General features: G+C 45.6%; 2 protein-coding genes across 3 annotated transcripts; both read left to right on the top strand.

Annotated features, from left to right (window-relative positions):
- The first annotated feature begins 2,959 nt into the window (after positions 1 to 2,959).
- Positions 2,960 to 13,425, top strand: LOC143766960 (uncharacterized). Of its 2 annotated transcripts, none has more exons than XM_077254979.1 (6): positions 2,960 to 3,142; positions 3,272 to 3,451; positions 3,535 to 3,658; positions 3,742 to 3,839; positions 4,038 to 4,128; positions 11,863 to 13,425. In XM_077254979.1, the coding sequence occupies exons 1-6, from the start codon at positions 3,065 to 3,067 to the stop codon at positions 13,305 to 13,307; spliced, it is 2,016 nt and encodes a 671-aa protein (XP_077111094.1). In that variant the 5' UTR covers positions 2,960 to 3,064; the 3' UTR covers positions 13,308 to 13,425. The 2 variants fall into 2 exon arrangements, with proteins under 2 accessions (XP_077111094.1, XP_077111095.1); XM_077254980.1 differs by having other exon boundaries at positions 2,999 to 3,142; positions 11,866 to 13,417.
- A 48,033-nt stretch (positions 13,426 to 61,458) lies between these two features.
- On the top strand, positions 61,459 to 136,122 carry LOC143769393 (uncharacterized). The gene is made up of 7 exons (XM_077257864.1): positions 61,459 to 61,509; positions 123,314 to 123,463; positions 123,593 to 123,772; positions 123,856 to 123,979; positions 124,063 to 124,160; positions 124,359 to 124,449; positions 134,724 to 136,122. The coding sequence occupies exons 2-7, from the start codon at positions 123,386 to 123,388 to the stop codon at positions 135,995 to 135,997; spliced, it is 1,845 nt and encodes a 614-aa protein (XP_077113979.1). The 5' UTR covers positions 61,459 to 61,509; positions 123,314 to 123,385; the 3' UTR covers positions 135,998 to 136,122.
- The last annotated feature ends 8,057 nt before the right edge of the window (positions 136,123 to 144,179 follow it).

The following is a 144,179-nucleotide window of genomic DNA, read 5'->3' as shown; positions in this document are numbered from 1 at the left end:
AGGACAGCAGACAGGAGCAACAGAAGGATCTGATTACAACGATGCCAGGCACTGGACTAAGGATCCAGGAAGTTAATATAGCGACACCCCTGGACTAACGACCCAGGTGAGTTCCAAACTGAAGAAAGACAATCCCAGAGTCATACCACTAGTGACCACAAGAGGGAGCCAAAAAGTCAATTCACAACAGTCGTGCATCCTTCTGTGTGCACATGTGAAGAAATTGATCCGTTAAGTCCTCAAAACTGTTAACAGAAAGTCCCCTGATCCATTGGTGGAACGTGGTCCTCAAGGTGCTCACAACATCCACATAGCTGTCAGTTGATCCACGTTGTAGGTTCTGGAACTTTCTCTGATACACTTCTGGTGTTAGGTTGTATTTCCTGATCAGGGCCTCTTTTATGGCCTCATAGTTCCCATCTAGCTCTGGTGGGAGGCCAGCAAAAACTTCCAGGGCTTTGCCTCTCAACCCTGGGGTTAAATGCTGTGCCCACTGCTTACTGGGTAGATGGTATTGCCTGCAGGTTTTTTCAAACCCCCGAAGGAAAGAATTCAAGTCCGTATCCTTCTCCATCACAGGGAAGTTTTCCAGACGTGGTCTCCTTGGATTTATGTCCTGGGAGGGGGTTAGCTGAGGACTGATACCCCTCTCTATTTGAGCCATCTGAAGCTGGAAAGCTCTGTCCTCCCAGCATTCTGCAGCCTCTCTCTCAGCCCGGTCCCGGCATTCTGCAGCAGCAGCCTGTTGGTACTATAGAATAAGCTGCATGCGCAGATTGGGATCACTTGTTCCCAGCCGTTGTAAGTCCATTTGTAAAGTACAGTCCATAGGCTCCTCAGCACTGGCATTTCCATCAGTCATCTCCGGTGCAAGAGCTGGCATTGCTGGGTCTCTCTGAGGTGGACTCTCTCCTTGCCCAGATGCTTCAGCACTTTGCTCCATGTCCTGCTCAACCAAGGCGCGTATCAGCCGCTCCCTGGATCTGTCGGCCGTCTCTATTCCTCTCTGCTCACAGAGGTCGATCAGAGTCTCTTTGCTCTGCTTCTTGTACTGGGCTGCCATATCAGTGAACAGCCTTTGCCAAATAAAAGATAGAAAGTAAAAGCGGGGAAGGAAAACTGTTTGCAAGTATGTCTAAGTAAGCACCGAGTTGAACCTTGTAGAACTGGTGCACTCCTCGTAAGGATACCAATTCTTTAGAACAGGGAATAATTACTTAAACCATGCACTAATGCTCTAATAGAAATAATTCTATCCCACCGCTGCCACAATTGTCACGGATCCCTCTCCATGCTGCTACTAATTCGCCACGTGCCCGCTCTCAGCACTTGACTTGGGGTTGTGCCTGCAAGGGTTAATCTATCTCCCCACACTCAGTCCAGCGTTCAGCCTCTGTCCTGTGCTGTAATGGGAGCATAAATCACACACCGACCCAGGCCACACATCCGCTCATACGCGCTGCCACCACTCACCGAATACAAGGGCGATGAGTCCCGGAAATATTATTAATAATATTGTCTACCACTCATAAGGCTCACACACCTTAGGCTATGGATTCGTTAGAACATTTAAGGTTCAACTTGTTAAAGTTTTATACTCTAATACAAAAAGGTTCAGTGTTTACAGTAAGAAAAAGGTATAAAAACATGATAATAAAAAGACATACAGCTTATGCAAAACAGTATAAAATAAACAGGAGAAAACATACAGAAATCATGCAACTTGGTAGTCTGCTTTCTGCTCCCTGTGGGGGGGGGAATATGGAGTTGGTGGAACACATTAGCTTCTCAGGCTGCCCTCGCATGTGAACACGATTCTAGGTATACAGGTCTAATTTATAGCTTTGGTCTGGAGGTCAGATTTCTAGACCAGCCCCTCAGCTTAATATCATAATTGCTTGTTTTTGATTGGACCATGGCCACACTACCAATGATTATATTATTTTCTCTTGAGATCCTTTGTGTAAAAGTTCTCACAGAGATACTATCAGGTTGTAATTGACATCTCTCTTCCAAGAGCTAGGAGGTGTCAAGTGTTACCCTTTCTTCTTGGTCCTAGCTAGACCCCCTGGTGAGATTTGGAGAAAGAAGTCTGCTTGTCTCAGGAAAATACATATTAACACCTGGGTGAGTCCGGCAGCTTTCAGGACAGATTTTACTAGTCACACAATACCTATACATAGGTCACTGCACACACACGCACACACACACACACACACACACACACACACACACACACACACACACACACACACACACACACACACACACACACACACGTTTCACCACATGTGTCTTCTGCTTTTTCCATGTTTTTTTCTTTTTACAAGAATTATTGGAGCCAATTTTCTTTAGAAACATTTCAATATCTGTTTCTTTTCTGGTGTTTTTCTTGTAATATAGGAAAGCCTAAGGCCAGAAATAATCCCCATAAATCAGGAGACTTTGGGATCAGATCATTTCTGTCCGCGTTGATTGTGGAAACAAAAAAGCTTTTCTAAAAGCCTCAAACTTCTGTGTGTGAATCAGAGCTGAGATCTAACGTGATAGAAGATTACAGTGCGGGGAAGACCGGAAACCTTCATATAGACGGCCGGTGGTGATGGAGTCAGTGACCGACTCTGGCCAAATATGTCTCTAGAGCCGTAGTAGAAGATGAAGATGTCGTCCTCATCATGAAGTAGTTATTTCTCATGTCGTGTAATGAATATCTCCTGCAGTATTGCTAATGCCGATTCCAGGGTCGGTAAATGAGACGAGAATTAGCGTTATGGAAGATGAGTCTATGAGGAACGTATTCAGCTGCCGACTCCGAGGAGGAAACTGCTTGTTGTCTGTGGCCTAAATATATAGGATTTATTAGTAGATGTAAAGAGGGAAACTAAATACTGTAAAGTAATAAATCTCCTCATATGTTTCCCTTATTATCACCAGTAATTGTATTATTACACAGGATTCTTATGATGTTACATCGGCTCATCTTCTCATTCAGGTCTCTACAATATCGGATCCTCTCAGTGAAGATCTTCTACAAAAGAGAATTTACCTGATTTACCCATCAAGGATGGATATGGACAGAGACAAGATGGCGGAGAGGATATTACACCTCACCCTAGAGATCCTCTTCCGGCTTACTGGAGAGGTGAGAGATTCTGATGACGTCACATTACATCATTCTTATCTATGGGAATAACAGATGGACAGAACTGGAGAGGTGAGGACTCTGGAAATGTCTGTAGTGAGATTTATTAATGTGTCTCTCCATTACCAGGATTACACAGTGGTGAAGAAGACCTCTAGTGATCGCTGTCAGGACCCTGTGTCTGAGGGATGGGGAAGACCCCTGAGCCCAATCACGGGGCCTCCACCTAACCCCCTGATCCATGAGGACATCAATGACCAGAAGATCCTAGAACTCATCTACAAGATGATTGAGCTGCTGACTGGAGAGGTGACACTGCTGGGAATGCTGGGACATTATACAGTAACACTATGAAGGGATAGGGGGGATGACAGTATCATTGTATGTGTCAGGTTCCTATAAGGTGTCAGGATGTCGCTGTCTATTTCTCCATGGAGGAGTGGGAGTATTTAGAAGGACACAGAGATCTGTACAAGAACGTCATAATGGAGGTTCCCCAGCCCCTCACATCTCCAGGTAATAGACAGGACTAAATACACACGGCCTATAATTATCTGTATATATAGATTGAATTCAGTCCCTGTATATGTGTCCTCCAGATCTATCCAGTAAGAGGACAACACCAGAGAGATGTCCCCATCCTCTTCTTCCACAGGACTGTAACCAAGAAGATCCCAATGCTCCTCAGGATCATCAGGTAGATGGAGAGAAGGTGTCAGGAGATCTCCCCTATGATGTGTAGACGCCGGTGAAAGTCTTGTGCTCAGTCTTGTTTTATCAACCAGTATTATATGTTTTATACTTGTGTAATGAGAGCGGTGGAGATGGCAGGATTAGAGCTGATCATAGATGGGACTTCTCCATCTGTCGGTGACTTTTATAATATTTGTTTCAGGGTGAAGATCTGACCCATATTAATACTACAGAGACATATGTGAGGGGGGATGAGTGGTGTAAAGAGGAGATTCCCACATATGACTACCCAGGTGAGTAGTAACAACTAAATGCAGAGAGGTCACAGATTCTTCTCATCACCGGCTGTGGCTGCTTTATCGGTGGTGTAGTCCGGCCGTATCACCATGATCACCATTTTACCTCTAGACCACAACATTCTCCTCCACCCAAAACTGTTCAAATGACTTTGGGCTTTGAAAGCCCTTTTCTATAGGACTTTCAACCTGGAGGATTCACCTACCCCCTGGTATTAGTGTGAGGTTGATCCCTTAAAGCGAGATCTATATGATTGCTTGTACCTGACCCAATATAGGCCGAGTGCACACTTAAAGAGTCACACCGAGCACAGAGTTAGATGTATACTCCTTTCTCAGCAAAGGCTTGCACACAACTGAAGTTTATTGTCAAGACAGAGACAGGAAATGGTGTCACACAATCTTCTGAGGAGCCAGTGTCAGTCTATGATAGGTCCATTTCAACTTCACTTCCATATATGGTATCCAGTATCTTAGCTTCTGCATTCCAAGGATTCCTTCCAGGGTGTTGTCTGAAGACACAGACGCCATCTTGGTACACCGTATCTGAACTGACTTATTTGAGGTTTAATAAATGATTTCATTAGCCATTCTCTCCTTCACATTAGAAGATGCTGACCGTTACCTGCCCAGATCTGTAAACTATAAAGCCAAATGACAGTGTACGTAGAATGTGCTGACAAGGTAGAAAATCACTTGAAGATAAATATTCTGATGGGCCTGTAAGAGAAAGCGGAGGGTAATGATGCTGTTGGCTTCCTAGACCCCTGAGATCTTATCGGATGAATCTCCCTTCTCTCCCTTCTGTGCTGCTGAATGTGATCATATGGTCCCTACAAGACCAGGTCCCGTCTTTCTGGCCAAACTTCACTTTTATGATCAAAAACATTAAATGTGCAGTGAGGCCAAGTGTGAATTCTGGACAATAACAGAGTTTCCCTTTATCCTGACTTTTCAATTTGTATTAATACCGACTAACTTCAAGGAGGATTGTGATAATCTACATAAACCCATCACACCGGTGCCATGATATATCTCTGAGCTGTGCGTGGCTGATGGCTGTAATATACATTTATTCCCGCCTGCAGGAGATGTGTTGGCTCCAGCCCTGGTTTCATGGATTCACTCCACCTCATAAATTACATTGTTTTTGATGCTAAGAAATTCAGATTACTGCACAATCTCTCCTGAAATGGGGAGCAATATTATTTTCTCTACTCTTCTGGTCAGGATTCATAGTAGCTCCAATGGTCCACCATAAATGAATGCAGCTCTGGTTTACTGTTGTGTAATCTGTATTTGTAGTTTTCAGTTAATGAGATTCTCGTGCTCTGGGGCGGGGCTGTGGGCGGGGCTTTATGTGGTGCTCTGGGGTGGGGCTTTTTGTGGTGCTTTGGGGCGGGGCTGTGGGCGGGGCTTTACGTGGTGCTCTGGGGTGGGGCTTTATGTGCTGCTCTGATTACATATGTATTTGTTTTGGATTATGACAGGTCGCTGATCCCTCACTGTCCTGCCCCCCATTTTTACATAATGCATATAATAGTGTTGATATTATTGTTGATAATGCCTATAATATTGTGGCTATTGGGAGGCTTAGAAAAAAATAAAATAACATGCAGCAAAATTTCACCAACGGCGCCTGTCCAGTAATATGTATCTCTTATTTATAGATGCTACTGCGCAGGCGCCACCATCACCGGTGACATTTTGCTGAATGTAAGTTTTTTTCTAAGCCTCACAATAGCCACAATATTATAGGCATTATCACCAATAATATCAACACTATTATATGGATTATGTAAAATGGGGGGCAGGTCAGTTAGGGATCAGTGACCTGTCATAAGCCAATACAGATGAATATGTAATCAGAGCACCACATAAAGCCCCGCCCACAGCCCCGCCCCAGAACACCACAAAGCCCCGCCCCAGAGCATGAGAATTTTATTAACTGACAACTACAAATACAGATTAAACAACAACCACAAGACGGATTTCATCACCAGGTATCGGTGTAATCAGTATAGCGGCACCGACCTGACAGTGTCTGTAGTCACTGAGCACAATCCTGCTGACAGGTTCCCTATAAGACATCTCCGCTCCGCACTATTATACACAGTTCTCTATAAATGTGTAATATTTCTTCTTGAAACTCATCTGACAGAAAATATTGGAGCTTCCGATAGTTTAGATTGTGAAGTCCCCGAGCCCCGTGCTCTAATTACCCCAGAGAGGTTTCACCACTAGCTCCTCATTTATTACTGATGGAGACTGTTCAGTTTGATTATTTCAGTAGATGTTATTGTCTATAGTCAGTTTCTGATTACAGTAGTGTCCAGAATACTCCGATTTATTCTCTTCCCACAGCCAGTTTTGTGTTCTTAATCAGGCCCCATTTTTACAATCTGACGTGTGTCACTTTATGTGGGGATAACTTTGGAATTATTCACAAAGGATAATAGAAAACAAATGGATCTTACAAATTATTTCCCAACTTCTCACAATACCCCACATACGATTGTACACTACTCTCTGGGCACACGGCAGTGTTCAGAAGGGAAGGAGCGCCATTTAGCTGTTTGAATGCAGATCTAGCTGGAATAGTTTGCAGACACAATGTATTGGGAGCACTGTTCATGGTCAACTGGCAGCTCAAAAGATCTCCCCCATGAACATGCTTGGCACTATCTTCTCTGCTCTCCATATCCCAAGGATTGCCTTGCTCATCGCCCTTAACACCATTACATGGATCTGGACTTACACTGGGACCCCTAGGCTTGGACCATGGTGATACCTGCTATTCTGTGGTATTAGATGGCAAGAAGAATAGTCAGGTAGCTGGGTCAGAACCAGAAGGACAGAATACAGAATCAGAAGACACAAGAGTAGTCAGTAAACGGGCCACGGTCACAACAGGAAACAAATACACAAGCCACAAGCTGAGCACAGAGGACTGAACCAGAGGAGAACAACGCTGATTCTAGCAGATTCCGGCCATGTGCTTTGAGCTTTAGTAGGGTGTGGTTCAGCAGGAATAGATCCCAGATGAGATTGGACACACCATATGCAGAAGCCCTAATATGACTAAATGATGGAAAGCCAGAATAGTCGAAATACCCATAAAGTGATTCCATTTTATAAATTAATTCACTGAGGGTTATCATCTATACATATGTGGTCAAAATTGTTGGTACCAACAGAAAAGCAGGTGTGTCCAGCAAGTGACGAAGGTAAAAAATAACTTTTAATGAAAATAAATTAAAAATATATCCATATATATGGTACCCAGCACTCAGTGCACACTGGCTATAGTGACGATCTACGAGTTTCGACCTGGTGGTCTTAGTCATGATCCGCTTTTCTGTTGGATTCATTGTGGCTACTTCACCCTGGTCCATGCGAGGTGTTTGGTGATCACACAGGAGGTCAAGATAAAAGACATGGTGAGCTTATTTTTTTTCCTCAAAATTGTTGGTACTCCTCGTTTAATGACAGAAAAACCCACAATGGTGACAGAAGTAACTTGAATCTGACAAAAGTAATAAGAAATAAAAGATCTATGAAAATGAACAAATGAAAGTCAGACATTGCTTTTCACCATGCTTCCACAGAATTTAAAGAAAAATAAAACTCATTAAATAGGCCTGGACAGAAATGATGGTACCCCTGAAAATAATGTGACAAAAGGGACATGTTAAATCGCGGTGTGTCCACTATCTAGCATCACAGGTGTCTACAATCTTAGAATCAGTGAGTGGCCTGTATATAGGGCTACAGATACTCACTGTGCTGTTGGGTGACATGATGTGTATCACAGTCAACATGCACCAGAGGAAGCGAAGGAAAGAGTTGTCTCAGGAGATTAGAAAGAAAATTATAGACAAACATGTTAAAGTTAAAAGTTATAAGGCCTTCTCCAAGCAGCTTAAATTTCCTGTGACTACATGTTAGGGCTAGCGGAATGCACCGAGTAAATATAGATGTTATTATTGGTGCGTTCGAGGAACCTGCTGCTCGCAAATGACGGCGGTATAAGCCAACTCTGTTACTTCACAGAGTCGCACAGAAAGAAGACGCTGTGCCCTGTTAACATCACGGGAACACCGGTAACTGCTGAGCTGATGGCAGTCAGTGGTCACGCACTCAGAGAAGCACACAAAACACTCCTCTCTGGTGGAACCAGAATTCTAGAGGCTATGAGCCAGCCCTGAATACATTCATACAAAACTCCTCACCGGAGGTGCCGGTATTCTAGGGGCTTATTTCAGCCAAACCATGTCCACATACAACCGTGACCACAATAGAAAAGATCATACACATGTTGATACTAGCGCATGGCCATGCGGCCATATGAACCTTTTATAGCTGCAGCAACTTCAGGACCTTCCTAGAGGACCAATGGGAGCTGCCACAGTACCTGAGCAACTTCAAGACCTTCCTAGAGGACCAATGGGAGTTGCTGCAGTACCTGAGCATGTGACCCCTGACCTCCAATGAGAGGTCTTACGTTGGGCATGCTCAGAAGGGGAAAAGCAGGACTTAGTCCCAGAGACGTCTGCTCGCCGCTAACCAGTACTGGCTATAATTGCAGAACCTGGAAGAACAGCCGTAACCAAGCACAGAGTATCTGCCTGTGCCAGATGCTGGAACCAACGTCTCCGCTGAGCAGGCTCCACTGCGGCTGGAGAAGGATGGGAGACCGCAGCGCAGATGGCTCGAGATTCCCCCTGTGCACAGGGGGGAACTTGACACCTAACACTACAGTTGCACATATTATTCAGAAATGTAAGATCCATGGGACTGGACGTGGCTGCAGGAGGACATTTGATGACAAATCAAAGAGTTGGATAATACGAATGGTAACAAAAGAGCCCAGAACAACTTCTAAACAGATTAAAGGTGAACATCAAGCTCAAGGAGCATCAGTGTCAGATCACACCATCCGTCGTTGTATGAGCCAAAGTGGACTTCATGGGAAATGACCAAGGAGGACACCATTGTTGAAAAAAAATCATAAAAAAGCCAGACTGGAATTTATCAAACTACATGTTGACAAACCACAAAGCTTATGGGAGAATGTCCTATGGACAGATGAGCCAAAAATGGAACATTTTGGCAAGGCACATCAGCTCTATGTTCACCAACGGAAAAATGAAGCATATCAAGAAAAGAACACTGTCCCTACTGTGAAACATGGAGGAGGCTCTGTTATGTTCTGGGGCTTCTTTGCTGCATCTGGCACAGGGTGTCTAGAATATGTGCAGGGTACAATGAAATCTCAAGACTATCAAGGGATTCTAGAAAGAAATGTGCTGCCCAGTGTCAGAAAGCTTGGTCTCAGTCACAGGTCATGGGTCTTGCCACAGGATAATGACCCAAAACACACAGCTAAAAACACCCAAGAATGGCTAACAGGGAAACATTGGACTATTCTCAAATGGCCGTCTATAGTTAATAAATAACATTTCCCACATGTCTACTTTACATCAGCACAATTTTGCAAAAAAAAAAAGTTTTCTTAGGAAGTTATAAGTGTTAAAAGTTGACCACATTTCAAGTGAATTTGAGGGGTCAATATGACAGAAAATACCCAGAAGAGACACCACCATTATAAAAACTGCACCCCTCAAGGTTCTTAAAACCACATTCAAGAAGTTTATTAACCCTTCAGGTGCTTCACAGGAATGAATGGAATATGGAAGGAAAAAATAAACATTTAGGCTGGTTTCACACTTGCGTTTTGATCTGCAGCATTTTTAAAAAAAACGCAGGTGGTGAAAAAACGCATGTAAACGCGTGCAAACGCTGCGTTTTTTAGACGCATACGTTTTTGCATGCAGAAAAAAAACGCGGCGTTTTGACGCGTTTACATGCGGTTTTTCCTGCGTTTGCGTTTTTGAAACGCATGCTGAGAAGTGTGTGACAGCTGCCAATCATCAAAATCAACTAGAAAACTCACTATTAATAGAATTAGCTAGGGTTAGGGTTAGGATCCCTAGGGTTACGGTTAAGGGTAGCTTTTTATTAGAAGAATGTCCTGGTCACCAGGTCACTGATAAGCCACCCCCCACCATCAAGATGATAAAGGTATCCAAACCCTAACCATAACCCTAGGGATCCAAACCCTACCCCTAACCACTACCCTAGGGATCCAAACCCTAACCCTACCCCTAACCCTAGGGATCCTAACCCTAAGGGTTAGGGTTAGGATCCCCAGGGTTAGGGTTAGGATCCCTAGTAACCCAAGGGTTAGGGTTAGAGTTTTCTTGTTTTTTCTTGTGTTTTCTTGTGTTTTTCTATAGAAACGCATGCAAATGCATGTGCTTAAAAATGCATGCGTTTACATAGACATCAATACATTTTTTTGCCGCAAAAAAACGCCGCTAAAAATTACTACAGGTTGCATTTCTGCAACTAAACGCACGCATTAAAAAACGCATGCGTTGCCAAAAACACGTCAAAACGCATGCAAAAAAACGCATGCGTTTTTAATGTTTAGTATAGAAAAAAAAGCATGCGTTTTTTAGCGCAAAAACGCAGCGGCAAAAAACGCAAGTGTGAAACCAGCCTTACTTTAATAAAAATTTTCCTTTAGACTTATTTGTTTTACTTTTGCAAGGGTAACAGGAGAAAATGGACCATGCATTTTGTTTTGCAATTTCTCCTGAACATGCCGATACCCCATATTTGGGGGAAATCTACCGTTTGGGCACACAGCCGGGCTTGGAAGGGAAGGAGCGCCATTTGATTTTTTGAATATAAAATATGTTGCAATAATTAGCGGTTAACATGTTGCATTTGGAGAGCCCTTGATGTGCCTAAACCGTGGAAACCCCCACAAGTGACACCATTTTGGAGACTAGACCCCTTTGGGAACTTATCCAGATGTGTATTGAGCACCTTGAACCCACAGGTGCTTCACAGAAGTTTAAAACGTAGAGCCGTGGAAATAAAAAAAAAAAACATTTTTCACAAATCATTTTTTAGCTCCATATTTTGCATTTTCATAAGGGTAACAGGAGAAATTGCTCCATACAATTTGTTGTGCAATTTCTCCTGAGCACGCCGATACCCCATATGTGGGAAAATACTACTGTTGGGCATATGGCAGAGCTCGTAAGGGAAGGCGTGCCATATTGGAGAGCAGATTTTGCTGGAATTGTTTGTGGTGACATGTCACATTGTGAGAGCCCCTGAGGTGTCTAAACAGTGGAAACCCCCAAACATGTGACCCTATTTTGGAAACTAGAACCCCCAAGGAACTTATCTAGATGTGTGGTGGGCTCTTTGAGCCCCCAAGTGCTACTCAGAAGTTAATTACGTAGAGCCATGAAAATAAAAAATCATATTTTTTCCACTCCAGTTTTTTTCCAAATCGTAACAGGAGAAATTGGAACCCAAAAGTTGTTGTGCAATTTGTCCCGAGTATGCTGACATCCCATATGTGGGGGTAAACCACTGTTTGAGCGCATGGCAGAGCTCAGAAGAAAAGGATCGCCATATTGGAGAGCAGATTTTGCTGGAATTGTTTGTGGGTGACATGTCACATTGTCAGAGCCCCTGAGGTGTCTAAACAGTGGAAACCCCCAAACATGTGACTGTGAACTGTCAGTCTTGGTAAATAAAGTTTTTTTACATAGCTTCCAATTTTTATGGACAGTTTAAGTAGAAATGTTCAAAAATATAAAACTCAAGGATATGTTATTAAAAAATAATAGTTGTTTTTTATCTTAGCAGATGACTCTACCAGGAGATCAGAGGGACAGCTGACATCTTCAATTTTTAAATCTGATGATCTTGAGATCCTACAAGAGTCAACTGAAATGATTGCTGTTATTCCAGATATATCATCACCCATTCACAGCACAGATCTGTCATCTGATCCTATGAAACAGGTCCCATCTTCTGATTCATTACTGACTACTAAGGAAAATCAAAGTCACAAAAGAGGCATTAAAAAACGAACTGCTCCTAAAGCAAAGAAGTCATTTTCATGTTCAGAATGTGGGAAATGTTTTGCACGTAAATCATTGCTTGTTACTCACCAGAGAACTCACACAGGGGAGAAGCCTTTTTCATGTTCAGAATGTGGGAAATGTTTTGCACGTAAACCGTTGCTTGTTACTCACCAGAGAACTCACACAGGGGAGAAACCTTTTTCATGTTCAGAATGTGGGAAATGTTTTATCCAGAAATCAGATTTGGTTAATCATCATAGAACTCACACAGGGGAGAAGCCATTTTTCTGTTCAGAATGTGGGAAATGTTTTAACCAGAAATCACATTTTGTTACCCACCAAAGAACTCACACAGGGGAGAAGCCTTTTTCCTGTTCAGAATGTGGGAAATGTTTTGCACGTAAATCACGGCTTGTTACTCACCAGAGAACTCACACAGCGGAGAAGCCTTTTTCATGTTCAGAATGTGGGAAATGTTTTGCACGTAAATCACTGCTTGTTATTCACCAGAGAACTCACACAGGGGAGAAGCCTTTTTCATGTTTAGAATGTGGGAAATGTTTTAACCAGAAGTCAGATTTGGTTAGGCACCATAGAACTCACAGTGGGGATAAGCCTTTTTCCTGTTCAGAATGTGGGAAATCTTTTAACCAGAAATCAGATTTGGTTAGGCACCATAGTAATCACACGGGGGAAAAGCCTTTTTCATGTTCAGAATGTGGGAAATCTTTTAACCATAAAGGGAATCTTGTTACACACCAAATAACTCACAGAGGGGAGATGCCTTTTATCTGTTCAGAATGTGGGAAATGTTTTGCACGTAAATCACTGCTTGTTATTCACCAGAGAACTCACACAGGGGAGAAGCCTTTTCCATGTTCAGAATGTGGGAAATGTTTTAACCAGAAATCAGATTTGGTTAGGCACCATAGAACTCACACAGGGGAGAAGCCTTTTCCATGTTCAGAATGTGGGAAATGTTTTAAATGGAAAGCAGATCTTGATCGCCATCAGAGAACCCACACAGGGGAGAAGCCTTTTTCCTGTTCAGAAAGTGGGAAATGTTTTCAATGGAAAGAGCTTCTTGTTAGACATCAGAGCAGTCACACAGAGGAGAAGACATTTTCTTGTTCAGAATGTGGGAAATGTTTTAACCGGAAATGGCATCTTGTTAGACATCAGAGCAGTCACACAGGGGAGAAGCCCTTTTCATTTTCTTAATGTGGGAAATATTTTACTTGGAAATCAACTGTTAATAAACATCAGAGGCGTCACATAGGGGAGAAGCCTTTTTTATGTTCATAATGTTGGAATAGTTTAACCAAAATTGAGTCTTCTTAAATGGGTTGTGTCTTGTCATTCCTCATGTTTGCTGACAAAAGGATAAAACTAAACTTTATTTATTCCAAATGTAAAATTATACCCACAATTCCTCCCCTGAAGGTTAGTCAGTAGGTGACTAATAGAAAAAACATGTACCTCACAGTTCAGTATATAGGGTGAGGTGACGTATACACACTCACTCTCCAAGCCTCTCATTTCTATGGGTTTCATCATCCTCACCAAAGGCGACTCATCAGGAGACTATTTAATATTGACCTATACTCAAGCGAGACTAGACTAAAAAAAAATAGTCATGTATCATGTTATCTGGAACAGTCAGAAAACCAGCCACATATTGGCAGATCCCAGACCTCAAACTATATACTTAGTAAGTTTATAAGCCACTCCAGTGTCAGGAATAGATAGTATGTGACAATACAGTATAATTCTTGTGTTTTTCTCCTATAGGGACTGCCATAGTTTGGTATTGTAACATCTGTTAATTAGTAGCGCAGACAAATTGTCCTAGACTAAACTCCGTTTTCAGATGGCCCGATATGTACCACTCAGGGAAAACTTACTGCTCCAAAGATCAATAGCAGCTTCTAACTAATGGCCATGCTGCGGTCTGTCAAGGAATGAGTGCAATATTGTTATAAAGACTAGGGATGTGTGCAATCATAATGTCTGGAAGATCTGTGCCATTATTTAGTATGAATATGGAGACTATCTCTGAAAGTTAAGTGTTCCCTGAGCGGTATATACTGTATTGTCACATACTATCCCTGACACTGGAGTGGCTTATAAACTTATGAAGTATATAGTTTGAGGTCTGGGGTCTGCCAATATGTGGCTGGTTTTCTGACTGTTTCGGATAACATGATACATGATTTTAGGGTTTTCTTCGTCTAGTCCTGCTTGAATATAGTTCTATATTAAATCATCTCCTGATGAATGAATCCAATGAATTTTCATTTCTCTTAAGTAGCGGCACACGTGACCGCCGGGAGCAGCAGGAAAGCCGGAGGCTGACACTGTGCACTACTGAAGAGCAATGAATACTCACTGCTCTCTGTGTACAGTCCCGGCGAGTACTCCGGCAGCTGTGCTTTGCTTGTGACGTCCCTGCCATGTGCTGCTTACAAGCATAAAGCAGCTGCTGGCATCGGAGCAGGACGCTGCGAGGGAGCACTGGGTAGGTAAGTGTAATTTTTTTTATGTTTTCTGATGGGGCCATGCATACCAGGACCAGGATGGGGGCCAATCATACCAGAATAGTGATGGGGCCCTGCATACTAGGATAAGGATGGGGCCAGGCATACTAGGATAGGGATGAGGGTGATCATTCCTGCCAGGGTAAGGATGATGGGGCATGCATACCAGAATAGTGATGAGGAGACAAGCGTACCAGGTTAGGGATGAGGTGGCCATGCATACCAGGAAAGGGATGAAGGGGCCATGTTTATCAGGATAGGGGTGAGGGGACCATATATACCAGGATAGGGGATATTAAGTACAGAGTTGATCACATTTTTGCTTCAATTTTTTTCTCCTAATTTCCTCCTCTAAAACCTAGGTGGGTCTGATAGTCCAAAAAATACGGTATAGGTATCTTTTTTTTTTTCTCAGTGAACTCATTCCTCATGTTTGGCGTAATTAAAATGAAAACACTCATACTCCGCTGGCGGCCGGCTCCACTTCAGCGGTGTCGAGATTCACTGTCCCGGGGCTTATGTGAGGTGGTTACATCACACAAGCCCTGCACCCGATCAGCGGCAGCTTCACTGCTCCTTCCTTTGGACATATTGAACATGAGCAGGAAGCCAGGGCCGCGGCTGCTCTCTGCCTCATGATGCTTGATTTGTCCGAAGGTGGGGACAGTGACGTCAGCGGTGATTGGGCACAGGGCTCACATGACAAAAAAACCTCAAAAGAGCCCCAAGAACACAAGCGCCAACACCAGTGAAACGGCGCCACCATGGGAGGTTTGTAGGAGGATTTTTATTTTAACAGGACCAAACATGAGGAATGAGAAGGGCTTGTCCAACTAGTTGTCAACCTTTATAAACAGCAAAAATCCCAGACAGGGAAAAGCCATTATTATACCTAGAGGGTGAGAAATTAATTACAGGAAAATCGTATTTTGTTGACCTTCAAAAATAACTCAGACGGGAAGAACCTATATATATTATTGACAAATTGTACAAAAACATGATGCGTGCGGCATGCATGCAAGGTGAGACTACTATGTGGGAGTTTTATAGGATAAACCAAATACAGAAAATAAACGACCCAAAACAAACATTTATCAGTAAAAACAACTCAACTTTATTAGGTAAAGTATGAAAGAATTGCTCCATTTTCCGATACCCGTAGCATCTCCATTTTTCATGATCTTGTGTTGGGTGAGGGCTTATTTTTTACGTGCCAAGCTGACATTTTTAATGAATACCATTTTGGTGCAGATGCAATGTTGCGGTGACCAAAAAGCTTAATTGTGGCGTTTTGACTTTTTTTTCTCATTACGCCGTTTAGCGATCGGGTTAATTCTTTTTTATATTGCTAGATAGGGCAATTCGGAACGCGACAATACCAAATACCGAATATACTCATGTATATGCCGAGATTTTCAGCAGTTTTTTTGTGCTGAAAATCCCCCTCGGCTTATACATGAGTCATTGTCCCAAAGGCTCAATGGGGGAGAGGGAGCTGCAGGAGCCGGCGGCTGTCACATCATACTCACCCACTCCTCACGCAATCACTGCAAGTCCTCCCTGCATCACTCTCTTGTCTCGGTGAGGCAGCTTCTTCCTGTGCTTAGCGGTCACGTGGTACCGCTCATTAAAGTAATTAATATGGACGTGCCTTCACTCCCATAGGCGTGGAGCGCATATTCAATACTTTAATGAGCGGTACCACATGACCGCTGAACACAGGAAGAAGCTGCTGGTCCCGGGACAATACAGTGATGCAGGGATGTGCAGCAACACTTCGAGCAGGGTGAGGAGGACGGAGAAGGACAGGGGGAGCCGAGCGGAGCCATGCATACAACAGGGGGAGGATGGAGGAGCCATGCATACAACAAGGGGAGGATGGAGGAGCCATGCATACAACGGGGAGGACGGAGGAGCCATGCATACAACAGGGGGAGGACGGAGTACTATGCACACAACAGGGGAGCCACACATACCAGGACAGGGATGAGGGGACAATGCATACCTGGTTTATGCTCCAGTCAATAAGCTTACCCATTTTTCCGTGGCAAAACTATGTGCCTCGGCTTATACTGGAGTATATACAGTATGTTTGTTTTTTTATTGTTTTATTTTGAATGGGGTAAAAGGGTAGTAATTTGAACTTTTATATACTTTTAAAAACATTTTTTTACTTTTTGCATTGTGAAGACATACAGCATTGTATCTTAATTAACCAGATGACTATTTTTAGCAAATTAAGAATAATAGAAAGTTATCTGTATGTTGGCTTTCAAATTTAAGTGTTGATTTCTGGTTTGTCAAGAAAACAGATTTTTGCTTGTGTAAGCCTGGAATGTTGACTTTTATTGTGCACTTTTCCTTGATCACTATTTTTGCTGATATGCTAATTATGCATTGTGTTATTGAGCCAATTTGTTGACATCTAAAGCAGAGAGGGAAAAACTACGCAAATAGTTTAAAAATAAATTAATGCTACTTGATCTCGTCTCCATTCTTGCCTTTTATGTGACTGAACGAGGAACATTTGTTAAGTCTAAAAATAGGTTACATGCCTCTTTATAAATTGACTCAGAGAGAAACAGCCAGAGAGATTCTGCCAAGACATCCATACATCTCAAAAGTACCAGAGACAGGACAGCAGCTGATTTACATCATGGCTTCATTACGAGGGACATGGATCTATCATTCTATAGGAAACAACCTAGGGGTTTTCAGCCACGGTTGGAAGAATACAGATCTGCTCCATTGACCATCTCTGAACCATGGATATGTTTGGAGAAGCAGGGATGTGATCCTCAGATCAACTGGCCTTGTATCTTGTATGGACTCAATGGACTGTCATCTTCCTACACTTGTTGTTACCTCCTCTCTGTGTGAGTGCCACAGGTGGAGTAACCGACACTGGAATATGAAGCCAGGTTGTGATCCTCAGATCAACTGGCCTTGTATGGAGTGGCATCTTCCTACACTTGTCATTACCTCCTCTCTGTATGCGTACCACAGGTGGAGTAACCGACCCTGGAATATGAAGCCAGGTTGTGATCCTCAGATCAACTGGCCTTGTATGGACTGTCATCTTCCTACGCTTGTCGTTATCTCCTCTCTGTGTGCGTGCCACAGGTGGAGTAACCGACCCTGGAATATGAAGCCAGGTTGTGATCCTCAGATCAACTGGCCTTGTATGGACTGTCATCTTCCTATGCTTGTCGTTATCTCCTCTCTGTGTGCGTGCCACAGGTGGAGTAACCGACCCTGGAATATGAAGCCAGGTTGTGATCCTCAGATCAACTGGCCTTGTATGGACTGTCATCTTCCTATGCTTGTCGTTATCTCCTCTCTGTGTGCGTGCCACAGGTGGAGTAACCGACCCTGGAATATGAAGCCAGGTTGTGATCCTCAGATCAACTGGCCTTGTATGGAGTGTTATCTTCCTAAGCTTGTCGTTACCTCCTCTCTGTGTGCGTGTGACAGGAGAGGTAGCGACCCTGGAAGATCTGCAGTCACTGCTGCTATTATCTCGACGAGTCAGCGGAAGGGTGAGACTGTAATGTGCACCCATGTAGAAAAAGCTGACAGCTCTCACTTTATTGGGGCGCTCGTTCCAGATCCAAGGAACCCTCTTGAAGAAAATCCAGCAATCAGAAGATGAATGAACAGCGCCACATCCAGGTGTAGTAGTAGAAAAAATACGTTTCAATCAAAAGTAGATCTTTGTCGGACATCAACACTGGAGGAAAAGATGGATGCTGTGGCTGATTCATTAGAGATAAAACAAAATAGCAACTCTATTTCCCAGTCCGATAATATAAAATATAAAAAATAATCAGAGAAAAATAAAAATTGGTAGAAAAAGAATGGCTAACCACTCGTGATGTATAGCACAAAACAAAAAAACACAATATAGGATTAAAAAAAAATATATAAATATATAATACAATAAAATATGCCTTTTATTATATATTATTGGCAGACAATAGCACAAACAAAGTGCACATACTTAGGAATAATAAATACCAGGAGGTGTGATGGTGTGGGGGTGCTTTGCTGGTGACACTGTTGTGGATTTATTCAAAACTGAAGGCATACTGAACCAACATGGCTACCACAGCATCTTGCAGCGGCATGCTATTCCATCCGGTTTGCGCTTAGTTGGACCATCATTTATTTTTCATCAGGACAATGACCCCAAACACACCTTCAGGCTGTGTAAGGGCTATTTGACCAAGAAGGAGAGTGATGGGGTGCTACGACAGATGACCTGGCCTCCACAGTCACCAGACCTGAACCCAATCGAGATGGTTTGGGGTGAGCTGGACCGCAGAGTGAAGGCAAAAGGGCCAGCAAGTGCTAAGCATCTCTGGGAACTCCTTCAAGATTGTTGGAAGACCATTCCCGGTGACTACCTCTTGAAGCTCATCAAGAGAATGCCAAGAGTGTGCAAAGCAGTCATCAAAGCAAAAGGTGGCTACTTTGTAGAATCTAGAATATAAGACATATTTTCAGTTGTTTCACACTTTTTTGTTAAGTATATAATTCCACATGTGTTAATTCATAGTTTTGATGCCTTCAGTGTGAATGTACAATTTTCATAGTCCTGAAAATACAGAAAAATCTTTAAATGAGAAGGTGTGTCCAAACTTTTGGTCTGTACTGTACATATATGTACATATATTTTTTTGTAGGTCTGATTATATGCGCACACCATTGTCCTATATTTTTTTCAGAGGGTTTAATATATTATATGATTTATATTCTATCTTCCACTTCCTTTGTCCGCTTTTTTGCTACAATTTCCATTTATATTTTGTAATACATATGTATTTTAATCTTTGTGGTATTTATTGTCTGCCAATATAATAAAGGCATATTTTATTGTATTTATCACGCATATATTGTCTTATATATATTTTTTTTTTTAACTCCTATATTGTGGTTTTATGTTTTGTGCTGATTCATTAGAGGAACATCAGGGGGCTCTTAAACAGCACATTAACCCCTTAGTGACAGAGCCAATTTGGTACTTAATGACCGAGCCAATTTTTACAATTCTGACCAGTGTCACTTTATGAGGTTATAACTCTGGAACGCTTTATCGGATCCCGCTGATTCTGAGATTGTTTTTTCGTGACATGTTGTACTTCAAGTTAGTGGTAACATTCCTTCGATATTACTTGCGATTATTTATGAAAAAAATGGAAATATGGCAAATTTTTAAAATTTTGCAATTTTCAAACTTTGTATTTTTATGCCCTTAAATCAGAGATATATGTCACAAACAATGGTTCATAAATAACATTTCCCACATGTCTACATCAGCACAATTTTGGAAACAATTTTTTTTTTGTTAGGGAGTTATAAGGGTTAAAAGTTGACCAGCAATTTCTCATTTTTACAACACCATGTTTTTTTTAGGGACCACATCACATTTGAAGTCATTTTGAGGGGTCTATATGATAGAAAATAACCAATTGTGACACCATTCTAAAAACTGCACCCCTCAAGCTGCTCAAAACCACATTCAATAAGTTTATTAACCCTTTACGTACTTCACAGGAACTAAAACAATGTGGAAGAAAAAAATGAACATTTAACTTTTTTTTGCAAACATTTTACTTCAGAACCATTTTTTTAAATTTTCACAAGTGTAAAAACAGAAATTTAACCACAAATTTTGTTGTGCAATTTTTCCTGAGTACGCCGATACCCCATATGTGGGGGTAAACCACTGTTTGGGCGCACCGCAGAGCTTGGAAGTGAAGGAGCACCATTTGACTTTCAATGCAGAATTGGCTGGAATTGAGATCGGACGCCATGTCGCGTTTGGAGAGCCCCTTATGTGCCTAAACAGTGGAAACCCCCCACAAGTGACACCATTTTGGAAACTAGACCCCTTAAGGAACTTATCTAGATGTGTGGTAAGCACTTTGAACCCCCAAGTGCTTCACAGAAGTTTATAACGTAGAGCCGTGAAAATAAAAAATCGCTTCTGTTTTCACAACAATGATTTTTTCGCCCACAAATTCTTATTTTCACAAAGGTAACAGGAGAAATTAGACCACAAAAGTTGTTGTGCAATTTCTCCTGAATACGTCGATACCCCATATGTGGAGGTAAACCACTGTTTGGGCGCACCGCAGAGCTTGGAAGTGAAGGAGTGTCGTTTTACTTTTTCAATGTAGAATTGGCTGGAATTGAGATCGGACTCCATGTCACGTTTGGAGAGCCGCTGATGTGCCTAAACAGTGGAGACCCCCCACAAATGACACCATTTTGGAAACTAGACCCCTTAAGGAACTTATCTAGATGTGTGGTGAGCACTTTAATCCCCCAGGTGCTTCACAGAAGTTTATAACGTAGAGCCGTGAAAATAAAAAAATCGCATTTTTTCTACAAAAATGATCTTTTTGCCTCCAAATTTTTATTTTACCAAGGGTAACAGGAGAAAATGGACCCCAGAAGTTGTACAATTTGTCTTGAGTACGCCGACACCCCATATGTGGGGGTAAACCACTGTTTGGGCGCATGGCTGAGCTCGGAAGCAAAGGAGCGCCATTTGACTTTTCAATGCAAAATTGACTGGAATTGAGATCGGACGCCATGTCGCGTTTGGAGAGCCCCTGATGTGCCTAAACAGTAGAAACCCCCCAAAAGTGACCCCATTTTGGAAACTAGACCCCCCATGGAATTTATCTAGATGTGTAGTGAGAACTTTGAATGCCCAAGTGCATCACAGAAGTTTATAATGCAGAGTCGTGAAAATAAAAAATATTTTTTTTTAACTAAAGATTATTTAGCCCCCAAGTTTTTATTTTCACAAGGGTAACAAGAGAAATTGGACCCCAAATGTTGTTGTCCAATTTGTCCTGAGTATGCTGGTACCCCATATGTGGGGGTAAACCACTGTTTGGGCGCACGGCAGAGCTCGGAAGGGAAGGAGCGCCATTTTGGAATGCAGACTTTGATAGAATTGTCTGCGGGCGTTATGTTGCGTTTGCAGACCCCTAATGTACCTAAACAGTAGAAACCCCCAACAAGTGACCCCATTTTGGAAAATAGACCCTCCAAGGAACTTATCTAGATATGTGGTGAGAACTTTGAATGTCCAAGTGCTTCACAGAAGTTTATAATGCAGAGTAGTGAAAATAAAAAATATTTTTTTTTCCCACAAAAAAGATTTTTTTAGCCCCCAAGTTTTTATTTTCACAAGGGTAACAAGAGAAATTGGATGCCAATATTTGTTGTCCAATTTGTCCTGAGTATGCTGGTACCCAATATGTGGGGGCAAACCACTGTTTGGGCGCACGGCAGAGCTCGGAAGGGAAGGAGCGCCATTTTGAAATGCAGGCTTTGATAGAATGGTCTGCAGGCATTATGTTGCGTTTGCAGAGCCCCTGATGTACCTAAACAGTAGAAACCCCCCAAAAGTGACCAAATTTTGGAAACTAGACCCCATAAGGAACTTACCTAGATATGTGGTGAGAACTTTGAATGCTCAAGTGCTTCACAGAAGTTTATAATGCAGAGTAGCAAAAATAAAAAAATATTTTTTTTCCCACAAAAAAGATTTGTAGCCCCCAAGTTTTTATTTTCACAAGGGTAACAGGAGAAATTGGACCCCAAAAGTTGTTGTCCAATTTATCCCGAGTACGCTGATGCCCCATATGTGGGGGTAAACCACTGTTTGGGCGCACGGCAGAGCTCAGAAGGGAGGGAGCACCATTTGACTTTTTTAGCGCAAAATTGGCTGTCATGTTTGGAGACCCCCTGATGTACCTAAACAGTGGAAACCCCCAAATTAAAACTCCAACCCTAACTCCAACACACCCCTAACCCTAATCTCAACCCGATCCATAATCCTAATCACAACCCTAACGATAATCACAACCCTAACCCCAAAACAGCCCTAATCTCAACCCTAACCATAACCCTAATCAAAACCCTAAATCCAACACACCCCTAACCCTAATCCCAACCCTAATCCCAACCCTAACCCTAATCCCAACCCTAATCCCAAACGTAACCCTATTCCCAACCCTAATCCCAAACGTAACCTAATCCCAACCCTAATCCAAACCCTAATCCCAACTCTAACCCTAACTTTAGCCCTAACCCTAACTTTAGCCCCAACCCTAACCATAACTTTAGCCCCGTCGTCACAAAAAAAGTTCAATGTAACCTTTTTGTACGTCGCGTCCGCCATTTCCGCGCATGCATGGCCGTAACTCTGCCCCCTCCTCCCCAGGACATAGACTGGGCAGCGGATGCGTTGAAAAACTGCATCCGCTGCCCACGTTGTGCACAATTTCCACAACATGCATCGGTACGTCGGGCCGACGCATTGCGACCGCCCCGTACCGACGCAAGTGTGAAAGAAGCCTAAGGCTACTTTCACACTAGCATCGTACTCGGCCCATCGCAGTGTGTCGGGCCGACGTACCGACGCTAGCGTTGTAAGCACCGTACAACGGGTGCAGCGGATGCTGTTTTTTCAACGCATCCGCTGCCCCATTGTGAGGTGCAGGGAGGCGGGGGCGGAGTTCCGGCCGCGCATGCGCGGTCGGAAATGGCGGACACGTCGCACAAAAAAGTTACATGTAGCTTTTTTTGTGCCGACGGTCCGCCAAAGCACGACGCATCCGTCGCACGACGGATGCGACGTGTGGCAACCCGTCGCAATGCGTCGCTAATGCAAGCCAATGGAGAAAAAACGCATCCTGCAAGCACTTTTGCAGGATGCGTTTTTTCTCGAACGACGCATTGCGACGGAAGCCAAAAAACGCTAGTGTGAAAGTAGCCTAACCCTAACCCTAGCCCTAACCCTAGCCCTAACCCTAAATTTAGCCCTAACCCTAACCCTAACCCTAACTTTAACCCTAACCCTAGCCCTAACCCTAATTTTAGCCCCAACTCGTCTCTCCTGCCGGCCGGCAGATGGCAGCAGATGGCGGGCGCACTGCGCATGCGCCCGCCATGAGGAAAAAGCCGGCCGGCAGGAGGAGACAGAAGAGGACCCAGGGACACCGGGTGAGTATGATAGGGTCCCCGAATCCCCCTATTTCTCTGTCCTCTGATGTGCGATCACATCAGAGGACAGAGAATTACAGATCGCTTTTTTTTTTTTTTTTTTTTGCTGTCGCCGGTAAACTGTTAATTACCGGCGATCGCAAAACAGGGGTCGGTGCAAACCAACCCCGATCATGTTCTTTGGGGTCTCGGCTACCCCCGGCAGCCGAGACCCCAAAGATCTTCCGGGTGCCGGGCGGCGGGCGCACGCACAGTGCCATTTTTTCCCGGAAAAAAGATGGCGGCACCCATCGGGAGCCACGAGGAGCACCGGGGGAGGTAGGTGAGTATTGGGGGGCTATCGGGGGCTATCGGGGACCACATTTCTCTGTCCTCCGATGTGCGATCACATCGGAGGACAGAGAAATTAAACGGCAAATCGCGTTTTTTTTTTTTTTGTTGCGACCGCCGGTAAACGGTTAATTACCGGCGATTGCAACTCGGGGGTCGGTAAAAACCCCCCGAATCATGTTCTCTGGGGTCTCGGCTACCCTCGGCAACAGAGACCCCAGAGAAAATCTGACTCTGGGGGGCGCTATTCACTTTTTCCACAGCGCCGTTAATTAACGGCGCTGTGGTTTAAGTACCCTTAGCGGCCGCCGTTAAAAGGCGTATCGGCGGTCGTTAAGGGGTTAATGAATTAAAATTAAAATGTGAGGACATTGAAAATAGATCCCGCAGGGGTAACTTGCGCTTACGTGGACTACCTGAGGAAATATCAGCCCCAATATCAGACCCAGCTCTGCTACATGTAACCAGAATACATAGAGGTGTGAGAAAGCCCCGATCAGACAATAATCCTAGAGATGTCATTTTTAAACCACTTTTTGAGGAAACTCAGGACTTGATCCTAGCGGCGACAAGAGGTCTTTCCACGCTGCCCAGCCTACCACAGTTGGCTGTTTTTGCAGATATAGCACCTGCTACTATCACAAGGAGGAGAAATTTAAGACCAGTATCTACTGCCTTGCAAGCAGCTCAAATTAAATACCGGTGGGGCTTCCACTTTGCATTACTTTTCGCAGAAAACAACAAAACCTATATACACTGCTCAAAAAAAAAGGGATCACTAAAATCCCATATCCTAGATATCACTGAATGAAATATTCCAGTTGTAAATCTTTATTCATTACATAGTGGAATGTGTTGAGAACAATAAAAGCTAAAAATGTTCAACGTAAATCACATCTAATATCCCACCGAGGTCTGGAGTTGGAATGATGCTCAAAATCAAAGTGGAAAATGAAGTTACAGGCTGATCCAACTTCAGTGGAAATCCCTCAAGACAAGGAAAAATATTTAGAATTTAGAGTCCTCAGCAGTTGATACCTTTTAATGGCTAACTGAAAAGATGGTAACAAATTGCAAGCTTTCGAGACTACTCAGGTATCTCCATCAGGCATAGACTAAAAGAAATTCTGGAGAATCACATATTTATGCACAACATAGCACAGAAAAAAGAATTGATAAGACAGGTGACATGAAGCAGAATTACCATGAGTGATAAACCTTTATGTCCATAAATATTGGACCAGTTCTTAGATAAGGAATGTTTTATTGTCCTCTGATTGGGGTCTGGTTCTGTCGACCGTCCAACATACCTTAAATGGCACAGTTTCCATCCAAAACAAATAAAAAACTCTATTGTCTACAGCCAAGCCATCAGATACAATCGTATATGTTCCAACCCAATGGATAGGGATGAGCACCTTGGTCACCTCAGAAAGACCTTTTTGAATCATGGCTACCACCCAAGAACAATTGAAAACCATATTACAAGAGCCACCAGAATATCAAGGAATCACCTGCTACATTACAAAGCTAAAGAAAATAACCGGGTACCTCTAGTAGTTACCTACAATCCAAATCTGGAGGTGCTAAGGGGAGCTGCACGGAAATTACAACCTTTACTACAAAAAGATGCCAGCTTACAATCCTCCAGACCGCCCACTACTGTGTTTTAGACAGCCCCCAAATCTAAGAAGCACCATTGTCAGAAGCTCCCTGTCCTCTCCAACAGCTGCAGGAACCTTTCCCTGCAATCAGAAAAAATGTAAAACCTGTCCATTTATAATGACCACGGACAAGATACAGATCCCAATTCACATCAGGACTACAAGATCCCAGGTACATTCAGCTGCGTCACTTCTAATGTGGTGTACCTAATTATTTGTACTAAATGTCCAACTGGGGGTCTGTATGTGGGGGAGACAGGGCAGAAACTGAGAACAAGAATGAATTCTCACCGCCACACAATAAGAGAAAAAAGAATGGCTCTACCGGTGGCCAAACATTTTTGTCTCTCCGATCATAACATTATGGACATGAAATTACTTGTGTTAAAAGGTAATTTCAAATCTAAGAGAGACAGAAGAGTATGGGAATATAAACTGTTGATGACCTTTGACACTCTTAGTGCAGGAATGAATGTGTCGCATGGATTTATGTCTTTTTACATCAACTAAGGAACTAAGGAATTTGCCCTTCAGACCATGTGGGGTCATCACAACAGAACCAGACCCCAATCAGAGGACAATAAAACATTCCTTATCTAAGAACTGGTCCAATATTTATGGACATAACGGTTTATCACTCATGGTAGTTCTGCTTCATGTCACCTGTCTTATCCATTTTTTTTTCGGTGCTATGTTGTGCATAAATATGTGATTCTACAGAATTTCTTTTAGTCTATGCCTGATGTGCCTTTACAGCCTTTTACTAGGCACTGCTCCTAATAGCCAGATTCCTACTCCACACTGATAAGGGGCAAACACCCCGAAACAGCTGTCTGTGGATGGATACCATGCTTGGCATAGGTGGTTTTCCTGTATTGGATGTTTTCCTTTATTGGATGCTGCCCTTCCCTTGGTTGTTCCTTCCCGGGGAAAGGCCTGGCTATTCACTGCTTGCGTTGAGAAACACGTGATGGTGTCTCCGCAGCTATCCCACATGCATTTGCATATTTCCCATAAGGGATGGGGGCAGTGTTCTGGATCACTGCGTTGAGAAACACGTGATGGTGTTGGATGTTTTGGTCTCCCCGAGGCCAATCATCTGTGCCTTTACAGCCTTTTACTAGGCACTGCTCCTAATAGCCAGATTCCTACTCCACACTGATAAGGGGCAAACACCCCGAAACAGCTGTCTGTGGATGGATACCATGCTTGGCATAGGTGGTTTTCCTGTATTGGATGTTTTCCTTTATTGGATACTGCCCTTCCCGTGGTTGTTCCTTCCCGGGGAAAGGCCTGGCTATTCACTGCTTGCGTTGAGAAACACTTGATGGTGTCTCCGCAGCTATCCCACATGCATTTGCATATTTCCCATAAGGGATGGGGGCAGTGTTCTGGATCACTGCGTTGAGAAACACATGATGGTGTCTCCGCGGTGTTGGATGTTTTGGTCTCCCCGAGGCCAATCATCTGTGCCTTTACAGCCTTTTACTAGGCACTGCTCCTAATAGCCAGATTCCTACTCCACACTGATAAGGGGCAAACACCCCGAAACAGCTGTCTGTGGATGGATACCATGCTTGGCATAGGTGGTTTTCCTGTATTGGATGTTTTCCTTTATTGGATGCTGCCCTTCCCGTGGTTGTTCCTTCCCGGGGAAAGGCCTGGCTATTCACTGCTTGCGTTGAGAAACACGTGATGGTGTCTCCGCAGCTATCCCACATGCATTTGCATATTTCCCATAAGGGATGGGGGCAGTGTTCTGGATCACTGCGTTGAGAAACACATGATAGTGTCTCCGCGGCGTTGGATGTTTTGGTCTCCCCGAGGCCAATCATCTGTGCCTTTACAGCCTTTTACTAGGCATTGCTCCTAATAGCCAGATTCCTACTCCACACTGATAAGGGGCAAACACCCCAAAACAGCTGTCTGTGGATGGATACCATGCTTGGCATAGGTGGTTTTCCTGTATTGGATGTTTTCCTTTATTGGATGCTGCCCTTCCCGTGGTTGTTCCTTCCCGGGGAAAGGCCTGGCTATTCACTGCTTGCGTTGAGAAACACGTGATGGTGTCTCCGCAGCTATCCCACATGCATTTGCATATTCCCCATAAGGGATGGGGGCAGTGTTCTGGATCACTGCGTTGAGAACCACGTGATGGTGTCTCCGCGGTGTTGGATGTTTTGGTCTCCCCGAGGCCAATCATCTGTGCCTTTACAGCCTTTTACTAGGCACTGCTCCTAATAGCCAGATTCCTACTCCACACTGATAAGGGGCAAACACCCCGAAACAGCTGTCTGTGGATGGATACCATGCTTGGCATAGGTGGTTTTCCTGTATTGGATGTTTTCCTTTATTGGATGCTGCCCTTCCCGTGGTTGTTCCTTCCCGGGGAAAGGCCTGGCTATTCACTGCTTGCGTTGAGAAACACGTGATGGTGTCTCCGCAGCTATCCCACATGCATTTGCATATTTCCCATAAGGGATGGGGGCAGTGTTCTGGATCACTGCGTTGAGAAACACGTGATGGTGTTGGATGTTTTGGTCTCCCCGAGGCCAATCATCTGTGCCTTTTACTAGGCACTGCTCCTAATAGCCAGATTCCTACTCCACACTGATGAGGGGCAAAAACCCCGAAACAGCTGTCTGTGGGTAGGAGTGCCTCTCGGCCTTTTGGCTGCGATCTTGTGTCGCAGTCAGAGGGTGCGAGTGTTTCTTTGCAGCGTGCTGCTAATTTTCGTCTGCGATATTCGTATCGGCAGTGAAGACTGAAGATGTTTGTCAAGAATACGATTCGTTTGGTCGTGGAGGATGGTGCCAAAAACAACGTGGTATATGTGGTTCGTGACCTGCTGGAGGGAAAGGCTGGAGCTCATCGGACTGACATTTTCAGTGTGAATGAATTTCACAACCAAGGTATATATGACGTAACCTTTGTGAGTGAGCCTTGCTGTCTAACTGTCTTCGAGTGGTTAAGAAGCCATGATGGTGACCCCTGCCTGGGGGGAGTGCGGGTGGAGCCTCTGTTTGGGCTCATGGAGAAAGTAGTGACTGTAACCGTGTACAATCCTTACACAGAAGTAAGGCTGCTGGAGCAGTTCCTGGCTCGGTACTGCGAATATGTAAAAAGTGGAGAGAAACAGAGAAATTGTTTGGGCATTTTTAATTGTAAATATGTGTTTCGTGTGAAACTGAGGAAAGACCCAAGCTGTTTGGGAGGCTTTACCCATCCCCCGGCGAACTTTTCAGTGGCGGGTCATAGGGGCTTTCTGTCATATGCAGGGCAGCCTCTATACTGCAGGAAGTGTTTTCAATTTGGGCACTTACAGAACACATGTGAGAAGAGCATGGTTTGTCGTAACTGCAAGCAAGAAGGCCATACAGCGGCTCAGTGTCCGATGCCACGTGAATGTGACCAGTGTGGTAATACAGGGCACCTGTATAAGGACTGTCCATATGGTGTGCCAAGGAGGCCAACTAGAGAGGAGGAGAGGCGGGAGGAGGAAGAAAAGAAACGTAGGGAGGAGCGGAGGCAGGAGGAGGAAAAAAAGAGAGAGGAGGAGGTTAAGAAACGGGAGGAGGAGAGGAAGCGGGAGGAAAGCGAGGCATCTGCGCAGCAAAGCGCTGAGGTAATTCCGCCCTCCATGGTTGAGAGACGGCGGGATAGACGGCAGGAGGACAAGGAGGCTGAAAGGAGGAAGGAGGAGCTGGAGGACAAGTTATTCTGGAGAGCTGCAAAGCAAGAAGAGCGTGCTATGGTTAAAAATAAAAAGAAAAAAAAGGAGGCCCCAGTTACCAAAGATGAGGAGTTGGGTGGTTTGATGGATTTTGACACTTCTGGGGCGGAGGAGATGGCTGCGTCATTGATTGTTGATTCTGATCCAGAAAGCATTGGCGTTTTTTCCTCAGAAGAGGAGCCTGGAGGTCGAAAGTGTCCCAGGGAGGGTGGTGGGGAAATCTGTGATGAAGGTGGAGGGCCCCAGAGGAAGGCTGGGCAGAAGAAGGCGCGTGTGGAGGAGTGTATGGAAGTCAGCGGCTCTGAAAGCTGCTCAGCGCAGATGGTGGAGGAGGACAGTGGCGGTGCTGTGTAGATATGTTCTATTATTTCAGTAGCTAGGTGATTTTGTATATAGCATTTGCCTTTAAATTTTTTTTTATTTTTTTTTTTCTTTCCTTTTGGTTTGTTTTTCATGTAAGTTGAGTAATGTCATGTTCGTAGGTTGTTTTTTTAGTATTTTTTTGTGTATGTGATGGGTTTTGTAATCATATCACAAAATGTGAGGGTCTTTAAAAGCAGGTGGCGGCGGGCAGCCATTTTGGATTTTTTTGCAACCCAGAATGCAGGAATTTTTTGTCTGCAGGAGTGTGGGATTGTGGATGGTGTGAAGGGGAGTGAATGGCCTCATGGTGCGTCTGTGTGGTCAGGGAGTGCCTGTAATAAAAATGATGGTGTGGGTTTTTTGGTGAAGGGAAATGATGTGAGTTTGTGTGACTATATGGTGATTGAGGTTGGAAGGTGTGTGTTGGCTAATTTTGAGTTTAGAAATGTTCGTTTTTGCGTTATTAATGTATATGCGCCTGTGGATAAACAGGAGCGTAGAGTTTTATTTGAAAAAATTAAGTTTTTTATTCCAGGAAGAGTGCCTGTTGTGATAGTGGGTGATATGAACTGTGATGTGGGAAGTGTGAATGTCGATGCGTCAGGGAAAGTGTTAATGGATATGGTGAGTGATTTTGGTTTAAAAGATATGCAGCGGGCATGCAAGATAACTCCGTTGTTAAATACGTTTTTTTCTGACAGTGGGAGGGTGGAGTCTAGATTGGACTATTGTTTTGTTTCAAAAAATCTGATTCCTGTTAGTTATGCACAGGAGAGGGTGTTTTTTTCGGATCATGTGTGTATGAAGTGTGAATTGGATTTGCATGTTAATGAGGTGGCTGGGAAAGGTGTGTGGAAGTTGAATGTGAGTTTGCTGGAAGGAGGGGGGGTGAGAGAGGAGTATGAAAGACATTATGCAGAGTGGTGTGGGTGCAGGAGTGATTTCAGAAATGTGTGTGAATGGTGGGATTGGGTTAAATGGAGAACCAAGAGTTTTTTTAAAAAACTCGGGTACAAGTGTGCGGCTGCAAAGAGAGAAAGGTTTGTTTTTTTAAATGCAAGATTGAGTTTGTTGTATAAGTTGAGGGCGGGAGGGATGGATGTGAGTGAAGATTTAGTGAAAGTGAAAAAAGAAGTGAATGATTTTTTGTTAGAAAGAGGGAGGAGTATTGTGTATAGGGCCAAATTAGAGAATTTGGAGAAGAATGAGAAGTGTTCGCGGTTTTTCTTTAAGAAAGTTTTTGGGAAGAGACAGAGTATGAGTGTTTTGAATGGGATGGATGGAAATGAGGTTAGTGGCGCGGACTTGTGTGAGGAAGTGGCAAAGTTTTATGATGATTTGTATGCTGTGAAATGGAGGGATGAAGGTTTGGAGGGTGAGGTGTTGAGTGTTTTGGAAAATAGTTTGAATAGGATAGAAAGGGAAAGTTTGATGGGTGATGTGACAGGTGAAGAAGTATGGAAGGTGGTGTGTAGCATGGCGTTGAATAAAACGCCAGGGGAGGATGGTCTACTGGTGGAATTTTATCGGGTGATGTGGGATGTGATTGGGAAGGATTTTGTGGATGTATGTAAGTATATGTGGGCGAATGCAGAAGTGGCAAATGGTATGCGTGCAGGGGTGGTTGTGTTATTGCCAAAAAAAGGTGATTTGAAAAATCTAAAAAATTGGAGGCCGATCACATTGCTGAATTGTGATTATAAGATTTATGCGAAACTTTTGGCTAACAGGATGCGTGTCGTGGTTGGGAGTGTGGTGGCTGAGGAGCAATGTTGTGCGGTGCCTGGAAGACGAATACATGGAAGTTTGTGTATGTTGAGAGATTGTTTGTGGGACTGCATGAATCGTAAGAAAGGGGTGTATGTGTTGAGTTTGGATTTTGAGAAGGCGTATGATAGATTGGCGCATGGTTTTTTGTTTAGTGTGTTGGTGAAGATGGGTTTTCCTTCTGAGTTTGTTGAGAGAGTGAGAAGTTTGTATAAGAATATTTACAGTTGTGTGTTGTTGAATGGAAATGTGGGGAGGAGAGTAAATGTATTTTCGGGTGTTCGGCAGGGGTGTCCTTTGTCCCCTATCGTTTTTATTTGCGCAATTGAGCCTTTGTTATGTTTGTTAAGAAAAGATAAGGTGATTCGGGGTGTGCAAGTACCCGGGGGTGGGGGGAGCGAGTGGAAGATGAGTGGCTATATGGATGATGTGTGTGTGCTGTGTGATTCAGAGTGTTCGGTGCGGCGTGTGAAGTTGTTGGTTTCTATTTTTTGTGGAGCATCTGCTTTTAAAGTGAATTGGGAGAAGAGTGAGTGTAAGAATTTTGGGGGAAGGAGTCTGAGCGATGATGTTGGAGTGAATGTGGTGAGTGGATCGATAAAGGTTTTGGGTGTGAAATTTTCAGAGAAATTGGATGGAGAGGAAAGCTGGGTGGATATGAGAGAGAGAGTGGAGCGTAAGTTAAATTTTTGGAGTTTGAGGGATCTTACGTTTTTTGGTAAAATTTTAGTTATTAAGAGTGTTGTGTTACCTATTTTTTTGTATGTTGCGATGGTGTTTCCACCAAGCCACATGTGTATTAGAAGATTAAATAGGGTTTTGTTTGTCTTTTTTTGGGGTTCATGTGTGGTATGTGTGGGTTTACAAATTTCTAGTGAAGTATGAACTTTGTGATGTGGATGTGAGATTGTTAGAAAAGAAGAAAGCTGTATATAAGATGATTGAGTGTAGAGAGATGGAATGTGACATTATTGTAGGACGAGCCCACAGGCTGTTCTTGCCAGATTTTAAAATGGTAAGAGGGGATGATGTGCAGAAAGTATGGAAGAAGGTACGTGTGAATGGTATGACAAATAGGCAGAGTGAGATTGTATGGCAGTCATTGCATGGGGTGTTGCCAGTGAGGGAGTTTCTGAAAAATCGGGGTTTAGTGAGGAGTGAGAGGTGTCCGAGGAGTGGATGTGGTGGGAGTGAGAGTGTGGTGCATTTGTTTTGGAATTGTCAGTATGCTAGAAGTGTGATTGCAGGTCTGGGTCGTTTGTGTAAGGAGCTGTGTGAGGTAAATCTGTTGTCTTTTGAGCTCTTTATGTTTGGATTGGGTATGTGTGGGGAGAAGGAGAGAGTATTGTGGTTGATGATGGCATGTATAAAAGAGGTTTTGTGGGATGTGAGGAATGTGTATGTGTTTAAAAGGAAGGATATTGAGGTTAAAAACTGTATAAAAATTATTTTGGGAAAATTGTATTTTTGCTTTGTGTGTGATCAGAGGAGGAGAGGGGAGGTGGATGCAGAGGGAATTTGGAAGACTAAAAAGTGGAAACATTTTGTTAATGTATCTTGAAGTGGTTTTTGGTTGTTAATTAAAACATTTTTTGTGTGTTTTCCAATGATGATGGGAATGGCGGTGGCACTAAGTGTGTGGCACGCTGTTTTGGGAGATGAGTTCCTTATAGTTTTGGTTACCTGACTGTGGAACTTCCCATCTGAGGGGGAAAAAAAAAAAAAAAAAAAAAAAAAAGCTGTCTGTGGATGGATACCATGCTTGGCATAGGTGGTTTTCCTGTATTGGATGTTTTCCTTTATTGGATGCTGCCCTTCCTGTGGTTGTTCCTTCCCGGGGAAAGGCCTGGCTATTCACTGCTTGCGTTGAGAAACATGTGATGGTGTCTCCGCAGCTATCCCACATGCATTTGCATATTTCCCATAAGGGATGGGGGCAGTGTTCTGGATCACTGCGTTGAGAAACACGTGATGGTGTTGGATGTTTTGGTCTCCCCAAGGCCAATCATCTGTGCCTTTACAGCCTTTTACTAGGCACTGCTCCTAATAGCCAGATTTCTACTCCACACTGATAAGGGGCAAACACCCCGAAACAGCTGTCTGTGGATGGATACCATGCTTGGCATAGGTGGTTTTCCTGTATTGGATGTTTTCCTTTATTGGATGCTGCCCTTCCCGTGGTTGTTCCTTCCCGGGGAAAGGCCTGGCTATTCACTGCTTGCGTTGAGAAACACGTGATGGTGTCTCCGCAGCTATCCCACATGCATTTGCATATTTCCGATAAGGGATGGGGGCAGTGTTCTGGATCACTGCGTTGAGAAACACGTGATGGTGTCTCCGCGGTGTTGGATGTTTTGGTCTCCCCGAGGCCAATCATCTGTGCCTTTACAGCCTTTTACTAGGCACTGCTCCTAATAGCCAGATTCCTACTCAACACTGATAAGGGGCAAACACCCCAAAACAGCTGTCTGTGGATGGATACCATGCTTGGCATAGGTGGTTTTCCTGTATTGGATGTTTTCCTTTATTGGATGCTGCCCTTCCCGTGGTTGTTCCTTCCCGGGGAAAGGCCTGGCTATTCACTGCTTGCGTTGAGAAACACGTGATGGTGTCTCCGCAGCTATCCCACATGCATTTGCATATTCCCCATAAGGGATGGGGGCAGTGTTCTGGATCACTGCGTTGAGAACCACGTGATGGTGTCTCCGTGGTGTTGGATGTTTTGGTCTCCCCGAGGCCAATCATCTGTGCCTTTACAGCCTTTTACTAGGCACTGCTCCTAATAGCCAGATTCCTACTCCACACTGATAAGGGGCAAACACCCCGAAACAGCTGTCTGTGGATGGATACCATGCTTGGCATAGGTGGTTTTCGTGTATTGGATGTTTTCCTTTATTGGATGCTGCCCTTCCCGTGGTTGTTCCTTCCCGGGGAAAGGCCTGGCTATTCACTGCTTGCGTTGAGAAACACGTGATGGTGTCTCTGCAGCTATCCCACATGCATTTGCATATTTCCCATAAGGGATGGGGGCAGTGTTCTGGATCACTGCGTTGAGAAACACGTGATGGTGTTGGATGTTTTGGTCTCCCCGAGGCCAATCATCTGTGCCTTTACAGCCTTTTACTAGGCACTGCTCCTAATAGCCAGATTCCTACTCCACACTGATAAGGGGCAAACACCCCGAAACAGCTGTCTGTGGATGGATACCATGCTTGGCATAGGTGGTTTTCCTGTATTGGATGTTTTCCTTTATTGGATGCTGCCCTTCCCGTGGTTGTTCCTTCCCGGGGAAAGGCCTGGCTATTCACTGCTTGCGTTGAGAAACACGTGATGGTGTCTCCGCAGCTATCCCACGTGCATTTGCATATTTCCCATAAGGGATGGGGGCAGTGTTCTGGATCACTGCGTTGAGAAACACGTGATGGTGTCTCCGCGGTGTTGGATGTTTTGGTCTCCCCGAGGCCAATCATCTGTGCCTTTACAGCCTTTTACTAGGCACTGCTCCTAATAGCCAGATTCCTACTCCACACTGATAAGGGGCAAACACCCCAAAACAGCTGTCTGTAGATGGATACCATGCTTGGCATAGGTGGTTTTCCTGTATTGGATGTTTTCCTTTATTGGATGCTGCCCTTCCCGTGGTTGTTCCTTCCCGGGGAAAGGCCTGGCTATTCACTGCTTGCGTTGAGAAACACGTGATGGTGTCTCCGCAGCTATCCCACGTGCATTTGCATATTTCCCATAAGGGATGGGGGCAGTGTTCTGGATCACTGCGTTGAGAAACACGTGATGGTGTCTCCGCGGTGTTGGATGTTTTGGTCTCCCCGAGGCCAATCATCTGTGCCTTTACAGCCTTTTACTAGGCACTGCTCCTAATAGCCAGATTCCTACTCCACACTGATAAGGGGCAAACACCCCGAAACAGCTGTCTGTGGATGGATACCATGCTTGGCATAGGTGGTTTTCCTGTATTGGATGTTTTCCTTTATTGGATGCTGCCCTTCCCGTGGTTGTTCCTTCCCGGGGAAAGGCCTGGCTATTCACTGCTTGCGTTGAGAAACACGTGATGGTGTCTCCGCAGCTATCCCACGTGCATTTGCATATTTCCCATAAGGGATGGGGGCAGTGTTCTGGATCACTGCGTTGAGAAACACGTGATGGTGTCTCCGCGGTGTTGGATGTTTTGGTCTCCCCGAGGCCAATCATCTGTGCCTTTACAGCCTTTTACTAGGCACTGCTCCTAATAGCCAGATTCCTACTCCACACTGATAAGGGGCAAACACCCCGAAACAGCTGTCTGTGGATGGATACCATGCTTGGCATAGGTGGTTTTCCTGTATTGGATGTTTTCCTTTATTGGATGCTGCCCTTCCCGTGGTTGTTCCTTCCCGGGGAAAGGCCTGGCTATTCACTGCTTGCGTTGAGAAACACGTGATGGTGTCTCCGCAGCTATCCCACGTGCATTTGCATATTTCCCATAAGGGATGGGGGCAGTGTTCTGGATCACTGCGTTGAGAAACACGTGATGGTGTCTCCGCGGTGTTGGATGTTTTGGTCTCCCCGAGGCCAATCATCTGTGCCTTTACAGCCTTTTACTAGGCACTGCTCCTAATAGCCAGATTCCTACTCCACACTGATAAGGGGCAAACACCCCAAAACAGCTGTCTGTAGATGGATACCATGCTTGGCATAGGTGGTTTTCCTGTATTGGATGTTTTCCTTTATTGGATGCTGCCCTTCCCGTGGTTGTTCCTTCCCGGGGAAAGGCCTGGCTATTCACTGCTTGCGTTGAGAAACACGTGATGGTGTCTCCGCAGCTATCCCACGTGCATTTGCATATTTCCCATAAGGGATGGGGGCAGTGTTCCGGATCACTGCGTTGAGAAACACGTGATGGTGTCTCCGCGGTGTTGGATGTTTTGGTCTCCCCGAGGCCAATCATCTGTGCCTTTACAGCCTTTTACTAGGCACTGCTCCTAATAGCCAGATTCCTACTCCACACTGATAAGGGGCAAACACCCCGAAACAGCTGTCTGTGGATGGATACCATGCTTGGCATAGGTGGTTTTCCTGTATTGGATGTTTTCCTTTATTGGATGCTGCCCTTCCTGTGGTTGTTCCTTCCCGGGGAAAGGCCTGGCTATTCACTGCTTGCGTTGAGAAACACGTGATGGTGTCTCCGCAGCTATCCCACATGCATTTGCATATTTCCCATAAGGGATGGGGGCAGTGTTCTGGATCACTGCGTTGAGAAACACGTGATGGTGTCTCCGCGGTGTTGGATGTTTTGGTCTTCCCGAGGCCAATCATCTGTGCCTTTACAGCCTTTTACTAGGCACTGCTCCTAATAGCCAGATTCCTACTCCACACTGATGAGGGGCAAACACCCCGAAACAGCTGTCTGTGGGTAGGAGTGCCTCTCGGCCTTTTGGCTGCGATCTTGTGTCGCAGTCAGAGGGTGCGAGTGTTTCTTTGCAGCGTGCTGCTAATTTTCGTCTGCGATATTCGTATCGGCAGTGAAGACTGAAGATGTTTGTCAAGAATACGATTCGTTTGGTCGTGGAGGATGGTGCCAAAAACAACGTGGTAAATGTGGTTCGTGACCTGCTGGAGGGAAAGGCTGGAGCTCATCGGACTGACATTTTCAGTGTGAATGAATTTCACAACCAAGGTATATATGACGTTACCTTTGTGAGTGAGCCTTGCTGTCTAACTGTCTTCGAGTGGTTAAGAAGCCATGATGGTGACCCCTGCTTGGGGGGAGTGCGGGTGGAGCCTTTGTTTGGGCTCATGGAGAAAGTAGTGACTGTAACCGTGTACAATCCTTACACAGAAGTAAGGCTGCTGGAGCAGTTCCTGGCTCGGTACTGCGAATATGTAAAAAGTGGAGAGAAACAGAGAAATTGTTTGGGCATTTTTAATTGTAAATATGTGTTTCGTGTGAAACTGAGGAAAGACCCAAGCTGTTTGGGAGGCTTTACCCATCCCCCGGCGAACTTTTCAGTGGCGGGTCATAGGGGCTTTCTGTCGTATGCAGGGCAGCCTCTATACTGCAGGAAGTGTTTTCAATTTGGGCACTTACAGAACACATGTGAGAAGAGCATGGTTTGTCGTAACTGCAAGCAAGAAGGCCATACAGCGGCTCAGTGTCCGATGCCACGTGAATGTGACCAGTGTGGTAATACAGGGCACCTGTATAAGGACTGTCCATATGGTGTGCCAAGGAGGCCAACTAGAGAGGAGGAGAGGCGGGAGGAGGAAGAAAAGAAACGTAGGGAGGAGCGGAGGCAGGAGGAGGAAAAAAAGAGAGAGGAGGAGGTTAAGAAACGGGAGGAGGAGAGGAAGCGGGAGGAAAGCGAGGCATCTGCGCAGCAAAGCGCTGAGGTAATTCCGCCCTCCATGGTTGAGAGACGGCGGGATAGACGGCAGGAGGACAAGGAGGCTGAAAGGAGGAAGGAGGAGCTGGAGGACAAGTTATTCTGGAGAGCTGCAAAGCAAGAAGAGCGTGCTATGGTTAAAAATAAAAAGAAAAAAAAGGAGGCCCCAGTTACCAAAGATGAGGAGTTGGGTGGTTTGATGGATTTTGACACTTCTGGGGCGGAGGAGATGGCTGCGTCATTGATTGTTGATTCTGATCCAGAAAGCATTGGCGTTTTTTCCTCAGAAGAGGAGCCTGGAGGTCGAAAGTGTCCCAGGGAGGGTGGTGGGGAAATCTGTGATGAAGGTGGAGGGCCCCAGAGGAAGGCTGGGCAGAAGAAGGCGCGTGTGGAGGAGTGTATGCAGGTCAGCGGCTCTGAAAGCTGCTCAGCGCAGATGGTGGAGGAGGACAGTGGCGGTGCTGTGTAGATATGTGCTATTATTTCAGTAGCTAGGTGGTTTTGTATATAGCATTTGCCTTTAAATTTATTTATTTATTTATTTATTTATTTTTTTTTTTTTTTTTTTCCTTTTGGTTTGTTTTTCATGTAAGTTGAGTAATGTCATGTTCGTAGGTTATTTTTTTTAGTATTTTTTTGTGTATGTGATGGGTTTTGTACTCATATCACAAAATGTGAGGGTCTTTAAAAGCAGGTGGCGGCGGGCAGCCATTTTGGATTTTTTTGCAACCCAGAATGCAGGAATTTTTTGTCTGCAGGAGTGTGGGATTGTGGATGGTGTGAAGGGGAGTGAATGGCCTCATGGTGCGTCTGTGTGGTCAGGGAGTGCCTGTAATAAAAATGATGGTGTGGGTTTTTTGGTGAAGGGAAATGATGTGAGTTTGTGTGACTATATGGTGATTGAGGTTGGAAGGTGTGTGTTGGCTAATTTTGAGTTTAGAAATGTTCGTTTTTGCGTTATTAATGTATATGCACCTGTGGATAAACAGGAGCGTAGAGTTTTATTTGAAAAAATTAAGTTTTTTATTCCAGGAAGAGTGCCTGTTGTGATAGTGGGTGATATGAACTGTGATGTGGGAAGTGTGAATGTCGATGCGTCAGGGAAAGTGTTAATGGATATGGTGAGTGATTTTGGTTTAAAAGATATGCAGCGGGCATGCAAGATAACTCCGTTGTTAAATACGTTTTTTTCTGACAGTGGGAGGGTGGAGTCTAGATTGGACTCCACCCTCTGATTCCCGTTAGTTATGCACAGGAGAGGGTGTTTTTTTCGGATCATGTGTGTATGAAGTGTGAATTGGATTTGCATGTTAATGAGGTGGCTGGGAAAGGTGTGTGGAAGTTGAATGTGAGTTTGCTGGAAGGAGGGGGGGTGAGAGAGGAGTATGAAAGACATTATGCAGAGTGGTGTGGGTGCAGGAGTGATTTCAGAAATGTGTGTGAATGGTGGGATTGGGTTAAATGGAGAACCAAGAGTTTTTTTTAAAAAACTCGGGTACAAGTGTGCGGCTGCAAAGAGAGAAAGGTTTGTATTTTTAAATGCAAGATTGAGTGTGTTGTATAAGTTGAGGGCGGGAGGGATGGATGTGAGTGAAGATTTAGTGAAAGTGAAAAAAGAAGTGAATGATTTTTTGTTAGAAAGAGGGAGGAGTATTGTGTATAGGGCCAAATTAGAGAATTTGGAGAAGAATGAGAAGTGTTCGCGGTTTTTCTTTAAGAAAGTTTTTGGGAAGAGACAGAGTATGAGTGTTTTGAATGGGATGGATGGAAATGAAGTTAGTGGCGTGGACTTGTGTGAGGAAGTGGCAAAGTTTTATGATGATTTGTATGCTGTGAAATGGAGGGATGAAGGTTTGGAGGGTGAGGTGTTGAGTGTTTTGGAAAATAGTTTGAATAGGATAGAAAGGGAAAGTTTGATGGGTGAGGTGACGGGTGAAGAAGTATGGAAGGTGGTGTGCAGTATGGCGCTGAATAAAACACCGGGGGAGGATGGTCTACCGGTGGAATTTTATCGTGCGATGTGGGATGTGATTGGGAAGGATTTTGTGGATGTATGTAAGTATATGTGGGCGAACGCAGAGGTGGCAAATGGTATGCGTGCAGGGGTGGTTGTGTTATTGCCAAAAAAAGGTGATTTGAAAAATCTAAAAAATTGGAGGCCGATCACATTGCTGAATTGTGATTATAAGATTTATGCGAAACTTTTGGCTAACAGGATGCGTGTTGTGGTTGGGAGTGTGGTGGGTGAGGAGCAATGTTGTGCGGTACCTGGAAGACGAATACATGGAAGTTTGTGTATGTTGAGAGATTGTTTGTGGGACTGCATGAATCGTAAGAAAGGGGTGTATGTGTTGAGTTTGGATTTTGAGAAGGCGTATGATAGATTGGCGCATGGTTTTTTGTTTAGTGTGTTGGTGAAGATGGGTTTTCCTTCTGAGTTTGTTGAGAGAGTGAGAAGTTTGTATAAGAATATTTACAGTTGTGTGTTGTTGAATGGAAATGTGGGGAGGAGAGTAAATGTATTTTCGGGTGTTCGGCAGGGGTGTCCTTTGTCCCCTATCGTTTTTATTTGCGCAATTGAGCCTTTGTTATGTTTGTTAAGAAAAGATAAGGTGATTCGGGGTGTGCAAGTACCCGGGGGTGGGGGGAGAGAATGGAAGATGAGTGGCTATATGGATGATGTGTGTGTGCTGTGTGATTCAGAGTGTTCGGTACGGCGTGTGAAGTTGTTGGTTTCTATTTTTTGTGGAGCATCTGCTTTTAAAGTGAATTGGGAGAAGAGTGAGTGTAAGAATTTTGGGGGAAGGAGTCTGAGTGATGATGTTGGAGTGAATATGGTGAGTGGATCGATAAAGGTTTTGGGTGTGAAATTTTCAGAGAAATTGGATGGAGAGGAAAGCTGGGTGGATGTGAGAGAGAGAGTGGAGCGTAAGTTAAATTTTTGGAGTTTGAGGGATCTTACGTTTTTTGGTAAAATTTTAGTTATTAAGAGTGTTGTGTTACCTATTTTTTTGTATGTTGCGATGGTGTTTCCACCAAGCCACATGTGTATTAGAAGATTAAATAGGGTTTTGTTTGTCTTTTTTTGGGGTTCATGTATGGAGCGTGCAAGGAGAGAGATTGTTATGAAGAGTTTGGATAAGGGGGGACTGGGTTTCCCAAATTTGAATGTTTTTTTCGGCGTGAATATTATGGTGTTTGTACTAGGTGTGATTAGGATGGATGGGAAGTATGCATGTATGTGCAGGTTTTTGTTTGGAAATTTCTTGTTTCGTTTGAAATGGCGTGAAAGAGATCTTAGGAGCCCAGTGGCTTTTGAGGTTCCTGTGTGGTATGTGTGGGTTTACAAATTTCTAGTGAAGTATGAACTGTGTGATGTGGATGTGAGATTGTTAGAAAAGAAGAAAGCTGTATATAAGATGATTGAGTGTAGAGAGGTGGAATGTGACATTATTGTAGGACGAGCCCATAGGCTGTTCTTGCCAGATTTTAAAATGGTAAGAGGGGATGATGTGCAGAAAGTATGGAAGAAGGTACGTGTGAATGGTATGACACATAGGCAGAGTGAGATTGTATGGCAGTCATTGCATGGGGTGTTGCCGGTGAGGAGTGAGAGGTGTCCGAGGAGTGGATGTGGTGGGAGTGAGAGTGTGGTGCATTTGTTTTGGAATTGTCAGTATGCTAGAAGTGTGATTGCAGGTCTGGATCGTTTGTGTAAGGAGCTGTGTGAGGTGAATCTGTTGTCTTTTGAGCTCTTTATGTTTGGATTGGGTATGTGTGGGGAGAAGGAGAGAGTATTGTGGTTGATGATGGCATGTATAAAAGAGGTTTTGTGGGATGTGAGGAATGTGTATGTGTTTAAAAGGAAGGATATTGAGGTTAAAAACTGTATAAAAATTATTTTGGGAAAATTGTATTTTTGCTTTGTGTGTGATCAGAGGAGGAGAGGGGAGGTGGATGCAGAGGGAATTTGGAAGACTAAAAAGTGGAAACATTTTGTTAATGTATCTTGAAGTGGTTTTTGGTTGTTAATTAAAACATTTTTTGTGTGTTTTCCAATGATGATGGGAATGGCGGTGGCACTAAGTGTGTGGCACGCTGTTTTGGGAGATGAGTTCCTTATAGTTTTGGTTACCTGACTGTGGAACCTCCCATCTGAGGGGAAAAAAAAAAAAAAAAAAAAAAAAGCTGTCTGTGGATGGATACCATGCTTGGCATAGGTGGTTTTCCTGTATTGGATGTTTTCCTTTATTGGATGCTGCCCTTCCTGTGGTTTTTCCTTCCCGGGGAAAGGCCTGGCTATTCACTGCTTGCGTTGAGAAACACGTGATGGTGTCTCCGCAGCTATCCCACATGCATTTGCATATTTCCCATAAGGGATGGGGGCAGTGTTCTGGATCACTGCGTTGAGAAACACGTGATGGTGTCTCCGCGGTGTTGGATGTTTTGGTCTTCCCGAGGCCAATCATCTGTGCCTTTACAGCCTTTTACTAGGCACTGCTCCTAATAGCCAGATTCCTACTCCACACTGATAAGGGGCAAACACCCCAAAACAGCTGTCTGTAGATGGATACCATGCTTGGCATAGGTGGTTTTCCTGTATTGGATGTTTTCCTTTATTGGATACTGCCCTTCCCGTGGTTAGGCCTGGCTATTCACTGCTTGCATTGAGAAACACGTGATGGTGTCTCCGCAGCTATCCCACATGCATTTGCATATTTCCCATAAGGGATGGGGGCAGTGTTCTGGATCACTGCGTTGAGAAACACGTGATGGTGTCTCCGCGGTGTTGGATGTTTTGGTCTCCCCGAGGCCAATCATCTGTGCCTTTATGCCTGATGAAGAGACCTGAGTAGTCTCGAAAGCTTACAATTTGTTACCATCTTTTCAGTTAACCATTAAAAGGTATCAACCGCTGAGGGATCTCTTCCCAGACCTGGACTAAAGCATCCACCAACTCCTGGACAGTCTGTGGTGCAACGTGACATTGGTGGATGGAGCGAGACATGATGTCCCAGATGTGTTCAATGGGATTCCGGTCTGGGGAATGGGCGGGCCAGTCCATAGCTTCAATGCCTTCATCTTGCAGGAACTGTTGACACTCCAGCCACATGAGGTCTGGCATTGTCCTGCATTAGGAGGAACCCAGGGCCAACCGCACCAGCATATGGTCTCACAGGGTGTCTGTGGTACTCATCTCGGTAACTAATGGCAGTCAGGCTACCTCTGGCAAGCACATGGAGGGCTGTGTGGCCCTCCAAAGAAATGCCACCCCACACCATTACTGACCCACTGCCAAACCGGTCATACTGAGGGATGTTGCAGGCAGCAGATCGCTCTCCACTGCATCTCCAGACTCTGTCACATGCTCAGTGTGAATCTGCTTTCATCTGTGAAGAGCACAGGGCGCCAGTCGCGAATTTGCCAATCCTGGTGTTCTGTGGCAAATGCCAAGCATCCTGCACGGTGTTGGGCTGTGAGCACAACCCCCATCTGTGGACGTCGGGCACTCAGGCCATCCTCATGGAGTCGGTTTCTAACCATTGGTGCAGACACATGCATATTTGTGGCCTGCTGGAAGTCATTTTTAAGGGCTCTGGCAGTGCTCCTGTTTTTCCTTGCACAAAGGCTGAGGTAGCGGTCCTGCTGCTGGGTTGTTTCCCTCCTACGGCCCCCTCCATGGCTCCTGGTGTACTGGCCTGTCTCCTGGTAGTGCCTCCAGCTGCTGGACACTACGCTGACAGACACAGCAAACCTTGCCATAGCTTGCATTGATGTGCCATCCTGGATGAGCTGCACTATCTGAGCCACTTGTGTGGGTTGTAGAGTCTGTCTCATGCTACCACGAGTGTGAAATCACAACCAACATTCAAAAGTGACCAAAACATCAGCCAGAAAGCATTGGTACTGAGATGTGGTCTGTGGTCCCCACCTGCAGAAACACTCCTTTATTGAGGTTGTCTTGATAATTACCAATAATTTTCATCTGTTGTCTATTCCATTTGCACAACAGCATGTGAAATTGATTGTCAATCAGTGTTGCTTCCTAAGTGGACAGTTTGATTTCACGGAAGTGTGATTTGCTTGGATTTATATTCTGCTGTTTAAGTGTTCCCTTTATTTTTTTGAGCAGTGTACTTAAGCATCTCTGCTCCCCATTCAATGTTTTGCTTGATAGACAGGAATGTGTCCAAAAGTATGAATCCCCAGTCAGAGAATTTATGCATATAAATCAGATATTCCACTTCTGCCGGGTAAAACCCCTCTCAGGTAACGAGCTTTGAAAATAAGTGTCTAAATGATCCCTTAGGAAGAGGAACAATCTCACTGATTTATTCTATCAGTCCGCCTCACGATGATAAAAAAATTAAAATACATGTTACAATAAGGAGAGGATTTGATATGTCAGTAGATGATTGGAACCACAGTTGTGACATATTGTCAAAAGGCAGTTTCCAAACTTCACTTGTAGAGACTTCCTTGAAAGTTTTACACAGCGCGTATTATGTACCAGAAAAAATTCATAGTATTTTCCCAAGTGCCTCTGGTGTATGTTTTAGAGGTTGCAATATTTCGGGTGGTATGAAACACATCTGGTGGACTTTTACAGTAGTATCTGACCTATGGAAAAATTGATTTGGAACCTTCTGCCCTTTGGTTGGGAGCTAGACCCCTGCGATTCTCAAAAAATTTCCATAAACTTGTAAATTATTTTTGTATGGCCGCCAAGATCCATATTGCGACGAAGTGGAAAACTCCCTCACTATCGATATCTCTGGTAAAAGAAAGAATGAATACTATTATGTGATATGAACGAATAAAAGCAACCAGAACTGATACATGGGACTCCTTCAAAGTTTGGAACCCTTGGGTTGGACTAAACTCAAATCCGAAATTACACCTGGCCCTACGACCAGTGGCGTAACTACAAAGTTATGGGGCCCCCACCCATGCCAAAATATATAGGTGAATATGAAATGGCGACACGCACGAGCGAACACGATCTGCGCTAGTATACATGCACCATTACAGAATTAGTTGTAGGCTGTGTTAACAAGAGTGAAGTTCACGGTCTGTATACAGGCCACAACCTCCAGCCTCGTGGAGGGTATCCTGATCCAAACTCACACCCTCGTCCTGGACTTCCTCTTCACGTTCAGTTTGTCCGAAGATGGAGACAGTGACACTAGCGCTGATTGGTGCCGGGAATCACAACAGCACATCATAGCCCCGAGGGAGTCATCACAGTCACTGTGGGAACGGCGCCGGCACAGGAGGTGACTATAGGCTTTAATAATTTATTGGGGCCGAACATTCAGTTTAAGACGAGGTTTGTGGGAGACAATCCTTTTAAACAGTGGACTCCGTATTAGCCCATGTGGCAACATTTCAGTTTCATATCAGAGAATTGTTCAGTTATTGATCCGAAACGTTGCCACATGGGCCAATAAAGAGCCCGACACTTTTATCACAATCAGAGTGCTGTGTGTGTGTGTGTATAAATATATATATAGACAGACAGACACACATTATACAGGTGAAACTGCGACTACGGTATGTACGTTATATAGGTGATACCACTGTGTGTAATATACTGTGACCGCTGTATATAGGCCAGCCGCAGTGTGTGTGTGTGTATGTGTGTATATAACACACACTGTGGCTGGCCTATATGGGCTATACACAGCGGCACAGTATATTACACACAGTGGTATCACCTATATAACGTACATACCGCAGTCGCAGTTTCACCTATACAATGTATATAGACTGCTGTACATACATTATATAGGTGATACTGTGATTGCAGTGTATAGTCACAGTATATATATACACAGCAGTATCGCGTATATACACATTAGTCACAGTGTAACCTATATAATGAATATAGACTGCTGTACATACATTATATAGGTGATACTGTGATTGTATACAGCAGTGTCACCTATATACCGTATATATACACATTAGTCACAGTGTAACCTATATAATGAATATAGACAGCTGAACATACATTATATAGGTGATACTGTGATTGCAGTGTATAGTCACACTATATATATACAGCACTATCACCTATATCACGTATATACACATTAGTCACAGTGTCATATATACAGTTAGGTCCATATATATTTGGACAGAGACAACATTTTTCTAATTTTGGTTATAGACATTACCACAATGAATTTTAAACAAAACAATTCAGATGCAGTTGAAGTTCAGACTTTCAGCTTTCATTTGAGGGTATCCACATTAAAATTGGATGAAGGGTTTAGGAGTTTCAGCTCCTTAACATGTGCCACCCTGTTTTTAAAGGAACCAAAAGTAATTGGACAATTGACTCCAAGGCTATTTCATGGACAGGTGTGGGCAATCCCTTCGTTATGTCATTCTCAATTAAGCAGATAAAAGGCCTGGAGTTGATTTGAGGTGTGGTGTTTGCATTTGGAAGGTTTTCCTATGAAGTAAACATGCAGTCAAAGGAGCTCTCCATGCAGGTGAAACAAGCCATCCTTAAGCTGCAAAAACAGAAAAAACCCATCCGAGAAATTGCTACATTATTAGGAGTGGCAAAATCTACAGTTTGGTACATCCTGAGAAAGAAAGAAAGCACTGGTGAACTCATCAATGCAAAAAGACCTGGGCGCCCACGGAAGACAACAGTGGTGGATGATCGCAGAATAATCTCCATGGTGAAGAGAAACCTCTTCACAACAGCCAACCAAGTGACCAACACTCTCCAGGAGGTCGGCGTATCAATATCCAAATCTACCATAAAGAGAAGACTGCATGAAAGTAAATACAGAGGGTTCACTGCACGGTGCAGCCACTCATAAGCATCAAGAAGAAAAAGGCTAAAAAACATCTAAAAAAGCCAGCACCGTTCTGGAAGAACATTTTTTTGACAGATGAAACCAAGATCAACCTCTACCAGAATGATGGAAAGAGAAAAGTATGGCGGAGGCGTGGTACAGCTCCTGATTCAAAGCATACCACATTATCTGTAAAACACGGCGGAGGCAGTGTGGTGGCTTGGACATGCATGGCTGCCAGTGGCACTGGGTCACTAGTGTTTATGGATGATGTGACACAGGAATGAATTCTGAGGTATTCAGAGCCGCCATACTGTGTGCTCAGATCCAGCCAAATGCAGCAAAACTGACTGGTCGTCGTTTCATACTACAGATGGACAATGACCCAAAACATAAAGCCAAAGCAACCCAGGAGTTTATTAAAGCAAAGAAGTGGAATATTCTTGAATGGCCAAGTCAGTCACCTGATCTCAACCCAATTGAGCAGCATTTCACTTCTTAAAGACTAAACTTCAGACAGAAAGGCCCACAAACAAACAGCAACTGAAAACCACTGCAGTGAAGGCCTGGAGAGCATCAAAAAGGAGGAAACACAGCGTCTGGTGATGTCCATGAGTTCAAGACTTCAGGCAGTCACTGCCAACAAAGGGTTTTCAACCAAGTACTAGAAATGAACATTTTATTTACAATTATTTAATCTGTCCAATTACTTTTGGTCCCTTTAAGAACAGGGTGGCACATGTTAAGGAGCTGAAACTCCTAAACCCTTCATCCAATTTTAATGTGGATACCCTCAAATGAAACCTGAAAGTCTGAACTTCAACTGCATCTGAATTGTTTTGTTTAAAATTCATTGTGGTAATGTCTATAACCAAAATTAGAAAAATGTTGTCTCTGTCCAAATATATATGGACCTAACTGTATAATGAATATAGACTGCTGTACATACATTATATAGGTGATACGGTGATTGTATACAGCAGTGTCACCTATATCACATATTTACACATTAGTCACGTTGTCACCTATACAATGTATATAGACGGCTGAACATACATTATTTAGGTGATACTGTGATAGCAGTGTATTGTCACACTATATATATACAGCAGTGTCACCTATATCACGTATATACACATTAGTCACAGTGTCACCTATATAATGAATATAGACAGCTGAACATACATCATTTAGGTGATACTGTGATTGCAGTGTATAGTCACAGTATATATATATATATATACAGCAGTATCACCTATATCACGTATATACACATTAGTCACAGTGTCACCTATATAATGAATATAGACTGCTGAACATACATTATATGGGTGATACGGTGATTTTGCAGCGCCCCAGAGTCCTGGTCGTTGCAGTAATGTTATTCTTCCACCAGGGGGAGTGATATTACGTCTGATGGCAATAAAGGAGATCTTCCTACCAGGTATCACAAGTCACACACTACACTTCACACTCCAGACCACCGGGGGGAGCCTTGCTCCTATCTACTAGGGCACTTGTGTTGAGCGATACCTTCCGATATCGGAAAGTATCGGTATCGGAAAGTATCGGCCGATACCGGCAAAGTATCGGATCTCGCCGATTCCGATACCCGATACCAATGCAAGTCAATGGGACGAGAATATCGGAATTAAAATAAACCCTTTCTTTCCTTGTAGGTTCATTCTACATGAAGGAAAACAACTAAGAATAATGTAGGATGTATTGGGGGAGGTGGAGGAGACATTAAAGGCACAGAGGTTTAGCCCAATCAAATAGAATAGCAGGAATTTTAATTTTTTTTTAAGACGTTCGGAGTTACAAAGATATTGACTGTTAAGTTTTTTTTATTTTGTCAGATATTGATTTTTCACTACTTCCACGCCCTTCACCCTCTTTTTTACTTCTCCCACACTTTCTTCTTCATCATCCTCAGCAGCAGCATCTTTGACATCAACTTCTTCTTCACCTTATTCATCTTCTTCTTCATCTTCTACCTATTTTTTTTTTTGTTACATTGTTCATATTCTTTTTATTTAACTATTATCTTCTTCATATTCAACTTCTTCATCATATTCTTATTTGTGACAGGCATTCCCGTAGTTGTTATCTATAAAAGTTTGAAGATTACACCTTCCATTCTGCCTGTCACAAAAGAGTTACATTTGTCCGCGTTCAGTTTGGCCTGCAGCATCAGGCTTTATCCAGGGGCACCACAAGGAGGAACGGACTCACCCCCATACACTGCTTAGTCTTCTTCTGCTTATAATTTAGATAATATCTTTTGCTCTGATATTTTGTGTTATGCTTAATGTTCTTCTGCTCTTTGTTCTGCAGCCTCTTGTTCTTCTGCTTCTCGGTCTCCCATGTCGTCGTCGTCTCCGGGGTCGTCGTCATCGGGATGGTCTTCAGGGTCATCGTCTCCAGGGTCGTCGTCATCTCAGTGGTTGTCGTCTCTGGTGTCGTCATCTTAGGGGTGGTCTTCCGGGTCATCGTCTTTAGGGTCTTGAACTTGGAAATGTATCAGAAGGTACAAGAAGACTGAGAAAATGCCGAGAAACAGCTGATGGAACTGGAACTCGGATGGCTACCTGAAGGTCCAAGAGCCAATGGAACTACCGAGGACCAGATGACGTTACTGGAACCCAGTTACTAAGCAGGAGGTACCCGTGCCTGAAAGCACTACCAAGGACCACCTGACGTTGGTGGAACTCTGATACCCAGAAGGAGGCACCTAAGCCAAAGGCTCTGCCCGGAACCAGCTGACGGTACTGGAACCAGGATGGGGAGCAGAAGGTACAAGAGCAAAAGACACTGCCGAGAACCAGCTGATGGTACTGGAACCCGGATGGGTAGCCGAAGGTCCAAGAGCCAATGGAACTACCGAGGACCAGCTGACGTTACTGGAACCTGGTTGCTAAGCAGGAGGTATCCGTGCCTGAAAGCACTACCAAGGACCACCTGACGTTGGTGGAACTCGGATACCCAGAGGGAGGCACCTAAGCCAAAGGCTCTGCCCGGAACCAGCTGACAGTACTGGAACCAGGATGGGGAGCAGAAGGTACAAGAGCAAAAGACACTGCCGAGAACCAGCTGATGGTACTGGAACCCGGATGGGTAGCCGTAGGTCCAAGAGCCAATGGAACTACCGAGGACCAGCTGACGTTACTGGAACCCGGTTACTAAGCAGGAGGTACCCGTGCCTGAAAGCACTACCAAGGACCACCTGACGTTGGTGGAACTCGGATACCCAGAAGGAGGCACCTAAGCCAAAGGCTCTGCCCGGAACCAGCTGACGGTACTGGAACCAGGATGGGGACCTATTCAAGCTTGTCTCCCTAGAGCCCCAACTAGTGGTGTTGGAGCAAAGGGTCAGCAGGGGGAGCAGAGTGTAGGCCAAAGCCTGCACTGGAGGCATTTGGAGGTCTGTTGTGTCTGCGTGGCGTTTGCAGGACACGATGCCGGCTACACAGCAGGGGAACAGCTGGCGTTGCTGAACCCCACTGACAGAGTGGCGGGTGTTTTGCTCTGTGCAGCCAGCACTTCCGGGCACCAACTGGCAGTGTTAGAGCCCAGGCTCTGCAGGAGGAGCAGAGTGTAGGCCGAAGCCTAATTGAACCAATTTTAAAGGTAACCTTTAACCCCCCTCAGGTGATACAAACTAGAAGAGCCACCTTGTGCAGCAGTAATGCTGCACAAGACAAAGGTTGCTCTTTCAATTTTGCTCCTTGCACACGCTGAATGAAACACATATAACATTTAGCCCTTTATACAGTCAAACTGTCTTGAAGGCGGGAGTATCCTTCTTAATGAGACGCAGCACAGCTGTGAAAAAAAACACCTTGGTGCTGGGCGCAGCCTCCTGAGCGTCGCATTTTGCTGTACAGGAGTCTGCTCTGTTGTGTTATCCCTTGGCCATGCGCTGTTAGCGCTGCCCGTCTTCAGACATCATTTGATGTCGGCCAGTGCGGTTCGCGATGCCCATGAATCCCAGCCCCGCAGTGTCTTTTCATTTATTCGCCGTGGCATGCTATTAGGGATCAGCTGACGGTGCACAGTCTGAAGAAGGCGAAGGGAGATGAGTGAGAGGCGGATGTGAAGATACGCACTGCGCATGCCCATGGATCCCAGGCCCGCAGTGTGATTAAATCAGAAGACACTACGAGGCGGGATCTCGGCCAGCGCGGCCGCACAGGCGCAGTCAGCCTGACACCAAATGATGTCAGAAGAGGGGCTGCACTAAGTGTGCCTGGCCAAGGGATAACATAACAGCGCAGGCTCCGGGACAGAATCAAACAACACTGAGGAGGCGGCGCACGGCGCCAAGGGGGTAGGAATGACGGCTGTGCTGCGTCCCATTACAAAGTTAAGTCCCACCTCCGGGACGGTTTTACGGTGTGAGGGGACACATTTCATAAGTGTTAGGTTCAGCGTGTGCAAGGAGCACAACAAAAAGAGGCACCTTTTCCTTGTGCAGCATTACTGCTGCACAAGGTGGCTCTTTCAGTAACAAACGCCTGGGGGGGACAGGTTCCCTTCAATTTCAGTTGTTGTGTCTGCGTGGCGGTCGCATGACACGTTACCGGCTACACAGCAGGGGAGCAGCTGGCGTTACTGAACCCCACTAACAGATTGGCGAGGTGTTTGGCTCTGTGCAAACAGCACTTCCGGGCAGCAACCAGCAGTGTTGGAGCCCAGGGACAGCAGGAGGAGCAGAGTGTAGGCCGAAGCCTGCACTGGAGGCATGTCTGTTAGTGTGCCAGCGTGGCGGTCGCATGACACGTTGCCGGATACACAGCAGGGGAGCAGCTGACGTTACTGAACCCCAATAACACGGCAGCAAGTGTTAACTGTGCAGGCAGCACTTCCAGGCACCAACTGGTGGTGTTGGAGCCCAGGGACAGCAGGAGGAGCAGATTGGAGGTATTGCCGCACACACAGCTGGGGAACAGCTGATGTTACTGAACCCCAATAACAGAGGAGCGACTGTTGACTGTACGGACAGCACTTCCAGGCACCAACTGGCGGTGTTGGAGCCCAGGGACAGCAGGAGGAGCAGATTGGAGGTATTGCCGCACACACAGCTGGGGAACAGCTGACGTTACTGAACCCCAATAACAGAGGAGCGACTGTTGACTGTGCGGACAGCACTTCCAGGCACCAACTGGCGGTGTTGGAGCCCAGAGACAGCAGGAGGAGCAGATTGGAGGTATCGCCGCACACACAGCTGGGGACCAGCTGACGTTACTGAACCCCAATAACAGAAGAGCGACTGTTGACTGTGCGGACAGCACATCCAGGCACTAACTGGCGGTGTTGGAGCCCAGGGACAGCAGGAGGAGCAGATTGGAGGTATTGCCACACACACAGCTGGGGAACAGCTGACGTTACTGAACCCCAATAACAGAGGAGCGACTGTTGACTGTGCGGACAGCACTTCCAGGCACCAACTGGCGGTGTTGGAGCCCAGGGACAGCAGGAGGAGCAGATTGGAGGTATTGCCGCACACACAGCTGGGGAACAGCTGACGTTACTGAACCCCAATAACAGAGGAGCGACTGTTGACTGTGCGGACAGCACTTCCAGGCACCAACTGGCGGTGTTGGAGCCCAGGGACAGCAGGAGGAGCAGATTGGAGGTATTGCCGCACACACAGCTGGGGAACAGCTGATGTTACTGAACCCCAATAACAGAGGAGCGACCGTTGACTGTGCGGACAGCACTTCCAGGCACCAACTGGCGGTGCTGGAGCCCAGGGCCAGCAGGAGGAGCAGATTGGAGGTATTGCCGCACACACAGCTGGGGAACAGCTGACGTTACTGAACCCCAATAACAGAGGAGCGACTGTTGACTGTGCGGGCAGCACTTCCAGGCACCAACTGGCGGTGTTGGAGCCCAGGGACAGCAGGAGGAGCAGATTTGTTTTGCCAGATAAACAGCTGGGAATCAGCTGACGTTACTGAAACCCAATAACACGGCAGCAAGTGTTAACTGTGCAGCCAGCACTTCCAGGCACCAACTACCGATGTTAGAGCCCAGGGACAGCAGGAGGAACAGAGGAACACAGTGTAGGCCAAAGCCTGATTGGAGCAAGTCGAAAGGGAACCTTTAACCCCCCCAAGGCGTTTGTAGCTGAAAGAGCCAGCTTGTGCAGCACAAAGGATGCAAAAGGAAAAGGTGGCTCTTTTCATTATGCTCCTTGCAAACACAGAACTAAACACTTATAAAATGTGTCTCCTGATATCGCGATTTTACGGTATCAGTGAACACATTTTATAAGTGTTAAGTTCTGCATGTGCAAGGAGCAAAAGTAAAAGAGTTACCTTTTCCTTGTGCAGCATTACTGCTGCACAAGGTGGCTCTTTCAGTAACAAACGCCTGGGGGGGGGACAGGTTCCCTTCAATTTCAGTTGTTGTGTCAGTGTGGCGGTCGCAGGACACATTGCAGGCTACACAGCTGACGTTACTGACACCCAATAACACTGGGTCGTATGTTTTGACTGTGCAGACGGCACTTCTGAGCCTCAACTGGCGGTGTTGGAGCCCAGGAATTACAGTTCAGGTGGTAGAAAGATGAACACAACAGGAGACCTGGATACTGTAGACAGTCACCCAATTATTTAATCAGGAAGAGGAGTGGCAAATTCATGGGAGATCCAGGCCTTGTTCATTTTCAGGAAAGTAAGCCGGTCAACGTTATCGGAGGATAGTCGCATGCGACGGTCTGTTAGTACACCACCTGCAACACTAAAGACGCGTTCCGATAATACACTAGCCGCAGGGCAAGCCAGCACCTCCAATGCATACTGGCTTAGCTTTGGACATGTATCCAGCTTAGAGACCCAAAACTTGAAAGGGGAAGAGCCGTCTGGGAGTACAGTAAGAGGGCAAGACATGTAGTCTGTCACCATCTGATGGAACCGTTGCCTCCTGCTGACTGGAGCCATCTGTGATGGTGTAGACATTTGTGGCGGGCACACAAAACTGTGCCACAGTTGGGCCATACTGGTCTTGCCTTGGGCAGAGGCACTGCTTCTGCTCCCTCTTTGTGCAGAGCCTCCACCACTGCCTGGACGCACTGAGCTGCTTTGTAAAGCACTAGCAGCACTTCTCTCAGTTGGACTGGAGAAGATGATGGAATTCACCAGTGTGTCTTGGTACTCCCGCATTTTACGATCCCGGTTTAACGGTGTGATGAGGCTTTGTACGTTGTCCCGGTAGCGAGGATCGAGGAGGGTGTACACCCAATAATCAGCCATGTTGAGAATGTGGGCGATGCGGCGGTCGTTTCTCAGGCACTGCAGCATGTAATCAACCATGTGCTGCAGACTGCCAACTGGCCAAGAAACGGTGTCCCCTGCTTGAGGCGTGATCTCTGCCCGCTCTTCATCACCCCACCCTCGCTGTACACACTGACTACTGGACAATTGTGTAACTCCCTCCTCTGGACGGATGTCTTCCTCCTCCATTGACTCCTCCTCATCCTCCTCACAAAGTGTCCCCTGCCTACGCCTTTGTGAGGAACCACGTGGCGATGACTGTCCAGAAGCTGATGGAAATGGTGAGTCCTCATCCTCCACCTCTTCCACAACATCATCTCTTAGCGCTTGCAGTGTTTGCTGAAGCAGGCAGATAAGGGGGACAGTCATTCTGACTAGTGCATCATCTGCACTCGCCATCCGCGTGGAATAATCGAAGGGACGCAAAACCTGGCAGACGTCCTTCATAGTCGCCCACTCTGTGGTTGTGAAGTCTGAACGGCGCGGAGTGCAACTTCTTTGCGTCTGATGCAGCTGGTACTCCATTACTGCTTGCTGCTGCTCACACAACCGCTCCAACATATGTAACGTGGAATTCCACCTGGTTGGTAGGTTACATATGATGCGATGTTCCGGAAGGCGGAATCGGCGCTGCAGAGCTGCAATGCGTGATCTTGCCATGCTGAAACGCCGCAACTGAGCACACACTAGGCGGACCTTGTGCAGCAGTGCATCAAGATCCGGATAGTCCCTCAAAAAACTCTGCACGACCAAGTTGAGCACATGTGCCAGACATGGGATGTGAGTGAGGTTGCCGAGGCCCAGAGCTGCCACCAGATTTAGGCCATTGTCACACACTACCATGCCTGGCTGGAGATTCGCTGGCACAAACCACACATCGCTCTCCTGCTTGATGGCATTCCAGAGCTCCTGCGCTATGTGGCTTCGATTCCCCAAAGAAATTAATGTCAAGATGGCCTGTTGAAGTTTGGCCACGGCTGTGCTCATGTCGGTCGTAACAGGTAAACGTTCACGGGTCCATGTGGAGGTGGACTGTGACGGCTCCTGCAGCGATGTTTCTGAGGAACTTGTGTATGAGGAGGAGTCAATGCGTACAGACTAGATTCCTGCAATCCTTGGAGTGGGCAGGACACGTCCTGCGCCACTCGCACGATCTGTACCCGGCTCAACAACATTAACCCAATGGGCAGTGAGGGAAAGGTATCGCCCCTGTCCATGGTGACTGGTCCACGCATCGGTGGTGAGGTGGACCTTGCTACTGACGGCGTTCAGTAGCACGTGTTTTATGTGTCCCTCCACATGCTTGTGCAGGGCAGGGACGGCTTGCCTGCTGAAATAAAAGCGGCTGGGCACATTGTACTGTGGGACTGCCAATGACATCAAGTCACGGAAGCTGTCAGTCTCCACCAGCCTGAATGACAGCATTTCCAGTGACAGAAGTTTGGCAATGCCTGCAGTCAGAGCCTGTGCTCGTGGGTGGTTTGACAAGAATGGCCGACTTTTCTCCCATGCCTGTACTACCGATGGCTGTAGACTGGGCTGGGAGTGTGAGGATGACTGGGAACGTGGTGCTGCAGGTGGAATTACAGTGGGTCTCTGGACAACAGTGCCAGAGGTTCTTCCATGGCGATCCTGGGAGGAAGCCGAACCAGCTGTGTGTGAGCTGGAGGAAGAGCTGGAGCTGAAGAGCTGGAGCTGAAGAGGTGGTAGCTGCCGCTGTTGGTTGGCCTAGCTCTTCAGTGTGTTTTTGTAACTCCGCCGCGTGCCTGGTCCGCACATGTTTCCACATATTTGAGGTATTGAGGCTGCTGACATTTCTCCCAATTTTGATTTTCTGATGACACACCTTGCATTTGACAAAGCAAATGTCATCTGCAACTGTGTCAAAAAAGGCCCAGGCACTGCAAGTCTTGGGAGCGCCCTTTTTGGCTGTTGGAAGAGGCATGCTCCTAACGGGTGCCAAAGTGGAGGCTACAGGATCCGCAGTCTTCCCCCCTCCCTCTCCCTCTTTGGCCCGTTCGGGGAATCTCTTCCTCAGAGCTGCTCCCACCACCTTCCTGCCCCTCACGCCACGATGGGTCAAGGACCTCATTTAGCTGGATACGGGTGGAAAGCCACTAATAGGAAGTATTTGAAAAAATGTGCAGCGGGCTGCACTATTAGCAAAAAAGGACAATGTATTTTACGGTATGAGGCAGTGACGCACCCTGAGCTGGATACAACCGGCTGTGGCTGCACACAGACTACAGGGCGAGCTGCACTCACACGGAGACCGTGCAGACAGCCATAAACAGCGCTGCAAGGCCCAAAAAACCTCCTCTACGTTATCCTATGTAGTGTTTTTCCACAATTTAGCTGGATACGGGTGGAAAGCCACTAATAGGAAGTATTTGAAAAAATGTGCAGCGGGCTGCACTATTTGCAAAAAAGGACAATGTATTTTACGGTATGAGGCAGTGACGCACCCTGAGCTGGATACAACCGGCTGTGGCTGCACACAGACTACAGGGCGAGCTGCACTCACACGGAGACCGTGCAGACAGCCGTAAACGGCGCTGCAAGGCCCAAAAAAACTCCTCTATGTTATCCTATGTAGTGTTTTTCCACAATTTAGCTGGATACGGGTGGAAAGCCACTAATAGGAAGTATTTGAAAAAATGTGCAGCGGGCTGCACTATTTGCAAAAAAGGACAATGGAATGGATAGAACAGTATGAGGCAGTGAACCACCCTGAGCTGAATACAACCGGCTATGGTTGCACACAGACTAGAGAGTGGGCTGCACTCACACACAGAGACCTTGCAGATCGCTGTGAAAACAGCGCTGCAAGGCAAAAGCAAGGTGAACACACAGCGGTTGCTAAATTAGCCTGGGAAAAGCACAAAGAAGCAAATCGCTATCTCAACTTGCCCTCAGTCAGAACACAGCGTCCTATGTCTAACTGAATTCATAGAAGAGTGAGCCAGAAAGGGCGGCAGTGTTTTTTATAGTGCATCATGACATCATTTTAGCAGCCAATCACAGCCTTGCCAGTAGTTACATGCCCACCATGCTGAACAGGATGTGCCCACACTTGGAATCATTCCTCATTGGCTGAATTCATGCTGTTTGAATTCTGGGAACTTCCGATTCCGGTATCCGATATGCGGTAAGTATCGGATCTCGGTATCGGAATTCCGATAGCGCAAGTATCAGCCGATACCCGATACTTGCGGTATCGGAATTCAACACCATAGGGCACTCCTCACAGAAGGGTAAAACTGGTGGTTTGGATAGAAAGTTAGAGAGAAGCTGTCTGGGCTTTGCCCAGGCAACACCTGTCAGGCAGACGGGGAAAGGAGGAACATCTGAGCTGCAGACAGAGGGTCCCTGTCAGGGGTAGGATCCTGACAGAGGCCTAGCACGAGACAGAAAGCTACGGAGCTTCGCCTGCCCCACGTGTGGCAGCATCCTAAGAAAGGACATGAAGAGAAGTGTGTTGTAGAGAGTGAGACACGAAGTCACAGCACAAGGAGAAAACACCGGGAGGAGTTCTGCCGCGAGACAGGCAGCCTCCTTCTGAGGCGCGTAGCCGGTGGCCGGAACACTGAGGGAGTAATTGACTCTACGCATTACTTCAGAGACCGGCAGGACAGTCAATTCCAAGTTGGGTGCCCGACCTTAATACCTGAGAAGACACGGTGGCAAATTGTGGGGGTCGGGGCGTCTCTAGGGTCCCTATAAACAAGCCTCAGGCTATCAGTCATACGGGTTTATCCTATCCACACCATCTGGGGGACAGAGAGGAAGAAATGACATCTAGAAGATCTACAAAAGTTGTGAGGACTATCCCGTGGTGCTCAGCAGGGAAGTACTACAACACACAGGCGCTAGTAGGAAGGCTGATTTCCACCTGGTTAATAGAACTCTGGATTTGCCTTCGGACCGGCCGGACTCTGCCTGCCCTGTGAACGGTACTCTGGACTGTGGACGCTGAAGTCTTCAGTAAAAGGTAAAGAGACTGCAACCTTTGTGTCTTCGTTATTCACCGTGCCTTACATCGTCCACCATCACTGTCTACACATCTGGGAAGCCCTGGAGACATACTTTACCTGTGGGTAGGTATACCATCTAGCTGCCATTCCATCACCCCAGCGGACCCCTAAGCAGCGTCGGTCACCCGGTCACCCTGACAGGTGGCGTCACGAACACCGTACAAACTACTCCTTTAATTGGACGCCCCTCAAAGGGCCACGGACCGGGTCAGGCCAGTGCGACATCCCCAGAACCGAGACAGAGGGACCCGGTGCCGAGTACCCCATTGCCCTTACGCATGGGGGTGCTCCATATACGTATAAGGTTATATGCCCCTCTCACGTTAAGTCTGTAAAACCATTTATCTCCAAGTAATTGGCTAAACAGGTCAGGTGTAAGGGGTAAAGGACAGGGAAGGAGAGCTGTGATTTTATTACTCTCTCTGAAGTCCAAGCATGGACGCCGCCCTCCATCCTATTACCAAAACCCCCACAGTGACTGGAGAGGAGCATGGCCGTATATGACCCTTAGGGTACATTTCCACTGGCGAGGAAAACGGACGAGTGCAATCCGATAAAACATCGGATTGCACTCGGACCAATGTTATTCAATAGGTGTCTTTTCATTTGCGATTTTTTTCTCGGCCGAAATCGGACTGAGAAAAAAATCGCAGCTTGCTGCGAGTCTCGGACGAGACTCGCCAATGCAAGTCAATGGGTGCGAGAAAAAAATCGCACAGCACTCGCACCATGCGAGTTCTGTCCGATTTTTACGCACCGGTGTCCTTTGAAAAGCTGGTAATTCAGCGCGGTGTACAGTAAAATCACACTGACAGGATAGAATAGAGTAGATATATACACATAGAATGTGTGTATATATATATATATGTCAGTGAGACACCTATATATGTATATTTATATTTAATGCAGCGCTAGATAGCAGAAAAGCCGCTAATTCAATTGCCGGCTTTTCATTTCTCCTTCACAAACCTGACAGGATATGAGACATGATTACATACAGTAAACCATCTCATATCCCCCTTTTTTTTGCATATTCCACACTACTAATGTTAGTACTGTGTATGTGCAAAATTTGGCCGCTGTAGCTGCTAAAATAAAGGGTTAAATGGCGGAAAAAATAGGCGTGGGCTCCCGCGCAATTTTCTCCGCCAGAGTGGTAAAGCCAGTGACTGAGGGCAGATATTAATAGCCAGGAGAGGGTCCATGGTTATTGCCCCCCCCCCCCCCCCGTGGCTACAAACATCTGACCCCAGCCACCCCAGAAAAGGCACATCTGGAAGATGCGCCTATTCTGGCACTTGGCCACTCTCTTCCCACTCCCTGTAGCGGTGGGCTATGGGGTAATGAAGGGTTAATGCCACCTTGCTATTGTAAGGTGACATTAAGCCAGATTAATAATGGAGAGGCGTCAATTATGACACCTATCCATTATTAATCCAATTGTTTGAAAGGGTTAAAACACACACACACACACATGATTTAAAAGTATTTTAATGAAAGAAACACAGCGGTTGTTTTAATAATTTATTGCTCTCTCAATCCATTTGCAGGCCCTCGCTTGGCAAAACAATAAACACACAATATACATACCTTCTGCTGACCTGTCACGTCCCACGAGGTAATCCATCTGAAGGGGTTAAAATATTTTACAAGCAGGAGCCCTGCTAAATGCAGCTGTGCTCCGTGCCTGTAATCCCCGGCGAATGAATGAAATGTAGGTCATTGACCTACATTTCCTACAGTCGCGGTGATGCGCTCCCTGGTGGATGTCCTCATAAGACCTGGAGCGTGGGAAAAAGTTCCCAGGCTGCAGTTCATGAGAACATCCAGCAGGGGCGCATCACCGCGACTCAATGTAAGTACAGATCACTCTGCTTTCCTTTCAGCACCCGGGGATTACAGGCACGAGCGAGTGGTTTATCGCAGCTCGTGCCTGTAATATTAGTTAACCCCTTCAGATGGATTACTTCGTGGGACGTGACAGTTCATCAGAAGGTATGTATATTGTGCGTTTATTGTTTTGCCAAGCGAGGGTGTTCTGATGGATTGAGAGAGCAATAAAATACTAAAACAACCTGTTTGTTTCTTTCATTAAAATACTTTTAAATCATGTGTGTGTGTGTTTTTTAACCCTTTCGTACAATTGGATTAATAATGGATAGGTGACATAATTGACGCCTCTCCATTATTAATCTGGCTTAATGTCACCTTACAATAGCAAGGTGGCATTAACCCTTCATTACCCCATAGCCCACCGCTACAGGGAGTGGGAAGAGAGTGGCCAAGTGCCAGAATAGGCGCATCTTCCAGATGTGCCTTTTCTGGGGTGGCTGGGGACAGATGTTTGTAGCCAGGGGGGGCCAATAACCATGAACCCTCTCTAGGCTATTAATATCTGCCCTCAGTCACTGGCTTTACCATTCTGGCGGAGAAAATTGCGCTGGAGCCCACGCCAATTTTTTCCGCCATTTAACCCTTTATTTGAGCAGCTACAGCGGCCAAATTTTGCACATACACACTACTAACATTAGTAGTGTGGAATATGCAAAAAAAAGGGGGATATGAGATGGTTTACTGTCGGGTTTGTGAAGGAGAGAGCAAAAGCCGGCAATTGAATTAGCGGCTTTTATGCTATCTAGCGCTGCATTAAATATAAATATACATATATAGGTGTCTCACTGACATATATATATATGTATATACACACATTCTATGTGTATATATCTACTCTATTCTAACCTGTCAGTGTGATTTTACTGTACACCGCGCTGAATTGCCGGCTTTTCAAAGGACACCGGTGCGTAAAAATCGGACAGTAATACGGATGATGCGATTAAAAATCGCATTGCACTCGCATGAGAATCGCATACGTTCCATCCGTTTTTTCGGTCCAGATTACGGACCGATTTGTCTCTCGGCAGTGGAAATGAGCCCTAAGTCTGTAAAACCATTTATCTCCAGGTAATTGGCTAAACAGGTCCGGTGTAAGGGGTGAAGGACAGGGAAGGTGAGCTGTGATTTTATTACTCTCTCTGAAGTCCGAGCATGGACGCCGCCCTCCATCCTATTACCAAACCCCACAGTGACTGGAGAGGAGCATGGCCGTATACGACCCTTAGCCGGACACTGGAAGGGGGTAAATAAGCGAGATTTCGGCCTTTTAGCCCCCGGTGTGGAGGCGATAGCACAATCATATGCCGCCATATACTAGACGTCCGGTAACCGGTGATAATCCCCTCATGTGTGGGGTCTATTTGTCTCCAGAGAAATCACACGTTACATTCCACACAGAACATTGTGGAGAAAAGGCGGCGCGAGGTGATTGTGCCAGTAGTGAGGGCGAATAATGGCGGGAATGTCACTGACTGAGGAGAAGTCTCCATGTAGCGTCTTCACTGCGGATCACGTGACCCCTGACTCCTCCCCTGTGACCTCATCACAGGTCCTGTGCGCACAGAGCAGCCATATCTGTGGAGTGCGGCTCTGCAGGTGGAGGTATGTGGAGATTCCCCAGTACTGAGCGCAGCCGGGGACATTAACCCCTTCTGCACGGAGGAGACTCTTTATAAGAACCATAACGTTGTTGTTCTGTTTCCTGTAATAGATACATACGAGCCAACTATGGAGGACAGGAAGTGAGGAGCGGAGTGTTCTCCTAGTACAGGGCCCCTTTCTTGGCCCCACACAGTGTAATGCCCCCATTATGCCCTGTAAGCAGGTTCTGCCCCACACCCAGCTGCCTCGGGCACTTTACCAGGAGCTGGTACCTCAGATTCTTCCCCGCACCCCTTTCCTTTGTTGGCGCCAAATCTGTTCTGCCTTTGGGGCTCCGGCCTTTATAATCTCAGTAACTGCGCCATCAAGGTCTCCTGACCAGGTGCACCCTCTAGACTCTTCCCTCTGGAAACCCTCCCTCTTCCCATTGGTGTCACATGGTCCCGTCTGGGGGGCAGATAGCAGTCTGTACAAATGCAGCACAGCCCTGAGGAGGCTTTTTTATGACTCTCGTTATTACACCCCTTATGTAATATATATGATGGCGCTCACACAGTATAATGTTCCCACAGTACCGCCATACCCCCACACACAGTATAATGTTCTCATAGTACCGCCATACCCCCACACACAGTATAATGTTCTCATAGTACCGCCATACCCCCACACACAGTATAATGTTCTCATAGTACCGCCATACCCCCACACAGTATAATGTTCTCATAGTACCGCCATACCCCCACACAGTATAATTTATACCCCACACAGTATAATGTTCTGACAGTACCGCCATACCCCCCCACACAGTATAATGTTCTCATAGTACCGCCATACCCCCACACAGTATAATGTTCTTACAGTACCGCCATACCCCCACACACACTATAATGTTCTCATAGTACCGCCATACCCCCACACACAGAGTATAATGTTCTCATAGTACCACCATACCCCCACACAGTATAATGTTCTCATAGTACCTTCATCCCACCACACAGTATAATGTTCTCATAGTACCGCCATACCCCCACACAGTATAATGTTCTCATAGTACCGCCATACCCCCACACACAGTATAATCTCATAGTACCGCCATACCCCCACACACAGTATAATGTTCTCATAGTACCGACATACCCCCACACACAGTATAATGTTCTCATAGTACCGCCATACCCCCACACAGTATAATGTTCCTACAGTACCGCCATACCCCCACACAGTATAATGTTCTCATAGTACCGCCATACCCCCACACACAGTATAATGTTCTCATAGTACCGCTATACCCCCACACACAGTATAATGTTCTCATAGTACCGCCATACCCCCCACACACAGTATAATGTTCTCATAGTACCGCCATACCCCCACACAGTATAATGTTCTCATAGTACCGCCATACCCCCACACAGTATAATGTTCTCATAGTGCCGCCATACCCCCACACAGTATAATGTTCTCATAGTACCGCCATACCCCCACACACAGTATAATGTTCTCATAGTACCGCTATACCCCCACACAGTGTAATGTTCTCATAGTACCGCCATACCCCCACACACAGTATAATGTTCTCATAGTACCGCCATACCCCCACACACAGTATAATGTTCTCATAGTACCACCATACCCTCACACACAGTATAATGTTCTCATAGTACCGCCATACCCCCCCCACAGTATAATGTTCTCATAGTACCGCCATACCCCCACACAGTATAATGTTCTCATAGTACCGCCATACCCCCACACAGTATAATGTTCTCATAGTACCGCCATACCCCCACACAGTATAATGTTCTCATAGTACCGCCATACCCCCACACACAGTATAATGTTCTCATAGTACCACCATACCCTCACACACAGTATAATGTTCTCATAGTACCGCCATACCCCCCCACAGTATAATGTTCTCATAGTACCGCCATACCCCCACACAGTATAATGTTCTCATAGTACCGCCATACCCCCACACAGTATAATGTTCTCATAGTACCGCCATACCCCCACACAGTATAATGTTCTCATAGTACCGCCATACCCCCACACACAGTATAATGTTCTCATAGTACCGCCATACCCCCACACACAGTATAATGTTCTCATAGTACCGCCATACCCCCACACACAGTATAATGTTCTCATAGTACCGCCATATCCCCCCACACAGTATAATGTTCTCATAGTACCGCTATACCCCCACACACAATATAATGTTCTCATAGTACCGCCATACCCCCACACACAGTATAATGTTCTCATAGTACCGCCATACCCCCACACACAGTATAATGTTCTCATAGTACCGCCATACCCCCACACACAGTATAATGTTCTCATAGTACCGCTATACCCCCACACACAATATAATGTCCCCACAGTACTGCCATCCCCCCACTTTCTAATGTTCCCACAGTACTGCCCCCTACATGCACAATATGGTACCATCCGCCTCACTGACTACCTCCGACAATTAATAAATACTCACGTAGCCTCATTCTTGGTGCAGATACTAATGAACCCCGGATCTATGAGATATTTACCATACGATAGTCGGATAGGCAGGAGTGTATCATCCATAACGGTAGCCCACTCGGTTGCTATGATGCCTATGAAGTGACAGGGCTCGGTGGGGTGTGGTATTGGTCACCCTCTCCTTCCCATCATCACAATTTCAGCGATATCCACATTCCCATGACGGTGATACCGCTGAATAGATTAGTGAATCAGGGAGTGGAAAGCTCCTGATCCACCATTCAGCCTTCACTTCTGAGTCTGAGACTCCGTGCACTGCAGGCACAATGACGTCACTACATCACACCTGTAGTACGGAGCCTCAGTACTCACACCGCACAGACCAGAGCAGCGCTCCTCAGGGACCGGGTTGGCTGAGTAGTGTGTGGGTTATATCAGGAATTGTGGGGGCATCATATTAAGAGAAGAGCTGTTGGGACTCTCATACTGAATGTGTGGCTGGTAGGGGCCATTATACTGGGGTTGTGGTGGACTGTAAATGCCTCCATACTGAGTGGGGGGGTTTATTTTGTGTAGCAGGTTGGGGTGGCCATAATTAGAGATGAGCGAATATGTTCGGAAAACGATTTCCAAACAAAAATTCTGCACAAATATGGTACATTCGGATCCATGCTCAGTACCACGAGCATTTTTCTTAACATCTGAAAAAGTCGGTAACATTCGGTAAAAGATATAATAGAAGCCGGCAATACATGTGCCGCGTTTAGTAAAATCACAGCCACCAATGTGGGAGACTGGGGTTCAATCCTGGCTCTGCCCTGTTGGACATAATATACCAGTAGTGGTCCATAACACTATGGTGCCTACCTCAATAAATATGAGACTGTCACGAGCAAAGAGAGTCATGCCGGCTCAGACGATAAGATACGATACACTTTATTGATCCCGAGGGAAATTTTGGTATTACAGCAGCATTAGAAACAGCATTTCAAACATTAAAACATTATTTCAAACATTACCAACAGCATTACATAAAGTAATTACTAGACCCAGATCTTGCACATGTCTAACTACATTACGTAACAAACAGATATGGGTAAATGTTGGTACTTAAATATCTGATCATTGCCATTAGTGCTTCAGCCATAGGTCATTGCCGTGTTTCACCCTTAGGAAATTGTTATATATCCCCAAAGCAGTAGGCACAAATGATTTCCTGAATTTCTCCTTCTTGCACCTAAGTAGGATTAGAAGACTGCTGAATGTGCTCCTCTGCTTCAAGAACAGCTCGTATAGTAGGTGTGTATTATTGTTCATTATAGCCGTAAACTTCTTGTGAATCCTATCTTCCACGACCTCCTCAAAAGAGTCAAGACGTCGCCTGGATTAACACGGTCCGCGTCAGATGTCGAGGAACCAGGACAATCTGATGATAAATGGGCTACTGGACCAAACCACTCATGAACAAGGCAAGAGAACCTGGAACTAATGAAATGCTACTATAACAGCAGACCAAAAGGGAGAGGATATATGAAGAGTATGAGGAAACTCTGGATGAGTTTGGAGCGGCCCCAAAACGCAGGGCAGTGGGGTACTCAGTACCGGGTCCTTCAGTCTCGGTTCTAGGGGTGTCACGGTGGCCCGACCCGGTCCGCGGCCCTGCTAAGGGGCACCCTAATAGAGGTGTAGGTGAGAGTTTGTCAAGTGTTCGTGACGCCACCTGTGGTATTCGGTGAGGGTGACCGACGCTGCTAGGGGTCCGCTGGGGTGATGGAATGGCAGCTAGATGGTGTAACTTCCCACAGGTGAAGTATGTCCCCAGGGCCTTCCAGTGTGTAGATCATGATGGTGTAGGTCGCAGTAAATGACGAGGACACAGGGTTGCAGTCTCTTTACTTTTTTACTGAAGGCTTCGGCATCCACAATCCAGACCACTGCTAACAGGGCTGGCTGAGACCGGCCGGTCCGAAGGCACATCCAGAGTTCCATTTGCAGGTGGAAATCAGTAGCCTTCCTACTAGCGCCTGAGTGTTGTAGCACTTCCCTGCTGAGCACCACGGGATAGTCCTCACAACTGTCATGTATGTATCTGTTCTCTCTCTCCATCCCCCAGATGGTATGGATAGGACGCATCCGTATGACGGGGTAGGCCTGGAGTTATTTTATAGGGACCCTAGAGACGCCCCTCTCCCACAATTGCCTCCGTTGTCTTCATTAGGTGTAAAGGTGAGACAGCCAACCTAGAGTTAACTGCCCTGCCGTGGTTCAAAGTAATGCGTAGAGCCTATTACTTCCTCGGTGTTCCGGCCACCGGCTACGCGCCTCAGAAGGATGTTACCGATCTTATGGCAGGACTCCTTCTGGTGTTGTCTCCTTGCGCCGTGACTTGAATTCTCACTCTCCACAATCTACTTCGCTACTTGTCCTTCCTTAGGAGACTGCCGCTGTGCAGTGCAGGCGCAGCTCCGTAACGATCTGTCTCGTGCTAGGCCACTGTCAGGATCCCACACCTGACAGGTCCTCCCTGGAACTCTCCCAGGCTGCTTTCTGCCTAACTTCCTATCCAACCCCCAGTTTTACCCGTGTGTGAGGAGTGGCCTAGTAGATAGTGTTGAGGGAGGATTTAAAGTGATCCTTCACGGTTAACCCAGTGATTTCCAAATTAATATATAAGGTGTTGCCGGCAACTGAAAATAACCAGATGGAGACGTGTGTCTCTGTTTGGGGGGATCAAGCTGATCTCTAGCCCCCGTTTATTCTGCATGACTTTATCATAGTCATAGAAATTACACTTCAACCAATCAGCATAAGAACACGCTCACGGTTCTTAGCCTATAAGAATGCAGGAACAATCTGTGCGTCAAAGTTTTGTAGAACAATACACCCTCAGTCTCATGTTCTACCGAGGTTGCAACAATCAAGGTCTCATCAAAATCTCATAACAGCTGTAACCTTTAGCCTACTAACAAAATTTATATCAAAACAACAAAATGGAGTCGAAAAGCACAAAATGGAGATTCTTTCTTAATTTCTTCCTTCACATTCCCCCCTAGATAAATTTTGTTAATTAATGTCCAGCATCAGAGATACTATCCCAAGCTCTAAGCTCGAGGGGTACTGGTCTTCACATGACTGGTGCCATGTGACCAGCCATGGCTGTTGCGGCGTACCCGTCCCCCCTGTATACTAGAATTTACGAATAACAATTGTTGATAACAGTAGTGGGGATCTTTTGAAGATAACCATGCGCTTGGCTTCAACATCTTCATCAGGTAACTTTGTGAAATCGGTGTAGAGAAGAGCAGGAGTGGCAACGCTTTTGGTTTCATCACTAGTTATCCTAGTGCAGAATTTCCTAATACACACAGAAATACACCAAAAAACAAGTTTTAGTATTACATACATGACAAAGATAAAGGTGAATACTGGCAGCCATTTTAAATACAGTTATATCTGCAAGCATAGGAAAAACTTATTGTTTCACAGTATGAGTATAGCAGTACAAAAAGTATATAAGAAAATATATTTTCACCTTGACAATCCCCCCTAAACACAAAATTTTTCCCTTAAGAAAGATCCTTCGAGACTGTCCATGTGATGGGAAAAGGGGAGGTGGATTTCTTCATCCAGACACCTCAGAAACTCTCCCCTAGCGAGAGGCCTCCAGGCAGCTGAACCCTTCACTATCCTCACATGGAGTTCTCCCACTGTCCCTAAACTAAATCTCTTAGCATCATCTGAGAATGGGGGGTTTTGTCTACTCTCTTGAGGGGGACATACTTAGGGATCTCCCCTGGATCAGTACCATCGTACTCTGGTGGGTCTACTTCTTAATTGAGGAAGGTGCCAGTCGGGATTGCTTTCACTAACTACCTAGGCCTGCCCAGGTGTACTTATACGTCCATCATATTATCATTATTTGTTTGTAAAATGAGAAAGGTTGGTTCTCAGGGTCAGCCAATTGTTTTTGCATAGCTAGTCAGAGGGCCTCCAGGGATAATACTCCTGTATCTGTCTTACCCTACCTGATGTGGTTGGTTCTCTGGTGGTGGGGGCGACATGACATGCTGGTCTACAGCTCCTTCCCAAAAGGATTACTGTCAGCCTACTCCCAAAAGTTAATGTCTCCAGTATCCACCAACCACAATCCTGTGTCAGCTTCTTATGTCACTGCATGTGATCTTGTCTGGACAGGATTCAGTGTAATTCTCTTAGGTCGGGTTGCAGCACGGGTCATACAAGTGTTAGGGCCCAAATCCTCAACTATACCCTAAAAGGCATCACAGCTATAATTAACAAATCTTTGTTCACTGTAATATATATATATTTTTGATCCATTCAACATTTTTATTAATCTGCACCTGTGGGGTTATAGAAGCAAAGCCAGCATAAATCTGGTTCTGGGCTTTAAACTGGTCAGGCACCCCCCTTGGCACTCCAATGGCATCAATATATATTATTGGATCTTCTTCATAACTCATGTGGAGCTGATCAAAACTTCTCCTCTTTCTGGTAAGTTCATCAGGTATCTTTGGATCCCAAAAATAAAATCTTGAACTGCATAGCTAGTTTAACAGGGGTGCATTGGCCTATCCAGGCATTAGGCAACCTAGGACGGAGCTTACCATCTCCACATAACCAATAAATGTCGTACATATATTCTGTATGTTTGATTAGCAAATCAGTATCTAGAGAACTGCTCCCTTTGCAGAAACCTGTCTCGAAGATCCCCACTAGTGTACCTGTGGTGTCGTGGGAATTATAAGCAATGCATGTGTGTATAGATGTGTATTCGCAGCAGCACAAGCAATACATCCTACAGAGATATTCTGGACTCTTACATTGTATCTCACCCATTCCATCCACAGGTTTTTCCTTGGGGCTGTTTGTGTTTCTATGGAGAAAACCTCTTGCCAACTGAGACCTGGAATGGGGATCACTTCATTAACTACATTTTGCAAACGCTCACCTGGGCCTGTCTTAGCTGTACTGGTAACAGGGGCCTTGGTTGGTCTGAAACTAATATCCTGGAGCTGTATATGGCCTAAATTCCCATGGTATCCACTACTAAATACATAATTATAATGCCTTTCCAGTACAAATGTCTGCAGGTCAGCAGATTGGGGGCTTTCGAGATTTAGGAGGAGGGGGTGACAACTTTTTACCCCATTTACAGCCCCTAAGTGGTTGCAGAAGGGCTGTTAGATACATTCTCTCACGAAGACTCCTACCCGTTCTATCCTTAGGGAACATGGCTTCGCTAGGTTTATATCCCCAATCATCTCCCGTATTCCAAGCAGCATCTGAACGATAGTAATAGTTATTGTTGTCATTTCTGGTAACACACATATAAAACTGGATGATCCCCTCTACCACCCGTTCAGTCTCAAGGCACTTGACTACATCACAGAAATCAAATCGCCAGATATTCGCCGGGGCTGTCAGATTTACCCAGAGAATAGTGGGACCAGAATTCTTATTTTTACAATAGGGACCAAAGAGGTAGGGGCGAGGATAGCCCTCAGTTCCAGGATCAAAAACAACAGTCTCTTTTACAGTGTGAGGCATGGATCCAGGTGCTCTTTCCTTCGAGTTTTACTGCAGTGGGGGTAACCAAGATCACCGTGTGAGGTCCTTCAAATCTCAGCTGGAGACAATCTCTGCGCACAAACTTTTTCACATACACCAGGTCTCCTGGCACAAAGGGATGGTGTCCAGGAACCTTGTCTGGGTCTGGAAGAGAACTGAAAATGGTTAAATGCACTTTGGCAAGGTGTCCATGTAAGGCCTGCACATAACTAGTCAAGTCCTGGTACTTGAGCTGCAACTGTTGTGGAAAGAAACATTCAAGATTGGGGCTCCTGCCAAACAGATTCTCATACGGTGACAGTCCTGTCTTCCTGTTTGGGGTATGTCTTATTAAAAACAAAGCTAGAGGGAAACATTCTGTCCATGGTTTACCAGTCTCTGCCATTGCCTCTGACATGATCTCTCCAGTAAAATGGGAGCCCTGATCGCTTTCAATGACTTCAGGAACTCCATACCTACATATGATCTCAGCCATCAGTTTCTTCGCCGTTGTCTTAGCCGTAGCTTTGGCAACTGGGTAGGCTTCTGGCCAACCTGAAAATAAATCAATGCAGACCAACACATACTCATACGTCCCTACCCTGGGTAACTGAATATAATCATTCTGCAGTCTCTGGAATGGGTTAAAGGGGCCGGGGAGTGTGTTTGGATGGGGTTTTCACTGTCCTACTCTGATTATGTGTGGCACATATCATGCAGCTCTGTACCTGCCTTTTTGCGCAGGTGTAAAACCCGGGGGCAATCCATTGTCTCTGTAGGGTGTCACACATGGCCGTCTTCGAGTGGTGCACATTCCCGTGCAGAACCTGTGCCATCATTGGGTACAGTACCTGTGGCAGGCAGACCTTTTCACCCCTCCCCCATAGTCCAGTGACGGTATCAGAGCAAGCCCCTATCTTTTGCCACCTATTTTGCTCCTCCTTACTTGCCTGTTCTTGTAACCGGGCTAAGATGTCTTTCAACACAAGTGGAGATGGTGGGGTGTCCAGGTGATGTACTTGAGAGGCTACAGGAGTGCTTGCTGCTTTCTTGGCAGCCTGGTCTGCCAGTGCGTTACCCTTTTGTCCGTCCATCAGTGCCTTTGGTATGTGCCTTTACCTTTATGATGCCTGCTTGGGTGGGAAGCTGTAGTGCATTCATAAGTTGCTGGACTGCCTCAGCACGTTTAAAGGGGTGGCCATTTGCTGTCAGGAAAGCCCTGGCTCTCCAGATAGGCCCATAACCGTGTGTAATGCCAAAAGCATACCTGGAATCAGTGTAGATATTTACAGTCTTACCTTCTGCTAGTTTGCACATTTCTATGAGCTCTGCTTCTTGTGCAGACATATGAGCTGGCATTGACTCTGCCTTGATTACCTCATGTTCTGAGACCACAGCATATCTGGTACAGAAGCGTCCTTGGTCATCTTGGTGATGGGATCCATCTACAGAAAGCTCAAAATCAGCATTAGAATAGGCACACTAGAGACCAGCCGTTTCCTGAGACATCAATTCTAGACAATCATGTGGTTTGGAAACCTAATCTTGTTCCTCTCGATCCATTCTAGAAAGAAAAAGAGTGTCCTTTTTCATGTCACCTACTCCTCCCCCCTTTGGATCCAGGGGAACTAGGAGAAGAGTAGCGGGGTTTAGGACAGTGCACCTTTTCAAAGTCACATTAGTAGGCATGAGAATAGCACACTGAAGTCGCAGCTGTCCAGCCATGGACATGTGGCTAGGTTGTAACTGGAAAGGGGAACTTGAGGGTAGCATCTGTCAGCAGGGGTGTGACAATTTCTTTGAAAGTGACCGGGCCAGCCATAGCGCCAAGACTGCAAAGGAGAACTGGTGCGGCGGGGCTGGGGAGCGATACCTCCAGACATAGGGTTAAAAGAAATATTTGAGTAGGGGACTGAATTCGTATAAGGTGGGAGGGCTGGAGTTAGAGTTTGCTGCTGGGCAGGCCACTGATAAGGAGCCAGCTGCATGCCTGTACCTGGGGTGGGGGCTGGAATTGGAGCAGAGACTGCTGTGGCTGGTTTTAACCCTTGATCTTCCTGTTGGTGCAGAACGTGCTAAATTCTTTTGAAAACTTTTAATTACTTTTAATGCATCATCCAGAGAGGAAATCTCAATATCGGGTCTGACCGACATTATTGCCTCCTTCAATTCAGATTTAAGGCCGGACATTAAAGCTGCCACAAATAGGTGTGAATGGGCTTTATTATACAATGAGAATCCCAAATCTTTAAACACTACCATAAGACGCCCATAAAACTTCTCGGCAGTCTCCCCCTTTTCCTCTGTGACATCTGTGAGGGAGGTAGCTTGGTCCGCTAATCTATCTTGTGCCCAAACTTTTAAAGCATTACAGAAATCAACCCCACTCTCATATGTTCCCCCATCCAGGTTCACATTATACATTATGCCACCCTCAATGATTGGAAAATATCCCTCCCCAGCCTTCACTTGGAGTAAGTGTAACAGATCTCTCCGGGGAGTGGAATAAATCTCTCGATTCGCTGCTATTTGTCTATAGAAGGCCATGGGGGAGGTTTCTGGATCGGGTAATTGGTTACAAAGGGTGTCTATCTGGGATGGAGAAAAGGGGGTATACTTTGGCCTGTCAGGAGTAGCTTTCACATCATCTTCTTCAAACTCTGATATTACTGACTCGAGGGCGGGAGGAGGCATACAGGATTGCGTTCTGGCAGTGGCCGATAATAGGTGCCGTCAGCGTTTAGCAAGGGAAAGATGGGGGCTCACTAAGTTTTGGCAACCCAGTATATATTGGTGCTTTGGGATTGAGGGTTACAAGTTTCCTTCTAAAACTAAACACTAGATTTCACTTTCAATTTACAATATTTTACAGATCTACCAGCGCGTAATCTACACTGAGAAAATACAGAGAAACCTTGGAATGCAGCCACATACTGCCCCCTCCTTACCAGAAACAGGAGAGGATCACAGCATTCCTCTACACAGAGAAAAGAGGAAAACAATAGCGCAGCTGCTCGACCCCTCCCATCGGATATTTTAGAGATAAACACAGAAACGGAAATACAGCAGTTCTCAGACTTAATTAATTTCTACAAAATCTTCATCGCACAATTCACATACCAGATTGAGAATATTTTCCCTGCATTCCTGACAGATTTCTTTTCCCTTCTTTGGGCTAACAATATCAAATTTTCATCGCACAATTCAAAGTCTTCTTCTTCCACGGACTGATTCTCCTTTAAAGCGAAATACCCCTACTTAGTCATGTATAGATACCAGAGCGGCCGTATAGTCTATTCCACTAGGGTTTTTACCTGTCCCCCGCTGGGACAACCCAAAATCGCTGTACTCAGCGAAAGGAGGAGGGCGTCTTAGACTCAACCCTCCGGACACCTCTGGATATATTTAAATCAATATAAACCTGAGTTACGTATCCTACCCAATCTTCGATCACCTCACCGCGCCTGATTCTAACAGTGATCAGGAATTCAGGATATTTTGACTGTAAAGAGAATTACATCACTGGTTAATCCGGGGTGTCCGTCCCTTATGAGGTACGGTCGAGCACTGGGCTTCCAACGGAACTACACCTCTATATGATTCCACCCAAGAATCATCCCACCATCGGGGACAAACCTCAGATCCTCTTTGCAGCAACAAACACAGGAAAACCACACCAAACGGTTAGTCTGAACAGTATAACTGCCAACTTACCGTGGTTGTTGTGGGGGATGATCAGTCCCAATTTTCCAGTGCCTGCGTCCGGTCCGAGGGTCCTTTGTCTTGTTGTCCTTCGGGCGGCAGAAGCGTTCCTGCTTGGAGCCCCACGTTAACGGGCGCCAACTGTTGAGGGAGGATTTAAAGTGATCCTTCACGGTTAACCCAGTGATTTCCAAATTAATATATAAGGTGTTGCCGGCAACTGAAAATAACCAGACGGAGACGTGTGTCTCTGTTTGGGGGGATCAAGCTGATCTCTAGCCCCCGTTTATTCTACATGACTTTATCATAGTCATAGAAATTACACTTCAACCAATCAGCATAAGAACATGCTCACGGTTCTTAGCCTATAAGAATGCAGGAACAATCTGTGCGTCAAAGTTTTGTAGAACAATACACCCTCAGTCTCATGTTCTACCGAGGTTGCAACAATCAAGGTCTCATCAAAATCTCATAACAGCTGTAACCTTTAGCCTACTAACAAAATTTATATCAAAACAACAAAATGGAGTCGAAAAGCACAAAATGGAGATTCTTTCTTAATTTCTTCCTTCACAATAGGACCTTTTTCTCTCCCTGGTGGCCGAAGTGTGATGTGTGACTGTGATACCTGGCAAGGTGAACTCCTTTAGTACAATCAGACGTACCATCACTCGCCCTGGTGGAAGAGCGACGTTACTGCAACGACCAGACTCTGGGGCGCTGCAGATACAAGACCTGCATGTCCACTAACTAAGAAACAACTATCTCCCAACGTTTCAAAATCATAAAGAGGAAGCTATTATCACAACTTGAGATGGATCAACTGCACTGCAGATCCACCCCACATGTAGACATGGAAGAACAACATGTGCAAGCCCCTGAAGATCGTGATCCAACCCTGCAAATAGAGAGCATTGCAGCTGGTCTGAAACAAAAGATCTTAGATAAGCTAAATACCATCAATACCAGAGATCGAATGCCAAGGCTCAGCAAAGAAACACCACCAGACAGTATGCTAGAGGATGCCAATAGAGCAGCTCTTGCATCAATACCTACCACCACCATAACTCAGACTAATAACCTGATCTATGCTACTGCCTCAGCAATCATGGAAATACTTGGCTATACAACCAGCAAGAACAACAAAAGTACGTGCCCCCCTTGGAAAAGAAGACTGTAGACAAAGATTAGTATGCCACGAAGGGAAGTCAGCCAACTATCAGAAATACAGAAGTGTGTAAAGATCAAGAATAAGACCAAGCTGGACAAGAACAAAGGCCTGACCCCAAGTGAAGAGACTGCTAAACAAAGGCTCACAGCACTCACTGCAAGACTAGGGAGATACATTAGAGAAGCTGAGGCCAAGAAGATAAATGCCCTGTTCTCCAAAGAACCATCCAAACGGTACTCCCAACTACAGAGGAACAGCACAGAGGCAGCAACTCTTGGCATGGCCCAGCACCTGATGTGAGCGGTCGGCTTCTGGAGCTCCTCTGCTGTGACCCTGCATTTATCCTGAAGATAAGATCTCTCTGGGAGCTGGTAATGCGTTGTCCGGCTGAGGAAGGTTACCGGAGGTCAGCCCCGACGTGTGAAGCTGTGCAGAGCTACAGATATGGTCCGGAAAAGGCAGCAGGATGCCCCAAGGCTGGAGCAGTGACCCAGATCCAAGATGGCGCCGACAGTGTGGAGGCGGCTGAGAGAGCGGACTCTTCAAATGCCTCTTATGTAAAGAGGCTAGAGGTGGCTGCTAAGCTTGAAAAGTATGCCTGGGTGGACAGAGCAGGGAAGGAGACAGCTGGAGAGGAGGAGGAACAGGCTGGAGAGAAAATGAAAGTGCAAGGAGAAGGCTCAGAGGATGATACAGTAAAGGGGGGCAGAGGGGGAGGAAGGAAGGCGGGAAAAATGATGGTGTGGAGCAAGAGACTGTGGAGGAGCTTATAACTGGGGAACCCACTTTGCAAGACATTTATGATCTGATCAGATCATGAAAAACTGCAATAACAACTGTCACTCACAGAGTGGATGGGACTATAGCAGAAGTTAATAAAATAAAGGCAGACATGACCAAAATGGATAAGAGAGTGGGAGAGGTGGAGGAGAGAGTAAGTGTTCTGGAGGATCAACTCTCTAAAATGCAGAGGTCCCATACTCAGTGTCTGCAAAAATGTGCTGCTCTGTTTAATAAGAATGATGTTCTGGAGAATTAGAAGCCTTAGAAGGCTGAAGGAAATGACCATACAAAATGTATTGAAAAATGACTCCAGGACAAGATAGGCACTGACAGATAACCTGTCTAAGTTATTTGCGTTGGAAAGGGCGCACCGTGTTCCCATGAAATCTCTTCCGCCTGGGTCCCCCCCTCGTACTATCCTTGCTAGGTTCCTGAACTATAGAGACAGATATGCCATATTTAGAAGTGCTCGTACAGCTGAAGATGTGCATTAACGGCCAAAAGATCTCCGTTTACCCAGATTACTCGGCTGAGGTGCAAAAGCAGAGGATGAGTTATGGAGCGGTTAAAAGGAGATTGAGAGACTTGAAATTGATTGATTCTACTCTATACCCGGTGAAATTAAGGCTGTGTGCACACGTAGCAGATTTTTCGCGTTTTTTTTCACGGTTTTTCGCTATAAAACCGCGGAAAAAACGCTCACATTAAGAATCCTATTTAATAGAATGCAATCCGCATTTTTTATGCACATGCTGCATTGTTTTCCTGAGCAGAATCGATTCCAGAAAAAAACGCAGCATGTTCATTAAATTTGCGGAATCGCGGGGATTCGGCACACCTAAGAATGCATTGATCTGCTTACTTCCCGCATGGGTCTATGCCCACCATGCGGGAAGTATGCAGATCATGTGCAGTTGGTACCCAGGGTGGAGGTCAGGAGACTCTCCTCCACGGACTGGGCACCATATCACTGTTAAAAAAAAAAAAAAAAAAAAGAATTAAAATAAAAAATAGTGATATACTCACCTTCTGACGGCCCCGGAGTCTTCACGCCTCTCAGCGGTGCACGTGGCCACTTCCGTTCCTATAGATGCTTTGTGTGAAGGACCTTCGATTATGTCGCGGTCACATGACCGTGATGACGTCGCGGTCACGTGACCGTGACGTCATCGAAGGTCCTGCACACAAAGCATCTATAGGAACGGAAGCCGCTGAGGAGATCGGCTGTCTGCGGAAGGTGAGAATAACCATTTTTTAAATTATTTTTAACATTCTATCTTTTACTCTTGATGCTGCATAGGCTGCATCAATAGTAAAAAGTTGGTCACACTTGTCAAGCACTATGTTTGACAAGTGTGACCAACCTGTCAATCAGTTTTCCAAGCGATGCTACAGATTGCTTGGAAAACGCTAGCATTCTGCAAGCTAATTATGCTTGCAAAACGCTAGTTTTTAGCGGGAATTTGCATGCCAATTCCGCATGTGATATACCCGCGGCAGGAGTTGCAGAATTGCCACGGAAATTTCTGCGGCAATTCTGCATTGTGTGCACTTAGCCTAAGGGTATGTGCACACGTTCAGGATTTCTTGCAGAAATTTCCTGAAGAAAACCGGAAATTTTCTGCAAGAAATTCGCATTTTTTTTTTGCGTTTTTTTTCCCGTTTTTTTCGCGTTTTTTTAGCATTCTGCAAGCGTAATTAGCTTGCAGAATGCTAAAGTTTTCCAAGCGATCTGTAGCATCGCTTGGAAAACTGACTGACAGGTTGGTCACACTTGTCAAACATAGCGTTTGACAAGTGTGACCAACTTTTTACTATAGATGCAGCTTATGCAGCATCTATAGTAAAAGATAGAATGTTTAAAAATAAGAAAAAAAATAAAAAAAATGCTTATACTCACCCAGACATCTCCTCACCGGCGTCCGGCTCCTCTTCCTATAGCTGGTCTGTGCGCACAGGACCTTCCGTGACGTCACGGTCACGTGAGCGGTCACATGACCGCTCACGACCAATCACAGGACAGTGACGTCATCGGCAGGTCTTTCGCCGCACACCAGCTACAGGAACCGAACGGCAGCGTGCAGTGGAGGCGGGAAGACATCGAGGGTGAGTATAGGACTATTTTTTATTTTAATTCTTATTTTTTGACCACTTATATGGTGCCCAGTGCGTGGAGGAGAGTCTCCTCTCCTCCACCCTGGGTACCAACCGCACATAATCTGCTTACTTCCCGCATGGTGTGCACAGCCCCGTGCGGGAAGTAAGCAGATCAATGGACTCCTAGGTGTGCGGAATCCCCTGCAATTCCGCATTTTAATGAACATGTTGCTTTTTTTTCCGCGATGCGATTTTTTCGCGGAAAAAAAGGCTACATTTGCACAAAAAATGCGGAATACACTTAAAATAATAGGAGGCATATGTAAGCGTTTTTTTCGCGTTTTATCACGTTTTTATAGCGAAAAAACGCGAAAAAAACGCGAAAAATACTGAACGTGTGCACATGGCCTAAGGGTTGTAGCCCTGGGGGCAGTTCACTTTTTTCCAACACCAGAAGAAGCCACTAAGTGGCTGGACTTAAATAAGCAGAAGCTTACAGCTGATAAAGAGGGAAGTGAAAGGAAGATTCTGGAGATAAAGATGATGCTGCCTTACGCCATGTGCACACATTCAGTATTTTTCGTGTTTTTTTCGCTTTAAAAACGCGAAAAAAACGCTAACATATGCATCCCATTATTTTCAGTGTATTCCGCATTTTTTGTGCAAATGTAGCCTTTTTTTCCGCGAAAAAATCGCATCGCGGAAAAAAAAGCAACATGTTCATTAAAATGCGGAATTGCAGGGGATTCCGCACACCTAGGAGTGCATTGATCTGCTTACTTCCCGCACGGGGCTGTGCACACCATGCGGGAAGTAAGCAGATTATGTGCGGTTGGTACCCAGGGTGGAGGAGAGGAGACTCTCCTCCACGGACTGGGCACCATATAATTGGTCAAAAAAAAAGAATTAAAATAAAAAATAGTGATATACTCACCTTCGATGTCTTCCCGCCTCTCCGCTGCATGCTGCCGCTTCGGTTTCTATAGCTGGTGTGCGGTGAAGGACCTGCGATGACGTTACGGTCTTGTGATTGGTCGAGACCGGTCATGTGACCGCTCACGTGACCGCGACGTCATGGAAGGTCCTGAACCACACTGGCATCTATAGGAACGGACGCCTGCAGGTGAGTATAACCATTTTTTTTATTTTTTTTATTATTTTTAAACATTCTATCTTTTACTATAGATGCTGCATAGGCTGCATCTATAGTAAAAAGATGGTCACACTTGTCAAACGCTATGTTTGACAAGTGTGACCAACCTGTCAGTCAGTTTTCCAAGCGATGCTACAGATCGCTTGGAAAACTTTAGCATTCTGCAAGCTAATTACGCTTGCAGAATGCTAAAAAACGCGAAAAAAAACGCAAAAAATAAATGCGGATTTCTTGCAGAAAATTTCCGGTTTTCTTCAGGAAATTTCTGCAAGAAATCCGGACGTGTGCACATACCCTTATTGTTACCTCTGGACTTTGGTTTATGTTGCAGTTCTCAGAGGACTTATTGTAATAATGTTGTTTTATATGCGGAGGGATTGGGGAGGTGTTCTAGTTACCGCGGTTTACAGGTACTGAGGGAAGGGTAGCTAGATGCTGCACTACCTACTCTCTGATAAGAGAGGTGAAGAACAACAGTGGATCAGTTATGAGTTACTGTGTTAATGAATATTGGGGAGGACGGAGGGGGGTTTGGGGTCTATTGCTGGAAATGGGGACTTATAGCTTACTGGGAACAGCATCCTATTTCAAGGGTCAGGAATTTGTATTTGTGTGGCTTTATAGTAGGAGACAATTAAAATTGTTAGTTGGAATATAAGAGGACTGTCGGAGGGTACTCGGAGAACGGCGATTATGGAATATGTGAGAAAACTGGGCCCGGATGTAATTTGTCTCCAGGAGACACATTTGCTTACAGAAAAGGTAGATGTGTTAAAAAGGAGGTGGATTGGGAAGTCTTATCACTCTATGTATTTTTTATATGCTAGGGGGGTTTTGGTTCTCATTGGTGCGTCCACTGTTGTGAATTCTGTTCTCGGACTCCCTCCTGTGGTCATGAATGGTACTTTGGTTAATTCTGCTCTTGGACTCCCTCTGGTGGCTTTGAGCGGAACTGCTGGTCACTGAGGTTGGCTTTCTCAGCTGCCCTCGTTTATTGCTATTCTGGCTTCCCTATTTAACTCCACTCAGATCGTTACTTCATGCCAGCTGCCAATGTCTCAGTATTGGTTCAGATCTCTCTTGGACTTCTCTGAGGACCTGTCTACTCCAGCAGAAGCTAAGTCCTTGCTAGTTCATTTGTTGTTACTGCTTTTTGAATCTATTTCTTAGTACTGCTAAATTCTAGTCCAGCTTGCTATCATGATATTCCCTTGCTAGCTGGAAGCTCTGGGGTGCAGAGTTGCACCACCACACCGTGAGTCGGTGTGGGGGTCTTTTTGCATACTCTGCGTGGTTTTTGTAGTTTTTTGTGCTGACCGCATAGTTCCCTTTTCTATCCTCTGACTATTTAGTGAAGTCTGGCCTCCTTTGCTAAAACCTGTTTCATTCCTGTGTTTGTGACTTTCCTCTTGACTCACAGTCAATATACGTGGGGGGCTGCCTTTTCCTTTGGGGAATTTCTCTGAGGCAAGGTTAGGCTTCTATTTCTAACTTTAGGGGTAGTTAGCTCTTAGGCTGTGAAGAGGCGTCTAGGGAGAGTTAGGTACGCTCCACGGCTATTTCTAGTGTGTGAGATAGGAGTAGGGTTTGCGGTCAGCAGAGTTCCCACTTCCCAGAGCTTGTCCCGATTTCTAGTTTACTCATCAGGTCATTCCGGGTGCTCCTAACCACCTGGTCCATAACAGTACAGCTGGCCTACAAAGTGTTAATGCATCTCAAAAGAGGGATAGATCTAAGTTTCTGAATTTCAAAAATAATTGTAGACTGTTTCTTGCTTTGAAACCCCGCTCCTCTGGTGACCCCATTCAGCAAGTAAAAATTGTTATTTCTTTGTTGCGTAGCGACCCTCAAGACTGGGCATTCTCCCTTGCACCAGGAGATCCTGCATTGCTTAATGTAGATGCGTTTTTTCTGGCGCTTGGATTGCTTTATGACGAACCGAATTCAGTGGATCAGGCAGAGAAAATCTAGCTGGCTTTGTGTCAGGGTCAGGATGAAGCGGAGTTATATTGTCAGAAGTTTAGAAAATGGTCTGTGCTTACTCAATGGAATGAGTGTGCCCTTGCAGCAATTTTTAGAAAGGGTCTTTCTGAAGCCCTTAAGGATGTTATGGTGGGGTTCCCCACGCCTGCTCGTCTGAATGAATCAATGTCCTTGGCCATCCAAATTGATCGGCGTTTGCGCGAGCGCAAAGTTGTGCACCATTTGGCGGTGTCCTCTGAGCAGAGGCCTGAGCTTATGCAATGTGATAGAACTTTGACCAGAACTGAACGGCAAGAACACAGACGTCAGAATGGGCTGTGTTTTTACTGTGGTGACCCCACTCATGCAATCTCTGATTGTCCTAAGCGCACTAAGCGGTTCGCTAGGTCTGTCACCATTGGTACTGTACAGCCTAAATTTCTTTTGTCTGTTACTCCGATTTGCTCTTTGTCGTCCTACTCGGTTATGGCATTTGTGGATTCAGGCGCTGCCCTGAATTTGATGGACTTGGAATTTGCCAGGCGCTGTGGTTTTTTCTTGGAGTCTTTGCAGTATCCTATTCAATTAAGGGGAATTGATGCTACGCCTTTGGCCAAGAATAAGCCTCAGTACTGGACTCAGTTGACCATGTGCATGGCTCCTGCACATCAGGAAGATATTCGCTTTTTGGAGTTGCATAATTTGCATGATGTGGTCGTGTTGGGTTTGCCATGGCTACAGGTTCATAATCCAGTATTGGATTGGAAATCAATGTCTGTGTCTAGTTGGGGTTGTCAAGGGGTACATGGTGATGTTCCGTTGGTGTCAATTTCTTCTTCTACTCCCTCTGAAGTCCCTGAGTTTGTCGGATTACCAGGATGTATTTGATGAGCCCAAATCCAGTGTCCTACCCCCTCATAGGGATTGTGATTGTGCTATAAATTTGATTCCGGGTAGTAAGTTTCCTAAGGGCCGACTTTTCAATTTATCTGTGCCAGAACACGCCGCTATGCGGAGTTATATAAAGGAGTCCTTGGAGAAAGGGCATATTCGCCCGTCTTCATCACCGTTGGGAGCAGGGTTCTTTTTTGTGGCCAAGAAGGATGGTTCTCTGAGACCCTGTATAGATTACCGTCGCCTTAATAAAATCACGGTCAAATTTAAGTACCCTTTGCCTCTGTTGTCTGATTTGTTTGCTCGGATTAAGGGGGCTAGTTGGTTCACCAAGATAGATCTTCGAGGGGCGTATAACCTTGTGCGTATTAAACAGGGCGATGAATGGAAAACAGCATTTAATACGCCCGAGGGCCATTTTGAGTAACTGGTGATGCCATTCGGGCTTTCTAATGCTCCATCTATGTTTCAGTCCTTTATGCATGACATCTTCCGAAAGTATCTGGATAGATTCATGATTGTATATTTGGATGATATTTTGGTCTTTTCGGATGATTGGGAGTCTCATGTGAAGCAGGTCAGAATGGTATTCCAGGTCCTTCGTGCTAATTCCTTGTTTGTGAAGGGGTCTAAATGTCTCTTTGGAGTTCAGAAGGTTTCCTTTTTGGGCTTCATTTTTTCCCCTTCTACTATCGAGATGGATCCTGTTAAAGTTCAGGCCATTTATGATTGGACACAACCTACATCTGTGAAGAGTCTTCAGAAATTCCTGGGCTTTGCTAATTTTTACCGTCGCTTCATCGCTAATTTTTCTAGTGTGGTTAAACCTTTGACTGACTTGACAAAGAAAGGTGCTGATGTGGTGAATTGGTCCTCTGCGGCCGTTGAGGCTTTTCAGGAGCTGAAACGTCGTTTTTCTTCGGCCCCTGTGTTGCGTCAGCCAGATGTTTCGCTCCCTTTTCAGGTCGAGGTTGATGCTTCTGAGATTGGAGCAGGGGCTGTTTTGTCTCAAAGAAGTTCTGATGGCTCTGTGATGAAGCCATGTGCCTTCTTTTCTAGAAAGTTTTCGCCTGCTGAGCGTAATTATGATGTTGGCAATCGGGAACTGCTGGCTATGAAGTGGGCATTCGAGGAGTGGCGACATTGGCTTGAGGGAGCCAAGCACCGCGTGGTGGTCTTGACGGATCACAAGAATCTGACTTATCTCGAGTCTGCCAAGCGGTTGAATCCTAGACAGGCTCGATGGTCGCTGTTTTTCTCCCGTTTCGATTTTGTGGTCTCATACCTTCCAGGTTCTAAGAATGTGAAGGCGGATGCCCTTTCTAGGAGTTTTGTGCCTGATTCTCCGGGAGTCCCTGAGCCGGCTGGTATTCTCAAAGAGGGGGTAATTTTGTCTGCCATCTCCCCTGATTTGCGGCGGGTGCTGCAGGAGTTTCAGGCTGATAGACCTGACCGTTGTCCAGCGGAGAATCTGTTTGTCCCTGATAGATGGACTAGCAGAGTTATTTCTTAGGTTCATTGCTCGGTGTTGGCTGGTCATCCTGGGAGTTTTGGTACCAGAGATTTGATGGCTAGGTCCTTTTGGTGGCCTTCCTTGTCACGGGATGTGCGTTCTTTTGTGCAGTCCTGTGGGACTTGTGCTCGGGCTAAGCCCTGCTGTTCTCGTGCCAGTGGGTTGCTTTTGCCCTTGCCGGTCCCGAAAAGGCCTTGGACGCATGTTTCCATGGATTTTATTTCAGATCTTCCTGTCTCTCAAAGGATGTCTGTCATCTGGGTGGTTTGTGATCGCTTTTCTAAGATGGTCCATTTGGTACCCTTGCCTAAATTACCTTCCTCCTCTGATTTGGTGCCATTATTCTTTCAGCATGTGGTTCGTTTGCATGGCATTCCGGAGAACATTGTTTCGGACAGAGGTTCCCAGTTTGTCTCTAGGTTTTGGCGGTCCTTTTGTGCTAAGATGGGCATTGATTTGTCTTTTTCTTCGGCTTTCCATCCTCAGACAAATGGCCAAACCGAAGGAACCAACCAGACTTTGGAAACCTATCTGAGATGCTTTGTTTCTGCTGATCAGGATGATTGGGTGACCTTCTTGCCATTGGCTGAGTTCGCCCTTAATAATCGGGCTAGTTCGGCTACTTTGGTTTCGCCTTTTTTTTGCAATTCTGGTTTTCAACCTCGTTTTTCTTCAGGGCAGGTTGAGCCTCCTGACTGTCCTGGTGTGGATTCTGTGGTGGACAGGTTGCAGCAAATTGGGACGCACGTAGTGGACAATCTGACGTTGTCCCAGGAGAAGGCTCAACGTTTCGCTAACCGCCGTCGTTGTGTTGGTCCCCGACTTCGTGTTGGGGATTTGGTTTGGTTGTCTTCTCGTTATGTTACTATGAAGGTTTCTTCTCCTAAGTTTAAGCCTCGTTTCATTGGTCCTTATAAGATTTCTGAAATTCTCAATCCTGTGTCATTTCGTTTGGTCCTTCCAGCTTCTTTTGCCATCCATAATGTGTTCCATAAGTCGCTGTTGCGGAGGTACGTGGCGCCTATGGTTCCCTCCGTTGATCCTCCTGCTCCGGTGTTGGTTGAGCGGGAGTTGGATTATGTGGTGGAAAAAATTTTGGATTCTCGTATTTCGAGACGGAAGCTTCAGTACCTGGTTATGTGGAAGGGCTATGGTCAGGAGGATAATTCCTGGGTTGTTGCCTCCGATGTCCATGCTGCCGATTTAGTTCGTGCCTTTCATTTGGCTCGTCCTGATCGGCCTGGGGGCCCTGGTGAGGGTTCGGTGACCCCTCCTCAAGGGGGGGGGTACTGTTGTGAATTCCGTTCTCGGACTCCCTCCTGTGGTCATGAATGGTACTTTGGTTAGTTCTGCTCCAGACTCCCTCTGGTGGCTTTGAGCTGAACTGCTGGTCACTGAGGTTGGCTTTCTCAGCTGCCCTCGTTTATTGCTAGTCTGGCTTCCCTATTTAACTCCACTCAGATCGTTACTTCATGCCAGCTGCCAATGTCTCAGTATTGGTTCAGATCTCTCTTGGACTTCTCTGAGGACCTGTCTACTCCAGCAGAAGCTAAGTCTTTGCTAGTTCATTTGTTGTTACTGCTTTTTGAATCTATTTCTTAGTACTGCTAAATTCTAGTCCAGCTTGCTATCATGATATTCCCTTGCTAGCTGGAAGCTCTGGGGTGCAGAGTTGCACCTCCACACCGTGAGTCGGTGTGGGGGTCTTTTTGCATACTCTGCATGGTTTTTGTAGTTTTTTGTGCTGACCGCATAGTTCCCTTTTCTATCCTCTGACTATTTAGTGAAGTCTGGCCTCCTTTGCTAAAACCTGTTTCATTCCTGTGTTTGTGACTTTCCTCTTGAATCACAGTCAATATATGTGGGGGGCTGCCTTTTCCTTTGGGGAATTTCTCTGAGGCAAGGTTAGGCTTCTATTTCTATCTTTAGGGGTAGTTAGCTCTTAGGCTGTGAAGAGGCGTCTAGGGAGAGTTAGGTACGCTCCACAGCTATTTCTAGTGTGTGTGATAGGAGTAGGGTTTGCGGTCAGCAGAGTTCCCACTTCCCAGAGCTTGTCCCGATTTCTAGTTTACTCATCAGGTCATTCCGGGTGCTCCTAACCACCAGGTCCATAACAGTCCACGCCTTTTGAAGAAATTGAGAGTCGTAGATAGAGATGGGCAATATGTTCTGTTATTCTGCAAAATTTATGGGCAACCATTATGTCTGGCGGCTGTTTACTTCCCACCCCCATATTCTGGGAAAAAGGCTCAAGAAATATTTGAATTGTATAAACGAGGTATGGGATTACCACAGTTAATTATTGGGGATATCAATAATGTGATGGATGAAGGGTGGGACAGGTATAAGAAAGTCAAACAAATAAGGCAGCACACTGCGGCGCTAAAACATGCAAACATGAAAATTGAACTGCATTACTGCACTAGAAATATGAAAAAAGGAGAGCGTTTAGCGCATAAATTGGCCAATTCATGGGTACCTGGTAGCCACATTAGTGCATCTCTCGTATACCAGGTCCTAAACTTTCCTTTCCTCGCTGAGAATAAACGTTCGGCACCTGTTCACACTTATTCTATGTTTGGATGTGACGGTCAGTTTTTTTAAATGTATTCTTTAGCCTTCTGACTGAGCACTCCGCCTCTTAGCCGCAGGTGTTTTAATCGCAGCGGGTCCATTGCCCCTCCACAGAGAGAGAGAAGTTTAGTCTGAGAAGCGGGTTCACAGGTACCCATTCAGATGAAGACGTTTATTCTCAGCAAGGAAAGGAAAGTTTAGGACCTGGTATACGAGAGATGCCCTAAAGTGGCTACCAGGTACACATGAATTGGCCAATTTATGCGCTAAACGCTCTAATTTTTTCATATTTCTAGTGCAGTAATGCAGTTCAGGTTTCATGTTTGCATGTTTTAGCGCAGCAGTGTGCTTCCTTATTTGTTTGACTGTATACGAGTTGGTGACTCTAGGTTCAGCACCTGTTCACACTTAGTCTGTGTTTGGATGTGACGGTCAGTTTTTTGAAAATAGGTATAAGAAAGGTTTCAGCAAAGGCATTAAAAAACTGTCGACAAGTGGGAATTATATGACAGATTAGGGGATGGTGGACCTTTGGAGAGTGAGGAATGAGAATGTAGTCTGTTACTCCTGTTATTCTGCAACTCACGTCTCGCTTCCCAGGATTGACCTAGCATTGGGAAACGACTTAATAACGCGCATGATCTGTGGGATAGAATCTCTCCCGAGAGTGATTTCGGATCACAAACCTATAAAGATCTTAATTTAAAGGACAGGAGGGAGGACTGGACGGGGAGGTGGGTGGAAATTTCACGCCTTGTGGTTTGAACATATTAATATGGATAATATCAAGAAGGAGATCACAGAATACTGACAGTTTAATGAAGATAACGCTGATGTAAATCCAAGACTAGGATGGATGATAGGGAGATCATTGAGAAATTAGAAAGAGCAGAAAGAGACATGTTGTCGGACCCATCTGAGGTAACTCAATGTAGAATAAGGGAAGTCCAGGAAGCGGTTAATAAGTTGTATATGAAAAAAGCGGAGAGAAGAGGTTTTCAGAAATTACAGTTTTTTAAGGAAAGAGAAAGAGTGGGGCACTTGCTCTCGGTGGTAACGGCGGCACAGAAAGAATCATCGTATGTGTTCAAATTAAGAACAGTTACTGTGTTGATAGATGTAGTGGATATTTTGGGTGAGTTTAGAAATTTTTATGAGCAACTGTATTCATCTGGGTTGAGGGCTACATTGGGGGACATAGTAAACTTCCTGGGTGAGGCGAAACTTCCCAGAATAGGGGACTATGATAGGAGGAGGTTGGATGAACCTATAACGGAGGAGGAGATTAAACTTGCCATCATGTCAATGACTAATAACAAAGCCCCTGGAGCTGATGGTCTCCCGGTTGAGATGTATAAGAATTTATTGGATATTTCAGTGGCTAAATTAAAGATAGTCTTTGATGAGGCGCTACAGGAGGGAGAGTTGCTGGCGTCCATGAGAGAGGCGATAGTAGTCATTTTAAAGGAAGGTAAGGACCTGAGATTGGCGGAGTCATATAGGCCAATTTAGTTGCTGACGGCGGATGTTAAGATGTTAAGAAATCTCAATCTGCGAACTCGGCTTCAGGATAAAGGCCGCCGCGATCTCCATCTGCGCATCTCCATGCGCGGCCTCCCGCGGCCATTTTCCTGAAGTCCTGGGACGCAGAGTAGTGAATCTGCGTACGCGCGGCCTCAGCAAGATGGCCGCCGCCACCGGAAAATACCATAACTCACCCAGCTCTGCTGCTCTCCATCAATACCGAGCCGCGGATTCACCTCAAATATGGACGGCACCCTGCTCACACCATACAGCTCACCGCGCCACATCATCCCCACACCTCTGTCGCCGCCACAATGCCGGTAAGTCTGTGTTCCAACTATAAGACGCACCCCCCATTTTCCTCACAATTTTTTTTGGGGAAAAGTGCGTCTTATAGTCGGAAAAATACGGTACTTCACAGAGTATATAGAACTCCAGATAGACTTTATAAGGCAGGGCTGAGACAGACATCCGAGTGTCCTAGGTGTCAATCCGAGGGGGCAGGGATTCTACACATGCTATGGCAATGTACGAGATTGAATTCATACTGGTTGGATGTGGGAGAAGCATTTGGAAAATCGTATGGCTGTGCAATTGAGAGCGATCCTGTGATATATATTTTGGGATATGTGGAAGAGATCCGAGTTCCAAATCATCATAAAGTGGCCATAGCTAGATTATTGTATGTTGCGCGAAAGCTAATTGCCAGGCACTGGTTGTTGTGAACTCTATTTTGGGGCTCCCTCTAGTGGTCACAAGCGGTACTGTGTAGTGTTGTCTTTCTGCAGGTTGGCTGTATCAGCTGGTTCGTTATCCTTGGTTCGTTTCCTATTTAACTCACCTGGATACTCAGTTCCTTGCCTGCTATCAATGTATTCAGTGCTCTTCAGATTCCTTGTGACTACCTTGCTCCCAGCCTCTCCAAGACAAGCTAAGTTTTTTGTCCGTTCATTTTTTGATTATCAGCATTCATCATGTTTCTTGTCCAGCTTGCTAAGATGTGATCTCCTCGCTGGCTGGTTGCTCTAGGGGACTGAGTTTCTCCCCCCACACCGTTAGTTGGTGCGGGGGTTCTTGAAATCTCAGTGTGGATATTTTGTTAGGGTTTTTTACTGACCGCACAGACCCCTTACTATTTTCTGCTATCTAGAATTAGTGGGCCTCTTTTGCTGAATCTGTTTTCACCCCTGTGTATGTGCCTTCCTCTTACCTCACCGTTATTATTTCTTGGGGGCTTCTATATCTTTGGGGATTATTTCTCTGGAGGCAAGAGAGGTCTTTCTTTCTCTCTAGGGGTAGTTAGTTCCTACGGCTGGCTAGAGACGTCTAGGACTTTTTAGGCACGTTCACCGGTTACTTCTAGTGTGTTTGGATAGGTTCAGATTTGCGGTCACTCCAGTTTGCCACCTCCCTAGAGCTTGTCCTATGTTTGTTACTTAGCTGGAGTAATTCGTGATCCTCAACCACTAAGGATCATAACAGTATAGCAGGCCAAAAAGTGTTTAATGCATCGCCGAAGTGGGATTAAAAGAAGACCTGAGTACATTTTTTTTTTTTCCTCCCGCTTTTCCTTTGCTGCAGTCTGTTTAGCTTCTTTCATCCCCTTGAACTCTGGGTGGTTTTGAGCTCAGCTGCAGACATGAATGTTCAGACTGGCTTCTAGTGTGGATCATCTTGCTGCACGGGTGCAAAGTATTCAGGATTTTGTTATTCATAGCCCTATGTCAGAACCAAAGATACCCATTCCTGAGTTGTTTTCTGGAGATAGATCTAGGTTTCAGAATTTTAAGAATAATTGTAAGTTATTTCTGTCTCTGAGACCTCGTTCCTCTGGTGATTCCGCTCAGCAAGTTAAAATTGTTATCTCCTTGTTGCGCGGCGACCCTCAAGATTGGGCTTTTTTCTCTGGCGCCAGGAGATCCTGCATTGCTTAATGTAGATGCATTTTTTCTGGCTCTTGGACTGCTTTATGAGGAGCCTAATCTTGAGAATCAGGCAGAAAAAGCGTTGCTGGCTACCTCTCAAGGTCAGGATGAAGCAGAGGTGTATTGTCAAAAATTTTGGAAATGGTCGGTGCTTACTCAATGGAATGAGTGTGCCCTGGCTGCAAATTTCAGAGGAGGTCTTTCTGAGGCCATTAAGAATGTTATGGTGGGGTTTCCCACCCCTACAAGTCTGAGTGATTCTATGGCTTTAGCCATTCAGGTTGATCGGCGTTTGCGGGAGCGCAAATCTGCTCATCCTTTGGCGGTATTTTCTGAACAGAGACCTGAGTCTATGCAATGTGACCGAACTCTGACCAGAATTGAGCGACAAAGTCATAGACGTCAAAATGGGTTGTGCTTTTACTGTGGTGATTCTACTCATGTTATCTCAGCATGCTCTAAACGTTTAAAAAAAATCGCTAAACCTGTCACCATTGGTACGATACAGCCTAAATTTATTTTGTCTGTTACTTTGATTTGTTCTTTGTCGTCCTACCCGGTTATGGCTTTTGTGGATTCGGGTGCTGCCCTGAATTTGATGGATTTGTCGTTTGCCAGGCGCTGTGGTTTTGTCCTGGAGCCTTTGGAATTTCCTATTCCTCTGAGGGGAATTGATGCTACGCCATTGGCTGAGAATAAGCCTCAGTATTGGACGCAAATGACCATGTGCATGACTCCCGTACATCAGGAGGTGATTCGCTTTCTTGTTCTCCATAATTTGCATGATGTTGTCGTTTTGGGTCTGCCATGGCTGCAGGCTCATAATCCAGTTTTAGATTGGAAAGCTATGTCTGTGTCAAGTTGGGGTTGTCAGGGAATTCATAGCGATGCTCCGTTGGTGTCTATTGCTTCTTCCACTCCTTCTGAGGTCCCTGAGTTTTTGTCTGACTACCAGGATGTATTTGATGAGCCCAGGTCCAGTGCCCTGCCCCCTCATAGGGATTGTGACTGTGCTATAAATTTAATTCCTGGTAGTAAATTCCCTAAGGGACGACTTTTTAATTTGTCTATACCAGAGCATGCCGCGATGCAGAGTTATATAAAGGAGTCTTTGGAGAAGGGACATATTCGCCCATCCTCTTCCCCTCTTGGTGCAGGATTTTTTTTTGTGGCCAAGAAGGACGGTTCTTTGAGACCTTGTATAGATTATCGTCTTCTGAATAAAATCACAGTCAAATTTCAGTATCCTTTGCCACTATTGTCTGATTTGTTTGCTCGGATTAAGGGGGCCAGTTGGTTCACCAAGATAGATCTCCGTGGTGCGTATAACCTTGTGCGCATTAAGCAGGGAAATGAATGGAAAACAGCATTTAATACGCCCGAAGGCCATTTTGAGTACTTGGTGATGCCTTTTGGACTCTCTAATGCTCCTTCTGTGTTTCAGTCCTTTATGCATGACATCTTCCGAGAATATCTGGATAAATTTATGATTGTTTATCTGGATGACATTTTGGTCTTTTCTGATGATTGGGAGTCCCATGTGAAGCAGGTCAGGATGGTGTTTCAGGTCCTGCGTGCTAATGCTTTATTTGTGAAGGGCTCAAAATGCCTCTTCGGAGTACAGAAGGTCTCCTTTTTGGGTTTTATTTTTTCTCCTTCTACTGTGGAGATGGACCAAGTCAAGGTCCAGGCTATTCATGACTGGACTCAGCCTACGTCTGTTAAGAGTCTTCAGAAGTTCTTGGGTTTTGCTAATTTTTACCGTCGTTTCATCGCTAATTTTTCTAGCGTGGTTAAACCTTTGACGGATTTGACCAAGAAGGGTTCTGATGTGACTAATTGGTCTCCTGCGGCCGTGGAGGCCTTTCGGGAACTGAAGCACCGGTTTTCTTCAGCTCCAGTCTTATGTCAACCAGATGTCTCTCTCCCCTTCCAGGTCAAGGTTGATGCTTCTGAGATTGGAGCAGGGGCTGTTTTGTCGCAGAGGAGCTCTGATGGCTCTGTGATGAAGCCATGTGCTTTCTTTTCAAGGAAGTTTTCGCCTGCCGAGCGGAATTATGAGGTTGGTAATCGGGAGTTGTTGGCTATGAAGTGGGCATTTGAGGAGTGGCGACATTGGCTCGAAGGAGCTAAACATCGTGTGGTGGTCTTGACTGATCACAAAAACCTGATTTACCTCGAATCTGCCAAGCGCCTGAATCCTAGACAGGCTCGTTGGTCGCTGTTTTTCTCCCGTTTCAACTTTGTGGTCTCATACCTGCCTGGTTCGAAGAACGTGAAGGCTGATGCACTTTCTAGGAGTTTTGTGCCTGACTCTCCGGGAGTTTCTGAGCCGGCTGGTATTCTCAGAGAGGGAGTGATTTTGTCTGCCATTTCCCCAGATTTGCGACGAGTGCTGCAGAAATTTCAGGCGGATAGACCTGACCGTTGTCCACCAGAGAGACTGTTTGTCCCGGATAGATGGACCAGCAGAGTTATTTCCGAGGTTCATTCTTCGTTGTTGGCGGGTCATCCTGGCATTTTTGGTACCAGAGATTTGGTGGCTAGGTCCTTCTGGTGGCCTTCCTTGTCGCGGGATGTGCGTTCCTTTGTGCAGTCTTGTGGGATTTGTGCTCGGGCTAAGCCTTTCTGTTCTCGTGCCAGCGGTTTACTTTTGCCTTTGCCTGTCCCGAAAAGGCCTTGGACGCACATTTCCATGGATTTTATTTCGGATCTTCCAGTATCTCAGAAAATGTCTGTCATCTGTGTGGTGTGTGATTGTTTTTCCAAGATGGTCCATTTGGTGCCCTTGCCTAAGTTGCCTTCCTCCTCCGATTTGGTTCCTTTATTTTTTCAGCATGTGGTTCGCTTGCACGGCATTCCTGAAAATATTGTGTCTGATAGAGGATCCCAGTTTGTGTCCAGGTTTTGGCGGACTTTTTGTGCTAAGATGGGCATTGATTTATCTTTTTCGTCGGCCTTCCATCCTCAGACTAATGGCCAAACCGAGCGAACTAATCAGACGTTGGAGACTTATTTGAGATGTTTTGTTTCTGCTGATCAGGATGATTGGGTGACTTTTTTGCCATTGGCCGAGTTTGCCCTTAATAATCGGGCTAGTTCTGCTACTTTGGTTTCGCCTTTTTTCTGCAATTCTGGTTTCCATCCTCGTTTTTCCTCGGGTCAGGTTGAGTCTTCTGACTGTCCTGGGGTGGATTCTGTGGTGGATAGGTTGCAGCAGATTTGGAACCATGTGGTGGACAATTTGAGGTTGTCACAGGAGAAGGCTCAGCGCTTTGCCAACCGCCGCCGCGGTGTGGGTCCCCGACTTCGTGTTGGGGATTTGGTGTGGCTGTCTTCTCGGTATGTTCCTATGAAGGTCTCCTCTCCTAAATTCAAGCCTCGCTTCATCGGTCCTTATAAGATCTTGGAAATCCTTAACCCGGTGTCTTTTCGTTTGGATCTCCCAGCATCGTTTGCCATTCATAATGTGTTCCATAGGTCTTTGTTGCGGAGGTATGTGGTACCTGTGGTTCCTTCTGTTGAGCCTCCTGCTCCGGTGCTGGTTGAGGGTGAATTGGAGTACGTGGTGGAGAAGATTTTGGATTCTCGTATCTCTAGACGGAGGCTTCAGTATTTGGTGAAGTGGAAGGGCTATGGTCAGGAGGATAATTCCTGGGTTGTCGCCTCTGATGTTCATGCGGCCGATTTGGTTCGTGACTTCCACGCGGCTCATCCTGATCGCCCTGGGGGTCTTGATGAGGGTTCGGTGACCCCTCCTCAAGGGGGGGGTACTGTTGTGAACTCTATTTTTAGGCTCCCTCTAGTGGTCACAAGTGGTACTGTGTAGTGTTGTCTTCTGCAGGTTGGCTGTATCAGCTGGTTCGTTATCCTTGGTTCGTTTCCTATTTAACTCACCTGGATACTCAGTTCCTTGCCTGCTATCAATGTATTCAGTGCTCTTCAGATTCCTTGTGACTACCTTGCTCCCAGCCTCTCCAAGACAAGCTAAGTTTTTTGTCCGTTCATTTTTTGATTATCAGCATTCATCATGTTTCTTGTCCAGCTTGCTAAGATGTGATCTCCTCGCTGGCTGGTTGCTCTAGGGGACTGAGTTTCTCCCCCCACACCGTTAGTTGGTGCGGGGGTTCTTGAAATCTCAGTGTGGATATTTTGTTAGGGTTTTTTACTGACCGCACAGACCCCTTACTATTTTCTGCTATCTAGAATTAGTGGGCCTCTTTTGCTGAATCTGTTTTCACCCCTGTGTATGTGCCTTCCTCTTACCTCACCGTTATTATTTGTTGGGGGCTTCTATATCTTTGGGGATTATTTCTCTGGAGGCAAGAGAGGTCTTTCTTTCTCTCTAGGGGTAGTTAGTTCCTCAGGCTGGCTCAAGACGTCTAGGAATTTTTAGGCACGTTCACCGGCTACTTCTAGTGTGTTTGGATAGGTTCAGATTTGCGGTCAGTCCAGTTTGCCACCTCCCTAGAGCTTGTCCTATGTTTGTTACTTAGCTGGAGTAATTCGTGATCCTCAACCACTAAGGATCATAACACTGGTTGAGTGAGGTACCGCCGACTCTGCAGGAATTTTATAGACAGTCTGATATGGTTATTAATATGAAAAAGGGTATTTATGAAAAAAGGAAAAGTGTAAAAACCTTTGAAACACTTTGGAAACCGTGGATGGAGAGGAACTGATTCCAAGGGAATGTGGCTTTATTACCGTATATACTCGAGTATAAGTCGACCCGACTATAAGCTGACCCCCCTAATTTTGTCACAAAAACTGGGAAAACTTAATGACTCGAGTATAAGCCTAGGGTGGAAAATGCAGCAGCTACCGGTAAATGTCAAAAATAAAAATAGATACCAATAAAAGTAAAATTAATTGAGACATCAGTAGGTTAAGTGTTTTTGAATATCCATATTGAATCAGGAGCCCCATATTATGCTCCATACAGTTCATGATGGGCCCCATAAGATGCTCCATACAAAATACACCCCATATAATGCTCCATATTAAAATACGCCCGATATAATGCTGCATAAAGGTTGATGGTCCCATAAGGTGCTCCAGACATTAAGCCCCATAAGATGCTCCACACATTATACCCCAAGAAATACTCCACACATTATGCCCCATAAGATGCTCCATACATTGTGGCCCCATACGATGCCCCATACATTGTGGCACCATACGATGCTCCATACATTGTGGCACCATACAATGCTCCATAAATTGTGGCACCATACAATGCTACATATATTGTGGCCCCATACAATGCTCCATATATTGTGGCCCCATACAATGCCCCATATATTGTGGCCCCATACAATGCCCCATATATTGTGGCCCCATACAATGCTCCATATATTGTGGCCCCATAAAATGCTCCATATATTGTGGCCCCATACAATTACTCCATATATTGTGGCACCATACAGTGCTCCATATATTGTGGACCCATACAATGCCCCATATATTGTGGCCCCATACAATGCTCCATATATTGTGGCCCCATACAATGCTCCATATATTGTGGCCCCATACAATGCTCCATATATTGTGGCCTCATACGACGCTCCATATATTGTGGCCCCATACAATGGCTCCATATATTGTGGCACCATACAGTGCTCCATATATTGTGGCCCCATACGATGCCCCATACAATGACTCCATATATTGTGGCACCATACAATGCTCCACACATTTGCCCCATTTGCTGTTGCTGCGACTAAAATAAAAAAATCACATACTCACCGCTCTTTGCTCAGGCCCCCGGCACTTGCGATAGTCACCTTCCTCGTTCCATCGCTGCGCGCTGCTCTGTCTTCCATCCTCGGCACTGACTGTTCAGCCGGAGGACAGAAGACAGAGCAGCGCGCAGTGATGGAACGAGGAAGGTGACTATCGCGCACTGCTCACCTCCCCGTCATACTCACCTGCTCCCGGCGTGGTCCCTGGTAGCGTCTCATTGTCAGGTGGTCTCCGGGAGCCGGCGGCATCTTCCTGTGTTCAGCAGTCACGTGGTACCACTCATTAAAGTAATGAATATGGACGCATATTCATTACTTTCATGAGCGGTATGTGACAGCTGAATACAGGAATATGCCGCTGGCTCCCGGAGACCATGGGACAGTGAGACGCTGCCACGGACCGCGCCAGGAGCAGGTGAGTATATCACCGCGCCGCTCCCCCCCCCCTCCTCTGACAATGACTCAAGTATAAGCCGAGAGGGTCACTTTCAGTCCAAAAAAGTGGGCTGAAAATCTCGGCTTATACTCGAGTATATAGCGTATGTAAGCAAAGAGTTTGTATGTTCTCTCCGTGTTTGCGTGGGTTTCCTCCGGGCACTCCGGTTTCCTCCCACATTCCAAAGACATACTGATAGGGAATTTAGATTGTGAGCCCCATCGGGGACAGCGATGATAATGTGTGCAAACTGTAAAGCGCTGCGGAATATGTTAGCGCTATAATAAAATAAAGATTATTATTATAGATTATTATTATAATGTATGCTATTGTCCTATTCTTGTTTATAGAGGCTTTAAGGGAGGGGGAGGTAAGGGGGGGAACTGGGGGACTGTTTCAAAAACTTTTTGTAACATGTTTATTCTCGTTTTTGACACAATTGTGTCTGTTTGTCAACTTGACTACTGTTAATAAAAAATTATCTGATTTAAAAAAACAACTCCACCAATAGCTGAGACGGAACATTACTGGAGGAACATATGGGAGAAGGAAAAAACACAACACCAGTGCAATGTGGCTGCAATATTTGAGAATGAAGCACAGCAACCACCTAGAGCAAGAACCAGTCACCATTACAGAAGCAGACATCCAACAGCGGGTCAAGGACATGAAGAGCTGGACAGCACCTGGCCCAGACATGATCCACACCTACTGGCTAAAGAAATTCACAGCGGTACATGAAGGCATGGCAAAGCAGATGAACCACCTGCTAGAAGCAGGCCACCACCCAGCTTGGCTAACACAAGGAATAACAGTGGTGATCATAAAGGATCCTCACAAAGGAACAGTTCCATCCAACTACCGTCCAATAACATGCCTTACAACAACATGGAAACTTCTGTCAGGCATCATAGCCACCAAGCTACAGAACCATATGAACCAGTACATGAATCCAGCTCAGAAAGGCATTGGGACTGACACCAGAGGCTCTAAGCACCCGCTCATAGTAGATAGAGCAGTCGCTCAAGACTCAAGATCCAGACAGACCAATCTCAGCACAGCCTGGATTGACTAACGGATAGCCTATGACTCAATGCCACACACATGGCTCTGTGAATGCTTGGCTCTGTACAGTGTCAACAGGAAATTAAGAACCTTCATCAGAAACTCACTGGGGCTATGGAGAACAACACTGGAAGTCAACTCAAGACAACTAGCACAAGTGACCATCAAATGCGGCATATAACAAGGTGGTGCACTGTCCCCATTGCTGTTCTGCATAGGCTTGAACCCCCTCAGTCAGATAATTACAGAGTCTGGCTATGGATACAAGTTCGAGTGGAATCGCCATCAGCCACCTCTATATGGATGACATCAAGCTGTATGTGAAAAACTAACGAGACATCAATTACTGATCCACATGACAAGGATCTACAGTGAAGACATCGGGATGTCCTTCAGACTGGAGAAGTGCGGCTGGTTTGTAATAAAGAGAGGCAAGGTAGTCAAGACTGATGGGGTGGAATTACCAGCAGGGCACATAGCAGATGTACAGACATGCTCCAAGTACCTCGGCATTCCACAGGAATATGGTAACCATGATGAGGAGGCAAGGAAAGCAGCAACATCCAAATACCATCAAAGGTTAAGATAGATCCTGAAGAGCCAGCTCAATGGGAAGAATAAAATCTGCGCCATCAATACATATGCCCTGCCAGTTATCAGATACCCTGCTGGCATAGTGTGCTGGCCCAAAGAGATGGAAATTGCAGATGTGAAAACACGAAAGCTCCTCAAAATGCATGGAGGTCTCCACCGTAAGACTAACACCCAAAGATTGTATACCAACAGAAAGGAGGGTGGTCGAGGCTTGATAAGCATCCAAGCCACCATCACGGATGAAACAAGGAGTGTCCAGGAGTACATCAGAAAAGTTGCACCAAAAGATGAGATGCTGAGAGAAAGCCTAAGGCAGCAACAACAACAGATATTAAAGGAAGAACAGGAATATGTACCGCCATGGCAAGACAAGCCGCTGCATGGGATGCACCATCGACAGATAATGGAGGTGGCTGACATGGAGAAATCCTACCAATGGCTGGAGAAAGCTGGACTCTCGAGACAGCACAGAGGCATTAATCATAGCGGCACAAGAGCAAGCGCTAAGTACCAGATCCATAGAAGCAGGAATCTACCACACAAAACAAGACCAAAGGGGCAGACTATGCAAAGAAACCTCAGAAACTGTTCAACACATAGTGGCAGGATGCAAAATGCAAGAACAGCGTATACCGAACGCCACAACCCAATAGTAGGAATTGTATACAGGAACATCTGCACAGCATATGGGCTAATTCCCCCTAAGTCCAGGTGGGAGACCCCAGAAAAAGTGGTGGAGAATGAAAGGGCTAAAATCCTGTGGGAATTCAAGATCCAGATGGATCAGCAGGTGTTGGCTAACCAACCAGACATTGTGATAGGAGCCAAGGATCAGAAGACAGCAATAATAATAGATGAGGCAGTGCCAAGTGACAGCAACATCAGAAAGAAGGAATATGAGAAGATGGAGAAATACCAGGGCCTCAAAGGAGAACTGGAGAAGATGTGGAAGGTGAAGGCAACAGTGATTCCAGTGGTGATAGGAGCACTTGGAGCAGTGACCCCTAAGTTGGAAGAATGGCTGCAACAGATCCCAGGAGCAACATCTGAGTTCTCTGTCCAGAAAAGCGTAATGCTGGGAACAACTAAGACCCTGCACAGAACCCTCAAACTCCCAGGTCTCTGGTAGAGGACCCGAGAATGAGAAAGGACACAAACACCACCCCCATTGGGGGTGAGAAGGAAGTTTTTTTTTATAGATGTCAGTGACACAGTGTATATATATTACATAGATAGATAGAAGAAAAGCCAATAATTCAGCAGCCGCGGTAGTGTAAAATCACTGCAGGAGCCGACAGGATAGAAGACTTGGATGACATACAGTAAATACAAATAGAATAGGTAGATATATAGATGTCAGTGACATATACAATTAGTACAGTGTGTGCAGCTTACTGTACATGTATTTAATTCATAAAAGATTTTTCTGAAAAAAATGGTGTTGGCTCTGTGAGATTTCCACTAGCACCATCAGGAAGTCCCATCATGCAGCGGCGAGTTCACCGGGAGAATTTCACTGCGGTGAATTTCAACTCGCCTCTGCACTGTGCGACTTTCTAATGGTGCTAGCGGGGATCTCACTGAGGTCACCGCAGTTCAGCCCAGCTGGGAACGCAGCCTTAGTGACGTCACCGCTAGTGCAGAGTAAAAGCTCACAGACACAAAAAGAGGACTTAAAAATCCTCCAGAAAATTGAAAAAAATCACAGAGAAAAAAGCAGAGATGGTTACCTGCTGAAGCCTCCAAACAAATGCACTGGCAGGGTGCAGCGGACCCGATTAATGATGGCGGGAACACAGGTGCAAGAATACCGATGAAACAACCACTTTCAATCCAGTGTTGGCTGTTTGGCATTAGTGCACAAAAAGATAAGCGATAATAGTCTGTATGTGGCATTGTTCACACAAGTAATGCAGAGCATCTGGTTTACAGCCTATTACTAACGCACATACAGGCGGGCCGCCCAGTGCTACAAAATGCATGCTGTGTGAATAGAGGCCTACAGTTTACAGAGCGATCTTGGTCCGACTGCGCCCTGCAAGATAAAGTGCAAAAATAAACCACATATCAATGTATGTAAGGTATTAGTTTATATTGGGGCCTCAATACGTAAGCTGGCAACCCACGTCAAGGGTCCTTACATTTTGCCAGTCCTAACGCTAAAAATTGAGTAAAAACTCTACATTGCCTGTGTGAACAATGCCGCATACAGACTATTATCGCTTATCTTTTTGTGCACTAATGCCAAACAGCCAACACTGGATTGAAAGTGGTTGTTTCATCGGTATTCTTGCACCTGTGTTCCCGCCATCATTTATCGGGTCCGCTGCACCCTGCCAGTGCATTTGTTTGGAGGCTTCAGCAGGTAATCACCGCTAGTGCCGTAGCGACTGATGTATACACCTATCAACTGCTCCGGATCTCGCTGTTATTAGCGGCTGTAGGTGTCGGATGATGGGAGCTGTAGTCCCATCACCTGACACCAGACCAGATGCGGAGGAAACACAGATATAGGCCCAAAGAATAAAGTAGGCTAAATGCAGTTCAAATGTGGCAACAGGACTAAACAGGCGGCATTGCTTTGTTCGGTGGAGGACAACTGTAATGAGTGGCAGACACAGTTAGTAGGCCCAAATAATAAAGTAGCCTAAATGCAGTTCAAAATTGGTAACAGGACTAAACAGGCGGCATTGCTTTGTTCAGCGGAGGACAACTGTAAGGAGTGGCAGACACAGTTAGTAGTTCCAAATTGGTAACAGGACTAAACAGGTGACATTGCTTTTTTCAGTGGAGGAAAACTGTAAGGAGGGGCTGACACAGTTAGTAGGCCCAAATAATAAAGTGGGCAACTGTCTGCCAAAAAATTGTTCATAAATAAACAGGTGGCATAGCTAGGTACAGGGGTGGGCTCCTCTGCTGAGTAGCAGACAGTGGTAGTTGGCGCAAAGTATTAACTGGTCTAAATGGAGGCCAGGGCCCCTGTATATTTTAACTATCATCTATCATTTCAACAAATTTGTATTGGCAGTGCCATTGAAGGATTTAACAGCACAGACTACACAGTGGTGGAGCAGGGAGAGGTAAGTATTGCAAGTGGTAGAGCACTGTTCGAGCTGGGGGGGGGACACTGTCGTGGGCGGCGGTACTGGCACAGGGCCCCTCATATTACGACGATGTGTCTGACGTTGGTTGTGCACCACCACCGTCACAGACACTTCATTGTACTATGAGGGACCCTGTGCCAGTGCCCGTCGCCCAAGAGTGGGCCCACCCACCTGTCCAGGCAAACTGCACTCGCACCGGTGCTTGCGCCAGGTGGTGACCACGGCCCTGTGGGGGTTGTCAGCCCATTTAGGGAGGTATACAAAAATGGCCTATGGTGGACATTCAGCAGCTGCAAATGGAGGAATTGGAGCAGTCAGTAAGAGGAGGCCAAAAGCAAGACCTTTTTACAGTAAAGCTACGTGTGAGCAGGGGAAGGTGGGGCAAAATAATTAGAAATCCATGATTGGTTCATTTTAACCCCTTCATGACCCAGCCTATTTTGGCCTTAATGACCTTGCCGTTTTTTGCAATTCTGACCAGTGTCCCTTTATGAGGTAATAACTCAGGAACGCTTCAACGGATCCTAGCGATTATGAGATTGTTTTTTCGTGACATATTGGGCTTCATGTTAGAGGTAAATTTAGGTCGATAATTTCTGAGTTTATTTGTGAAAAAAACGGAAATTTGGTGAAAATTTTGAAAATTTCGCAATTTTCACATTTTGAATTTCTATTCTGTTAAACCAGAGAGTTATGTGACACAAAATAGTTAATAAATAACATTTCCCACATGTCTACTTTACATCAGCACAATTTTGGAAACAAATTTTTTTTTTTGCTAGGAAGTTATAAGGGTTAAAATTTGACCAGTGATTTCTCATTTTTACAACAAAATCTACAAAACCATTTTTTTTAGGGACCACCTCACATTTGAAGTCAGTTTGAGGGTTCTATATGGCTGAAAATACCCAAAAGTGACACCATTCTAAAAACTGCACCCCTCAAGGTGCTCAAAACCACATTCAAGAAGTTTATTAACCCTTCAGGTGTTTCACAGCAGCAGAAGCAACATGGAAGTAAAAAATGAACATTTAACTTTTTAGTCACAAAAATGATCTTTTAGCAACAATTTTTTTATTTTCCCAAGGGTAAAAGGAGAAACTGGACCACGAACTTTGTTGTCCAATTTGTCCTGAGTACGCTGATACCTCATATGTGGGGGTAAACCACTGTTTGGGCGCACGGCAGGGCTCGGAAGGGAAGGAGCGCCATTTGACTTTTTGAATGAAAAATTGGCTCCAATCTTTAGCGGACACCATGTCGCGTTTGGAGAGCCCCCGTGTGCCTAAACATTGGAGCTCCCCCACAAGTGACCCCATTTTGGAAACTAGACCTCCCAAGGAACTTATCTAGATGCATAGTGAGCACTTATAACCCCCAGGTGCTTCACAGAAGTTTATAACGCAGAGCCGTGAAAATAAAAAATAATTTTTCTTTCCTCAAAAATGATTTTTAGCCCAGAATTTTTTATTTTCCCAAGGGTAGTAGGAGAAATTAGACCCCAAATGTTGTTGTCCAGTTTGTGCTGAGTACGATGATACCCCATATGTGGGGGTAAACCACTGTTTGGGCGCACGGCAGGGCTCGGAAGGGAAGGCATGCCATTTGGCTTTTTGAATGGAAAATTAGCTCCAATCATTAGCGGACACCATGTCGCGTTTGAAGAGCCCGTGTGCCTAAACATTGGAGCTCCCACACAAGTGACCCCATTTTGGAAACTAGACCTCCCAAGGAACTAATCTAGATGTGTGGTGAGCACTTTGAACCCCCAAGTGCTTCACAGAAGTTTATAACGCAGAGCCATTAAAATAAAAAATAATTTTTCTTTTCTCAAAAATGATTTTTTAGCCCACAATTTTTTATTTTCCCAAGGGTAACAGGAGAAGTTGAACCCCAAACGTTGTTTTCCAGTTTCTCCTGAGTACGCTGATACCCCATATGTGGGGGTAAACCACTGTTTGGGCACATGCCGGGGTTCGGAAGGGAAGTAGTGACGTTTTGAAATGCAGACTTTGATGGAATGCTCTGCGGGCGTCAGGTTGCGTTTGCAGAGCCCCTGATGTGCCTAACAGTAGGAACTCCCCACAAGTGACTCCATTTTGGAAACTAGACCCCCAAGGGAACTTATCTAGATGTGTGATGAGCACTTTGAACCCCCAAGTGCTTCACAGAAGTTTATAACGCAGAGCCGTGAAAATAATAAATGTGTTTCCTTTCCTCAAAAATATTTTTTTAGCCCAGAATTTTTTATTTTTGCAAGGGTAACAGGAGAAATTTGACCCCAAAAGTTGTTGTCCAGTTTCTCCTGAGTACGCTGATACCCCATATGTGGGGGTGAACCACTGTTTGGGCACATGCCGGGGCTCGGAAGGGAAGTAGTGACGTTTTGGAATGCAGACTTTGATGGAATGGTCTGCGGGCATCATGTTACGTTTGCAGAGCCCCTGATGTGCCTAAACAGTAGAAACCCCCCACAAGTGACCCCATTTTGGAAACTAGACCCCCCAAGGAACTTATCTAGATGTGTGGTGAGCACGTTCAACCTCCAAGTGCTTCACAGAAGTTTATAACGCAGAGCCGTGAAAATAAAAAATAATTGTTCTTTCCTCAAAAAATTATGTTTTAGCAAGTAATTTTTTATTTTTGCAAGGGTAACAGGAGAAATTGGACCCCAACAGTTGTTGCCCAGTTTGTCCTGAGTACGTTGGTACCCCATATGTGGGGGTAAACCACTGTTTGGGCGCACGTCGGGGCTTGGAAGGGAGGGAGCACCATTTGACTTTTTGAACGCAAGATTGGCTGGAATCAATGGTGGCGCCATGTTGCGTTTGGAGACCCCTGATGTGCCTAAACAGTGGAAACCCCTCAATTCTAACTTCAACACTAACCCCAGCACACCCCTAATCCTAATCCCAACTGTAGCCATAACCCTAATCACAACCCTAACCCCAACACACCCCTAACCACAACCCTAACCCCAACACACCCGTAACCCTAATTCCAACCCTAATCCCAACCCTAACCACAACTGTAACCCCAACACACCCCTAACCCTATCCGTAACCCTAACCACAAGCCTAATCGTAACACTATTTCCAACCCTAGCCCTAATTCCAACCCTAACTCTAATTCCAACCCTAACCCTAAGGCTATGTGCCCACGTTGCGGATTCGTGTGAGATTTTTCTGCACGATTTTTGAAAAATCTGCAGGTAAAAGGCACTGCGTTTTACCTGCGGATTTACAGCGGATTTCCAGTGTTTTTTTGTGCGGATTTCACCTGCTGATTCCTATTGAGGAACAGGTGTAAAACCCTGCGGAATCCGCACAAAGAATTGACATGCTGCAGAAAATACAACGCAGCGTTTCTGCACAGAATTTTCCGCACCATGGGCACAGCGGATTTGGTTTTCCATAGGTGTACATGGTACTGTAAACCTGATGGAAAACTGCAACGAATTCGCAGCGGCCAATCCGCGGCGGATCCACAGCCAAATCCGCACTGTGTGCACATGCCATAACCCTACCCCTAACCCTACCCCTTACCCTAACCCTAGTTCTAACCCTAGTGGAAAAAGAAAAAAAAATATTTTCTTTATTTTATTATTGTCCCTACCTATGGGGGTGATACAGGGGGGGGGTTATTTATTATTTTTTAATTTTGATCGCTGTGATAGGATCTATCACAGCGATCAAAATGTACTTGTAACGAATCTGCCGGCCGGCAGATCCGGCGGGCGCACTGCGCATGCGCCCGCCATTTTGGAAGATGGCGGCGCCCATGGAGAAGACGGATGCACATCGGGAGCCTCGGTAAGTATAAGGGGAGGGAGATCGGGGCACGGGGGAGCGTCGGAGCACGGGGGGGTGGCATAGGTGCACGGGGGGAGCGGACAGGAGGACGTGGGAGCGGAGCACAAGATGGAGGGGGGTGGAGCACAGATCGGTGGCTTGGGGGGGCGATCGGTGGGGTGGGGTCACATAAGTGTTTCCAGCCATGGCCGATGATATTGCAGCATCGGCCATGGCTGGATTGTAATATTTCACCAGTTTTTTAGGTGAAATATTACAAATCGCTCTGATTGGCTGTTTCACTTTCAACAGCCAATAAGAGCGATCGCAGCCACGGGGGGGTGAAGCCACACCCCCTGGGCTGAAGTACCACTCCCCCTGTCCCTGCAGATCAGGTGAAATTGGAGTTAACCCTTTCACCCAATCTGCAGGGACGCGATCATTCCATGACGCCACATAGGCGTCATGGGTCGGATTGGCACCGACTTTCATGATGCCTACATGGCGTGAAAGGTCGGGAAGGGGTTAATGAAGGTTAGATCATCAACATTTCGGGTAGCCAGACGTGTCCTTTTTTCGGTCAGTATTGAACCAGCAGCACTGAAGACTCTTTCTGATAGCACACTAGCAGCAGGGCAAGCAAGCTCCTGTAATGCATATTCTGCCAATTCAGGCCAGGTGTCTATTTTAGATGCCCAGTAATCAAAGGGGAATGACCTGTGAGGGAGAACATCGATAAGGGTGGAAAAGTAGTTTGTAACCATACTGGAAAAATGTTGTCTCCTGTCACTTTGAATCGATGCAGCAGTACCTGTCCCGTCAGCGGTCATTGCGAAATCACTCCACAACCTGGTCATAAAACCCCTCTGTCCAACGCCACTTCGGATTTGTGCACCTCTAACACCTCTGCCATGTTGCCCCCTACGGCTCGTGTGAGAACCATCACCGCCGCTGTGTGCTGGGAATGCCTGAACCAAACGGTCTACAAGAGTTGCTTGTTTGGTAGCCAATATTTGCTCAAGGTTCTCATGTGGCATGATATTTTGTAATTTTCCTTTATATCGTGGATCCAGGAGGCAGGCCAACCAGTAATCATCATCGGTCATCATTTTGATAATGCGGGGGTCCATTTTTAGGATACACAAGGCATACTCAGCCATGTGGGCCAATGTTCCAGGTGTCAATTCACTGCTTGTGCTGGGTTGAGGAGCACTTTCTTGCAAATCAACATCACTTGTGTCCCGCAAAAACCCTGTACCTGACCTTGCAATGTCACCAGTTTCTATTGCCCTCTGAGAAGCATCCTCCTCCAATACATATTCATCCCCATCATCCTCCTCCTCTTCGTCCGCCACCTCTTCCAGGAGAGTTCCCTGAGCAGATAATGGCTGACTGTCATCAAGGCTTCCCTCCTCCTCGGCTGCAGACGCCTGCTCCTTAATGTGCGTCAAACTTTGCATCAGCAGACGCATTATTGGGATGCTCATGCTTATGATGGCGTCGTCTGCACTTACCAGCCGTGTGCATTCCTCAAAACACTGAAGGACTTGACAGAGGTCTTGTAGCTTCAACCACTGCACACCAGACAACTCCATGTGTGCCATCCAAGTGCCTGCCCGTGTATGTGTATCCTCCCACAAATAAATTACAGCACGCCTCTGTTCGCACAGCCTCTGAATCATGTGCAGTGTGGAGTTCCACCTTGTTGCAACGTCGATTATTAGGCGGTGCTGGGGAAGATTCAGCGATCTCTGATGGTTCAGCGTACGGCTGGAGTGTACGGGCGACCGGCGGATGTGCGAGCAAAGTCTTCGCACCTTCAGGAGCAGGGCTGGTAACCCCGGATAATTTTTCAGGAAGCACTGCAGTACCAGGTTCAAGGTGTGAGCCAGGCAAGGTGTGTGTTTCAGTTCTGAAAGGGCTATGGCAGCCATAAAATTCCTTCCGTTATCACTGACTACCTTGTCTGCCTCAAGATGTACACTGCCCAGCCATGACTGAGTTTCTTGCTGCAAGTACTCGGCCAGTACTTCCGCGTTGTCTGTTGTCGCCCAAACACTTCATTTGTAACACAGCCTGCTGACGCTTACCACTAGCTGTTCGATAATGGGACACCTTGTGTGCAACACTGGCAGCTGCGGATGGAGTGGTCGTGCGACTGCGCTCTGTGGACAAGCTTTCGCTTCTGGAGGAGGAGGGGGGGGCGAACGCCTACAGCCAACTGTTGCCTAGACCGTGGGCTAGGCAGAACTGTCCCACTATGGCTGTCCCCAGTGGACCCTGCATACACCACATTAACCCAGTGCACCGTGATGGACACGTAACCTCCCTGGCCATGCCTACTGGTCCATGCATCTGTTGTGAGGTGCACCTTTCCACTGACTGATTGGCTCAGCGCATGGACAATGCAGTCTTTGACATGCTGGTGGAGGGCTGGGATGGCTTTTCTCGCAAAGAAGTGCCGACTGGGTAGGTCATAGCGTGGTACTGCATAGGCCATCAGGTCTTTGAAAGCTTCGCTTTCAACCAACCGGTAGGGCATCATCTCTAACGAGATTAGTCTAGCTATGTGGGCGTTCAAACCCTGTGTACGCGGATGAGAGGATGACTACTTTCTTTTCCTAGTGAGAGTCTCTTGGGTGAGCTGGACTGGAGAGCTGCATATGGTGGAACTAGCGGTGGTGGTGGTGGACATGGTGGATTGAGAGAGGGTTGGTGATGGTATTCTTGATGTTGGCCTACATACAGTGTTTCCTACCAATAACCTTGTGATTCCCTGACTTCTTTGGCCTTGCGACGATACCTCCACATTTGCTGCTGGTGGTGTCCTATCCGTTGATCTTACTGTGAGGGAAGCAATGTAGCGTTGCTGACTACCTTCATTCTGAGCTGGTGCACCAACGGTATGTGACGCTTGGTAGTTAGTCCAGGCTTGCAAGTGCATGCTGCTTAAATGTCTACGCATGCACGTTGTATTTAAATTTTGAAGATTCTTCCCTCTGCTAAAGGTCTTTGAGCATTTCTTACAGATAACTTTTGACTGATCATTCGGATCTTGGTTAAATTGCCACACTGCACTCTTCCTACTGTCGAATACCTTTTCAGGCATTGCACGCTGTGCTACTTTCACCGGATGGCCACACTGTCCTAAAACTGTTTGTTTTTGGCACACATTTTTGGCCTGATACGGGCCTGCCAGATGACAGCTGTTGCGATGTAGATAGCTGCTGCGGATCATCCTCCTCTGCTTCTGAGCTACTGGCAGTGGCACCCTCTTCCCCCAATGACTGCCAATCTGGGTCAACAACTGGGTCATCTATCACCTCCTCTTCAATGTCATGGGCACCATCCTCTGTGTCACCGTGTAAGGTGCTATAGCGTTTGGGACGGGGCACCGTAGTCTCATCAGGGTCAGATTCTGGCTCAGTACACTGCGAGGGCAATGTAGTGATCTGAGTCAATGGAACAGCATAATAATCTAGCTGTGGCTGTGCATCAGTGCACTCCATGTCCGATTCATCTTGTAATGGGCAGTTAACAATTTCCCTTTCTAACCCAGGCACGGTATGTGTAAAGCGCTCCATGGAGTAACATGTAGTGTCGCCTGACGCATCCCTCACTTTTGGTTTGGGTGAAGAACACAAGGAAACGTCTTGTTCCTGACCGGGAGCATCCACTGACGACTCGCTGCTTTTATATTTTGAACTTTCTGAAGAAGAGGCGAAAGAGCTAGAGGCAGAGTCAGCAAGGAAAGCCAAAACTTTAAAAGCTGTTTTCCTACTCCCAGATAAGGGAGCCTTCGAGGCCTTGTGTAGCCAGAATATGACGCAGGCTCAACACCTCCAGCCTTAGGTGCTATTGTGCTTTACCCACTACCACCAGATGCTCCACCACCACCACCATCAGTACCAGCTGGCAACGACTTCCCACGGCCTCTTCCACCAGACTTCCTCATTTTTGGGAAAATGTAACCAAAATTACAACCATTATATGGTACAGTAAAACAAGGTAGAAGGTGTATATGAACTTGTTGAGAATTTAAATCTCCCTTTTTATTTTGGGGAGACAGCACCACAACTCAGGTCCAGTGAATAACACAACACAATGTAAGTGGCAGAACGTGGCTGGCTGATATACGACAAACTAAGAGGACTGAGGTATAGCCGCTTTGTGAGAATTTGAATCTCACTTTTTTGGGGGGGAGACTGAACCCAAACTCAGGCCCAGTGTATAAAACAAGGCAATGTGAGTGGCAGCAAGTGGCTGGCTGATATACGACAAACTAAGAGGACTGAGGCCGCGAAACGGCTGTCGTTTTGTGGAATCACGTTTGTTCCCTGATTCGTCCTGCCTTTTGACTACATGTCATAATAAAGAAGTGGATTTTAGCGGATGGTGAGTGCTCACATTTTCTAATAGACTGTTGTACTTCAAGTTTGGATTTTTTCATGGAGAGCACCCGATATCTGCATGGGCATTTACGGATTATGAGGACATAGAATAAGTTTGTACAGGTGACATAAACCAACTGTTGGTGCGGCTTCTTGCTCTTTTTTTCCCTGAAAAAATACACGGACTGTACTACAATTTCAATCTCCCTACAATGATCTCAGGCCAATTATGGCATCAATAAAAAGGACTGCTGCACACAAAAGTGTGGACAAATAGACAAGAGAACTGTGCAGAAAGGAGCAACAGGATTTTTGCTTTTAAAAAAGCAGTTGGTTTGCACAGCGGCGTACACACAGCAACGCAGCTATCAGGGAGCCTTATAAGCTACAGAGCTGATGAAGAAAAATCTAGCCTCCACTGTCCCTGCAAAGAAAAGATGGTGTTGGACAGTGGAAATCGCTACAGCACAAGCGGTTTGGGGGTTAATCTTCCCTCCCTATGTCCCTTCTTCTGATGAAGCTGCAGCAACCTCTCCCTATGCTGAGATCAGCAGAAGTAAGATGGCGGTCGGCGTGCACGCCCCTTTATAGCCCCTGTGACGCCGCAGAAAGCTAGCCAATCACTGCCATGCCCTTCTCTACGATGGTGGGGACCGAGACCTATGTCATCATGCTGCCCACACTCTGCGTGCACCTTCATTGGCTGAGAAATGGCGCTGAAAGCGTCATACGAAACGCAACTTTGGCGTGAAGATCGCCGACAGCATGGCCGATCCCACACTAGGATTGGGTCGGGTTTCATGAAACCTGACTTTGCCGAAAGTCGGCGATTTTTGAATTTCTCCGACCCGTTTTGCTCAACCCTACCCTTCACACATCCTCCATCCCATAGTGCAATGCCCATATACCCATCATACACATCCTCCATCCCATAGTCCAGTGCCCATATACCCATCACACATCCTCCATCCCATAGTCCCGTGCCCATATACCCATCACACATCCTCCATCCCATAGTCCCGTGCCCATATACCCATCACACATCCTCCATCCCATAGTCCCGAGCTGGGTGGCACTGAGCAGGGAGTTCCTGGAGATGTGCTGTTATGTAACCTGGCAGTGCGGCTCTGTGTGCGGCCGCTGATGATGCGATTTTCTACGCCGGTGACAATAGAGCGCGGCAGTAATAGAGGAGGGGGATTCATTTCTGTCATGTGCTCTCTGCTCCTTTCTGGGGGGCAGACAATGGCTGGAGCTTATGTTCCCAGGGATGATAGATGTCTCCCACCCGGTCAGTGTCTGCTGAGGTGTTGTGGAGTGGGAAAACTGTTGCTCACAGCAACCAATCACAGCTCAGCTTCTTTTACACTGCTCTGGTGAAATGAAAGATGCTTAGTGATTGGTTGCTATGTGGAATGGGCGTGGCTTGACACACACACACACACACACACACACACACACACACACACACACACATACATACATACACACACACACACACACACACACACACACACACTCAGCTTTATATATATAGATTTTTTTCTTTACGTTGGAGGGCCCAATTCCAGCTGTTGCTGTCGGACCTGTGATTTCTGTCTCCTCCACTGTGTACAGGATAATAGAGTATAATAAAGCAGTTATGGACGAGACGTAACTAACATTGTGCAGTGACTCTGCTTTCCATATAGTGATGGATATTTCTTGTTGATGAAACTATGATGTTTTTCACTTTAACCCTTTGTTAAACCCCTCTGATCAGTGCGATCACACAACATACAAGCCTCTGATGGCTCCGGTGATGCCCTGTACTACTGTAGTGCCGTGTATCATCACTGCTGTCAGTGTAATACTAACGGCCCCATACACATGAGATAAGAGTTGGCTGAACGGTCATTTGGCAGACGGCCATCTCTCCCGACTCCCCCATACACACAAATATTCCAGCTTTCCTGGGGTCTGTATGAGAGAGTCGCCTCCAGACTCCTGTAGCGGAGGATTATCTACAGGAGGAACAAACGGATTATCCTCTGAAATTCAGGATGTCCGATCCTTCTCTGCCCTGACATCATCTGTCAGGAGGCCCCCAAATACATTATATAGTCGCCCAAACCCCCGAAATCAGTGCTTTCATGGAACTTTAGTCTAATGTGTATGGGGGCTGTAAAAGGTAACTTATTGGACGCCGCCTGTGGCCTAATGGACCTTCATACATTGCAGCCCAGACCCCATTATTAGGCATGTAAGTACCGTAATAACTAGGCCGCCCCATACTATCCAGTACTTGGGGGCGGGGGGCATTCGGCCAAACTCTGTCACCTTCTTAGATGCCATGTTTGCTTTTCACAGCAGCAAGTGGTTAAACTGCCAGGGTTTTTGTTGAAGCCTCATCTGTGCCGTCCCTGCGGTGCACATCTATGTTCTGGGGCACAAAAAGACAAAAAAATTTAACCCCTTCCTGACCTGTGACGCCACGTGGGTATCATGAAAGTCGGTGCCATTCCGACCTGTGACGCCTATGTGGCGTCATGGAGGGATCGCGTCCCTGCAGATCGGATGAAAGGGTTAACTCCAATTTCACCAGATCTGCAGGGACAGGGGGAGTGGTACTTCAGCCCAGGGGGGGTGGCTTCACCCCCTCGTGGCTACGATCGCTCTGATTGGCTGTTAAAAGTGAAACAGCCAATCAGAGCGATTTGTAATATTTCACCTAGGAAAATGGTGAAATATTACAATCTAGCCATGGCCAATGCTGCAATATCATCGGCCATGGCTGGAAACCCTGATCTGCCCCGCCACCGATCACCTCCCCAGTCCTCCGTCCTGTGCTCCGCTCCCCCCGTCCTCCTGTCCGCTCCCCCCGTGCTCTCATCCAACCCCCCGTGCTCCGATCCCCCCCCTCATACTTACCGAGCCTCCCAGTGTCCGTCCGTCTGCTCCAAGGGCGCCGCCATCTTCCAAAATGGCGGGCGCATGCGCAGTGCGCCCGCCGAATCTGCCGGTCGGCAGATTCATTCTAGGTATATTTTGATCACTGTGATAAAACCTATCACAGTGATCAAAATAAAAAAAATTATAAATGAACCCCCGTTTTATCACCCCAATAGGTAGGGACAATAATAAAAATAAAGAAAATATATTTACTTTTATTTTTACACTAGGGTTAGGGTTAGAACAAGGGCTAGGGTTAGGGTTAGAATTAGGGTTAGTGTTAGAATTAGGGTATGTGCACACGCTGCGGATTTCGCTGCGGAACCGCAGCGTTTCCGCAGCTGAGGGTCCGCAGCGGTTTCCCAGAAGTTTACAGTACAATGTAAACCTATGGGAAATGAAATCCGCAGTGCACATGCTGCAGAAAAAAACGCACGGAAACACAGCGGTTTATATTCTGCAGCATGTCAATTCTTTGTGCGGATTCCGCTGCGGGTTTACACCTGCTCCAATAGAAAACTGCAGGTGTAAACCCGCAGCGGAAACCGCACTAGAAACCGCGATAAATCCGCAGTAAAAACCGAAGCGGTTTTGCACTGCGGATTTATCAATTCCGCTGCGGAAAATTCCGCAATGGAATCCGCAGTGTGGGCACATACCCTAAGGCTATGTGCGCACGGTGCGGATTTGGCTGCAGATCCGCGGCGGATTGGCCACTGCGGATTCGAAGCAGTTTTCCATCAGGTTTACAGTACCATGTAAACCTATGGAAAACCAAATCCGCTGTACCTATGGTGCGGAAAATACCGCGCGGAAACGCTTCATTGTATTTTCCGCAGCATGTCAATTCTTTGTGCGGATTCCGCAGCGTTTTACACCTGTTCCTCAACAGGAATCCGCAGGTGAAATCCGCACAAAAAAGCGCTGGAAATCCGCGGTAAATCCGCAGGTAAAACGCAGTGCCTTTTACCTGCGGATTTTTCAAAAATGGTGCTGAAAAATCTCACACGAATCCGCAACGTGGGCACAGCCTTAGGGTCAGGGTTGGAATTAGTTAGGGTTGGAATTACGGCTAGGGTTGGAATTAGGGTTAAGATTAGGCATGTGGTAAGGGTTATGGTTAGGGGTGTGTTGGGGTTAGGGTTATGGTTAGGGTTGGGATTAGGGTTAGGATTAGGATTGGGATTGGGTTAGGGGTGTGCCGGGGTTAGGGTTGTGGTTAGGGGTGTGTTGGGGTTAGGGTTGTGATTAGGGTTAGGGGTGTGTTGGAGTTAGAATTGAGGGGTTTCCACTGTTTAGGCACATCAGGGGTCTCCAAACGCAACATGGCGCCACCATTGATTCCAGCCAATCTTGCGTTCAAAAAGTCAAATGGTGTTCCCTCCCTTCCGAGCCCTGACGTGCGCCCAAACAGTGGTTTACCCCCACAAATGGGGTACCAGCATACTCAGGACAAACTGGGCAACAACTATTGGGGTCCAATTTCTCCTGTTACCCTTGCGAAAATAAACAATTGCTTGCTAAAACATAATTTTTGAGGAAAGAAAAATGATTTTTTATTTTCATGGCTCTGCGTTATAAACTTCTGTAAAGCACTTGGGAGTTCAAAGTGCTCACCACGCATCTGGATAAGTTCCTTGGGGGGTCTAGTTTCCAAAATGGGGTCACTTGTGGGGGGTTTCTACTGTTTAGGCAGATCAGGGGCTCTGCAAACGCAACGTGACGCCCGCAGACCATTCCATCAAAGTGCATTTCAAAACGTCACTACTTCCCTTCTGAGCCCCGACGTGTGCCCAAACAGTGGTTTACCCCCACATGTGGGGTACCTGCATACTCAGGACAAACTGGGCAGCAACTTTTTTTGGTCTAATTTCTCCTGTTACCCTTGTGAAAATAAAAAATTGCTTGCTGAAACATAATTTTTGCGGAAAGAAAAATGATTTTTTTATTTTCACGGCTCTGCGTTATAAACTTCTGTGAAGCACTTGGGGGTTTAAAGTGGTCACCGCACATCTAGATTAGTTCCATCGGAGGTCTAGTTTCCAAAATGGGGTCACATGTGGGGGAGCTCCAATATTTAGGCACACAGGGGCTCTCCAAATGCGACATGGTGTCCGCTAACGATTGGAGCTAATTTTTCATTCAAAAAGTCAAATGGCGCTCCTTCCCTTCCGAGCCCTGCCGTGTGCCCAAACAGTGGTTTACCCCCACATGTGAGGTATCAGTGTACTCAGGAGAAATTACCCAATACATTTTAGGATCCATTTTATCATGTTGCCCATGTGGAAATGAACAAATTGAGGCTAAATAAATTTTTTGTGAAAAAAAAGTACTTTTTCATTTTTATGGATCAATTTGTGAATCAGCTGGGGGTTCAAAGTGCTCACTATGCATCTAGATAAGCTCCTTGTGGGGTCTAGTTTCCAAAATGGGGTCACTTGTAGGGGAGCTCCAATATTTAGGCACACAGGAGCTCTCCAAACGCGACATGGTGTCCGCTAAAGATTGGAGCCAATTTTTCATTGAAAAAGTCAAATGGCGCTCCTTCCCTTCCGAGCCCTGTTGTGCGCCCAAACAGTGGTTCCCCCCCATATGGGGTATTGGCATACTCAGGACATATTGTACAATAACTTTTGGGTTCCAGTTTCTCTTTTTACCCTTGGGAAAATAAAAAAAATTGTTGCTAAAAGATCATTTTTGTGACTAAAAAGTTAAATGTTCATTTTTTCCTTCCATGTTGCTTCTGCTGCTGTGAAGCACCTGAGGGGTTAATAAACTTTTTGAATGTGGTTTTGAGTACCTTGAGGGGTGCAGTTTTTAGAATGGTGTGACTTTTGGGTATTTTCAGCCATATAGACCCCTCAAACTGACTTCAAATGTGAGGTGGTCCCTAAAAAAAATGGTTTTGCAAATTTCGTTAGAAAAATGAGAAATCACTGGTCAAATTTTAACCCCTATAACTTCCTAGCAAAAAAAAATGTTGTTTCCAAAATTGTGCTGATGTAAGTAGACATGTGGGTAATGTTATTTATTAACTATTTTGTGTCACATAACTCTCGTTTAATAGAATAAAAATTCTAAATTAGAAAATTGCGAAATGTTCAAATTTTTTGCTAAATTTCCATTTTTTTCACAAATAAATGCAAAAATTATCGACCTAAATTTACCACTAACATGAAGCCCAATATGTCATGAAAAAATAGTCTCAGAACCGCTAGGATCCGTTGCAGAGTTATTACCTCATAAAGGGACACTGGTCAGAATTGCAAAAAACGGCCAGGTCATTAAGGCCAAAATAGGCTGGGTCATGAAGGGGCTAATAAATGTTTAACGTGTTAAAAATTATAAAATATGTTGTCTCGGATCCCTCTCCGTGCTGCCACTAATTCGTCACGTATCCGCTCTAGCACGTGACTTGGGGTTGTGCCTGCAAGGGTTAATCTATCTCCCCACTCTCAGTGCAGCATTCAACCTCTGTCCTATGCTGTAATGGGAGCATAAATCACACACCGACTCGGGCCACACACCCGCTTATACACGCTGCCACCACTCATCGAACACACGGGCGATGAGTCCCGGAAATATTAATAATAATATTGTCTACCACTCATAAGGCTCACACACCTTATGCTTTGGATTTGTTAGAACATTCAAGGTTCAACTTGTTAAAGTTTTATACTTTAATACAAAAGGTTCAGTGCTTACAGTAAGAAAAAGATATAAAAATATGATAATAAAAAGACATATAGCTTATGCAAAACAGTATAAAATAAACAAGAAAAAACTTACAGAAATCATCTAACTCGGTAGTATAGCTTTGGTCTGGAGGTCAGATTTCTAGACCAGCTTCTCGGGTTAATATCATAATTGCTTGTTTTTGATTGGACCACGGCCGCACTACCAATGAATATATTATTTTCTCTTGAGATCCTTTGTGTAAAAGTTCTCACAGAGATACTATCAGGCCGTAATTGACATCTCTCTTCCAAGAGCTAGGAGGTGTCCCGAGCACGTATCTGGTTCTGCCCCACCTTGGCGAGATAGGCCATCAGCATTGCCATGATCAACGCCCTTCTTATGCTGAATTGTGAAATCATATTGCTGTAATATCAAACTCCATCTAAGCAATTTCCCATTGTCCCCAACTACTCTGTTGCGCCAGCTCAATGGGTTATGATCTGTGATCACGGTGAAGTTGCGCCCATAGGTATGGTTGCAGCTTCTGCAGAGCCCACACAATTGACAAACATTCCTTTTCAATGGTGGCATAAGCCACTTCTCTGGGCAAGAGTTTCCTGCTTAGGTAAAGAATTGGGTGCTCCTCTCCTTGTTGGTTCACCTGGCTGAGAACCGCACCTAGCCCATAGGTGCTGGTATCTGTCTGCACTACAAACTGGCGAGTTAAATCTGGGGCCTGCAGGACGGGTGAACTAACCAATGCCAACTTTAGGGCAGAAAATGATTCCTCACACTGAAGACTCCAGGAGACAATTTTGGGAAGCTTCCTCCTGGTCAGATCAGTTAACGGTTTGGCCAGAGAACTGTAGTTTGGTACAAACCAACTATAGTAGCCAGCTGTACACAGGAAGGACAGTACCTGCTTCTTGGTTCGTGGGGTGGCCCAGGCTGTAATGGCTTCTACCTTCCCTGGCTCAGGTTTTAGCAGTCCTCCCCCCACCCGGTGTCCCAGGTATTGTACTTCCCGCATGGCTACCTGACACTTCCCTGGCTTAACAGTAAGATCTGCAGTTTTCAGCCTTTTGCAACACCTGAGAAAGATGTACGAGGTGTTCCTCCCAAGAATCACTAAAAATGGCTATATCATCAAGATAAGGGATGGCAAAACCATGACATCCTTCCAATAAGTGATTGACCAACCTCTGGTACCAAATGGTATCACCAGAAACTCAAACAGTCCGAATGGCATTATAAAAGCAGACCTCTCCTGAGCTTCTCTGGTCAGTGGTATCTGCCAGTATGAAGACAAAAGAAAAAATCCAGCTCACCATAGTTGTAGTCCCTGGAGGCTCGGAGCACGGAAACACTGTGTCAAGGCGTGAGGAATGCAGGAAATAGAAAAAAATCCAGCTCAACGAGGTGGTGAAAAAGCAAAGTCTTGGTACTTTATTCACTTCATATCAAAAAATAGAGGATAAAACAACAGCACAATATAATTAAAAACACTATCTACGCGTTTCTGGTGACATAGCACCCTTAGTCATGACTAAGGGTGCTATGTCACCAGAAACGCGTAGATAGTGTTTTTAATTATATTGTGCTGTTTTATCCTCTATTTTTTGATATGAAGTGAATAAAGTACCAAGACTTTGCTTTTTCACCACCTCGTTGAGCTGGATTTTTTTCTATTTCCTGCTATCTGCCAGTATCCCCTACTTAGGTCCATGATGGTGAGGTACGATGCTTTAGCTAGCTGCTCTAACAGCTCGTCTATCCTCAGCATGGGGTAGACCTCACATGTAGTCAATACATTTAATTTCCTGTAGTCTACACAGAACCGGGTAGTGCAGTCCTTTTTTTGGGACAAGAACCACAGCAAGGCCCAGGCACTCTGGGATTTTTGTATGACCTTGAGGTTTAGCATCTCTACCTGTTCCTTCATGTGTGCCTTCACCTCTGCTGACACACGGTATGCAGACAGCCGTACTGGGGGATCAGTACCAGTGTCCACATGGTGAGCTGCTAAGTGTGTCCTCCCAGGCTCCCCTGTGAAGACTTCAGTGAACTCGGTGAGCGCCCCCATCAGCTCAGACCGCTGACTGTGGGATAGCTCCGGGTTAAACTCTGCTGACTCCAGGGACTCAATGTACTGAGTCCCAGCCCCCACATCTAGTAAAAGATCGGCCTCCCCCTCTTCAGGCAGGCTACAGACAGGTAAGACACAGGTCTCCCTGTCATGATGAGCCTTCAACATATTCACATGAAATACTTTCTGATGCTTTGCATGCTCATCTAGTGTCACCACATAATTAACATCATTTAGTCGCTTATGTACAGTATATGGTCCCATGCGGCCTGCAATTTATTCTGTAACATAGGGACCAACACCCAAACCTTCTGACCCTCCTTGTATGCCCTCAGTCTGGCATTACGGTCGTACCAGACCTTCTGGTTGATTTGGGCCTGGGTCACGTTCTCATGGGCCAGGTTGCCCAGTTTTTGCATTCTCTCTGAGCCGCAGTACATATTCAACCACTGAGACTCCAGTGGTTCTGGGGTCGTCCTCCCAACAGTCCTTAATGAAATCAAGTGGCCCCCTGACCCTCCTCCCATAAACCAGTTTAAAGGGGGAGAATCCAGTAGACGCCTGGGGTACCTCTCTGTAGGCAAACAACAGATGGGGGAGGTACCGCTCCCAGTCTCTCCCTTCAATCTCCACCAGCATTTTGAGCATTTGCTTTAATGTTCCGTTAAAACGCTCGCAGAGTCTGTTGGTTTGGGGATGATAGGCGCTGGACACAAAATGCTGTACTTGTATCCTTTCACAGAGGCTTTCCATCAGATCAGACATGAACTGGGTTCCATGATCGCTTAACATTTCCCTAGGGAAACCCACACGAGAGAACACAGTCAGTAAAGCATCCGCCACTTTGTCTGCTCGGATGGAGGACAGTGCCACAGCTTCCGGGTATCGTGTAGCATAGTCCACCACTGTGAGGATGTACTTTTTGCCAGAGCTGCTAGGGATTGCAAGTAGCCCTATGATATCCACAGCCACTCGCTGGAAAGGTTCATCGATCACAGGCAGTGGTATCAATGGAGCCTTCTGTATATTCCCGGACTTTCCAACTCTCTGACAAACTACACATGGTCGGCAGTAATTGGCAATATCTGTCCCCATCTTGGGCCAATAGAAGTTATGTGTCAGGCAAGCTTTAGTCTTTTGTATTCCAAGGTGTCCGGCCAGAGGAATTTCATGGGCAATTCTCAATAATTGTTCCCTAAATGGATAAGGGATGATCAGCCGCCGTTCATAGTCCCAAGATTCTGTAGTATCCCTGGGGATAGTCTCTGTATACAGTCTGCCCTGGTCCCAGTATACTCTCTCTTTGTCAGAAGCAGCAGGGGGTCGGTCTGCAAGACATCTGAGCTCCTCCAGACTGACATCTGTCTGCAGGGCCTCCTGGAAGCTCTGACTGTCAGCCTGCAGGCCCTGGCCTAGTGTGACTGCCAGGCCCTGGTCTGAAGCTGAGTTTTCAGTGTCTGTTATCAGGGACCTTGGTGGGTTTGCCATGTGAGGAGGCTCCGGGACCACAGTATGGGCCTCCTGTCCTGGCAGTTCTGTCTGAGACTCATCCTCTAATCTCTGGGCCTGAGTCTGAGCCGCAGCCTGACTCCGGGTCACAGCTGCCACATAATTAGACATTTTCCCTCCTCGCACGGTATCTCAGGTGGGTCACCGTCTTTCACCTTCTCTGTAGCATTTACTTGCAAGGGAGGAACATAGTGGGACACCATCCTCCCGAGGTCAGTGCCTAGCAACACATTGGTGGGAATAGCCTCTGATACTCCCACTTCTCTCAGTCCTTTCCCTGCTCCCCAGTCCAGGTACACACGGGCCATGGGCACGGCAGGGCTGACCCCTCCAATCCCGGTTATAGACAGTCTTTCCTGGTATGATATCCGCAGGGGTTATCATGGCTGGACGTACCAGGGTCACCTCTGCCCCAGTGTCCCTGAGACCAATGGTGACTTTATTGCCAACAGTGACAGATTGACAGTTCTCATTAGCCCTCGCATCAGAGTCGGCCACAAAGAGGACAGACGGTGGGTGCACAGACGGCTTTGTGGTGGTAGTTGGGCGTTTCTCCCCATCAGGGCAGACAGCGCTAACATGTCCCACTTTGTTATAGGAGAAGCACCGGCGTGCATCCCCTAGAGAATGTCTATTCCCCGGGGCCCCATAGAAGGTGGGGTTGGACAGCACTGGTGATCGGCCGGCAGAGGGGGAAGGGTCCCTGTTTGGCTTACCTCCCCTCCAGCTGAATCCCGGTGGCTTCCGCACCTCAGGCATCCTGTTAGCCACATAGCAGTCCGCAATCCTTGCATTAAACCAAGCAAAGAAAGTGGGTCCTAGAGCAACTTGTGAAAATATATATATACATTTTATTCAAAATTCCAACAAGACAATATTTAGTCATAAAAACAGATAAATATAGAGAAAATCAGGGTAAAGCGACAGCATGGTGCCACGTCCGCAGACCAGTTGGTGAAAATGTAATCATGAAGTAAATAGATAATACAGATATGCTTGTATCAAAGTACAGACAGCAGAAATACTAAATACACTGACAAAAAATGCTACACATATGTTTGTATAATCCAAGTTAACATGGCCAGGTGCTGAATGTGCTAACAGAGCATATGGTACTTCATAAATGCATATATGAGCCCAGAATGTAAACAAGTAATAACTGCATAATACTGCATGATACAGGGAAACATTAGGGTTGAGATAATAATATACAAGGAATAGTACTAAAGTGCAGCGTATACAGGCCAAAGTCATTCAGACTGTGCAGGAACAAGAAGTCTGTAAATGGCATGCAGTGGGTGATATGAAAAAAGAAGAAATGCTTGTCATGAACCAACCTGGATGCGGGACGTGGGAGAACAGACCCCAACGCGCGTTTCGCAATGTTGCTTCCTCGGGGAGCGTCAGCCCGATCCGCAGTTTGTGGCTCCCGATCACACAAGAATTGTCGTGCATCCTTCTGTGGGCACATGTGAAGAAATTGATCCGTTAAGTCCTCAAAACTGTTAACAGAAAGTCCCCTGATCCATTGGTGGAACGTGGTCCTCAAGGTGCTCACAACATCCACATAGCTGTCAGTTGATCCACGTTGTAGGTTCCGGAACTTTCTCTGATACACTTCTGGTGTTAGGTTGTATTTCCTGATCAGGGCCTCTTTTATGGCCTCATAGTTCCCATCTAGCTCTGGTGGGAGGCCAGCAAAAACTTCCAGGGCTTTGCCTCTCAACCCTGGGGTTAAATGCTGTGCCCACTGCTTACGGGGTAGATGGTATTGCCTGCAGGTTTTTTCAAACCCCCGAAGGAAAGAATTCAAGTCCGTATCCTTCTCCATCACAGGTAAGTTTTCCAGACGTGGTCTCCTTGGATTTATGTCCTGGGAGGGGGTTAGCTGAGGACTGATACCCCTCTCTATTTGAGCCATCTGAAGCTGGAAAGCTCTGTCCTCCCAGCATTCTGCAGCCTCTCTCTCAGCCCGGTCCCGGCATTCTGCAGCAGCAGCCTGTTGGTACTATAGAATAAGCTGCATGCGCAGATTGGGATCACTTGTTCCCAGCCGTTGTAAGTCCATTTGTAAAGCACAGTCCATAGGCTCCTCAGCACTGGCATTTCCATCAGTCATCTCCGGTGCAAGAGCTGGCATTGCTGGGTCTCTCTGAGGTGGACTCTCTCCTTGCCCAGATGCTTCAGCACTTTGCTCCATGTCCTGCTCAACCAAGGCGTGTATCAGCCGCTCCCTGGATCTGTCGGCCGTCTCTATTCCTCTCTGCTCACAGAGGTCGGTCAGAGATTCTTTGCTCTGCTTCTTGTACTGGGCTGCCATATCAGTGAACAGCCTTTGCCAAATAAAAGATAGAAAAGAAAAACGGGGAAGGAAAACTGTTTGCAAGTATGTCTAAGTAAGCACCGAGTTGAACCTGGTAGAACTTGTGCACTCCTCGCAAGGATACCAATTCTTTAGTACAGGGAATAATTGCTTAAACCATGCACTAATGCTCTAATAGAAATAATTCTATCCCACCGCTGCCACAATTGTCACGGATCCCTCTCCATGCTGCTACTAATTCGCCACGTGCCCGCTCTCAGCACTTGACTTGGGGTTGTGCCTGCAAGGGTTAATCTATCTCCCCACACTCAGTCCAGCGTTCAGCCTCTGTCCTGTGCTGTAATGGGAGCATAAATCACACACCGACCCCGGCCACACACCCGCTCATACACGCTGCCACCACTCACCGAATACAAGGGCGATGAGTCCCGGAAATATTCTTAATAATATTGTCTACCACTCATAAGGCTCACACACCTTAGGCTATGGATTCGTTAGAACATTTAAAGGGCCACTGTCACCCCCCCCCCCCCAGCCATTATAAACTAAAAGAGCCATCTTGTGCAGCAGTAATGCTGCAGTCTAACAAGGTGGCTCTTTTAGTTTTTGATTCATTTATTACCTCAAAAAAGCGTTAGGCCACACATACCAGATATTGTACCAGGAGGCGGCCCGAATCGTCCTCTATGAAGCTCCCAACTGCCGTCACTCTTCTCTTCAGGGGCGATGGTACCCGCCCCCTGAGCGCTGTTATCTTCTGAAATCCGGCGCCTGCGCTGTGCGTGCCTGCCTGGGGCCTGCGCAGTGTTCATTGTCAGTGCGGCCACACTGTTGCTGAATCCCCCGCCCCGCACTGTTATTCATTATGCACAGTGTGGGGCTGGGGTTCCTGGGAAGGCGGGGGAGCTGGGGAGCGTCGGAGCTGGGGAGCATCTAAACAGCGCAGTGTGCATTCCCAGGAACCCCAGCCCCGCACTGTGCATAATGAATAACAGTGCGGGGCGGGGGATTCAGCAACAGTGTGGCCGCACTGACAATGAACACTGCGCAGGCCCCAGGCAGGCACGCACAGCGCAGGCGCCGGATTTCAGAAGATAACAGCGCTCAGGGGGCGGGTACCATCGCCCCTGAAGAGAAGAGTGACGGCAGTTGGGAGCTTCATAGAGGACGATTCGGACCGCCTCCTGGTACAATATCTGGTATGTGTGGCCAATTTTTAAAACGCTTTTTTGAGGTAAGCAATGAATCAAAAACTAAAAGAGCCACCTTGTTAGACTGCAGCATTACTGCTGCACAAGGTGGCTCTTTTAGTTTATAACGGCTGGGGGGGGGGTGACAGTGGCCCTTTAAGGTTCAACTTGTTAAAGTTTTATACTCTAATACAAAAAGGTTCAGTGCTTACAGTAAGAAAAAGGTATAAAAACATGATAATAAAAAGACATACAGCTTATGCAAAACAGTGTAAAATAAACAGGAGAAAACATACAGAAATCATGCAACTTGGTAGTCTGCTTTCTGCTCCCTGTGGGGGGGGGGGGGTGAATATGGAGTTGGTGGAACACATCAGCTTCTCAGGCTGCCCTCGCATGTGAACTCGATTCTAGGTATACAGGTCTAATTTATAGCTTTGGTCTGGAGGTCAGATTTCTAGACCAGCCCCTCAGGTTAATATCATAATTGCTTGTTTTTGATTGGACCATGGACACACTACCAATGATTATATTATTTTCTCTTGAGATCCTTTGTGTAAAAGTTCTCACAGAGATACTATCAGGTTGTAATTGACATCTCTCTTCCAAGAGCTAGGAGGTGTCAAGTGTTACCCTCTCTTCTTGGTCCTAGCTAGACCCCCTGGTGAGATTTGGAGAAAGAAGTCTGCTTGTCTCAGGAAAATACATATTAACACCTGGGTGAGTCCGGCAGCTTTCAGGACAGATTTTACTAGTCACACAATACCTATACATAGGTCACTGCACGCGCGCGCGCGCACACACACACACACACACACACACACACACACACACACACACACACACACACACACACACACACACACACACACATTTATGTGTGTATATATATATATACACATTTCGCCACATGTGTCTTCTGCTTTTTCCATGTTTTTTTCTTTTTACAAGAATTATTGGAGCCAATTTTCTTTAGAAACATTTCAATATCTGTTTTTTTTCTGGTGTTTTTCTTGTAAGATAGGAAAGCCTAAGGCCAGAAATAATCCCCATAAATCAGGAGACTTTGGGATCAGATCATTTCTGTCCGCGTTGATTGTGGAAACAAAAAAGCTTTTCTAAAAGCCTCAAACTTCTGTTTGTGAATCAGAGCTGAGATCTAACATGATAGAAGATCCCAGTGCGGGAAGACGGGAAACCTTCATATAGACGGCCGGTGGTGATGGAGTCAGTGACCGACTCTGGCCAAATATGTCTCTAGAGCCGTAGTAGAAGATGAAGATGTCGTTCTCACCATGAAGTAGTTATTTCTCATGTCGCTTGTAATGAATATCTCCTGCAGTATTGCTAATGCCGATTCCAGGGTCGGTAAATGAGACGAGAATTAGCGTTATGGAAGAGGAGTCTATGAGGAACGTATTCAGCTGCCGACTCCGAGGAAGAAACTGCTTGTTGTCTGTGGCCTAAAATATATAGGATTTATTAGTAGATGTAAAGAAGGAAACTAAATACTGTAAAATAATAAATCTCCTCCTATGTTTCCCTTATTATCTCCAGTAATTGTATTATTACACAGGATTCTTATGATGTTACATCGGCTCATCTTCTCATTCAGGTCTCTACAATATCGGATCCTCTCAGTGAAGATCTTCTACAAAAGAGAATTGTCCTGATTTACCCATCAAAGATGGATATGGACAGAGACAAGATGGCGGAGAGGATATTACACCTCACCCTAGAGATCCTCTTCCGGCTTACTGGAGAGGTGAGAGATTCTGATGACGTCACATTACATCATTCTTATCTATGGGAATAACAGATGGACAGAACTGGAGAGGTGAGGACTCTGGAAATGTCTGTAGTGAGATTTATTAATGTGTCTCTCCATTACCAGGATTACACAGTGGTGAAGAAGACCTCTAGTGATCGCTGTCAGGACCCTGTGTCTGAGGGATGGGGAAGACCCCTGAGCCCAATCACGGGGCCTCCACCTCACCCCCTGATCCATGAGGACATCAATGACCAGAAGATCCTAGAACTCACCTACAAGATGATTGAGCTGCTGACTGGAGAGGTGACACTGCTGGGAATGGTGGGACATTATACAGTAACACTATGAAGGGATCGGGGGGATGACGGTATCATTGTATGTGTCAGGTTCCTATAAGGTGTCAGGATGTCGCCGTCTATTTCTCCATGGAGGAGTGGGAGTATTTAGAAGGACACAGAGATCTGTACAAGAACGTGATAATGGAGGTTCCCCAGCCCCTCACATCTCCAGGTAATAGACAGGACTAAATACACACGGCCTATAATTATCTGTATATATAGATTGAATTCAGTCCCTGTATATGTGTCCTCCAGATCTATCCAGTAAGAGGACAACACCAGAGAGATGTCCCCATCCTCTTCTTCCACAGGACTGTAAACAAGAAGATCCCAGTGCTCCTCAGGATCATCAGGTAGATGGAGAGAAGGTGTCAGGAGATCTCCCCTATGATGTGTAGACGCCGGTGAAGGTGTTGTGCTCAGTCTTGTTTTATCCACCAGTATTATATGTTTTATACTTGTGTAATGAGAATGGCGGAGATGGCAGGATTAGAGCTGATCATAGATGGGACTTCTCCAGCTGTCGGTGACTTTTATAATATTTGTTTCAGGATGAAGATCTGACCCATATTAATACTACAGAGACATATGTGAGGGGGGATGAGTGGTGTAAAGAGGAGATTCCCACATATGACTACCCAGGTGAGTAGTAACCACTAAATGCAGAGAAGTCACAGATTCTTCTCAGTCACCGGCTGTGGCTGCTTTATCGGTGGTGTAGTCCGGCCGTATCACCATGATCACCATTTTGCCTCTAGACCACAACATTCTCCTCCACCCAAAACTGTTCAAATGACTTTGGGCATTAAAAGCCCTTTTCTATAGAACTTACAACCTGGTAGATCCACCTACCCCCTGGTATTAGTGTGAGGGTGATCCCTTAAAGCGAGATCTATATGATTGCTTGTACCTGACCCAATATAGGCCGAGTGCACACTTAAAGAGTCACACTGAGCACAGAGTTAGATGTATACTCCTTTCTCAGCAAAGGCTTGCACACAACTGAAGTTTATTCTCAAGACAGAGACAGGAAATGGTGTCACACAATCTTCTGAGGAGCCAGTGTCAGTCTATGATAGGTCCAATTCAACTTCATTTCCATATATGGTGTCCAGTATCTTAGCTTCTGCATTCCAAGGATTCCTTCCAGGGTGTTTTCTGAAGACACAGACGCCATCTTGGTACACCGTATCTGAACTGACTTATATAAGGGTTAATAATTGATTTCATTAGCCATTCTCCTTCACATTAGAAGATGTTGATCGTTAGCTGCCCAGATCTGTAAACTATAAAGCCAAATGACAGCGTACGTAGTATGTGCTGACAAGGTAGAAAATCACTTGAAGAAAAATATGATGATGGGCCTGTAAGAGAAAGCGGAGGGTAATGATGCTGTTGGCTTCCTAGAACCCTGAGATCTTATCGGAGGAATCTCCCTTCTCTCCCTTCTGTGCTGCTGAATGTGATCATATGGTCCCTACAAGACCAGGTCCCGTCTTTCTGGCCAAACTTCACTTTTATGATCGACAACATTAAATGTGCAGTGAGGCCAAGTGTGAATTTCTGGACAATAACAGAGTTTCCCTTTATCCTGACTTTTCACTTTGTATTAAAACCGACTAACTTCAATGAGGATTGTGATAATCTACATAAACCCATCACACCGGTGCCATGATATATCTCTGAGCTGTGCGTGGCTGATGGCTGTAATATACATTTATTCCCGCCTGCAGGAGATGTGTTGGCTCCAGCCCTGGTTTCATGGATTCACTCCACCTCATAAATTACATTGTTTTTTATCCTAAGAAATTCAGATTACTGCACAATCTCTCCTGAAATGGGGAGCAATATTATTTCCTCTAATCTTCTGGTCAGGATTCATAGTAGCTCCAATGGTTCACCATAAATGAAGGCAACTCTGGTTTACTGCTGTGTAATCTGTATTTGTAGTTATCAGTTAATGAGATTCTCGTGCTCTGGGGCGGGGCTGTGGGTGGGGCTTTATGTGGTGCTCTGGGCGGGGCTTCATGTGGTGCTCTTGGGCGGGGCTTCATGTGGTGCTCTGGGGTGGGGTTTTATGTGCTGCTCTGATTACATATTCATGTGTATTGGCTTATGACAGGTCGCTGATCCCTCACTGTCCGGCCCCCATTTTTACATAATGCATATAATAGTGTTGATATTATTGTTGATAATGCCTATAATATTGTGGCTATTGGGAGGCTTAGAAAAAAATAAAATAACATGCAGCAAAACTTCACCAACGGCGCCTGTCCAGTAATATGTATCTCTTATTTATAGATGCTACTGCGCAGGCGCTGCTGGTGACATTTTGCTGAATGTAATTTTTTTCTAAGCCTCTCAATAGCCACAATATTATAGGCATTATCAACAATAAGATCAACACTATTATATGCATTATGTAAAAATGGGGGCAGGTCAGTGAGGGATCAGCGACCTATCATAAGCCAATACAGATACATATGTAATCAGCGCACCACATAAAGCCCCGCCCACAGCCCCGCCCCAGAGCACTACAAAGCCCCGCCCACAGCCCTGCCCCAGAGCACGAGAATCTCATTAGCTGAAAACTACAAATACAGACTAAACAACAACCACAAGACGGATTTCATCACCAGGTATCGGTGTAATCAGTATAACGGCACCGACCTGACAGTGTCTGTAGTCACTGAGCACAATCCTGCTGACAGGTTCCCTATAAGACATCTCCGCTCTGCACTATTATACACAGTTCTCTATAAATGTGTAATATTTCTTCTTGAAACTCATCTGACAGAAAATATTGGAGCTTCCGATAGTTTAGATTGTGAAGTCCCCGAGCCCCGTGCTCTAATTCCCCCAGAGAGGTTTCACCACTAGCTCCTCATTTATTACTGATGGAGACTGTTCAGTTTGAGTATTTCAGTAGATGTTATTGTCTATAGTCAGTTTCTGATTACAGTAGTGTCCAGAATCCTCTGATTTATCCTCTCCCCGCAGCCAGTTTTGTGTTCTTAATCAGGCCCCATTTTTACAATCTGACGTGGTCACTTTATGTGGTGATAACTTTATTCACAAAGGATAATAGAAAACAAATGGATCTTACAAATTATTTTCCAGCTTCTCACAATCCCCTACATACGATTGTACACTACTCTCTGGGCACATGGCAGTGTTCAGAAGGGAAGGAGCGCCATTTAGCTGTTTGACTGCAGATCTAGCTGGAATAGTTTGCAGACACAATGTATTGGGAGCACTGTTCGTGGTCAACGGGCAGCTCAAAAGATCTCCACCATGAACATGCTTGGCACTATCTTCTCTGCTTTCCATATCCCAAGGATCGCCTTGCTCATCGCCCTTTAACACCATTACATGGATCTGGACTTACACTGGGACCCCTAGGCTTGGACCATGGTGTTACCTGCTATTCTGTGGTGTTAGATGGCAAGAAGAATAGTCAGGTAGCCGGGTCAGAACCGGAAGGACAGAATACAGAATCAGAAGACACAAGAGTAGTCAGTAAACGGGCCACGGTCACAACAGGAAACAAATACACAAGCCGCAAGCTGAGCACAGAGGACTGAACCAGAGGAGAACAACGCTGTTTCTGGCAGATTCCGGCCATGTGCTTTGAGCTTTAGTAGGGTGTGGTTCAGCAGGAATAGATCCCAGATGAGATTGGACACACCATATGCAGAAGCCCTAATATGACTAAATGATGGAAAGCCAGAATAGTCGAAATACCCATAAAGTGATTCCATTTTATAAATTAATTCACTGAGGGTTATAATCTATACATATGTGGTCAAAATTGTTGGTACCAACAGAAAAGCAGGTGTGTCCAGCAAGTGACGAAGGTAAAAAATAACTTTTAATGAAAATAAATTAAAAATATATCCATATATATGGTATCCAGCACTCAGTGCACATTGGCTATAGAACCTAATGACAATCTACGAGTTTCGACCTGGTGGTCTTAGTCATGATCGGCTTTTCTGTTGGATTCATTGTGGCTACTTCACCCTGGTTCGTGCGAGGTGTTTGGTGATCACACAGGAGGTCAAGATAAAAGACATGGTGAGCTTATTTTTTTTCCTCAAAATTGTTGGTACTCCTCGTTTAATGACAGAAAAACCCACAATGGTGACAGAAGTAACTTGAATCTGACAAAAGTAATAAGAAATAAAAGATCTATGAAAATGAACAAATGAAAGTCGACATTGCTTTTCAACCATGCTTCCACAGAATTTAAAGAAAAATAAAACTCATGAAATAGGCCTGGACAGAAATGATGGTACCCCTGAAAATAATGTGACAAAAGGGACATGTTAAATCGCGGTGTGTCCACTAACTAGCATCACAGGTGTCTACACTCTTGGAATCAGTGAGTGGCCTGTATATAGGGCTACAGATACTCACTGTGCTGTTGGGTGACATGATGTGTATCACAGTCAACATGCACCAGAGGAAGCGAAGGAAAGAGTTGTCTCAGGAGATTAGAAAGAAAATTATAGACAAACATGTTAAAAGTTATAAGGCCTTCTCCAAGCAGCTTAAAGTTCCTGTGACTACATGTTAGTGCTAGCGGAACGCACCGAGTAAATATAGATGTTATTATTGGTGCCTTCGCAGCCCGGGGTCCAACGTGCAGGAGGAACCTGCTGCTAGCAAATGACGGCACTATATGGCTGTATAAGCGAACTCTGTTACTTCACAGAGTTGCACAGAAAGAAGACGCTGTGCCCTGTTAACGTCACAGGGGAACACAGGTAACTGCTGAGCTGATGGCAGTCAGTGGTCACGCACTCAGAGAAGCACACAAAACACTCCTCTCCGGTGGAACCGGAATTCTAGAGGCTATGAGCCAACCCTGAATACATTCATACAAAACTCCTCACCGGAGGTGCCGGTATTCTAGGGGCTTATTTCAGCCAAACCATGTCCATATACAACCGTGACCACAATAGCAAAGCTCATACACATGTTGATACTAGCGCATGGCCATGCGACCATGCAAACGTTTTATAGCTGCAGCAACTTCAGGACCTTCCTAGAGGACCAATGGGAGCTGCCACAGTACCTGAGCAACTTCAGGACCTTCCTAGAGGACCAATGGGAGCTGCTGCACTACCTGAGCATGTGACCCCTGACCTCCATTGAGAGGTCTTACGTGGGGCATGCTCAGAAGGGGAAAAGCAGGACTTAGTCCCAGAGACGTCTGATGAGACTACGGAGCGTGAGAGAGCGTCGGCATGAATGTTCTTCTCCCCGGAGAGAAAATGGAGGGTGAAATGGAACCGGGAGAAGAACTGGGACCATCTGGTCTGGCGAGAATTTAGCCGCTGGGCAGTCTGAATATAGACCAAGTTCTTGTGGTCGGTGAAAACTTGGAAGGGAAAATGAGCCCCCTCCAAGAGGTGTCTCCACTCTGAGAAGGCCAACTTCATAGCTAGCAACTCCCTGTCCCCTATGGAATAATTTCTCTCCGCCGGTGTGAAGGTCTTAGAGAAAAAGAAGCAGGGATGCTTCTGACCTTGAGCATCCTTTTGGAATAGGACTGCTCCAGCACCGACAGATGAGGCATCCACCTCCATTATGAAAGTTTTATCTACATCGGGGCAATGTAGAATGGGAGCACTAGCAAAGTGGGACTTAATAGAGAGGAAGTCCTTGAAGACCTCCTCCGACCACAATTTGGGATTTGCTCCCTTTTTGGTGAGGGCAACCAAAGGAGCTACCAAAGTTGAGAAGTGGGGAATGAACTGGCGATAGTAATTAATGAACCCCATAAAGCGCTGCACCGCTTTCAGAGAATGGGGTTCCTGCCAGTCCATCACAGCCTGTAGCTTGGCAGGATCCATAGCCAATCCTTGGGCCGAGAAGATATAGCCCAGGGAAGGCAAAGACTCCTGCTCAAACACACACTTCTCCAACTTAGCATTGAAGGAATTTGCCCGTAGGAGGTCGAAGTCTTTGCAAACATCTCTATATCTGGAGAGTAGATGAAAATATCATCCAGGTAGACTACAACCGAGGTAGAGAGCATATCCCGGAAGATATCGTTTACAAAGTCTTGGAAAATGGCGGGGGCATTACAGAGCCCAAAGGGCATCACCAGATATTCATAGTGCTCATCCCTGGTGTTAAAAGCAGTCTTCCATTCGTCCCCCTCACAGATACGAATCAGTTTGTAAGCACCCCGCAGACCTAGTTTAGTAAACACTCTTGCTCCCTGAAGCCTGTCAAAAAGCTCAGATATCAGGGGCAATGGGTACTTGTTCTTAACGGGGATGGCGTTAAGACCCCTGTAGTCTATGCATGGACGTAATTCTCCGTTTTTCTTCTGCACGAAGAAAAACCCAGCCCCTGCAGGTGACACAGACATCCTAATGAATCCCTTTGCCAGATTCTCCTGGATGTACTGAGACATTGCCTCAGTCTCCGGGAGAGACATAGGTAGACTTGTCCCCGGGGAGGCTAAGCACCAGGCAAGAGGTCAATAGGACAGTCATAGGGGCGGTGAGGCGGAAGGGTCTCTGCAGCCCTTATGGAGAACACGTTTACATAGGGCCAATATTGCTTGGGGAGAGAGGAGAGATCTGCGGGTCCCTCTGTAGTAGCAACCTGAATGCATTCCCTCTGACATCTACCCCAAAAAGATTCACTCCATCCCAAAATCCTGCCTGTGGACCTCTCAATATGAGGAGAGTGGTACCGTAGCCAAGGTATCCCTAACAGGACCTCATCAATTCCCTCAGGAATGACGAGCAGAGATATTATCTCCTGATGAGATGGCGACATGGATAGAGTAAATGGGATGGTCTGGTGTGTAATCTGTGAGGGCAGTGTCGACCCATTTACCACTCGTACGGTCACTGGTTGGGCGAGCATCACCAGAGGTATTGTGTGTCGTTGGGCGAAGGCAGAAGACATAAAATTGCCCTCCGCCCCGGAATCCACGCAAAGCTCTACCGAATGAGTGGATGGACCAATGGTAATTGTCCCCTTAAAGTAAAATTTGGAGGCAAACGTTCCCGTGTCTAGTGAACCTCCACCTACTACCAGTAGACGCTGACGTTTCCCTGACCATTGGGGACATCTGGTGGCAAGATGTCCTGACTGCCGGCAAACATAACACCCTAAGTGCAGGAGCGGTCCGTGACTTAGATCCCGCTTGTGACACCTCCATGGCCTCATGTGACTCGGTGCCTGGAACAGAGATTCCAAAGGTTTGGCGAATGTGGGAGCCAGCCGAAACCTCTGCCTACACTGGGTTCGTTCTAACCTCCGCTCGTTAAAACGGAGGTCAATACGAGTAGATACAGCTATTAGCTCCTCCAGTGTGACGGGAATCTCCCTAGTGGCTAGAGCATCCTTAACATGGTCAGCCAGCCCCCTCCAAAATATAGGGATGAGGGCTTTATCCGACCACTCCAGCTCAGATGCTAAGGTGCGGAAGTGGATGGCAAAATGGCTGACCAAGAATGAGCCCTGAGTCAATGCCAACAGTTGGAGCGCCTTATCATGGATGACTCAAGGTCCTAAAAAGACCTGTTTCAGAGTGCTCAGGAACAGCGGAGCACTCTGCACCACATGATCGCCACGCTCCCACAGCGGCGTAGCCCACTCCAACGCCCTGTCCGACAGGAGAGACATAATGAATCCCACCTTTGCCCACTCTCTAGGGAAACGTGCAGCCAGGAGCTCGAGGTGTATAGAGCACTGGCTCACGAAACCCCTACAAGATTTACTATCACCAGGAAACTATTCTGGCAGCGGGAGGCGAGATAGGGTCGGAACAGGGGTGGCAGTGGACAAAGTTGCTGCAGCCACGCTAGCAGCCTGAACAGCTACTGCGGTAACATCCACAGCTGAGGTTGTGCGCTCAAGAGCCACCAACCTGCCCTCCAGCTGCTGGATGTACCGCAAAGATTGCTGTTTGTCCGCCATTGCTAGCCAGACCCTGGCGCTAGTTTTATGTTAGGGCTAGCGGAACGCACCGAGTAAATATAGATGTTATGATTGGTGCGTTCGAGGAACCTGCTGCTAGCAAATGACGGCGGTATAAGCGAACTCTGTTACTTCACAGAGTCGCACAGAAAGAAGACGCTGTGCCCTGTTAACGTCACAGGGGAACACAGGTAACTGCTGAGCTGATGGCAGTCAGTGGTCACGCACTCAAAGAAGCACACAAAACACTCCTCTCCGGTGGAACCGGAATTCTAGAGGCTATGAGCCAGCTCTGAATACATTCATACAAAACTCCTCACCAGATGTGCCGGTATTCTAGGGGCTTATTTCAGCCAAACCATGTCCACATACAACCATGACCACAATAGGAAAGATCATACACATGTTGATACTAGCGCATGGCCATGCGGCCATACAAACCTTTTATAGCTGCAGCAACTTCAGGACCTTCCTAGAGGACCAATGGGAGTTGCCACAGTACCTGAGCAACTTCAGGACCTTCCTAGAGGACCAATGGGAGCTGCTGCAGTACCTGAGCATGTGACCCCTGACCTCCAATGAGAGGTCTTACGTTGGGCATGCTCAGAAGGGGAAAAGCAGGACTTAGTCCCAGAGACGTCTGCTCGCCGCTAACCAGTACTGGCTATAATTGCAGAACCTGGAAGAACAGCAGTAACCAGGCGCAGAGTATCTGCCTGTGCCAGATGCTGGGACCAACGTCTCCGCTGAGCAGGCTCCACTGCGGCTGGAGAAGGATGGGAGACTGCAGCGGAGATGGCTCGAGATTCCCCCTGTGCAGAGGGGGGAAACTTGACACCAAACACTACAGTTGCAGATATTATTCAGAAATGTAAGATCCATGGGACTGGACGTGGCTGCAGGAGGACATTTGATGACAAATCAAAGAGTTGGATAATAGGAATGGTAACAAAAGAGCCCAGAAAAACTTCTAAACAGATTAAAGGTGAACATCAAGCTCAAGGAGCATCAGTGTCAGATTGCACCATCCGTCGTTGTATGAGCCAAAGTGGACTTCATGGGAAATTACCAAGGAGGACACCATTGTTGAAAAAAAATCATAAAAAAGCCAGACTGGAATTTATCAAACTACATGTTGACAAACCACAAAGCTTATGGGAGAATGTGCTATGGACAGATGAGCCAAAAATGGACTTTTGGCAAGGCACATCAGCTCTATGTTCACAAACGGAAAAATGAAGTATATCAAGAAAAGAACACTGTCCCTACTGTGAAACATGGAGGAGGCTCTGTTATGTTCTGGGGCTGCTTTGCTGCATCTGGCACAGGGTGTCTAGAATATGTGCAGGGTACAATGAAATCTCAAAACTATCAAGGGATTCTAGAGAGAAATGTGCTGCCCAGTGTCAGAAAGCTTGGTCTCAGTCGCAGGTCATGGGTCTTGCAACAGGACAATGACCCAAAACACACAGCTAAAAACACCCAAGAATGGCTAACAGGAAAACATTGGACTATTCTCAAATGGCCGTCTATAGTTAATAAATAACATTTCCCACATGTCTACTTTACATCAGCACAATTTTGCAAAAAAAAAAAGTTTTCTTAGGAAGTTATAAGTGTTAAAAGTTGACCACATTTCAAGTGAATTTGAGTGGTCAATATGACCGAAAATACCCCAAAGTGACACCATTATAAAAACTGCACCCCTCAAGGTGCTCAAAACCACATTCAAGAAGTTTATTAACCCTTCAGGTGCTTCACAGGAATGAATGGAATATGGAAGGAAAAAATAAACATTTACTTTCATAAAAATTTTCCTTTAGACCTATTTGTTTTACTTTTGCAAGGGTAACAGGAGAAAATGGACCATACATTTTGTTTTGCAATTTCTCCTGAACATGCCGATACCACATATTTGGGGGAAATCTACTGTTTGGGCACACAGCAGGGCTTGGAAGGGAAGGAGCGCCATTTGATTTTTTGAATATAAAATATGTTGCAATAATTAGCGGTTAACATGTTGCATTTGGAGAGCCCTTGATGTGCCTAAACCGTGGAAACCCCCCACAAGAGACACCATTTTGGAGACTAGACCCCTTCGGGAACTTATCCAGATGTGTATTGAGCACCTTGAACCCACAGGTGCTTCACAGAAGTTTAAAACGTAGAGCCGTGGAAATAAAAAAAAAACATTTTTCACAAATCATTTTTTAGCTCCATATTTTGCATTTTCATAAGGGTAACAGGAGAAATTGCTCCATACAATTTGTTGTGCAATTTCTCCTGAGCACGCCGATACCCCATATGTGGGAAAATACTACTGTTGGGCATATGGCAGAGCTCGTAAGGGAAGGCGTGCCATATTGGAGAGCAGATTTTGCTGGAATTGTTTGTGGTGACATGTCACATTGTGAGAGCCCCTGAGGTGTCTAAACAGTGGAAACCCCCAAACATGTGACCCTATTTTGGAAACTAGAACCCCCAAGGAACTTATCTAGATGTGTGGTGGGCTCTTTGAGCCCCCAAGTGCTACTCAGAAGTTAATTACGTAGAGCCATGAAAATAAAAAATCATATTTTTTCCACTCCAGTTTTTTTCCAAATCGTAACAGGAGAAATTGGAACCAAAAAGTTGTTGTGCAATTTGTCCTGAGTATGCTGACATCCCATATGTGTGGGTAAACCACTGTTTGAGCACATGGCAGAGCTCAGAAGAAAAGGATCGCCATATTGGAGAGCAGATTTTGCTGGAATTGTTTGTGGGTGACATGTCACATTGTCAGAGCCCCTGAGGTGTCTAAACAGTGGAAACCCCCAAACATGTGACTGTGAACTGTCATTGTCTTGGTAAATAAAGTTTTTTTACATAGCTTGCCATTTTTATGGACAGTTTAAGTAGAAATGTTCAAAAATATAAAACTCAAGGATATTTTATTAAAAAATAATAGTTGTTTTTTATCTTAGCAGATGACTGGACCAGGAGATCAGAGGGACAGCTGACATCTTCAATTTTTATATCTGATGATCTTGAGATCCTACAAGATTCAACTGAAATGATTGCTGTTATTCCAGATATATCATCATCCATTCACAGCACAGATCTGTCATCTGATCCTATGAAACAGGTCCCATCTTCTGATTCATTACTGACTACTAAGGAAAATCAAAGTCACAAAAGAGGCATTAAAAAACAAACTGCTCCTAAAGCAAAGAAGTCATTTTCATGTTCAGAATGTGGGAAATGTCTTGCACGTAAATCATTCCTTGTTACTCACCAGAGAACTCACACAGGGGAGAAGCCTTTTTCATGTTCAGAATGTGGGAAATGTTTTGCACGTAAACCATTGCTTGTTACTCACCAGAGAACTCACACAGGGGAGAAACCTTTTTCATGTTCAGAATGTGGGAAATGTTTTAACCAGAAATCAGATTTGGTTAATCACCATAGAACTCACACAGGGGAGAAGCCATTTTTCTGTTCAGAATGTGGGAAATGTTTTGCACGTAAATCACGGCTTGTTACTCACCAGAGAACTCACACAGCGGAGAAGCCTTTTTCATGTTCAGAATGTGGGAAATGTTTTGCACATAAATCACATTTTGTTACACACCATAGAACTCACACAGCGGAGAAGCCTTTTTCATGTTTAGAATGTGGGAAATGTTTTAACCAGAAATCAGATTTGGTTAGGCACCATAGAACTCACAGTGGGGATAAGCCTTTTTCCTGTTCAGAATGTGGGAAATCTTTTAACCAGAAATCAGATTTGGTTAGGCACCATAGTAATCACACGGGGGAAAAGCCTTTTTCATGTTCAGAATGTGGGAAATGTTTTAACCATAAAGGGAATTTTGTTGCACACCAAATAACTCACAGAGGGGAGATGCCTTTTTTCTGTTCAGAATGTGGGAAATGTTTTGCACGTAAATCACTGCTTGTTATTCACCATAGAACTCACACAGGGGAGAAACCTTTTTCATGTTTAGAATGTGGGAAATGTTTTAACCAGAAATCAGATTTGGTTAGGCACCATAGAACTCACACAGCGGAGAAGCCTTTTCCATGTTCAGAATGTGGGAAATGTTTTAAATGGAAAACAGATCTTGATCGCCATCAGAGAACCCACACAGGGGAGAAGCCTTTTTCCTGTTCAGAATGTGGGAAATGTTTTACCCGGAAATTGCATCTTGTTAGACATCAGAGCAGCCACACAGGGGAGAAGCCCTTTTCATTTTCTTAATGTGGGAGATATTTTACTTGGAAATCAACTGTTCAAACATCAGAGACGTCACATAGGGGAGAAGCCTTTTTTATGTTCATAATGTTGGAATAGTTTTAACCAAAATTGAATCTTCTTAAATGGATTGTCTCCTGTCATTCCTCATGTTTGCTGACAAAAGGATAAAACTAAACTTTATTCATTCCAAATGTAAAATTATACCCACAATTCCTCCCCTGAAGGTTAGTCAGTAGGTGACTAATAGAAAAAACATGTACCCCACAGTTCAGTATATAGGGTGAGGTGACGTATACACACTCACTCTCCAAGCCTCTCATTTCTACGGGTTTCATCATCCTCACCAAAGGCGACTCATCAGGAGACTATTTAATATTGACCTATACTCAAGCGAGACTAGACTAAAAAAAACTAAATTCATGTATCATGTTATCCGAAACAGTCAGAAAACTAGGCACATATTGGCAGATCCCAGACCTCAAACTATATACTTCATAAGTTTATAAGCCACTCCAGTGTCAGGAATAGATAGTATGTGACAATACAGTATAATTCTTGTGTTTTTCTCCTATAGGGACTGCCCTAGTTTGGTATTGTAACAGCTGTTAATTAGTAGTGCAGACAAATTGTCCTAGACTAAACTCCGTTTCCAGACGGCCCAATATGTACCACTCACTGAAAACTTACCTGCTCCAAAGATCAATAGCAGCTTCTAACTAATGGCCATGCTGCGGTCTGTCAAGGAATGAGTGAAATATTGTTATAAAGACTAGGGATGTGTGCAGTCATAATGTCTGGAAGATCCGTGCCATTATTTAGTATGAATATGGAGATTATCTCTGAAAGTTAAGTGTTCCCTGAGCGGTATATACTGTATTGTCACATACTGTCTATTCCTGACACTGGAGTGGCTTATAAACTTACAAAGTATATAGTTTGAGGTCTGGGGTCTGCCAATATGTGGCTGGTTTTCTGACTGTTTCGGATAACATGATACATGATTTTAGGGTTTTCTTTTTCTAGTCCCGCTTGAATATAGGTCAATAATAAATCGTCTCCTGATGAATGAATCCAATGAATATTCATTTCTCTTAAGTAGCGGCACACATGACCGCCGGCAGCAGCAGGAAGCCGGAGGCTGACACTGTGCCCTACTGAAGAGCAATGAATACTCACCGCTCTCTGTGTACAGTCCGGGCGAGTACTCCGGCAGCTGTGCTCTGCTTGTGACGTCCCTGCCATGTGCTGCTTACAAGCATAAAGCAGCTGCTGGCATCGGAGCAGGACGCTGCGAGGGAGCGCCGGATAGGTAAGTGTAATTTTTTTTTTTTATGTTTTCTGATGGGGCCATGCATACCAGGACCGGGATGGGGGCCAATCATACCAGAATAGTGATGGGGCCCTGCATACTAGGATAAGGATGGGGCCAGGCATGCTAGGATAGGGATGAGGGCGATCATTCCTGCCAGGGTAAGGATGATGGGGCATGCATACCAGAATAGTGATGAGGAGACAAGCGTACCAGGTTAGGGATGAGGTGGCCATGTTTATCAGGATAGGGGTGAGGGGACCATATATACCAGGATAGGGGATATTGGGGATATTAAGTACAGAGTTTACCACATTTTTGCGTCATTTTTTTTTTCCTAATTTCCTCCTCTAAAACCTAGGTGGGTCTGATAGTCCAAAAAATACGGTATATATATCTTTTTTTTTTTTTCTCAGTGAACTCATTCCTCATGTTTGGCGTAATTAAAATGAAAACACTCATACTCCGCTGGCGTGCCGGCTCCACTTCAGCGGTGTCGAGACTCACTGTCCCGGGGCTTATGTGAGGTGGTTACATCACACTAGCCCTGCACTCGATCAGCGGCAGCTTCACTGTTCCTTCCTGTGGACGTATTGACCATGAACGGGAAGCCAGGGCCGCAGCTGCTCTCTGCCTCATGATGCTTTATTTGTCTGAAGGTGGGGACAGTGACGTCAGCGCTGATTGGGCACAGGGCTCACATGACGAAAAAACCTCAAAAGAGCCCCAAGAACACAAGCGCCAACACCAGTGAAACGGCGCCACCATGGGAGGTTTGTATGAGGACTTTTATTTTAACAGGACCAAACATGAGGAATGAGAAGGGCTTGTCCAACTAGTTGTCAACCTTTATAAACAGCAAAAATCCCACACAGGGAAAAGCCATTATTCTACCTAGAGGGTGAGAAATGAATTACAGGAAAATCGTATTTTGTTGACCTTCAAAAATAACTCAGATGGGGAGAACCTATATATATATTATTGACAAATTGTACAAAAACATCATGTGCGCGGCGTGCGTTCAAGGTGAGAATATTATATGGGAGTTTTATAGGATAAACCAAATACCAACAGAAAATAAACAACCAAAAACAAACATTTATCAGTAAAAATAACTCAACTTTATTAGGTAAAGTATGAAAGAATTGCGCCATTTTCCGATACAATACAGTGATGCAGGGATGTGCAGCAACACTTCGAGCAGGGTGAGAAGGACAGAGAAGGACAGGGGGAGCCGAATGGAGCCATGCATACAACAGGGGGAGGACGGAAGAGCCATGCACACAACCGGGGGAGAACGGAGGAGCCATGCATACAACAGTGGGAGGATGGAGGAGCCATGCATACAACGGGGAGGACGGAGGAGCCATGCATACAACCAGGGAGGATGGAGGAGCCAGGCATACAACAGGGGGAGGATGGAGGAGCCATGCATACAACAGGGGGAGGACGGAGGAGCCATGCACACAACCAGGGAGGACGGAGGAGCCATGCATACAACAGTGGGAGGATGGAGGAGCCATGCATACAACGGGGAGGACGGAGGAGCCATGCATACAACCAGGGAGGATGGAGGAGCCAGGCATACAACAGGGGGAGGATGGAGGAGCCATGCATACAACAGGGGGAGGACGGAGGAGCCATGCACACAACCAGGGAGGACGGAGGAGCCATGCATACAACAGGGGGAGGATGGAGGAGCCATGCATACAACAGTGGGAGGATGGAGGAGCCATGCATACAACGGGGAGGACGGAGGGGCCATGCACACAACCAGGGAGGACGGAGGAGCCAGGCATACAACAGGGGGAGGATGGAGGAGCCATGCATACAACAGGGGGAGGACGGAGGAGCCATGCACACAACCAGGGAGGACGGAGGAGCCATGCATACAACGGGGAGGACGGAGGAGCCATGCATACAACAGGGGGAGGACGGAGTACCATGCACACAACAGGGGAGCCACACATACCAGGACAGGGATGAGGGGACAATGCATACCTGGTTTATGCTCCAGTCAATAAGCTTACCCATTTTTCCGTGGCAAAATTAGGTGCCTCGGCTTATACTGGAGTATATACAGTATGTTTGATTTTTTTATTGTTTTATTTTGAATGGGGTAAAAGGGTAGTAATTTGAACTTTTATATACGTTTAAAAACATTTTTTTTACTTTTTGCATTGTGAAGACATACAGCATTGTATCTTAATTAACCAGATGACTATTTTTAGTAAACGAAGAATAATAGAAAATTATCTGTATGTTGGCTTTCAAATTTAAGTGTTGATTTCTGGTTTGTCAAGAAAACAAATTTTTGTTTGTGTAAGCCTGGAATGTTGACTTTTATTGTGCACTTTTCCTTGATCACTATGTTTGCTGATATGCTAATTATGCATTGTGTTATTGAGCCAATTTGTTGACATCTAAAGCAGAGAGGGAAAAATTACGCAAATAGTTTAAAAATGAATTAATGCTACTTGATCTTGTCTCCAATCTTTCCTTTTATGTGACTGAATGAGGAACATTTGTTAAGTCTAAAAATAGGTTACATGCCTATGTATAAAGAGACTCAGAGAGAAACAGCCAGAGAGATTCTGCCAAGACATCCATACATCTCAAAAGTACCAGAGACAGGACAGCAGCCGATTTACATCATGGCTTCATTACGAGGGACATGGATCTATCATTCTATAGGAAACAACCTAGGGGTTTTCAGCCACGGTTGGAAGAATACAGATCTGCTCCATTGACCATCTCTGAACCATGGATATGTTTGGAGAAGCAGGGATGTGATCCTCAGATCAACTGGCCTTGTACCTTGTATGGACTCAATCGACTGTCATCTTCCTACACTTGTTGTTACCTCCTCTCTGTGTGCGTGCCACAGGTGGAGTAACCGACCCTGGAATATGAAGCCAGGTTGTGATCCTCAGATCAACTGGCCTTGTATGGAGTGTCATCTTCCTAAGCTTGTCGTTACCTCCTCTCTGTGTACGTGTGACAGGTGAGGTAGCGACCCTGGAAGATCTGCAGTCACTGCTGCTATTATCCCGACGAGTCAGCGGAAGGGTGAGACTAATGTGCACCCATGTAGAAAAAGCTGACAGCTCTCACTTTATTGGGGCGCTCGTTCCAGATCCAAGGAACCCTCTTGAAGAAAATCCAGCAATCAGAAGATGAATGAACAGCGCCACATCCAGGTGTAGTAGTAGAAAAAAAGACTTTATTCCGCCATAGAAAAAATACAACGTGTCAATCAAAAGTAGATCTTTGTCGGACATCAACACTGGAGGAAAAGATGGATGCTGTGGCTGATTCGTTAGAGATAAAACAAAATAGCAACTCTATTTCCCAGCCCGATAATATAAAATATAAAAAATAATCAGAGGAAAATAAAAATTGGTAGAAAAAGAATGGCTAACCACTCGTGATGTATAGCACAAAACAAAAAAACACAATATAGGATTTTAATAAATATATAATACAATAAAATATGCCTTTTATTATATATTATTGGCAGACAATGAGACAAACAAAGTGCACATACTTAGGAATAATACATACCAGGAGGTGTAATGGTGTGGTTGTGCTTTGCTGGTGACACTGTTGTGGATTTATTCAAAATTGAAGGCATACTGAACCAGCATGGCTACCACAGCATCTTGCAGCAGCATGCTATTCCATCCGGTTTGCGTTTAGTTGGACCATCATTTATTTTTCATCAGGACAATGACCCCAAACACACCTCCAGGCTGTGTAAGGGCTATTTGACCAAGAAGGAGAGTGATGGGGTACTACGCCAGATGACCTGGCCTCCACAGTCACCAGACCTGAACCCAATCGAGATGGTTTGGGGTGAGCTGGACCGCAGAGTGAAGGCAAAAGGGCCAACAAGTGCTAAGCATCTCTGGGAACTCCTTCAAGATTGTTGGAAGACAATTCCCGGTGACTACCTCTTGAAGCTCATCAAGAGAATGCCAAAAGCAAAAGGTGGCTACTTTTGAAGAACCTAGGATATAAGACGTAATTTCAGTTGTTTCACACTTTTTTTCTTAAGTATATAATTCCACATGTGTTAATTCATAGTTTTGATGCCTTCAGTGTGAATGTACAATTTTCATAGTCCTGAAAATACAGGACTTTGTCCGCTTTTTTGCTACAATTTCCATTTATATTTTGTAATACATATGTATTTTAATCTTTGGTATTTATTGTCTGCCAATAATATATAATAAAGGCATATTTTATTGTATTTATCACGCATATATTGTCTTATATTTTTTTTTTTTTAACTCCTATATTGTGGTTTTATGTTTTGTGCTGATTCATTAGAGGAACATCAGGGGGCTCTTAAACAGCACATTAATGAATTAGAATTAAAATGTGAGGACATTGAAAATAGATCCCGCAGGGGTAACTTGCGCTTACGTGGACTACCTGAGGAAATATCAGCCCCAATATCAGACCCAGCTCTGCTACATGTAACCAGAATACATAGAGGTGTGAGAAAGCCCCGATCAGACAATAATCCTAGAGATGTCATTTTTAAACCACTTTTTGAGGAAACTCAGGACTTGATCCTAGCGGCGACAAGAGGTCTTTCCACGCTGCCCAGCCTACCACAGTTCATATTTTTGCAGATATAGCACCTGCTACTATCACAAGGAGGAGAAATTTAAGACCAGTATCTACTGCCTTGCAAGCAGCTCAAATTAAATACCGGTGGGGCTTCCCCTTTGCATTACTTTTCGCAGCAAACAACAAAACCTATATACACTGCACCTATATACAAAAAAAGGGAACACTAAAATCCCACATCCTAGATATCACTAAATGAAATATTCCAGTTGTAAATCTTTATTCATTACATAGTGGAATGTGTTGAGAACAATAAAAGCTAAAAATGATCAACGTAAATCACATCTAATATCCCACCTAGGTCTGGAGTTGGAATGATGCTCAAAATCAAAGTGGAAAATTAAGTTACAGGCTGATCCAACTTCAGTGGAAATCCCTCAAGACAAGGAAAAATATTTAGAATTGAGAGTCCTGAGTGGTTGATACCTTTTAATGGCTAACTGAAAAGATGGTAACAAATTGCAAGCTTTCGAGACTACTCAGGTATCTCCATCAGGCATAGATTAAAAGAAATTCTGGAGAATCACATATTTATGCACAACATAGCACAGAAAAAAAAATGATAAGACAGGTGACATGAAGCAGAATTACCATGAGTGATAAATCTTTATGTCCATAAATATTGGACCACTTCTTAGATAAGGAATGTTTTATTGTCCTCTGATTGGGGTCTGGTTCTGTCGACCGTCCAACATACCTTAAATGGGACAGTTTCCATCCAAAACACATAAAAAACTCTATTGTCTACAGCCAAGCCATCAGATACAATTGTATATGTTCCAACCCAATGGATAGGGATGAACACCTTGGTCACCTCAGAAAGACCTTTTTGAATCAGGGCTACCATCCAAGAACAATTGAAAATCAGATCACAAGAGCCACCAGAATATCAAGGAATCACCTGCTACATTACAAATCTAAAGAAGAAAATAACCAGGTATATTATTATTAATCGTATGAACATATATTTAAACATCATATAAGAATACATAAATGATAAACAGTGATTGAAAAGAACAAAGGAGCAGAAATCAGAGTCGGATATCGAGATTTTCTATGTATGCAATAACATTGTCATTTCCAGTATAGAAATCCTTCTTGTCACCAGTATAAGATCTGAGGGGACATTCCTCGACAATGTGCTGAATTGTTTGATGGTCAGCTCCACAGTCACAGGCAGGAGAGTCAGATTTTTCCCACTTTTGCATAAGATCTGCACAGACACCAAAGTTTGTTCTGATACGATTCAGAGTGACCCAGGTTTTCCTCGGTAGATTGAAGCCTGGTGGTGGATTTTGAAAGTGAGGAAACGCTTGAGGCTCACCGTCTACTGCACTGACCCGAAGTTCACGCCATTTCTTTTCTAAATTGAAATGATCATACAGGGTAATTGCGGTTCGGATGGGTGGATGTCTTGATTTCAGTCGCTGTATTTAAACATCTTGGATATTTTGATGTATTGGGAGATTTTCATTATTCAATACTTTGGTGTATTCTTTAAGTAGGAGCTTTTGTCTTCTCAGATTTTCAGGTGCGATATGGCTCAAGACAGGTAACCAGTGGATGGGCGTAGGTCTGATAGCACGAGATATTATGCGCATAGAGTTGTTCAACTGATTGTCGATTGCATTCACATGACAACTATTCAGCCATACTGGAGCACAATATTCTGCGGTAGAGTACACCAAGGCAAGGGTAGACGTTCGCAAGACAGGTGTGGAGGAACCCCAGGAGGATCCGCAGAGTTTCTGAATAATATTGTTGCGTGCTTTCAGTTTCTGTGCCGTCTTTTCCAAGTGAGATTTGAAGGTTAGGCTTCTATCAAGGATTATGCCTAAATACTTGGGATTGAAGTTGTGTTTGACAAGTTGACCTTCAAAACGTACTTTGAGTTCAGTCTTAGCACTTGCGTTGTGTAAATGAAAGCAACATACTTCCGTTTTTGATGGATTGGGCTTTAGCCTCCATTGTCGAAAATACATTCCCATTACACTAAGATCTTCTGTTAGGACCTCCTCTGCTTCCTCCATTGTTTTGCTCACTGTAGCAAGTACCCAGTCATCGGCGTATCCAAATTTCCGTGATATTGTGTCAGGAATGTCAGCTAGGTACAAAGCAAACAGGAGAGGTGCCAGCACTGATCCCTGGGCCAAACCATTGTTTAAGGTTTTCTTACAACTGGTTGAATCACCCATGATAAGTTGAAAGGTTCGATTTGCAATCATATTATTCAAGAGG

This window comes from Ranitomeya variabilis, chromosome 4, assembly GCF_051348905.1.
Source record: "Ranitomeya variabilis isolate aRanVar5 chromosome 4, aRanVar5.hap1, whole genome shotgun sequence".
Taxonomy (NCBI): Eukaryota; Metazoa; Chordata; class Amphibia; order Anura; family Dendrobatidae; genus Ranitomeya; species Ranitomeya variabilis.
The sequence above is the reverse complement of the archived record's forward strand: the minus strand, read 5'-3'. Positions and strand labels throughout refer to the sequence as shown.

Bases quoted from the DNA above. Each gene is read 5' to 3' on its own strand.
- LOC143766960 (XM_077254979.1), top strand. From the start codon at position 3,065: ATGGATATGGACAGAGACAAGATGGCGGAGAGGATATTACACCTCACC. The intron at 3,659-3,741 runs GTAATAGACAGG...TGTGTCCTCCAG, and splicing joins CCAGCCCCTCACATCTCCAG to ATCTATCCAGTAAGAGGACA. The intron at 3,840-4,037 runs GTAGATGGAGAG...TATTTGTTTCAG, and splicing joins ATGCTCCTCAGGATCATCAG to GGTGAAGATCTGACCCATAT.
- LOC143769393 (XM_077257864.1), top strand. From the start codon at position 123,386: ATGGATATGGACAGAGACAAGATGGCGGAGAGGATATTACACCTCACC. The intron at 123,980-124,062 runs GTAATAGACAGG...TGTGTCCTCCAG, and splicing joins CCAGCCCCTCACATCTCCAG to ATCTATCCAGTAAGAGGACA. The intron at 124,161-124,358 runs GTAGATGGAGAG...TATTTGTTTCAG, and splicing joins GTGCTCCTCAGGATCATCAG to GATGAAGATCTGACCCATAT.